The sequence below is a fragment of the Malania oleifera genome, chromosome 11 (assembly GCF_029873635.1).
Source record: "Malania oleifera isolate guangnan ecotype guangnan chromosome 11, ASM2987363v1, whole genome shotgun sequence".
Classification (NCBI taxonomy): domain Eukaryota; kingdom Viridiplantae; phylum Streptophyta; class Magnoliopsida; order Santalales; family Ximeniaceae; genus Malania; species Malania oleifera.
Window position 1 is genome coordinate 16,837,037 of NC_080427.1, and position 144,179 is coordinate 16,981,215.

The 144,179-nt window shown below is 36.1% G+C and overlaps 1 protein-coding gene across 6 annotated transcripts; it reads right to left on the reverse strand.

Moving 5' to 3' along the window:
• Positions 1–8,842: 8,842 nt before the first annotated feature.
• LOC131168648 (protein PTST homolog 3, chloroplastic) lies at positions 8,843–70,572 on the reverse strand. 6 transcript variants are annotated; one of them, XM_058128250.1, is made up of 13 exons: positions 70,165–70,572; positions 69,560–69,670; positions 36,339–36,481; positions 36,033–36,242; positions 32,109–32,316; positions 31,524–31,590; positions 31,378–31,428; positions 31,201–31,254; positions 15,064–15,183; positions 14,230–14,354; positions 11,797–11,848; positions 9,717–9,863; positions 8,843–9,150 (listed from the first exon to the last, which is right to left on the reverse strand). In XM_058128250.1, exons 1-12 carry the CDS (start codon positions 70,299–70,301, stop codon positions 9,765–9,767), a joined length of 1,377 nt encoding a protein of 458 aa, XP_057984233.1. In that variant the 5' UTR covers positions 70,302–70,572; the 3' UTR covers positions 8,843–9,150; positions 9,717–9,764. The 6 variants fall into 6 exon arrangements, 3 of the variants coding, with proteins under 3 accessions (XP_057984233.1, XP_057984232.1, XP_057984234.1); XM_058128249.1 differs by having other exon boundaries at positions 69,560–69,673; XR_009140372.1 differs by lacking the exon at positions 11,797–11,848 and having other exon boundaries at positions 70,165–70,492.
• Between the last annotated feature and the right edge of the window lie 73,607 nt (positions 70,573–144,179).

Consider the following 144,179-nt stretch of genomic DNA (forward strand, 5'->3'; position numbering starts at 1 on the left):
TTGAACTGATTTAATCCTCTCCAGGATCAAACCCACCTTTTTCAGACGCCTGCTGCACAAGTTCAGGTCCTAACACCTGAGGTTCACTGACCTCATCCCAATACAAAGGAGATCAACACCTTCGACCATACAAAGCCTCGAACAGTGCCATCCCGATATTAGTCTGGAAGATGTTGTTATAAACGAACTTTAGTAGTGGCATAAACTGTATCTAGCTACCACCAAAGTCTAACACACAAGCTCGCAACATATCTTCCAAGATCTGTATCGTTCTCTCCGACTATCCATCAATCTGAGGGTGGAACGCTGTACTGAAAGTAAGCTTCGTCCCTAATGCCTTCTGTAAGCTCATCCAGAATCAAGAGGTAAACCTCGGGTCTTAATTTGACACAATGGACACCGAAACTCCATGAATTCTTACAATCTCATGCACATACATATCTGCTAACCTACTCAAAAGATAGCTAAACTTCATCGGTATGAAATGAGAAGATTTCATCAATCTATCCACGATCACCCAAATAGCATTCTGCTCGTGAAGTGCTGGCGTTAATCCAGTCACAAAATCCATGGAAATATGCTCCCATTTTCACACCGGACTAGGCAAAGGTTGCAACGACCCTGCCGGCCTCTAATGTTCAGCTTTCACTTGCTGACACGTCAGACACTGCTCCACGAAACTAAGCAATCTGCCTCTTTATACCAGACCACCAGAAGGTCTTGCGTAAGTCCTGATACATCTTCGTACTACTAGGATATACCATATACAAGGAACGATGCACTTCTTCTAGAATCGTCCTTCTGATCTCATCGTCGTTCGGAACACATAACCGAGTCCCAAACCTCAGCACATCTCCCTCAGAGATATTAAACTTTGTAGCCAATTCCTGCTGTACCTTTTTCATAACCTCTGCCAACTCTGCATCACTAGCCTGCGCGGCCTTCACACGCTTAAACAAAGTCAGCTGGATCACCAAGCTAGCAATGAAAGCCTGATGATCACCAAACACTAACTCCACGCCAAGGCTTTCCAAATCCTGTCTGATGTGACACTGAGTTACAACTGCAGATACAGCCGCAGGTCCTGACTTTTGACTCAACACATCAGTCACCACATTAGCTATCCTCGTGTGATAACCGATCATGCAATCGTAGTCCTTAATCAACTCAAGCCACTGCTTCTGCCTCATATTCAACTCCTTCTACATGAAGAAATACCTGAGGCTCTTGTGATCAATAAAGATCTCACACTGCACACCATACAAATAGTGTCGCCAGATCTTCAGTACATATACAATAGCAGCCAATTCCAAATCATGCGTAGGGTAATTCTTCTCATATTCTTTCAGTTGCCGAGAAGCATACGCTACTACCTTACCTTGTTGCATAAGCACACATCCCAAACCCTTCAGAGATGCGTCACTATAAATCACAACCACCATCTCCCGAAGGAATGGTAAACACTGGAGTAGTAACTAGCTAGTGCTTCAACTCCTAAAAGCACTGCTCGCAATCATTGGTCCACTTAAATTGCACACCCTTCCTGGTCAATTAAGCCAGAGGTCCAGACAGTTTAGAGAACCCCTTCATAAACCAAAGATAATAACCTGCCAGTCCTAGAAAACTCCGAACCTCCTGCATGTTCTTCGGCCTTACCCAGTCAACCACAACTTCGATTTTGATAGGATCAACTGATATACCATCACCAGTAACCACATGGCCTAAGAACGCAATCTAACTCAACCAGAATTCACACTTCTTCAGTTTAGCATACAACTTCTTCTCCCAAAAAGTCTGTAATACTAACCTCAAATGATCCTCATGCTCTTCCGAACTCCTCGAGTATACCAGAATGTTGTTAATGAACACCACCACGAACCGATCCAGGTACTCATGGAAAACCCTATTCATCAAATCCATGAACACCGCTGGAGCATTCATCAACACAAAAGGCGTGACTAAAAACTCATAGTGGCCATATCTGGTTCGAAAAGCAGTCTTCGCTACATCCTCAACTCTAACCCTCACCTGATGATATCCTAACCGCAAGTCGATCTTCGAAAAGACCCTCGTCCCCTGCAATTGGTTAAAGAGATCATCTATACGAGGTAAAGGATAGCGATTCTTCATAGTTACCTTATTAATCTCACGATAATCAATGCACATACGCATCGATCCGTCCTTCTTCTTCACAAACAATACTAGAGCTCCCCAGAGTGAAACACTAGGTTGAATGAAACCCTTGTCCAGTAATTCCTGCAACTGCTCCTTCAACTCCCGAAGTTCTGTTGGAGCCATCCGGTACGGAGCTTTAGAGATCGGTACCTTGCTAGGAAACAACTCTATAGCAAACTCTACCTCTTGTTCCGAAGGTAAACCAGGTAAATCATCTGGAAACACATCCGAGAACTCGCTGACTACCCGAATATTCTGGAGCCTCAACTCATCCCACGACGGTTCCTTCACACAAGCTAGGTACCCCTGACACCCGTCAAAGAGTAACCTCCTCGCCTGCAATGCTGACAGAATCTGTGGCGCCGGGCGCACACATGATCCTACAAATTCATACTCCTACTCCCTAGGAGGTATTAAAACTACAACCTTCCTACAACAGTTGATCACAGCATAACTGGAGAACAATCAATCCATCCCCAGAATAACATTGAACCTCGACATGTCGTATACAACAAAATTCGCCGGTAGCAACTTCCCCTGAATTACTACTAAGCAATCTACCAACATCTTCCCATAGAAAGATACACTCCCAGATTGCGTAGTAACAGATAACACCGCGTTCATGACTTGGGTCTCAACCCCACACCGTCCAACAAAATTCACAGATATAAAAGAATGGATTGCACCCAAATCAAACAAAACAGAAGCCTTATATGAAAGCAATAATAAGGTACCTGTCACTACGTTCCCTGCATGCTCAGCAGTCCACTGGAGTAAGAAAGTATACTTTGGCCGGAGCTGTATTCATTTGAACAGTTCCCTGAGGTATCTAGTTGCTTCCTTGGTTCACACTAGATGCAGGCATATCTCGCTTCATTGCACGATAATCACGAAACATGTGACCTAACTGGCCACAATTGTAGCAGTTACCCCCAAAGGACCGGCACTCCCCCCTTGTGCCATTTGTGACATCTGGTACAACGACCACTAGTCTGACTCATCTGAGAATCCTGGCGCTTGGTGTTCTAGCGGTAACCCGAGCCCTTGTTTCTCTTCTTCCACGATCCCTAACGAGATCCTGTCTGAGAACCAGAAGGTACTGCCATCTTCCTCGATTCCTGATCCACCTCGTCCTCTCGGATACTGGTCTCAATCACCATGGCTTTATCCACCAACACCAAGAACTCGCGGATCTTAAGCATACCTACCAATCTGCGGATATCCTTCCTCAAGCCCTTCTCAAACCTCCAAGTCTTCTCATACTCACTCAAGATCAAACACGGCGCAAATCGGGACAGCTCTATATATCGAGCCGCATAACCCTACACCATCATACTCCCCTGAGTCAGAGCAGAAAACTCATCCGCCTTCGCATCATGTACTAAAGCCGGGAAGTATCTATCAAAGAACACCTCCTTGAAACGGCTCCATGACATCACCTCAGGACCGGCTCTCTGCTTCTCTAGCAGACTCACCGCAGTCCACCATCGACCCGCCTCCCCAAATAGCTGAAACGTAGCATAGAGGACTCGCTGCCTATTAGTGCAGTGCAACACCTCCAAGATCCTCTCAATCTTCTCCACCCAAACCTCTGCTATCGTTGGGTCAGATCCTCCAGAGAATGTCGGAGGATGCATTCGTGTGAACCTCTCAATGGTGCACCCCGCAACAATAAGAGAACGCTCGCGTCTCCTCACACTCTGCATGATCTCCCGTAACACCTGCCTCGTCAACCCTCGAGACACAAAGGAGACTCATCACTCGCAGTCTCCTCGAAACCACTTCCCAAGTCATTTTCATTGGCCTCCATTCTGCAACACAATAGGAATCTATCAATATCCCTATAACACATACAGTTAACACAATGATTTGCACTAATCGTGTTAACTATTCCCTACCAGGTCTAGGTCTGTCCTATCACCCTGACACGAAAGTCACTAATGATATGCCTTGCTTTTACTGGAATCGTCATCCCAGGAAAAACATAGAATACCGTTGACAAATCTCGGTCTAGCAACCGAACAACCCTCAACCAACTCTACCCATATCCAACATCCTATACTCTAGTATGTACTCACAGCTAAGTCTAACCAAGTCTACAAGATCTAACAACCTGGTTAGCTCTGATACCAAGTTGTTACGCCACAAACCCGGATACAGGACCCAAGGGTGAAAATGTCATCTAACCTGTTTCTGTATCATACAATCTATCCATAGATACAGTACAAAGGATGAGGGTCCGACCCCGTGGGATTCCCAGGCACCCTAAACACATCCAAACACAACCATATGCGCAACGAAAAAAGGACATTCTATATACATATGCAATACCATACCAGAGTCTATACAAGAGCAGAACAGGCTCTATCATACAACGTACAACCGGGTGCTCAATACATTCCAAAATGGCAACCCATCAAAACACAGTCCTAACACTTACCTAAGCGCTAACCGCAGTACACCGACCACTATCCTCCCTACACCAGGACACTAGTTCCGGTTACTCGAAGGACCTGTAAAAATATACATATAGTAGGGGTGAGACACCTCTCAGTAAGGAAGAACACAGGTTATATCGGTGTGTGGCATTTGAGTGTTATCATGATGCAACATACACGCAGTTAAATGCAGTTCAGTACTAATTTTACATAGTGCATGCACACACACATACACGCATGATCAGAAATCCCAGTGTCGTCACACCCATCAGCCCGAAGCCGGCCCGCGACATATGACGTTGGCCTGTAGTCAACCCGCGTAACACGGTGCCACCGGCACATGGCTAGTCCCCGACTCCCATGGCATTGTACCGGCCTCACACCCTTCGACCTGATCTGCTGGAATAGGCTTACACCCTCGGATATAGAGTCGGACCTCTGCCAATCGATGGCCAGCGATTTTATACGCCCTCGGATATAGAGTCGAACACTCTCAGTACCTGGAGCGATTCGAAACCGCGTTCCTACTAACATTTCAACCCATCACACACACACATGCATGCTCATATAACCAAACAAACCACACCCATTTGGTAATCTAAAATCACGGTTTTCCAAACAAATACAGTTTAAACAAGTCAAGGCATAGTCATCCTTATAACACAGTATAAATCAACATATACGCTCGATTTTTAACAAAACCAAGGATGCAGCTCGTCGTCCCCTTTTTCCCAAAACTGTAATCATAAAAAACCCATAGTTTTCCCCATTAGATCCCTCCAAATGAGTTGCTAAAACACACATAGGACCGTAAACCACAGTTCCACCGAATCCGATTTCAAAAATAATCGATATAAACACAATTCCCCTTACCTTTTCCCCAAATAGCAAATCTCGAACTCTAAGGTCCCTAAACAATGAATCGAGCTCTAAAACCTACAAACAATAATACAGAAGATACTCACAAGACTGTTCTCTACTAAACTACCGGATCAGAATTAAAAATCGAGCCTTACCTCAATTTTACGCCAAAACCCAAAAATCTCTAAAACGGAATTCCGATCCATAGAACTTGTAGAGAATCCTTCCACGATCCTCGTGATAACTTTAGATTTACGATTCTCGCAACGAACAACGAAGAAATCTAGAAAGATAGAGAGTAGGGAGAGTTCTAGAGAGAGAGAGAGAGAGAGAGAGAGAGAAGATATTTGAGTTTTCTTAGCTTGGAAATAAATAGACATCTATTTATAGCCCCTTTGACTTGGGCGTCTTCTTCAACAAGATGGTGTACTCGTCGACGAGGTCATATAGATAGCTCATCGACGAGAAGGTGGATTCATCGACGAATCCTAATATCTTCGTTTTCTGAAACCCCTCGGCTTCTCCTCCTCGACGAACTCTGGCTTCGTCGATGAAGCCTGTTCAAATTCCAATTTTATCCCTCTCTTATTTATTTAAACTCACCTATCACGGTTCGGGTTCTTACATTACCCCTCATGACATGTGAGTCTAGTGGGGTCCTGTGCACTTAAAGTGTGGGAACCTAAGGTCGATCTAGGACAACCTAAGCATAAAGTCCTATCATGCACGATGTAGTTATTACAGACCATATTGAATTATAATTCAGAATGAAGAATATAAAAATACATTTATAAATTAAGCACAATATTCTTCAATCTTCCTTGGGGTCACCATACGCCACCATGATGTAACGTTCTTTTCAATTCCATGCGTAGAGTGAACCTGCATGCAAGTTCAGGGCAAACATCAGTACCAATGTATTTGTCATTATCAAAACAGAATATGACCAATCAGATCAACATTAACCATAAAATTTTATAAAACATAGATAAATAACAATGTTATACTTTTTCATATGAAAGAAGTAGTTCATTTATTAAATAATAACATATTTTATTTTTTAATATAAAAATAAATGAATAAAAATGAATAATGAAAAAAATGTCAATCGAAAGTCTTGTGATTCACATCATCCTTAACTAGTCACAAATAAAATTTGCTATGGGGTTTTTGTAATTTTTAACCATGGATTTCTTTGTAATTTATTTTGGGAAAGAAAATTAAGTGTTTTTTTTTTTTTTTTTTGTAATTTTCATGGTAAGAGAAATTAATCATAAAATTTATTTATTTATTTATTTTGGAAAGAAAGTTTTTTGTGATTTACTTATATGGTCTAATGTATAAGTGGGTTGGTTTATGGATGACGTGATAGATTCCTATCTAATTATTTATCAAAATCAAGAGGTTTTTATTTTTGATATAGTGATTTCTTTTCTTAATCATAACAATTGTGATTTTTGGTTTGGAGAATTGGAATGATATTACATGAGAAGAATTGAAATGTAATTGTCAATTTGGTTCGGTTCTATTCTCTACTAAATAAAAAAATTTCAATTCCCTTAAATTTTAATCCGAAATGACTGATTGCATAACCCTACGTAGCGAATGAGGATGATTATCGAATTAGGAAATTACAATCCATATCTGACTCAATTAAACGACAGATTATAGAAGTTCAAATGAAATAATCTATGGTAAATGGAGAATAATATGTCATCTGCATTTCAAGTGTAACTTTTTTACCGAATAATTTATTTCTTTTCATAGTACTTGAAGTTATTTTTCAAATTATAATTTGGTAAATTATTAAATATTTAAAAACCAATCATAAAATTATAATTTAAAAAAATTTAAATCATGAATTTAGAAATTTTTTTTTAATCACAAGAATCAAGCATTTACGCATGAGTTTGAAACAGGACATCAAGCAAATCCTGAGGTGCAAACAATTATTGGAGAACTAAGAATGTGGAACTAAACCTTGGTTAATTAGACTTAATACCTGATAGGTATAGCCATGTGTAATTATTTATGACTTCAAGCATTAACATGTTAATGGGTTAATAGATATCCATCAAATAAACCTAATGTCTGTCAACAAACTTTTGAATCATATCCAATTTATGTAACATACAAAAAAAATTATTAATTGATTTAAATGGGTCAAATTGGATTTAGATTAATAAATTTTTATTCATTTTTCTAGGTCTAGTGCTAACTAAAATAATTTCACACATATATTTAGGCCATGTTTGGCTATGGAAAACAAATTTTATTTTCTTTTTTGGAATTTTCAAAAAATAAAACACAAAATTACCTCATTCTTTTCCATTTGCTTGAAATATTTATAAAGAAAACTTAAAAATAATTTTTAAAAATGTTTCTCAACTTTCCTTTACAAATTTGAAAAATTGAAAATATTTTAGTAATTATTTTTTCGACAAGTGAATTGGGCAATAAATATTAAATTTTTTTCCTTCATGATCTATTGAGATGTCATGACAACTCTTGCTCACCTATTTGGGCCTTTTCTATAGAGATCCAAATTCTCACCATGTACAAGGCATTCTTCTATTACTGTAATAAACTGGTGACACTTCCATGGCAGGTGTAAACATTAGTTTCTCTCGGTTTCACCTTCCATAAGAGTTTCATTCGTCCAAGCCGTCCCTTCACCTGAAACTAACAAATAATACTTCCAAACTTCATTAATCTTCTGTTCATAACTTAAACCCCAGTTGAGTCGAATCAAGTAAAGGTACAAGTGCAAGTACACAGTCGTTTCTTAGGAAGTTCAGCTGACTAGAGAGCCGTAATTTCAGAGAGATTGAAAGAGTAAAAGGTTACTCTAGTCAGATTAGCTTTCACATTGTCCAGTTCAATCAGGATGGACTTATTTCAAAACCATGCATTGGCAAGCAGCAATGAGACGCAGTGAGGCGACACTACTTACAAGTGACGCTCAAAAAAATTGAAGGGTTTAGGGTTCAAAGTTTAGGGGAATGTTGTTGGCAGGGGAGAGGAAAAAATCTTCTTCCACTTTCCTTTTCAAGTGTCAATTGAGGAAAATAAATAAACAAATAAACCTTTTCACCGACATTCTTCCTCTGTCATTCCTACAGATAACGAGGGTCAAGAACATATGCCTAAGAACAGGGGACAATATAATGCAGAAATGATGGGACGGGTGTGGAGCAGCAAGCAAAAGACTAAAACCCCCAGACAGATCAGCAGCTTTGTGTTGCAGTAGCTAACGAAGAATGGTAAGCATGGCCAGGGCAGCAGCGGAGGCACCACAGGCACATTAAAGGCAGTGAACTCAATGTGTCCTCCACATACAGTTGTGAGTTCTTGACACAGCCAGCCAGTTTATTTTTCAAATAGGAAAACGTTGATTGAAGAGCCAAATAAATAAACAAATGAAATAATATGCAGGAAGGAGACTATAAAGATGCTGTACATTGCGCCAAGAGAGGCCCTTTTTTTCCTTCCTAGCAAGGATAGAATGGGCTAAGGCCATTATTGTTCATGATATACAGAGAATGGCAATGGGAGCTCATAAGCTGCTTGAGCATACATCTCTCGTTTGTCTCTCATCGAGGTCATGAGCTATAAAGTTTCCACTTGAATGGACAGGAGTGAAAAGCAATGCATCTTTGGTTTTGTACATCCTAACCTACAAGCAACATGAGAAGAAGAAAACAATGGTAAATATCTTGGTGGGATTTTCAGGAGGCGTTTTTTAAGTGAATCAGAAATCTGAAAACTGAAGTCTACAAATGCATTTTACCTTTATGTGCATCTCATAAAGAGATCAATATCCGCCAATTGAGACAGACCAAACACAGGACATTTCTCAATGCCATAATCACCATGATTGGAAAATTTTAGACAATATGATTTAAGCCATATTACCACAGCAGTGAGAAATTCATTGTCGATGAGATGGAAAATGTCTATGAATGAAATTGACCAATATTTTACTGTTTAATATTTTTGGCAGAGACATACCAGCTGAAGTTGCCAAATCTTTTAAATGATATTTCATAAATCTGCTCATTTTTTTTAAGGATACATTCTGTGGTCTAGAGGAAATGCATCATTTTACAAGTATCCGTGGTTAAAAATCAGACTTGTGCAAAAGCACAAGTGGCATTCTTCCACACCCTATTTGAATTGGAATGATTAAATATTCTAGAATCATAGAAGGAAATAAATAAATAAATAAATAAATAAATTTACCTCAGAAATAAACAAAAAGCAAGAAAGTCTTTCCAACCAGTGCCGACATTATCTCTTGACTCGGAGAATGTTGTTGTGGATGGTACCACCGGAAACTGATTCTCTCCGAGGATCAATCTTCCAATGGCCATCAACAATGAATTTTATCTACCATCAAAATATGAAGAAGATTAGAGAAATGGATATGAAAGGGCCATTTTTCCAGAACAGCTGCAAAGAGTGCACAATAATTTTGATAATGTGAGGGATCTCAGACAAAGATGAAGTTGCATGCTCAATCAATATCTTAACATGAATTACCACATGCATGGGTGCTTTTGCATGCAAAAAAAAAAAAAAAAACTTCCATTTCCTGCACCCTCTAAAAAGGGCTTTCATAGACAATTAATCACCAATAAAAAATTAATATTCATCTCCTTGTAGTAATTATAGATCATGCCTTGGTTTAACTGCATTTGAAAGCAACCTTTGGCTATGAATGGTCAGTAGCTGCAACAATATAACCTCAGCAGTGGCTTTTTTATGGGTTTGTTTTCAATTTTTTGAATGGTAATAACCAGAATCGCAGAGGAAAACTGCATTGTAATATGGTGAAAGGTGAAGATATCGGCTCAAGAATGTAAACCATTTTTTAAAGTTTGGGAATAGGAATATTTTAACAGTGCATACATCTTAGCAGCCATAATCCATGTTGTGATTCCAGAGAGGCTGATAATTAGGAAGGCAATGATTAGAGAAATTGCTCACCAAATTCTAGACTCTACAGGAGCATTTGGTTCACAACATCAAAAATATTTCCAGCCAGACATTTCTGTGATTCTCATTCCTAGGGATGTGATGCCTATTTTTGTTTGCTTCACATTATAAGATTTCCAGGCAATATAGATCCCCATGACAGCATTTGATTCAATGTGGGAATCACATTTCAAGAAGATGACCATTATACCCTTGACCTATCTATAAACAATATATGATGAATAATTATATTTTCAACACAAAAACCTGTTAAGAATGTGTACTTAATTAAATCTAGATCCTAAAACTTTCAACAATCTTGAACACAAAATAAAAAAATAAGAAAGATGCTTAATAATCCAATTCACAGAAATAATTGGGGGCAATATAGTCTCCAAATTGTAACCATTATATCATATTATTATATCATAACAATAACAATACTTTCGTCTTTATTAAAAAATTATTACTACAAATATAATAATATGTAACAATACCACGGGGAAATTGATGTCTAATCATCCAAAATTATAAGGGCAATTTGGTCCCAAATGCAGGATTCTCAAGGTACTAGGATGCCCATGTTTTGTTGGAATCTTTCATTTCCAAAAATGTTAAGGTTCCCAGTGCCCAAACAAACGTGGGAATAAGATGCCATGGGCATCATATTCCCGAGAATATTGAAAAATGCTGCAAACCAAATGCCCCACATACAAGTATTTGGCCAAGACATGGGAAATAGAGCAATATAAATCTTTTTATAAAATTTGGTTCCAAAAAACACACTTCTTGAATTCTGATTTAAAAAAGAAAAATGTACAAAACTTATACTTGGTATACATTGAATATCATTTATGCATAGGAGATGACTTTTAGGTTTCCTGAAATTGAGAATGTAGATACATTTTCTGTGCTAAAAACTTCATATGCTGAAGCACATATATGAAGTGCTTCTTACCTGACAAAGTAAATAGACAGTTATGTACCAGTGTCCGCAATACGTACAAACACAAAGCATGGGAAATACCATCCACAATGTGGTATTTTAAACTCATGATCCAAGTTTTAGAATATACTTCTTCGGAAAACTTATATTGGGCCTTTCTGCATACTACAAGCAGATATTGCTGGTTATTCCCTGGGAATTAAATGATGAGATCAAAGAAGCCCTATGCAAATTATAAACTCAACCCAATGACAGATGGAACACATTTTTTCATTGAATTGAGGGCAAAAAAAAATGCCTTGATCAAATTGCAAAAAGGCCAAAATGTCCTAATTAATTCTCCTTATGTATGAATCTAAACAATTGGTTGCATATATTTTAGATGGTAGATATTTGTACCTCATATGTCCCAGGATAAAGCCACAGCACTGTTGACCAAAGCTTGGTTTTCCTGGAAACAAGTTAGAAACCTTTGATTCTAAAATCATTTCAAGTAAAATGTGTGTGCGTGTAAAGATTTTTAGATAAAAGGGAGCATGCAGGTTACATAGAAAGCATGAAAACCAAAGAAATCGTGAATGTATTAAATTACAATTTTCCCCTAGATTAAGAAACTGGTCCACGTTGAACTTACATAAGAACAATTATCAATCAATGCTAACTATCTTTTATTTGTGCCATTGCTAGAAGTCAACCTGGAAGCCTGCACTAGGAATTGGTCGTGAGATATGGGAGTTTCTTCCCACCAATCCTAGACCAACAATGTTCTAGAGAGTCTTCGGGGGGCTCGAATTAGGGTCATTACGGAGAGTCCCAACCCCCCTTAGCCTTTTCTTAGGCTAAGTATCCTTTGTTACCTTGTCCATTTTTCTTTCTTTTTTCACCCTGACCATGTATTTCTTTTTAATTGCTTGAGACTTGACACCTAAAGTGGCATGGCCTTAATAGAGGATGATAGCCCCACACAAGTTTGCCTCTCCCCTGTAAATATCCTTAATACCCTTCAGCAATATGCTTTGGTGGGCTTGGGAAACTCTATTGACATGTCAATTTTCCTCGGAGTCATCAGAACTCCTTCACCTGCCACTATTCATGCTTGAGCTTCTTAAGAACTGCCTTTCTAGAACATTCATTACTTTGCAACGCACACTCTCCTCCCCCTTCAAGAACCCCCTCTACAGAAAGGAAAGAGAGCGATCACTTGGCAGAACAGAAAATAACTTGTAGATTCAGATTTCCTCAGAACATTGAGAAAGCATGCAACAGTTCACATAAAAATGTCATAGTCAATCCATAATTAGACATTTGACAGCCCTAAGCCTCTAACCAACATCCAAATGAGCACATTCCACAAGGTTGCATGTTCAAATTAGTTCATTTGAAATGTCACGAGTCACCATCTCATAGGAGCATGCAGTTTAGTACTGAAATCACTTTTAAAACCATGTGCACTAGAGATCTGACCAAATGAAGTGCATTTGTGTGTCAATTATAAACATGTCACTGTTGACATGAAAAAGATAAAGTTGAGTGGTTGAAATGATTAAAGCATGACACAGGAGCAAAGAGCCTTGTCCTTAAAGAGGTTCAAGGATCTGCAGTCTGTAAGAGGGTTGCACTCATCCACACATCAGTATAGGTCCATTAACTGAAAACAAAATTACCTTTGTGAGCATTGAACCACCTTTTTTTTCATTGTTTTACCTTGAGTGAGCATGTGCATGGTGGGGAGTACAAGTTCTATAACCAAAAGGACACAAAAAGAAAAGAGAAAAAAAAAAAGGGTGAAACAAAAGCAACAGAGCAAACAGAAATAGAATATTAACATGAAACAATACAAAGTGAAAACAAAGGAAACAAAGAAAAGAGAGAGAGAATCTAAAAGCGAGAAGGCATCTCCTTGAAGATTACATCAACCACAGGGAGAACAGATACCCATTTGGTCCTGATATTTTAAATCAGTTCATCTAATTTCAAAAGATGGAATATTTGAGTTTCCTCACATTAACTTGTGTAATGTTTGGTATACTGGAATAGGGTGGATTAAAAGTGAAACGAAATGAAATCTAATAAAAATTTGTAGAAATAGACTGATCATTTCTACTTCATTCGCTCATTGCCTTGTCAAAGAGAACGATAAGTTATAGAAAGTTTGGATAAGACATGGAATAACAGTTCCAAAGCAGAAGCCTCGCTGCACCACAGCAGCAGCATCCCCTAAAACAGGAGGTTCCAGCAACTAAGACTGAAAATACTTTAGCAGCATTATAGATGCACCTCTGGGAGTGTCCACCTTTGGGAGTGTTTGGGCTGCTTCTGCAGATTGATAATTGGGCATCCAGGTAGTATTAAGCTAAGGAGTTGCTTCGTTCATGGGCACACTGCCAAAATATTCTAATAAATTATAATAATGACTCAGACAATTTATAACTCCCTAGTTTGATGTGTGAGGGGAAAGAAAAAAAAAAGGGCGGGGGGATGGGGGAGGGGAGGGGAATGGAAAGCAAAAAACAAAATAAAATACCCAAAAAACCTGTAACTCAATGTGATGACTGATGAGTGGATCCAATTCTCGTAGTATCGCCTATTTTTCCTTCTTGATACAGCTAATATATCTCGTAACTTTCTCATATATGTCAATTCATACAAGAATGAGAGAACAAAAAGATGGGGAGAACATGATGGGCTTCTTAAACTTGAAGGGAATAAAAGAAACTAAATGAAAAACACCTCATCTAATGCAGTAGAGAAATTCAAATTTCTTTAACTTGGAAAACAAGTAACTAAATAATCATGCTTGACTATTAAACATCAAGGAATATTTTTAAAGACCTTGATCCAACAGTGTCTATAGTGCCAGACAATGGCTGCAGATCCATTTTAATTCGATGATGCCAACCATTGAAGCTACCTGCCACCTCCACAACTTCACCATCCCCCGAGTACTGGATCTCAACCTGATAAAATCCATGAAAAAGTTAACCTACTCAGCAAGTACAATACAAATAATCCTAGAAACAAATGATAATTGAACAGAAAAACATCCATACTCTCATGCGTGTGTGCACACCAGCATGAATGGAACACAACTTTTTGCACTGTTCCATGATCATTAGCTCTAGGTCATCTGTCCTACAAACCTTTAAATCAAGGGCTCTTACCTCAATCAAAATTCAAAACCCCCCCTATCATAGCCTCTCTGTCACAAAAACCGTAGCTTTTAACACCCAAACTTAGTAATTCTTTTCACTGAACCTCCTTCAATTTTTTCTTTGACACTAGGCAGCAGCAACAAGTGGGGAATGCAGGAAATCAGGGGTTCTTATTTTCTTCATTTTGTTTTTCTTAAAAAAAAGTGTACAAGTGTACGGGGAAGTAGACAACTAAATTTTTTGTCTTTTATGTTCTTTGTCATTCAATAATTACTACTTTAGAAGAAAATAAAGCAACATATAAAATAGTTATATCCCTGTTTCATGCAGTCTTCACCTTGAAATCATGTATATTATCTCTATGCAACATTCTGAAAATAAAAATAAAAATAAAAAAAGCCCAGCTGCACCTTATTTCTGGAAAACATTCTATGCTATGCCAATTGCCAAAATTCTTTGACCGATATTTTAGATTCGAGCAAGAAAATCCCAAGTAAAAGGGCAAATGCAGCACCTCCTCTAATTCCGAAAGGCTTTCTTCGGCAGCATGCAATTCTGCATCTTTTTCTGAGATTAATTTATGAGCCTTGCTGATCTCTGTTTCTGACTTCATTTGCAAAATGGACAAAGCTCGCTGAAGGCAAAAGAGAAATGCCAAGTTAGTAATAGATACATTATTCACTAACATGTGCCTACTAGAAACAGGATTCTGGTAATGGGTGCTCTTAGGGCACTTGTTAATATTACTATTTCAAAAAATATCTTCCATTTAATGGATCAATGCATTATATGCAAGAATAGCTTCTAAAATAACACCTTAAACAGCGCTCATCCCTATGGTACTTGCTCTGATGAAATCAGTAAGAAAAAAATGCTTTCAACACAAACGTCATGCATACTCTTAATGAAGCAGCATTTGCCACAATTATGAAATAGAAACTTCGAACAGAATGAACACATCTGTCTGAATATTTGGTCTCTATAATGAATTTCTATGATTTCTTAAGAATCTGTTCAATTTTTAAAATCAGAAGTCAAAACCTATAGCTCTTCTAACTTAATTATAAACAACAGAAAAGCCTTTCAAAGCATAGTTGGTACTTGGCACTACCTAATAAACATTACAACATTCTATTACTCAAATCTTCTAGTCTTTACCACCACCATTTTTGTAACTATTCTGCAGACAGCCTTGTCACTTGCATGAATATGTAAGCAAGAAATCATTTTGTTAATCCCATGTTGTTTTTCGCCTTCAAATGAACCCTAAAAATATGATTTGAGAAATAATTGCAACAAAGCTTTAAATCCCACTAGAAGGGTCAACTAAACTGATTCTGTTCTGACATTCTGCTCAATCCAAGATAATATCCGCTGAAAATTAGAATGCTGTCAATTTTTCTTAATACCTCTGTCAAAGTCATCCTATGTTAAATCCTCATCAGCCTCTTAAAATCAATTCCAAAAACGAAAGCCCCTGATTTAGCATTTTTGGTTAAGTGATTACAATGCATCAGTTACCATCACAATGACAGAATCCCTCCTTCTCATCCTTTCCTGGTGCAGTAAATAATATTTGCTTACATTTCAATCTCAAAATGACTTCACTAGGTATCAAGTGATGCAAAAAATAGATATACAGGATAAATCAAGTGTCCCATATTAAGGCCATTACCAAGATGGTAGGTGAATTTCAGTAGAAGTTTCAACCCCATTTGGATTTGAAACTCATATAGCTGCCAATGCTATATTAATTTCCAATAATAAGCAATTTTGCATAAAATTAACTCTGCTGGTCATGTTCATGGCTCCCAGTTATGATATATCTCTCCTTTCACTCAATGTGTAAAAGATATTTATGATTAAAAAAGAGTGCAAGAAGTGAAGCCCCTCAAAGAGACCCTCACAAAAAAAGTCCAACACTTCAACTTCAGGGCTTTTAGTGTTTATTTTTATTTTTAATTTTTTGCATTCTTTATGGCCTGGCATTTTTGTTGATTTGTACAAAACACAATACAAAACTGTCCTGAAATTTGTTGAAATCCACAGAAATCCAAATTTAAGCATTCAATTTCATTTTACCAGACACAACATAAATCATTCATCTCTCGATTTCCAGTAGGATGCCAATTGATGTTATCTTTTGAGGAATTAATGAATATCTATACCATATTAAGAAAAAATAATGAAAAATAAAAATAAAAAATAAACAACTAAGTTAAATCATTTTGTTGGCAAAAATATCCTTATTTTTTAAGAAAGGCAAAATATTCATAAAAAAATTAAATTTAACAAAAATTGGATAAAATTGTACTTATAAAGATTATTCAAGAAAGGTTTTAAGATTTGAATCTAAAATAAAGTTCATTTGATCAGAAAAAATAAAAGTAACAATCACAATGGGCTTTTGAGACTTTCTATGTTAACAAGAGGGCCAAGCAGACTAAAGTTAAACTTAGACTTGTTATTAATTATCAGCGTCTTAACCACTTCCATGAGAAAAAGCCAAGGAAATATGAATTACAGCCATACATTGCAACACAGCTCAGCATCTTCCCAGATAAACAGATGACGACAATGCAGCTGCAGCAATTTCTTAGTATATAGTCAATTGCATGCCTAATAATGATAAAGAAAGAAGATTTATCCTTAAAAATGTAAAATTGGTAAGCCATTTTAGCATCTTTTAAAATAATTTTAAATATTTTTATATCATTACCATGGCCAATAACCAAACTCATCAAAGATAGATATTAAGAATAAAATTATAGACCTAGAAACAGTAGCTACTAGCTCATTAAGCATTTGGTTAGAAAATAAAATAAAAGTGACAATATTAAAAATGCTAAATAAAGAAAGTTTCTTTGGCCACTCTTCCAACATCTTCTAAAACTATGGTAAAATTTCTAATGTCACTAAGATAATAATAACCTAACTTGTCAAAGATAAATATTAGAAATAAAATCATAGATCTAGAAGTGCCCTTCAAACAAAAAGTCAAATTTGTTTGAAATTAGAAGAAACTCACTAATGGACCTTTATGTAAAAAGAAAAGCACTAGTTATAAAGATTTTATTTAGGGAAAAAGACAAAACCTCTATTGATTTTTGACAAAGATGCAGACTTTCCCTAAAGTTTCAAAAATCTCATGGAGCTCTATTAAGGTTTCAAAAATCCCACAGCCTCCCTTGAGTAATAAGGCACAAACCTCCCATAAGCTTTTAGAAATCTCATAGACGTAACTTTGACATTGGACTTGGGACACATGAACCCCATCCCCAAGTAGTTTTCTTTTTTTTGCAAAATATCGCGGGAGGCCCACATCTTTTCTTTTTCCAAACCTTAAAGGAGGTCTACGGGGTCTTCAAAACCTCGAAAGAGGTTTGCGTCTCTTTGCCAAACCTAAAAGGTCTCATAGAGTTTTTGAAACCTCAAGGGAGGTCTACGTCTGTTTGCCAAAGTTCATGGGAGGTCAGCGCCTTCTGCTTTTAATTTAATTAATCATGATTTTATTGCACAAATGTTACTACTAATATAATAAGTACTTGTATGTCAAAAATATTGAATTCAAAGTCCTCTTGTACCATGTTAGTATTTAAACAGTCTGTCAATATTTTGTAAATCAAAAGAATGACTCAAAGACACAAGATATAAAGAGTTAATATTGTCCCTCTAAAAAAATTATAATTTTATAACAAAAATTAAAGTTATAATCCATTTTAAAAGTTAAAAATTCACTCACATAAACTGGAAAATTCACAAGCAGCATACATGCATCTTATAAATTTAAACAAATTTTCCGTAAAAAAGATAGATATTTTACACGTTTTGTCAAAACAATATCCTTTTATGCAATATCACTCTTAGCTTCCTTTTTTTTTTTTTTCAAAATTTCCTACACATACCCATCACCATGATCTTAGTTTTCTATGAAATTGTCGGAATTCCCATCAAAATTTCTGCTTTCCACAACCTTCAAAATCAAAATGGTAATCAATTTGCATTTTACAAAATCTCCATTAAAATTTCTGCAAATCACCCGAAATTTATCAAAGTCTCAAAATTTCACTGAAATTTGTCAAAATTTTAATTATGGAATGAAATTTCCTTGAAATTCAAATTTGAGATTCAAAACCCAAATTGAAATTTTTCTCTTATTTTATTTTTTTCGATTTAAAACTAAGGATATGAATAGCTTTTAGACTTTTGAAATTATATGAAAAATTGAACTTAGGTATTAATTGCAAGTCTAAATTATCTGCAAGTACAATAAGTAATATCTACCTGATTATGAACTTCATTTATGTTGATTGAATACCTGATTATTATATTTGCACCTTACACACCAAATACCTATCTTGATGTAATTTATTATAATATTTCTTTAGTTATAAATCTCACTCTATTATTTCTATGAATCATGGTTTTAAAACCTAGACCAGTGACTGACCCAGTGGCAAACCGGCATGTTGAACTGGTGGTCGAACCAATCATATTATATTTTATTTAGGTGTGTGTGTGTGTGTGTGTATCATATGCATGTGTATTACAATGAAGGTTCAATAATGATGATGATGAAGGATTACTATTATCATTAAAATTTTAAATAAATATTAAATAATAGTGTGAAACAATTTAATATTTTGATTCATTAAAAATTTATTTATAAGGATAAAAAAAAATTTAATTAATTAGTAAATATTAAATAATAATAATAATAATAATAAGTTAGGCTTTTATTTAGTTTAAACTAGGGCAAAAAACACTGACCTCCTTTGAGGTTTGGCAAAAAGACAAAGATCTCCACTAAAATTTAAAAAATGTTATAGACCTCCCCTAAGGTTGCAAAAATTGTCACATACCTCCCCTAAGGTTTGCCAAAAAGACACAGACCTCTCCTCAAAATCTTTTCTTTTGCAAAATATAAGGGAAGGTTTGTGTCTTTTTGGCAAACTTTAAGAGAGGTCCTTGGAATTCTTGAAACATCAAAGGAGGTCCCTAGAGTTTTTGAAACCTCAGAGGAGGTCATTGTCTTTTTGCCAAATCTCAAGGGAGGTTAGTGTATTTTGCCCATAAAATTATTTTAGATTCCACTTTGGTTATAGATTTTGTTCAAGGAAATACAAGGAAAATAAGAAAGAAATTGCTGAAAATCAAAACATGTTCTAACATGATCAAAATTAAGAAAAACCAAATGCTAATTACATGTAAAATTTATATTAATTTTCTATAGATTTTAATTTCTCACTTTGCTAGATAACCAAGTATGGAAATTTTGAATTTATTCATATTTCTCCTTTTTCCCTACTGTTTTCAAATTCAAAACAAGGTAAAAGATTTTAAAATTTGATAACTTCTATAATTCTATAGGCCCCTATGATACATGCATATATTATTTGTGTGTGTGTGTGTGTGTATATATATTTGATAAATTCTATAATTCTATAGGCCCCTATGATACATGCATATATTATGTGTGTGCGCGCACACACACATGTAAGTCTAAAAAGTCTGAACATGTGCATATTATATATATATATATACACACACACACAAACACACATATAATATGCACATGTTCAGACTATTTATTATGCCTATTTGTCATGAAAAAAATTGTGGGCATCTTGGTAAGGTGTATCTTCACAGCTAACAGATTGTTGGTTTTGTCCCACTAAGAACTTAAAATTTTAAAAATCTTCTCATTTTCTGCTGTAACAGCCGAAGCCGGGTGAACTCAGATGGTTCTCCAGCTTTGACCGCGTTGGACCAAGTCACCAGAGTTTGAGAGGGTTGACCCCCGATTCAGTCAATTTCTGATCCTATCCTCTCAACCGGACCAGTGAGTTGATTGGTTTTGATCCAACCGGGTTGGACTAGCCAGCCCGGCCCAGTCTTCTAAACTATGCTATTAATAGTTTCTAAAATTTCATAAAAGAATTCCACGTTTTGCTCATAATTTCCATCTTTTTCTTAAAACCGGATTTGAAATTGAGATTAACATCAAATTTGTTGTACTTTTGAAGCCTCAAAATTTTATTTAAATCAAGATTCAAGACCTTGCCTATCACATAGCAACCTATATGCTTACACATGTATTTTAAAACATTGAATTTAGATACCTATCCAAATAGTCTATTATATTTACACATACAATCAAATAAAAACCTAATACTAACTTTATTTGACTTTTTGAGTCGATAAGGATCATCTCATATTATATCTTTGTCTATAATATACCACAAATTTCTAAAATTTTAATCTTAAGAGAGTAAATACATATAAATATCAAATATCAAATGAAGATAAAAATAATTACAATGAGGTATTATCAATTTGTTTAAAAAGTATATACACTAGCACTAGGTATAACTCTTAGATTTTGATTTATAATGTTTCAAGTATCATATTTTGTTTATACAAAATATGTAGCACCATCAACTCAACAAGGCTGCCATATTTTTGTCGAATTACAACATTGCCGGTCTTTCAACACTTCTCTAGTATGCACCCAACATTTCATAAATATGTTCATAATTTTCAAAATGTACTTTTCATGTCTAATACTTCTCCAACTCTTTTGAGGCACTTGTTGGATATCCTTCAGCACTTTTTTTATTGTAATACGACTTTATTTTGCTTTATTCAAATTATATTTTAAACATTATTAAAACAAAAAAACAAAAAAACAGAACTTTGGTTCAAAATATTAAAAAAATAAATAAACTAAGATAAATTTATTGCCATATTTTCAATGGAATAATCTGCATATTGAGAATTTTTACAAAATCCAAAAAGGAAAGAAACAGATGCATATGTATTTATTAGATTTTTTGTGTTAAAAAAAAATAAAATTTAATATTTTTCACGCATAAAACATTAAAATATATTATTACATAATTTTGGTTCCATATATTGTCACGTTTTTAAATTTAATATTATAAAAATATAAAATAAATTTATTGCCACATTTTCAATGGAATAATCTATATATTGAGAATTTTTACAAAATCAAAGAAAGGAAAGAAGCAGTTGCATATGTATTTATTAGATTTTTTAGTGTTAAAAAAAAAAGTTAAAATTTAATATTTGTCATGCATAATACATTTAAATATATTATTATGCAATTTTAGTTCCATATACTTGTAATGTATTTAAATTTAATATTATATAATATTAATTTGTATATCCATGTCAAGTTGTATCTTTCATATTCCTGTATTTACATTGTGCCATAACAGTATTCCATGTCTCTATCTGTACACTATAATAGCAAAGAAAATATAAGTTCTCATAAATAACTTTGAATATTCATGTTTTAACTTCTTTTATTGAAAAAGAAGAGATTTTATCAAAGAGAACAGGAAGTGCCAAAAGGAGCATAATAACCCCCCATAGAAGATGAAAGAAGAAAAAAATATATATATCAAAAGAGCACTTGCTGCAATCAATTACAAGTTTGAAAATAGACTCCTATGAAACAGGTTGCGAAAGCCCACGATGAGATGAAATACTGAATCCTATCTCAAAACGTAGACAAAGACATCCTCTTTACATAAAAATACTAGCATTCTGTTCCAACTTAATCCCCACAAAACAGCAAAAATAGCACACCTCCACAACGCCAACCCATCTTTACCCACTCCCAAAACCTGAAAATGAGATAGCCAATAAATCTTCCAACTCTGGACACATCCAACTCTTTCCAAATAAGCCGAGTAGATTATTTCACGCACTCCATGAAAAGGAGCAATAAAGAATTAGGTGAGAGACAGATTCTGAACGATGAAAACATTGAGAACATACATCCAGAGTCCCCTGATCTGCAACAAATCGTTAGTGCTAACTCCATTAAGAATGAGTACCAAATAAAAGCCTCAATCTTCAAGGGGACTTTGGCCTTTCAGATAGAACAATAAAACAGGAAGGACATACTTTTATAGTTCAAATACTCCAAAAAAATAATTACAAGAGTAAACACACCCCCCCCCCCCCCCCCCCCAAAAAAACAAAAAGAATCAAGAATCCACAAGTGATTATCCCTCCTAAACGGAAGGAGGACGACCCTCCAACAAACACAATACGGAGGTGAGCTCCAACACCTACCAATCATTAAGAGCCCTACGAAAATGGAAATACCCAAGAGATCATCCCCCTTTGAAATAAAGAATGAGGAAACATATTGTTGACTTTTTGAGTCCAATCCCTAGTTTTGATAATGACAAATTGCAAGTTACTTATGTGAGCACTCAGTACTTGAATAGGTCTTTAATTCAAACACACACATAAGGCAAGGAAGTGGAAGCCATAAAGACGAAAAGCGCACATATTCCGGGCATATTCTATGAAGTTTCAGAAGAGCAAAGAAGAAGAAGACTTATTGTTTATTTTGTATAATGCATTTTGTTTCATTATTTGGTGTGGTCTGTAATAACTACATCTCATGCATGATTTGGATTTAATGCTCAAGACCATAGATTGATCTTAGGGATCACCTTCGGTCGACCGACACTGGATTTTTTGGGTTAGCTCAAATGACCATAGAACAACCTTAGGTCCCTAAACATCACTTGAAAAATCCCCTTTATCTCACAAGTCATATCTATGCAAATAGGGGTGAATTTTAATCTTAAACAGGACCTATTTTTACTTTTGAAAGGGCTTCGGCCGACCGAACTTAGCGCGTTAAAAACACCTCGGTCGACCAAATAGATTAAAAGTCAATAAGTTGACTTGGCTCAGGCGACCGGTTATCTGTCCTGGCCGCCCAAACTCTAAGTTCAAAATCACCCCGGGTGACTAAATTATGAAGTTTGGCAGACCGAACCGTTCACCGAGCGACCAAACCTCGATCTTTTAGAAAATCGCCTTGGCCCAGCCACCCGAACTTTAACTCGGGCACCCGAACTTAAAAAAGTAACTTTTCTATCTGTCTATTCGGGCGACCGGCCCTAAGGACCGGGCGACCGAAACTCTCGGGTTACCACATTTTTACCGCAAGTAATTAAGAGTAATTAAGGTTAAAAATTGATTAAACCATTTTAATAATTTCCTTTGTGTCCAAACGGTTATATTTTTGTTAGAGGCTATATATATACCTTCATTTGGAAAAATAAGACAATGATTAGAGCCTTGATTAACAAAAATTCTCTCTAAAATTCCTTGAGCTATACATTCCCATTCAAGCTTACATACTCCACCTATTCTCATTCCTTTGCAAAAACAACTTTGGTGAGAGTATATTTTTGAGATAACCTACACTACCACTACAAGCTTACACTCTCATTTGTGTTTATTGATTTTGTGATTCTAGTGAGAGTAAGCCAAAAGTTTTCCCCCGTGATTTAATCCATAAATTTATTTTCTGGGGAAACTTTCATAAGCTTGTGAGTCTTTGCATTCTTGTTGCAAGACTCAAGAGCTTGTCCTTTGTTGTGAAGAAAATATTTTCGATAAGCTGGTTTTCAAAACATCTCGTGTGCTTATCTTTTGAAAAACATTTACGAGATTTTTGCTTGGGTATTTCCAATCTTTGGTATTGAACATTGTGATTGATATTGTTATTTTAAATCAAAGATCCCTACACACACTCTCACACTATGATTGCTTTACTTGCATTATCTTGAGAGTAGTTATATATAATCTTCATTGAACTTATAATATCCTATCATATTGAAGTGCATTGGTTATACTGGTACAAATCTGCTTATTGGAGAAGTACGTATATTGCACACAAAATTTGTGTTTCATTATCTGTTGTCTTTCCAGGCGTGGCCTGAAGGGGTGTTAATCTAACCTGTAAAGATTGGCTGTAAAGGTTGAGGTCAGCCCTAGTAATTTGACCTGGTATTGTATACAGGTCCGCTCCACCCGTTAAGTGAGCATTAGTGGAATTTTCGGGCTTGCGAGCTGAGGTGGGGACGTAGGCAAGTTTGGCCGAACTCCAATAACATTTCTTGTGTCGACTTTGATTTCCGCACTTAAATTTACGCACTTGAATATTGTTATTTTAATTACTTTGAATGTTTCAAAAATACTGAGATTGCTCTAATTGCTTTACATTTTTACTCAGTTTGATTTCTGCTGAATTGATTAATGTTTAGAAAGACCCTAGGTTGGGAAATACTGATTGTGATTTGAATTTGACCTAGGAAAGTTTTAAATTTTCAATTCACCCCCCTTTTGGGAACACACCAATTCCAACACATATTCATTGTGCAATGGGTACATTGTATGCAGGTGGGGGATTTAAGTGCGAAGAAAACACACCCCCCCAAAAAAAAAAACAGCCCCTACCCCAAATGTCTTCCTAAAACCAAATGCAGTACCCATTATCCACAACAAATTTAGTATAAGGAATAAAAGGACAATATATCCGTGAAATACCCTTCCAAGGAAATTCACAAGAACATCTCACATTAGCATCACACAAGTTACCCTACTAGACAAATTTTCTTCTACTGACTATTTTGCCAAAGGAAAGACTCCTTTAAGGGATAATACACAACCACTTAGCTGTTAAAGCAATGTTCTTAGAAACCAACTTCCCAAGACCCAAAACCCCCTCCTTTTTCGACCATCAAACCCCGTCCTAATCAAATGATCCTTTTTCTCCCGCACCTCAAACCATTGGAAATCTCTCATGAATTTCTCAATATTTCTAGCTAGACATGTAATGTAGGACAAGAATCAAGACCTTGGGAAGATCCTTGGTAGAGAATAATCAAGAACAGTTGGGTACAGGAATTGTTGGGTTTAGTTAGCAATTTATTATGTGTTTAGTTTAGTTAGTAAATATTATTTGTATTTGGAGACTTGTTTGTAATATTTGTGTAAAGTTGGGGTTTATTTGTAACTCATGCAGTTTTAGGGCTATGTGAGTAATTTTATGTGTTTAGGCTTTCTTATAAATAGTGTGTGAAAGGCATGTTTTAAGCAGTTGTTGATGAATTTGAATTGAATTGAACATGATTTTTCCCCCTGGCTGCAGAACCTTGATGCAGGGGGGCCCTGCATCATTTGGTATCAAAGCCCAACCACGACCTCCATTCTTCAATTTCAACTCACCCGTTCTCCCTCACTCTTCTCCTTTTCTCTTCTTCTTCTCTCTCTTCTTCTTTCTGTTCTGATATCCTGTTCTGTCCTTAATTCCCTGCTGCGCCGCAGCATTCTGCCCTCTTTCTTCTACTCTGTTTCTCTTCTCCTTCACTTCTTCTCCTCTTCTTTTATTTCTCTCCCATAATGCCCTTAGCTCTCTTAATTCTCTTTCCTTTCTTGTTTGCTGATCTGAACTCTCTCTTTTCTATTCTGATTCTTTGTTCTTCTTCCTCTTCCCTCCTCCTTCTCCCTTCTTCTATCTTCTCTTCTTCATTCTACACTTCTTCCTCTTTCCTATCTCAAAATCATACTTCTGGTTTTCTGTAATGAAACTCCAGTATTTATAATAATAATAATAAAAAACAAAAAACAAAAAACAAACACCAAAATGTAGTTCCTGAACTTTTCTGAGATTCCCACCATATCCCCATATGTTCAAACACCACTTTGCAAATACAATTGTGCAATACCACTCACACCCACAAAAACAGAACCCTCCAAAACCCCAGCCTTTCACTGTCTGACCACCAGAGGGGACCACACGCCAGCCAAACTTCTCCAGCCGCCGACCTCTTGAAAATCCACTGTTGCTGGAGTTATTTTGACACAGCCACCACCACTGTATTCCCCACCCCTTGATCTACCCTCGCCTGAAAAATCATTGCCAGAGCACCATTGTTGGAGGCGCACACACCCCATGAGCCAGCAACTGCAAGTGAGAGTGTCTCTCAAGACTTTCTGTTTCCAGTCTCGCAAGAAATTGCCCAGCCACGATATTTTGAGTTTTCTTTGTGACATTTTGACCTGCAAGGAGATATTTTGATCGTGGACACAATATATTGCAAGCAAGCGCAAAAATTTGGCACAAAACCCTAGAAATTTTCACTGCCAACTTCAAAACGCAGGTTTTATTGTTGCAATTTGAGAGTTGTAACTTAATTTGTTTCATTCAGCATGATACTAAAGATCTATTGTGAATTGAAGATATTTCTTGAAAATTAGGTGTCAAGTTTATGGTTTTGCATGATTAGATTGAGAATTCAAAGCAAATTGTGTTAAAGGGCCGTTGGTGATATAAAGCTGCAGTATGTATATGTTTAAATTCAGCAACATGGTGATAAATTATAGGCAAAGAGAATGCCGTTTGCCAAACTTTGGGCTCAATTTTGAGCTTTTCAACATCTTTCACAAATGTGGAAAAAAGGTTTGCAAAAATCATCATTGATGGAAGATGTCCAATGACTGCGGTTTCCATAAATGGGGTCACTTGAATGCAGCTTCGTCCGGAACCTCGCCCAAAGCCTTATTTGATATCTTGGGTTGATAACTCTACTATACATGTTTGTGAAAGATGTTTGGTTCCTACTCAAATGGATGAATATTTGGCTAATGTTTGATGTGATATCCTACCAATGAAGATTGGCCATGTAGTCATAGTTCAACTCAGTTGGATGATTTGGGTGTGACTCAAGGATCTGAGAACACGTCTTCCACTGTAATGGGAAGAAAATCATTTTGAAGCACGCTCTACCAATCAATCAACACAAAGAATCAGCCACAGTTACTCAACTTTAAAAGACACTACGAGCAAGGAAATGCAAGTGCTAAAGAAATCCAAAGTCATTTAGACATTCCTATCATTGAGTTTGTCATCCCCAATATATTCATTGATGCTAATTCTTAACTCAAGTTGCCAATGGAATGTGGTTTCTTCAAGTGCTGGCTTTCAAAGAGTCCAAGTTTCTTCTTACTTCTGATCCTCAACATTTCAAAATTTGCTGCCGAATTTTTGTCTAACTGGGGGAAAGTTGATGTAGGACAAGAAGCAAGAACTTGGGAAGATCCTTGATAGAGAATAATTAAAAATAGTTGGGTCAAGGAATTGCTGGGTTTATTTAGAAATTTTTTTATAATGTTTTTAGTTTAATTAGTAGAGTATTATGCATTGGGGGCTTGTCTGTAATATTTGTGTAAAGTAGCGGTTTGTAATTCATGTAGTTTTGGGGGTATGTGTGTAATTTTGTGCTTAGGCTTTCTTATACAGTGTGCAAAAGCCATGTTGTAAGCAGTCGTTGATGAATTTGAATTGAATTGAACGTGAGTTTTCCCCATAGTATCTACTCTCTGCTCCCTTCCACTTCCTTCTAATTTCTCCATGGCTGCAAAACCTTAATGCTGCCCCTGCATCAAAATGTCTCGATGAGGATAATATGTCCACCTAGAAAACAAAGCACCCTTTCAGCCATCCAATATTTGGACACCTACTCCACCATATGATCCCAAAACCCAACTAACCTAGGATTATCAGTTAAAGGCACTACCATATAAATTATGGGCTAATCAAGAATGCCACACCCAACTGAAGTCGAAAACGCCAAATATTTACACACACTCAAAGTCTCAAACAAATACAAGCTATCCTGCTCTTCCCCAAATTTACTTTTATTAGACTCACTTGAGCAAAATCAACTTAAGATATCTACCACAAGAACCTAAAAAAAAAAAAAGGATAAAGAGAGAAATAGGACCCCTTTGCCTAAACCCCCTCAAAGCCTTAAAGGGCCTAAACCATGATTTAGGCTCTCCATTAATAATGATTGAGAAAGAGGCATTAAATAAACACCCACTCACCCAAGCCCACCACCTTTCATCTAAACCCCTTCCTCAAAAAGATTTTATCAAGAAAATTCCGACTTACTTGATCATAAGCCTTTTGAAAGTCTACTTTGAAAACAACCACTTCTCTCTCCTTCTATGAACATCCTTAATAGCCCTATTTGCTACTAAAATAGCAACAAGAAGCCTCCAAAATAATATCTTACTATCACAAAACTTTCTTATCAGCTAGAACTGTTGAAATGATGTTATACACACTAGTCACTAGACTAATAGGCTGAAAATCTTCAACTCTTAATAGACCTATCCTTGTTAGGCACCAAACTAACAAAAATTGAGTAAATACTTTTTCCTAAAGTCCAACTAAAATAGAACTCATTGAACATCTTCATTAAATCCCCATTAACCACATCCTAACAATCCAAAATGAAAGCCATGCTAAACTCATGAAGACCTAGAGCCTTATCCCTCTCCATCCTAAACATAACCGCCTTAATATCACTTTCCTTAAATTGTCATTCTAATCACATTACCTGATCTCTTGAAATAGGATTCCACTCCAACCCCTCCCACATAAGTCTTCTAATATCCTCCTCTATAAACAAATTAGCCAAAAAAATAATAATAATAATTTGTAACCTCTCAAATATCAAACAAGAATAAGTAGTAACCTCACACCACCCCCTCAATTCCAAGTCTTAATCATATTCTTTCTCCATTTGCCACTAGCCAACCTAAAGAAAATTTTGAATTACAGTCACCTTCCTCAACCCATTCAAATTTCGCCTTTTGCCTCCAACTCCTCTTTCCCTAAAGATAACTTCCTCTAAACAATACACCTTAATATCACGTTCCTCGAATGGTGGTTCCAACCACATCATCTGATCTCTAGAAATAGGACTCCACTCCAACCCCTCCCATATAAGCCTCCAAATATCCTCCTTCATAAACAAATTAACCAAAAAAAAAAAAGGGTAACCTCTTCAGATATCAAACACAAATCAGTAATAACCTCACACCACCCTCAATTCCCACTCCTAATCATATTCTTTCACCTCTTGCCACAAGTTGAATTACAGTCACCTTCCTTAACCCATTTAAATTTCATCTTTCGCCTCCAACTCCCCTTCCCTAAAGATCACTTCCTCCAAACATAACCGCCTTAATATCACTTTCCTTAAATAGCTTTTCCAACCACATCATTTGATAACTAGAAATCGGACTGCACCGCAACCCCTCCCACATAAGCCTCGAGATATCCTCCTTAGTAAACATATTAGCCGAAAAAAAATTATAACCTCCTCAAATATCAAACAAGATTCAGTAGTAACCTCACCACCCCTCAATTTCAAATGCTTAATTATATTCTTTCCCTTTTTACCACTAGCCAACCTATTGGAAATTTTGAATTACAGTCACCTTCCTTAGCCCAATTAAATTTCTTCTTTTGCTTCTAACTCCTCTTTCCCTAAAGATCACCTCCTCTAACTGATTTATCAAAATCACACCTTTAATCTTATCAGGCTAAAAAAGATCCCCTTCTTTCGTACCCATTATTATCCAATCAATCAAGCTTGCCTAACATGCTATTTTTCTTAGCCCTAACATTCCCATAGTTTTTAATCTTCCATTTTAACTCCTCTTTTTAGAAGGTTTATTTTTTACATAAACCTAAATCCTTCCATCCCTTCTCAGCATTCTCACTCCAAACATTCCAAACCAAATACTGAAAGAACTAATAACCAAACCACATATATTCAAATCTGAATGTGATCGGACCCCACTTAATTAAAACATTCATGTATTAACTAACAAACTTGATTATAGCAATATTTTACCTATTCATATTTTAAAAAAATTTAAACCATAGTAGAAAACACAAGCATCCCCAGGCCATAAGGTTCCCCACTTTGCGAGGGTAAGGGGAGGGTCGTCACAGTGTACACAGCCTTACCCCTACAGGCTTGCTTCCTTGGACTTGAACCCATGACCAATTGGTCACAAAGGAGTAACCTTACCGTTGATCAAAGGCCCACCCTCGCATCCAAAACACAGGAATAAATGAAATTAATCTTATTATAAAATTTTCAAAAAAAAAAAACTATTTATTTTTAGCAGTAATATACAGCGCAAAGAATGGACTTCCATTGTTGGAAACCTATTGTGACTCGTTAAACGACCAACATGACCCACTTTTTTCATTTTAATTTTTAAAACATTAATACCCTAAATTATGGACCCATTAAGAAGAGTTTGAAATGATAGTATAGAAGGTACAAGCATTCTATAAAGAGAAAAAAAGTACAATTAAAAAAAAAAATTGATGCAAGGAAGATTATTTTCCCCATGCTTTTATTTTTTTGGATATACAGAAGTTCCTGTAGAGATGGGAAGCATGAGATCAAAAATAAAAATATATATAAAGTAAATCAAGGGAAAAAATAATTGCATTTTCTCTGACAAAGCAGAAAATATTCAGTCACCAGAAATCTACAATGAATTGTTAATTGATTAATCAAGTCTTCTACTCTTCTTATGGCATAGGAATACCCATCTGTTTTCTAATTTACAATCTGCATGGTGAAAAGTTAGTAGCACCATCGGCAGAAGAGGCTGATTTGTGTCAAACTGTTTTATGGTGGAAAATGTTATGAGTGCTTTTGAAAGTGCTCGTATTTGTCATTTATGATGTACATTCGCCAGCAAGTCCACGCAGAAAAAAAAAATTGTATTTGAGCACAAAGGCAGAGGAATTAAGATCATTCTGATAGAAAGATAATATATGGTGTATGTACACCAGCAAGTCCACAAGGTTAAAAAAAAGAGGTGGGGGTGAAGAAGTTTATTTGAGCATGAAGGCAGAGGAATTAAGATCATTCTGATAGAAATAATATATCGTATAGAATCCATAATATGGAAATTTTCTTTGCTAAGATACCTTTTCATTCTCAATCTTTTCCTTCAACCGAGACAACTCCAATTCCTTCTGATGCTGGGCACATAAAAAGATAGAATAAGAAAATTACTTAGTTTTCTAATAAATTTAGAGCAGATTTACACGCATAAGCAGAATTCGGTGACAAGCTAGCCACAGTAACATGATAAAGATTCATACCAGCATGGATTTGAGGTTAATAATTTCGACTTGATTCTCCCTTTTTCTAATCTGTAACACAGCAATCCAAAGGCAAGGAATGAAGATATCAAAACCAGGCGGCACATGAAAATTGAATTTTTAAGATAAGAGTAAACAGTGATGACCTCAACATCAAAATTTTCATCAAAAAAATCAGCATCTACTGGTCCTTCAGGTGACAAATGATCATCCCTAAAATATATGAAAACAACAAAAGAAATAAGATGAAATTGGTAGAACCATTAGCATGCCAAACAAAGTATGGCAGAATAAAAATTAAATGAATAAAGAGAGAGTCAACTCTTAAGCGATTGACATTCAATGTCAAAGGATCCCACTATATGAGCATAGGGAAGAGGATGAACTAGCTTTAACAAAATTTTAGGGTATAAATGAAAATCTCAAATTTGATTTCCAGGAAGACATAGGTTAAAAGAACTTTTCAAATCTTACTACAAAGTAGTCATAAATTTCTAATCAAAGAACAAATGGTAGAAGTCCCGATCAAATCACAGAACGTTGGTAAGAAATCCAAAATTCACAATCTGATCATTGTTTACTTCTAAAAGTTTCTCAAGACTCTGACAGCCAGTCAGATGCCACTAGATTGTTAAGGATAACTACTTTAAATGGTTTAAGGAAAGATCTTAATTGCAAATTCAAATTTATAAGCACTATTAGGCAGATGTATAAACGTAGAGAATACTAACCCAGTCAGGGAGTTTCCTGTTGCAGGGGGCATAACCCTTCTGGGCAGTAATGTACTCCCATTCAAAGTTGTAAAATTACTTCCACTGGGCACAAGTTTTGATTGCTCTTCGCCAAGGGCACTTGATTCAATTTCTATCACATTCTCCGATCCAATTAAGTCCTTCGTATCTTCAACATCACTCCCATTTAAAACGCCATAGCAATTATCTGACCATCAATCAACTGCACATACTCAGCTCAAATTCTAAATCAAACAAATAAGTGAAATGTCGAAAAGGTTCAAAATGGTTCTCAATTTGTAAATATGGCTAAAAAATGGTGGCGAAAGTGCATAACATTGTGATTCAAAAAGAAGTATATATTTCTATCGCAAATTAGGGCATCCCCGGGCCACAAAGCTCCCTGCCAAGGGGTCATCATAATGTACGCAGCCTTACCCCTGCTTTTATGCAGAGAGGCCATTTCCTTGGATTTGAATCTGTGACCAACCAGCCACAGAGGAGCAACCTTACCATTTATCCAAGGCTTGAAAAGGTTAAAAATGGTTCTCAATTTGTAAATATGGCTAAAAAATGAGAGCAAAAGTTCATAACATTGTGATTCAAAAAGAAGTATTAATTACAATGGCAAAATAATGAAGCTTAAATCATGTACCATGACAAGAAACAGAAAATAGCACCACTACTCATCAATTTTCAAAAATCCGATGCTGAACATCATCTACTTATCATTCCTTCTTTTGCAACATTAAAATATTAAAGTTAATTATAATACTTGCATATTAACCCAGCAATGACAGGGAAAAGATAAAAACCAGGACATTTGGCATCCAATGTTTTCATTACTTTTTTCTTGTGCTGGGTGCTGAAGTTGGAATTGAATCAACAACCTCATTGCTGTGAATAGAACTTGATTAAAAACAACCCTTAGGATAAGACATTTTTTTTATAAGAAAAGAAGACGATTTCATTAGAAAAGAGACAATATACAATAAGGAGAATAAGATGCCTCCTATTAAATAAAATTAAAAAATAAATAAATAAATAAATCCCCACAACACCACGAAAACCGCACATCTCCACAATGCACAAGCATCTTTACTTTTATGCTCCTAAGTCCAAACAAACCCTGAAAAAGATGTGGCCAACAAATCCTCAAATGACTCCAAACAAACCCAATGCTCTCCCATAAAAAGCTTATTACAAATTTTCCAAGCAAAATCAGAATGCAAAAGCAGATGAGGCACTGTTTCTGAGCTATCATAACATAAAGAACACACATCAGGATAAAGTGCATTCAAAGGTCTCCTACTCTGCTGTAGATTGCTGGTGTTAACTCTATTAAGAAGAAGCAACCAAATAAAAGCCTTGATTTTAGAGGAAACTTTGGACTCCCAAATGCTTGCATGGAGCAAAAAGGACATATTAACACTAGTGAAATGATTAAAAAAAAAAAATTGCAGACTCAAACCAAGAATGACTATCCATCCTATTGGAAGGAAGACAATTCTTCAACAACAGTGACAAAGAAGAGAGCACCTCCACCTTCCTTCATTAAAGTTCAGCAAATGACATAATTATGCCCATAGACATATCATAAAGACGAGGAAAGCAGGTGAACGATGCAGCTATAACCAACCAAATATCTTCCCATAAACAAATTCAATGACTACTACCAAAACAAATTCAGTATGGGGAATGCAGAGGGGGTAAACCTGACACATACACCTGTAAGGGCTCTCCTAAAAACATCTAAGTCCCAAGTTAGCATCCCACCCATCTACATGGAAGTCAAATCTACATTTAATGAGTTTGTGCAAAAGATAAGTCTCAACCAAGGGAAAACACCATGACCATTTAGCCAAATAGATCAGGGCTTTTAGGCACCAACTTAACAAGACCCAAACGCCCATCCAACTTAGACCTACACACAATCACCCAATTAACCAAATGATCCCTATTCCCCCCCCTACCCCCGACCAAAGGAAAGTAGCTACCTTCACCAGAATTCTAAAAATAAACAAATAATAAAGCGGGATAACTGGAGCGACAAACTTTAATCAGAGTAATATAACCCCCAGAGACAATAACGCATCTTTCCACCTATCTAATCACCTAGATACCCTATCAACTACTATAGACCCCAAGATCCCACAGACTTGGGAATAGGATTACCACCCAAAGGAACCCCTAAATAAGTCAAGGGCCAATCCAGAATACCACAACCAGCTAACAATGCCAACTCCCTGGATCTACTACAGCATAGATTAGTAGTGGCAATCCCTAATCCCACTCTTTCCAAAATTAATTTTAGCCCAGAAACCTGCTCAAAAGTTTCAAGGAGTAAAAACATTCAAGAAAGAATCTCTATAATCACCTAAAAAGAACATGGTTTCATCAACAAAGTGATGAGACACAGCTACCCCCTTTCTACCCACTCCAAGCACTTTCATGAAAGCTTTATTGACTGCCTATCCACCATTTTACTCAAAACATCAACAACTGCCACAAACAAGATTGGCAATAGTGAATCCCCTTGTTTAAAACTCCTCGACGCCCTAAACCACGACTTCAGTTGACATTCACAATAATAGAAAAGAATGCACTAGACAAGCAACCCCTCGTCCAAGACTGCCACGATGCCACCTCTCACCAAACCCCTCCCTAACAAATATCTTATCCAAAAAATTCCAACTAACTCCTTACCCTCACTAGCAACCAAAGTAGCACCCACAAATTGCCTAACCCCCACAAACGCACTTTGAACCTAAGAAACAGTATCACCCAACACTGCATCCAACCTATTTGCTAGCACTTTAGCAATAATCTTGTACACAGTGGTCACTAAGCTAATATGTCAAAAATCAGCAACCTTAATAGATATACTCATCTTAGGAACCAAAGTGGAATTAATAAGTATCTTACTCAGGATCCCATTCCAATAAAATGCATTAAAGACCTTCGACCAATCCATCCTAATCATATCCCAACAGTCTTGAAAAAGGCCATTTTAAAACCATCCAGTCTCGCACCCTTATCCCTCTCTATCCTAAATACATTACCACTCACTTCCTCCTCAAAATGTCTTTCCAGCCAAATCACCTGATCTCTAGAAACAGGATTTCAATCCAAACCCTCAACCACAGATCTACAAGCACCCTCCTTAGTGTAGAGATTCGAGAATAAACCCGTGATCTCATTTGCAGTCAAACCTGTGTCTCCAATCAAACGAGGAAAGTGGAGATCATGATACAAGAGAATCCTATATAAACTGAATAAGGAAGTTAAGCTTTGAGTGCAAATGTATTTAAATAATTAGTTCAGTAATACGCAAGAAAATTATTATAGCATTCTTTAAATCCCAACCACAAAAGAATGATCCTCAGCTCCCTATGCAGATGGTACCTTAATATTTCCCGATTTCTTAGGTATAAAAAATCCTTCAATGTCCAACCATGATGGTGTTGGGCAATTAACTTACCATTTTCACCTGACAAGCTTAAAGCTTACAAAAGCTGAGGCCTAACTATTATCTCTCTCTCTCTCTCAATCTGTAAGCGAATGTCCAACCATGATGTGTTGCGCAATTAACTAACCATTTTCACATAAACAAGCTTCAAGGTTACAAAAAGCTGAGGCCTAACTATTCCCTCTCTCCATCTCTAAACAAATGTGAGGGTGAGGATGTCCTCTTTCTTTTTGTTTCTTCTTTTCTTAGTGGAGGAGGTGGGAAGAGGCCATGCAATGTTAGGCATGAGAAACCCTGTTGAACAGTGATATGGCATTTCTGTCTATCCTCAAATTATAATACTGTTGGATTACGTACCCATATCAACAAAGAACAAAAGTGATTGTCCTTCTCGTGCGGACTAACACTTATTATTGACAAAGTAAATGCAAACTATTGTTTATCAATAAATTTACCTTCAACTGTGTCCAAGTCTCCATTCTGAATAAACTTTGCCACCTTTTCCTGAAAGGATGAGTTTGCAGATGATTTCAGGGGTACAGGACCTTGTTCACCAAAGTGGAGATCTGAGTCAGCATTTGCACTATTAATATGGCTTGGCATTGTGAAAGCTTCGCTTGATGGGGAAACATCTTCAGCCAAATCATTCACCTTCTCATCCTGACCTTTTAAAGTACATAAGGCTATCAATAACCAGGAAATGTTTATAATGACAAACTGAGCAAAAATATAAACAAACATGTACCGAGCTCTCAACTCACCTTCACGATTACTAACTGCATCATGTGTTTCAGTTAAGCTTTTCTTTTTATCAGGCCCATTGACATCTGTCGCTTTAGGGGTTGCAAGAAGCTCTCTGACAAGTTTATATCCTCTCCGTCTAACAATGTTCGCAAGATCTTTCCTACAGTTTTTTTTTTTTTTTTTTTTTTTGAGAGAAAAAAAATAAAACAACTCAGATAAGAAAAAAATATGACAAAACAATATCTTTCTAACATAATATGTGAGTGTTTTGTGTAAATTTTCTTATTTAACAGACGAGGGAATCAGTGATGAAATTCATAACTAAATCATGCATTATAATTGTATATCACCTCAACAGAATGACTAGTCATATAATTGTTGAAATCACTACACAAAATTTTATCTCTTCATCTTCTAAAGAGTGAATATGACATCTTAGATTGATTACAGTTAGATCGGCTACTAAAGATCACTGAATCTACCGATATCTGAATTTAATGGCTGATCAAAACTGCCTCATATTTATATTTGATTAGTAGGACAAACATTTGAGGGGACAAAGCTGCATTGCTAAAAATATTCTTCTAGAAACTGGAAACATTAACTGCTCCAGTGCTCCCAGAACGTTAGAATCATATTAGTTTCCATACATTCATTAGAGTGACAATTCATCACTAGACTTTAAACATTGTCTTTTGCAAGGGGGAAAAAAATCCCCTTAACCCCCCCCCCCCTCCCCAACAACCCTTCCATCTCTCGAGTAAAATCCTAATCATATGGGAGTTGAGGAGCTTTCTGCTCTTCTTCATTTGTTGGATTCTTTTTGGCCCCCCATGGAGGGGGTAGTTGGATTTGGACTTTGAATGTTTCTAGTGTATTCTCTTGTTAATCTTTTACTTCTTGTTTGATTTGTTTCTCAAACTCCTTTCCTCTTGCTAATATTTTGTGGAAAGTGTAAAGAATGTGTAGTGAATTGAAAAACCTAATCACAGCATAGATCTCCCTCTCTATTTATGATATATGTCATGTAGGTCAATTACCATCATACCCTTATGCTTACCAAGACAAAGTTGCAGTACAAGAGGCTCACAATACTTGTTGCAAAAAGATATGTCTGTTCAAATGATTATGAGGTAGTTTACCTTCCCATATCACCCACATCTAGCAGTAGTTTGCTGTTAGGATCCATAAGTGTATCAATGGACTTGGATCCCATCAGCCCTATCTTATATATTGGAGTTCGAAAACCTTAATGACAAAAAAACACTCTAGTTCTGGATACTTCTATACCAATTAATATTTCAATGTTTTGTTCATAGAAAATGCTAGGGACTCTGGATACCTTGATCACTTACGTATTAACAAAGTAGTAATCATAATATCATCCACACACACAACCAGCAAAATCTTACGGGCAGCAGTATGGTGATAGAAAGTGATTTACCGTACACTACTAAAAAGATCAAACTCAAGCACTACTGCACTGAACCTCCATGCTCTAGGAGATTGCTTTAGACCATATATGGATTTCTTGAGATGATGCACCAATGCTGACTCCCCTTGAACGACAAACCCAGGCGGCTGCTTCATATAGACATTCTCTTGAAGATTATTTCATAGAAGGGCATTCTTCACGTTTAACCAACACAGCGCCAATGATAGGTGACATCAAAGGAGATGAACTGTTGAACCAAGGTAAGTTTCACGATGGAGGAGCATGTGTCAAAATTGCCCAAACCAGCATTTCAAAAGGCATTTTTGAGCAGTGCCTTAAGGCATGCCTGCATGCATTTTCAGGCCTTAATGCCTCAAGACATACTCCAAAATGTGAAAACCCTAAAAGGTGTACACCTTTTGGCTCTATGTGTACACCTCGACTGTAAAATACACACCTTTGGCGCCTCAAGACTGAAGGCATACAGCTTTTGATACCCATAATTTAACTTATTTAAAAAAAATAAAAAAGTCATAAAATACTGGAAAAATAAAAATTAGGGCCCAAATGCCCCTCTTTGTTCTTGCAATCTAATAGGCTGCTCCTTCGAGTGTTGAACGAAGTAGGTTCTCATCAACAAAGTAGCAGCAGCCTGCTCCTTTGTGAGCCATTCATCTTCATCAATACGCCTCCTCCTCCTCCTCCTCTCTCTCTCTCTCTCTCCCCCCCCCCCCCCCCTACAAGTCTTCAAGAATCTCTCTCATTTCTCATGTCCCACAGCAATCTTGCTTGAGCCTCTCATCTATGTGAGCTCTCTTGGTCCCATAGGTGAGCTCTCTTTGACATTGACTGAAGGTTAGGTATGCTCTCTCAGCCCAACATGCTGCTGTTCTTCACCATTTTCCCTCTTTTTTCATTTATGAAAAATTGAACTCATTGAAGTAATTGAAGAATAAATTAGTTTTTCTTTTCTCAATTTTCCATATTGAAAGGCTGAAATGATCCCTGCAATGAACTGAATGAACTATGTTCTCTTTGGAGTTACAGCTACAGTTTTTCCCAGCATTTCAACTATCAAGTCTCAAAATCTTTTGATTTGATGCTGCAGCTGCTAATTATGCCCTGTTCAAGTTGAACAACCAAAAACCATGTTTGACAGTGAATCAAAAGGGCAGAAAAAGGATTTTGTCTCGAAATGTAGAAGAAGTTGATGGAGAAAATATTTTTGTTGAAACTGTAAGAATACTGTTTCGTATATTAATTTAAAAAACTGTACAATATGCCCTACTATATAACATGTAACCAGCAGCTAAGTTAAGGAAATAAAATCCTAGAATAAAGGAATATAAAAGAATCACGGAAATCCCTATTGACCAGCACCTCATCTGTACATGCCTAAAATAAGACAGTGAAGAATCATTCCTTAATTATAGAGATCACACATGACACCTAAACTGTAGGGATTTCTACACTCCCCATCAAGTTGGATCATAGATGTTGTTCATATCCAACTTGCCAATGAAATCCTCAAAGAGTTGCCGAGGTAGTCCCTTGGTGAATGTGTCTGCAATCTGCTCCTTAGTAGGGACATATGTCATGCAAATAGTTCCTTCTTCCACCTTTTCTTTAATGAAGTGTCTGTCAACTTCCACATGTTGGTTCCGTCATGCTGGACAGGGTTAAGAGAGAGATACTGATAGCTGCCTACTTATCACAGTACAGCTTGATAGGTAACTCTAACTCAGCATGTAGTTCTTCCAATAGCCTCTGCAGGCCCTTCACATATTCCCTGAGCAACAGCTCTGAATTCTGCTTTTGCACTGCTCCTTGCTACAACATTTTGTTTCTTGCTTCTTCAAGTGACCAGATTTCCCCATAAAAAGGTGCAGTATCCAGTTGTGGATCTTGTATCCTCTGTAGAGCCAGCCCAATTAGCACCAGTGAATATTGCCACTTCCTTTTGTTCACTTCACTTGAACAATAAGCCTTTCCCTGGAGATCCTTTAGATATCTTAGGATCCTGAAGGCTGCTTCCTGGTGTGCCTCTTTTGGAGAGTGCATATGCTGACTTGCTACACTTACTGCAAAAGCTATCTCTGGTCTGGTATGTGACAGGTATCAGTTTGCCGACTAATTTTGATATTTCTCCCTATCTACTGGTATGCAACCTAGCATGCCTGTTTCGGTCAGGAGATCAAGGATGTATTTTCATTGTGAAACACTAATTCCCTTCTTTGATCTAGCTACCACCATCCCAAGAAAGTATCGCATTTTCCCCAAATCCTTCACTTCGAATTCTGTGGCTAGAACTTTCTTCAATCTTCCCATTTCCTCAATGTCATCTCCGGTGAGGATAATGTCATCTACATACACAATCAGAATAGTCTTCTTCCCATTTTTTTGTTTGAAAAATATATTATGGTCGGACTGTCCTTGGCAGTATCCCTCTCCTTTTATCACCTTTGTAAATCTATCAAACCATGCCATGGGAGATTGTTTGAGTCCATATAAGGACTTTCTCAGTTTACAAACTTTGTTTTCCTTGCCCCTTTTACTGAATCCATGGGGTAATGTCATGTACACTTCTTCTTCCAGCTCACCATTTAGGAATGCATTTTTTATGTCAAGTTGTTGAAGTGCCCAGTCTAGATTGGCTGCTAGGGATAAGAGCACTCGGATAGTGTTCAACTTTGCCATGGGTGCAAAGGTTTCTATGTAATCGATGCCATAGGTCTCAGTAAATCTTTTTGCAACCAACCGGGCCTTGTATCTTTCAACTGTCCCATCTGCTCGGTATTTTATAGTGAATACCCATTTGCAGCCTACTGGTCTCTTTCCTCGTGGCAAATTCATAACCTCCCATGTTCCATTCTTTTCCAATGCCCTTATCTCCTCCATTACAGCCTCTCTCCATTCTGGAATTTCAAGTGCCTCCTCAATGTTCTTTTGGAATTTTGACCGTCAAGGTTAGAAGTAAAGGCACGGTATCCCGTGGACAAGGAATTATAGGACACAAATTTTTCAATTGGATGAGGGGTACATGAACGAGGATGTTTTCTGAGAGCAATGGGCAGATCAATATCATCAAATTTATTAGGAGTAGGTCTATTACCTGTTCTAAGTTGTTGGGAGGTTCTTGGTTGGGCTCTTGGTTGCTCGGAGCTGCCACCAATTCTGACTCTCTTGGTGCTTTGGGTATGAGTTTTTCATTACCACTTGGCTTCGGCCTTCATAAGTAGACTAGTGTCTCCTTGTTATTCTATTGTTCTATCTCTCCCCGAGTTTAAGTTCCCTTCTGTGACTGGCAAGGAAGTGGAGGAGGATGGTAGATTGGTGAGAGGAAAGTCTAGGAAAAACATGTCACCATTGGAATTATTCCAAGTCTGAGATTCACTCACATTCTCCCCCTGAATAGAAGACTTGGGATAGAATGGAGTGGTCTCGAAAAAGGTGACATCAAGGCTAATAAAGAGACAACGGGAAATAGGGTCATAGAATACCCAAGGAAGACACACTTGGTGGCCCGAGGATCCAGCTTGGTGCGCTAGTGAGAATGGACATGCACAAAGGCAGTGCAGCCAAATAAACAAAGAGGGAGATTGGAGTCCAGCTGAGAGGTAGGGAAAAATTCGAGAAGCGTGTCAAGGGGTGTAGCATAGGACAGAACACGACTGGGCATTCTATTGATAAGGTAAGTGGCTGTTAGACATCACCCCAAAACATTGTAGGCATGTGGGTAGTGAGCACAAAGGCTCGTGCTACCTCAAGAATGTGTCTATTTTTGCGTTCAGGAACCCCATTTTGTTTAGGGGTGTCAACGCATAAGCTTTGTTGAATTATCCCTTTTTTTGAAGGAAGAGACCCGACATGTGGTTGAAATATTCCATGCCATTGTCAGTACGCAAGATTTGAATCTTGGTGTGAAATTATGTTTGGACCATGGCATAAAAGTTAATAAACACTGAACGTACTTCAGAATTATCTTTTAACAAGTACGAGTGTGATCATCAATGAATGTCACAAACCATTTTGTGCGAGTACGATTAGAAATCCGGGAAGGTCCCCATACATCACTATGAATAATTGTGAAAGGTTTTGTGGGTCTGTATTTGGATTTTAGGAATGAAGTTCTTCGGTGTTTTGCGAGTTCACACACTTCACATTGAACATCAAGAGGCATTTTATTCGAACATAGCTAAGGAAATAAATGACACAGTGTACTAAAAATTGAGGAGACCCAACCAAGAATGCCATAACATTAGGTCACTATTCTTAGGGATAGAGACAAAATTACAAATAACACTTTGACACTGATCACTCATTTTGGCTTCCTCTAAGTAGTAGATTCCCTCATACTCCTTAGCACTGCCAATCGTCGTCCCCGATGACAGGTCCTAAAAAACACAATGGGCTAAAATAAATTTAGCAGAGTAATTGGAGTGTTTAGTGAGTTGGCTGGCAAACAGAAAATTACAAGATAATTTTGGAACATGAACAGACTCTAAAAGTAATCGAGTCAGGAATCCGAATACTCCCTTTGCCAAAAACAGGAGCAAGAGATCCGTCAGCAATTTTGACTTTTAGATTACCAGCACATGGGGTATATGATAAGAAAAGGTTATAAGAGTCTGCCATATGGTCAGAGGCTCCAGAATCTATAATCCAGGGTGTATGGTTACGAAAGGTGTATAGGGCTTGTGAGAAATTACCTTTGTGTGCCAAATTACCAGATGGAGTATTTTTTGGCGACTGACCCGAGGCTTGGAGAGCATATAGCATCTCCATGATTTTCTGTAGTTGGTCATGGTTGGAGGTGCTGCTGCTACCACTGTCAGAATGGTTGCTCGCCACTTGTTGCCCCTCGGGTTGAGTCTCAGAACAAGCTTGATAGCCTCTACTTTTGGTGCTCTGCCGTGGTTTCCATTCAGCCAGCTTGCCATGAATCTCCCAACAATTATCCTTGGAATGGCCAGGCTTTTGGCAATGTTCACACCAGAGGCGGCCCTTTGGTTGCTTGGTATTTGGTACACTATAGGTCCCACGGGATACAAATGCTGAGCCCTCTGGTACCGTGGCTGTAGCTTCCTTCAACATGACTTTGCGCCTTGCCTCTTCACGCCTCACTTCAGCAAACACTTCTTGAGTGGATGGTAGAGGTATGCGGTCCTTCCTCGTACATCATCTAAATCTCGATTAACGCCTGCAAGGAACTCAAAAACTCTCTCCTTTTCCAATCTCTTCTAGAACAGCACACAGTCCTCAGCACAGCACCATTTTTCTTCGCTGCTTAAATCCAGTTCTTGCCATAGTGCCAACATCTCCATGTAATAGTCTGTCCCCTCCCTCTCGCCTTGTTTCATATGCCATAGACATGTCTTAATTTCAAAGACTTGGGAAGCATTCTCCTCGTCAAAGTGGGTTCTCGGACTGCATCCCACACCTCTTTTGTTGTGGGCAATAACATATATTGTTGGGCTTTGTGAAGCCTACTTATGTTTAATCCATGGAGCGAAGGCCTGGGCCTGGCCAGAAATACTTAGAGTCTCACCCAAGTGCTCGACCAGGAAGACCCTGAAGGGCGACCAAGTCGAGATTCTGAGATATCCTAAAGGACGAAATCCTCGAGGATGCTGAAGTTCAAGATTCCTGATTTCCTGCGAGACTCGACCAGGTCGCGACAATGGGGAACCTGCGAGACTTGACCAGGTCGCGACAATGGGGAACAAGGGTGCGACTAGGTCAACGGCAACGATCTTCTGTGCGAGATTTCAGCAAAACTTTCCTATTTCGAAAGTTATGATCTTGTAAACCCTAAGATATATATTTCTAATGTTTGTCTATGTGTGTAGAGCGGCGTAGAAGTGTGCAGTAGCATGGAGAGTGTTGTGAGCTCTTGTGTGCACGATCCAAAGGTGTTCGCTTCGGTGTTTAGGGTGTGTGCACGTTGTTTCTTCCTTGTTGAGAGTGAGAGAAACTGTAATTGCTGCACTCTGTATACTTTTCTGATAATAGTGAAATCCCTGCAACTCCGTGGACGTAAGCAAAATTGCAGAACCACATAAATATTGTCTTGTGTGTGCGTGTGATTTTTCTTTGGCGTGTGTGCTTGTCTCTATCTTGTTTCTCACAAGTTTAGTGTTCAAGGAATTTCCGCGTGTTTGTTTATTCTCCCTACAATTGGTATCAGAGCCAAGTTAGGCTTAAGTGGGAGCAATGGCTAAGGAAGCAGGAAAGGCGCCAGAGATAGAAAAGTTCGATGGCACAGACTTTGGATTCTGGAGGATGCAAATCGAGGATTATCTCTATGGGAAGAAGTTGCATCTACAGCTTCTAGGAGGAAAACCTACGACCATGAAGGACGAGGAATGGACTCTCCTTGACAGACAAGTACTAGGAGTTATCAGATTCACTTTGTCTAGGTTTGTTGCACATAATGTTGTAAAGGAGACGACCACGGCAGATCTGATGAAGGCTTTGTCAAGTATGTATGAAAAGCCATCTACAAATAACAAGGTACACCTAATGAAGAAACTATTTAATTTAAAGATGGCTGAGAATGCATTGATTGCACAACATCTGAATGATTTTAACACAATCACAAATCAATTGTCGTCTGTAGAAATTGAGTTTGATGATGAGATACGTCCACTGATCATTTTGGCTTCATTGCCAAACAGTTGGGAGGCCATGAGGATGGCTGTAAGTAACACCACGGGAAAAGCAAACTAAAGTATAATGACATACGAGATTTAGTTTTAGCTGAGGAGATTCGCAGAAAGGATGCTGGTGAAACCTCAGCATCTGGTTCTACCCTAAACCTTGAGACAAGAGGCAGAGGTAATGATAGAAATTCAAATCGGGGTAGATCAAAATTCAGAAATTCTAATAGGAACATAAGCAAATCAAGATCTGGCAAAAAAGGACAATGTTGGAACTGTGGGAAAACGGGTCAGTTCAGGTAGGAATGCAAAAGTCTCAAGAAGAAGAATGAAGATGACTCTGCTAATGCCGTAACAGAGGAGGTACAGGAAGCACTACTTATTGCAGTAGACAGTCCACTTGATGTTTGGGTTTTTGGACTCAGGAGCTCCGTTTCATACCACTTCACACCATGAAATCATACAAAACTATGTAGCAGGAGATTTTGGTAAGGTGTATTTGGCTGATGGTACAGCCTTGGATGTTGTGGGTATGGGAAACGTCCGAATGTCGTTGTCCAATGGGTCTGTTTGGTTACTGGAGAAGGTACGACATATTCCTGACCTGAGAAGGAATCTAATTTCTGTCGGACAGCTTGATGATGAAGGGCATGCAATGTTGTTTGCTGATGACACTTGGAAGGTTACAAAGGGAGCCAGAGTATTGGCTCATGGAAAGAAATCTGATACTCTATACATGACCTCAAGTCCAAGAGACACAATTGCAATTGCTGAAGCAAGTACTGATACAAGCTTATGGCACCGCAGACTTGGTCACATGAGTGAGAAAGGGATGAAAATGCTGCTGTCAAAAGGCAAATTACCAGAATTGAAGTCCATTGATTTTGACTTGTGTGAAAGTTGCATCTTAGGAAAACAGAAAAGGGTGAGTTTCTTGAAAACTAACAGGACACTGAAGGCTAAAAAATTGGAGTTAGTGCACACAGATTTGTAGGGGCCTTCTCCCATTGCATCTCTTGGAGGATCAAGATATTACATCACTTTCATTGATGACTCAACCAGAAAGGTATGGGTTTATTTTCTGAAAAATAAATCTGATGTATTTGACACTTTTAAGAAGTGGAAGGCTATGGTTGAGACTGAGACAGGTTTGAAAGTAAAATGTTTGAGGTCAGACAATGGTTGAGACTACATCGATGGAGGGTTCAGAGAGTATTGTGCTGCACATGGAATCAAAATGGAGAAGACCATTCCTGGGACACCACAGCAAAATGGTGTGGCTAAGCGCATGAACAGAACTCTCAATAAGCGTGCTAGGAGCATGAGGTTACATGTTGGAGTACCAAAAACTTTCTGGGCTAATGTTGTTAGTACTGCAGCTTACCTGATAAACCGAGGACCTTCGGTTCCAAAAGAGGTTTGGAGTGATAAAGAGGTAAAAGTTTTCTCATTTAAAAGTTTTTGATTGTGTTTCTTGTGTTTATATTGATTCTGATGCTCGTAGTAAACTTGATGCAAATTCTAAAATATGTTTTTTCATTGGCTATGGTGACGAGAAATTTGGCTATCAGTTTTGGGATGAACAAAACAGGAAAATCATCAGAAGTAGAAATGTGATATTTAATGAACATGTTATGTACAAGGGCAGGTTGACTGTAGTGTCTAATGTCACAGAGATAGATCAGAAGAAATCTGAATTTGTTAACTTAGATGAGTTGACTGAAAGCACTGTCCAAGAAAGGGGTGAAGAGGACAAGGAGAATGTAGAATCACAGGTAGATCAGAGCACACCTGTAGCTGCGGTCCATAGATCTTCCAAGACTATTAGACCTCCACAGCGTTATTCACCTGCTCTAAATTATTTCTTGTTGACTGATGGTGGTGAGCCAGAGTGTTACGATGAAGCCTTGCAAGATGAAAATTCAAGCAAGTGGGAGTTAGCCATGAAGGATGAGATGGATTCCTTGTTGGGGAACCAGACATGGGAACTAACTGAATTTCCAGTTGGGAAGAAGGCTTTGCACAACAAGTGGGTATTCAGAATAAAGAATGAGCATGATGGTAGCAAGCGCTACAAAGCCAGATTAGTTGTCAAAGGGTTTTAGCAGAAGCAAGGCATTGACTTCACAAAAATATTTTCTCCAGTTGTGAAGATGTCTACAATTAGACTGGTACTGGAATGGTGGCTGCTAAAAACCTACATTTTGAGCAGTTAGATGTGAAGACGGCATTCCTTCATGGTGACTTGGAGGAAGACATTTTCATGAGTCAACCATAAGGGTTCATTGTCCAGGGACAAGAGAATTTAGTCTGCAAACTGAGGAAGAGCTTGTATGGCCTAAAACAAGTTCCAAGACAATGGTACAAGAAATTTGATAGTTTTATGCATAGAATTGAGTTCAAGAGATGTGAAGCTGATCACTGTTACTATGTTAAGTTCTTTGGCAATTCTTACATCATATTGTTGTTATATGTAGATGATATGCTCATTACAGGGTCTAGCATTAAGGAGATTAACAATCTAAAGAAGCAATTATCAAGACAGTTTGCAATGAAGGATTTGGGAGCTACAAAGCAAATCCTTGGAATGAGGATCATTAGAGACAAGGCTAATGTTACATTGAAGCTTTCACAGTCAGAGTATGTGAAGAAAATTCTCAGTGGGTTCAACATGAATGAAGCCAAACCAGTGAGCACACCCTTGGGTAGCCATTTCAAACTAAACAAAGAACAGTCACCGAAGACAGAAGAAGAAAGGGACCACATGAGCAAGGTGCCCTATGCCTCAGCTATTGGCAACTTGATGTATGCCATGGTGTGTACAAGGCCAGACATTGCACATGCAGTGGGAGTTGTAAGCAGATTCATGAGTAGGCCTGGAAAGCAGCATTAGGAGGAGTCAAGTGGATTCTAAGATATCTTAGGGGTACATCAGATACATGTCTTTGCTTGACAGGTGCAAGTTTGAAACTGCAGGGTTATGTAGATGCCGATTTTTCTGGTGATACTGACAATAGAAAGTGTACTACTGGGTTTGTATTTACTCTGGGTTGCACAGCTATATCTTGGGCTTCAAATCTACAAAAGATTGTTACTTTGTCTACTACAGAAGCTGAGTATGTTGCAGTAACTGAAGCTGAAAAGGAAATGCTTTGGCTACATGGTTTCTTAGATGAATTGGGTAAGAAGCAGAAGATGGGCATTCTACACAGTGACAGTCAGAGTGCAATCTTTCTTACTAAAAATTCGGCTTTTCATTCTAAATCGAAGCATATACAGACAAAATACCACTTTATTCGTTACCTTGTTGAAGATAAGCTAGTAATACTTGAGAAAATCTGTGGATCTAAGAACTGGACAGACATGTTGACTAAGGGTGTCACTATTGAGAAGCTGAAACTGTGTGCAGCTTCAGTTGGTCTTCTAGTTTGAGGATAGGAGGATGAGTTGCAGGGATGAGGGATTATTCTTTTGGAGAATTGCGATTGATGTTGGTAATTAAACTAGTCTCCAAGTGGAAGATTTTTTGGGCTTTGTGGAGCCTAGTTATGTTTAATCCATGGAGCGAAGGGCTGGGCCTGGCCAGAAATACTGAGAGTCTCGCCCAAGTGCTCGACCAGGAAGACCCTGAAGGGCGACCAAAATGAGATTCTGAGATATCCTGAAGGACGAAATCCCAAGAGGCTCGACCATCATCTCGACCAGCAAGACTTAATGGTGGGACTAGGTCGAGGATGCTGAAGTTCAAGATTCTTGATTTCTCGCGAGACTCGACCAGGTCGCGACAATGGGGAACAATGGTGCGACTAGGTCAATGGCGACGATCTTCTATGCTAGATTTTAGCAGAACTTTCCTATTTCGAAAGTTATGATCTTGTAAACCCTAAGATATATATTTCTAATGTTCGTTTATGTGTGTAGAGCGGCATAGAAGTGTGCAGCAGCATGGAGAGTGTTGTCAGCTCTTGTGTGCACAATCCAAAGGTGTTCGTTTTGGTGTTTAGGGTGTGTGCGCGTTGTTTCTTCCTTGTTGAGAGTGAGAGAAACTGTAATTGCTGCATTTGGTATACTTCCCTGATAATAGTGAAATCCCTGCAACTCCGTGGACATAAGCAAAATTGCCGAACCATGTAAATATTGTCTTGTGTGTGCGTGTGATTTTTCTTTGGCATGTGTGCTTGTCTTTATCTTGTTTCTCACAGGTTTAGTGTTTTGGGAATTTCCACGTGTTTGTTTATTCTCCTTACATATATGTTTTCCCGATCATTGGCTTCATGGAGTTGATAAGCCATGAGGTAATCAAGGAATTCTCCGATCTCCATTGTTGGAGTGTCACGGCATTCGTTGAATCAGGTTTCTTTATATCGCTGGTAAGATACCCGAGCTTTCCTCTGCCATTGACTACGAGTTTCACGAACTGGGCCCATTCTCGGAAATGTTTCTCGTTGAGTTTTTCTGCCCATAGTTGGATAGAAGAGCCATCTAGTCCATTCGAACTGATGATGGTATTGGTTTAACTCGTTTGAGTCTCCAAGGTTGTGGACTCTCGACCGTTGATGGAGTCGTCCCCCATAGTTAGCTTGGTTTATGAAAAAACCAGCTCTAATACCATGTTGAAACTGTAAGAATACCGTTTTGTATATTAATTTAAAAAACTATACAATATGCCCTACTATATAACATGTAACCAGCAGCTAAGTTAAGGAAATAAAATCCTAGAATAAAGGAATATACAAGAATCAGGGAAATCCCTATTGACCAGCACCTCTCTTGTACATGCCTAAATAAGACAGTCAAGAATCATTTCTTAATTATAGAGATCACGCATGACTCCTAAATTGTAGGGATTTCTACAATTTTAGATGCAAATTTTATGATCAAAGTTGTAGTGGGGCCGTCACAAGGTTTAAGCATCATTTGGTTGGTGCAAGAAAGGGAATGAAAACTTGGCCATAGGTTCCTCGAGATGTTATAAGATATGAAAGCAAGCTCACTCTTGAAAAATTCCAAGAATATAAGTCTAAAAAAATGATCTGCTTGAAGAGAGTGGGATGGGTCCAGGAGGAGTGGTTGAGCAGCAACAAAAGAGGGGCTTGAACCATAGTGCTAGAGGTCCAATGGATAGGTTCTCATCCTCGCATACCAATCATGCTACCCTAAACTCCAAAAAAATGGAAGAAAGAACAGAGGAATGAGGTGTGTAGGAAAGTTGGGGATTGTGCATTCAATAATGCTCTTACATTTAGTTTGATGGACAATGTTTATTGGCGTGTTATGGTGGATGGGATCACCAATTATAGATCATGTTTCAAGCCTCCTTCAATGCATGAGATGAGGACATGATCCTTAGAGATGAGAAAGACATTGATGGCACATTGGAAGAGCATAAAAAAACTTGGAAGGAATATGAGTTCTCTATTATGGTCGATGGTTGGACTGATGGGTGTTCAAGGGTCCTCATTAATGTTATCATAAATGGTCCTGCTGTGTGTGGTTTGAAAAATCCATGGTTGCTTTTGATTCTATAAAAAATGGTGATTTGATATTTACATATCTGCAGGAGGTAGTTAAAGAAGTTGGTGAGAATAATGTTATGCAGGTGATAAGTCATAAGTGGTAGAAAGAAGCCTATGGGAAAGAGGGTGAAGTTATTTTGCACTCCATTCATAGCATATTGCTTGGATCTTGTGTTGGAGGACATTGAAAAATTGAAGATCCACGCAGCCATAGTCCTAAAGGCTAAGCAAGTTGTGAAATTTATTTATAACCAGTTAACCACTCCTATGCACTTGCAATGATGAGGAAGCATTTCAACAAAAACGAAGAACTATTATGTCCAGCAGTAACATGCTTTGCCACTGCCTTTTTGACATTCCAAAGCCTTTACAAAGAAAAACGAGGCCTTCGATCTGTGTTCTTTTCAGAGATGTGGTGTAAGTCTACATATGCAAAACAACATGGAAGCGTAAGGGCTTGCTCAATTGTTTTGTTTGACCAACATTTTGGGTTCACATGGTTTATGTTATCAAGAGTGTTGTCACTTGTCCCTTCCCTTGTGTGTCCTAAGGAAGTTGATTCTCAAAAAAGACCAAGCATGGGTTCATTTGTAAGTTTATTGATTCGGTGAAGGAACAAATTGCTGCCAATTTTTCTAGAATTCCAAGAAATATGGACTCAACAACAAGCCTTAGGTCCCACAAGGTGGGGTTGGTTACATGAATCATTTTCTGCTAATTCATATGATCAAGGGCATTTTCCATGGTTAGCTTAAGAGCTATTAAATCCTTCCTCACTATCGCATTCTATGTTATTTTAGGTCTACTCCTACCCCTTCTAATACCAGTAACAATAATTAGCTCACTCATCATTGGCGCACTACTTGGCCTACATTTCAACTACCCAAACCATCTAAGTCATCCCTCCCTTATCTTATCTTTTACTGGTGTTATGCCTAACTTATTATGAATATTTTCGTTCCTTAATTTATCCTTTGATGTTATACTACTCATCCACCTTAGCATTCACATTTCAGTAATTTTTACTTTCTACATATGTTGTTTCTTAGTTGCCCAACATTCTGATCCACAAAGCACGGTTGATCTTATATCTGTCCTTTAAAACTTTCCTTTTAATTTTAAAGGTATTCTACAATCACACAGCACACCCAAAGCACTCTTCCATTTTGCCTAACCTACTTTAACTATAGGTATTAGATCCTCTTCAATTTCTCCTTTTGTTTGCATAATAGATCCAAGGTATCGAAATCTACTAGTTCTATTAATTTCTTGATTATCAAGTTTGATATTATCTCCAATATTCCTCCAAAATTACATTTTGTCTTATTTCTACTTATCCTAAAACCTCTAAACTCTAAAGCTATTCTCCATTGTTTTAAATTAGGTTCCACTCCACTCTTGCTTTCATCAATCAAAACAACATCGTTTGCAAACAACATACACCATGAGATCTCATTTTGAATATTCCTAGTGAGTTCATCAATCACCAAGGCAAAAAGATAATGGCTCGAAGTAGAACCATATGTACACCAAATGTGATTGGATATTCTCTACCAAAGTTTATGTATGTCTCTTTTCCCTTCTTTTATATCTAGTCTGACATATAGACTATCATAAGTTCTATGTTTAGCTTCACCTATGGTCTTTTTCGCATCTTTTCTTGCCTCTTTATACTTTTCAAGGTTTTCTGTGTTTCTACAATTTAGCCATGTTTTGTACCAATTTTTTTTTTTGTCTTTACCACTTCTTGAACATCTCAATCTCACCACCAAACTTCTTTATTGTCTGAGAATCTTCCTCTAGATTCACCTAAAATCTCTTTTGCAATCTTTTTAATAGAGCTAGCTATCCTATTCCACAAATTTTTTGCATCTACCTTCTCCCCTATTGTCCAATTACCCTCTTTGATCAATTTTTCTTTATATTTTACTATAATTTCTCCCTTCAAACTCCACCATCTAGTCCTCTTGCATTGATGCATGCTTCTCTTCCATTTTTTTAGTACATATATAATACTAGAATTTTGTGTCGTATAGTCAAACTTTCATTAAGATAACTTTACAACCCTTCCATGACAAACAACCTCCCCTCCTAGTTAAGAAAACATATATTTGGCATTTCTTTTTCCCATTCTTGAAGGTAATTAAGTGTTCTTCTCTTTTCTTAAGCAAGTATGCATTATGACAAGATCATGTGACATGACAAAATCTAAAATCATATCACCAGTCTCATTTTTATCTCCATACACATGGCCTCCATGTATCCTCTTATAACCTTCATTGTCCTTTTCAATATGTCCATTCATATCAACTCCTATGAATGCTTTTTTTCAAACACTGGCATCCCCTTGAATAATACTTTCCATATCTTCCCAAAATTGTCTTTTAAGGTTTTCAGCCAAGCCTAGTTGGGAAGCATATGCACTAATGACATTTATTATCCCTTGCCTTAGAGCTATCTTAATTTTTATGATCCTATCCCCTATTCTTTTAACATCTATCACATTATCTTTCAAGTTCGTCTACAATGATTCCTAGACCATTTTTATGTTTTTCTTTTCCATTGTAACAAAGTAAAAATCTTGATTTTTCAATCTCTCTTTCTCCCCTACCCACTTAGTCTCTTGAAGGCAGATCACGTTAATTTTTCTTCTAATCATTGTGTCAATTATGTCCATGCTTTTACTTGTTAGCATCCCTATATAACCCTAGTTTTCCTAAGTGCAATGTGTTGCTCGTAGGGGATGCCCCAATAAATATTTGGTAAGGATTCATTCATATAGATCTAACAAGTTTTACACTAGTCGTCAACTACCTAACACAACCCTACTCCTTTAATTGGGCTTGGGACTGGTTGTATAAAGATATTTAGGGCAGTTGGTGCTACACAAGCAGTGCATGTGTCTAAAAATTGCTAATAGATAATAATTGTTAAAGTCCTGTATTGAAAATCAGAAAAGAACTGTCTGCATATGACTAGTGCATAAATTGAAATACAATAGCTGTGCATGCTCTAACTTGAAATCAGAATGAATGCAAGATGTTCTTGAAGATAGAATGTTGTTGAAATGTATATATTTAACCTGAAAAACATAATATTCTTGATTAGAATGTTTGATTCACAAGTTGTTTTGAATTTCAACATAATTGATCCATGTTACCTTTCGAAAAAATCAGTAAGGAGAACTTCATCACCCCTTACATGTTGCGAGATATTATCTAAACCGTAAATCGCGCTATAAGAAGAACTTCTTTTATTATGACAAAGTGCAAAAGGTTTATTTGACTGCATTGACAGAATGTTGGAATATGAGGGACTAGCTGCAGGCGTCCAATTTGATTTGTTTTAATAATGCAAAAGGGGGCTTCGGGAGTCAAGCGACTGATTCTAGAATGTTGAGAAACCCAACTAAAAATAATAAGTTGATGGAAATTATTTATTTTTTTCTATAATAAAGAAGAATTCATTAATAGAATAAGAATATGCAGCTAGGAGAATAAGGAGTTGTTTGTTTGTGCTTTAATGGCCTCCAAATAGAGGTTAGGTTCTTAATGGTCCAAAATTCAGCCAACCGGTGTTGTTTTGTCAACCTCTAAAATAGCTCTGGATTGCCTCTAGAGAATCAGCAATCTCCCCAGTGCTGATTCATTGCTGATTCAGTAAGAGCACAAATTAGAAGCTTTTTTTACTTTTTTACACTAAGAAAAAACATAAATTACACCACCTCGGCTCTCCTCCCACAATTACCCAACCAACTCATGCCCTGTCTTTCCAAGCTCTCACCTCTCCAGTCTCTCCAATGTTGAACGAGAACCTTTAGTATTGTCATTCTTCTTTCGACATTCTCCTTGCTCCTTAGACACCGGCATGTTTTTTCCCCTCCTCTCCTTCTCCTTCCTTTTCATTTATGTTCTGGTTTTTTAAAATTTAAAAAAATAAATAAATAAAATTGCTACTTATGCTTTGGTTTATCTACTGCTGCACAAGATCTCAAAATACGATTCGGGAAGGCCCATCTTGCTTGAATTATCTCCAACTAGTGTGGCTTTCAATTTTGGAAAGACTCAAATATTCTTTTGCATATTAAAATGCTCTCTGGTGAATCCAAACCCACAGCAGAAAGAGACCATGAATTCAATAGATTTTTAACTCTCCCACTTCCTTTGTGGGGATTTATGAAGATTTTTCTTTGTATATATAAAGGATCAAAATGTTAGAACCATTGATGGAAATTATAAAACTGAGATTTTTGCAGAAGAAAGGCTGAAAAAAAATGGAGAAAAAGCAAGTATTTAGTTGAAGTGTTAATTAAAAAATAATAATTTCTTATAATGTTTCACAATAAATAAATATCTTATGTTTTAAAGTATTTACATTAGAAAATATTTTCAATTATTATGTTTTATATTTGAGACATATTATTTTTTATATATATAAAAAAAATTGATCTCAAAGAATGTTTATTAATTTTAACAAACAGGTTTTCCCTTGATAGTTTACAAGATTAAAACTGGAAAAATACATATATTCAGAGGTTAATACCAAACAAAAATAATAATTCAGCATTCAGATTCAGAAATTGGTTCCAATTATATTCAAAACCCGGTTCACAGATTCAACATTGCATTCGGCGCTAATTGCTAAATTTTATCAAACACCCTTAAGACATCTCCTTAACAAAGTCTGGAAAATCCAGATAAAAAACAAAAGAAAAACCTATAAACTAGAGAACAAAAGAGAAAAAACCATCACGAACTAACACTCCAACACATAATGCCAATCACACTGAATATCAGAAAAGCTCACGCCCTAAAAATTCCCTTGTCCCACGCACCAAAGATAAGCCAAATAATGTATCTTTTCCCAAACCAGCAACTGAGCCGACTTCCGCCCTAAAAATTGTGTGCATTACGCTCCATCCACATCCCCCTCCCCCACCCCACCCCCAAGAAAAAAAAAAACACATTTCCAATGCGCTGCCCTATCCTTTTTCCCGCCAAATCCAACAAAAGTCACTGCCATAAAATCCTCCACTGTCTTAGAACTCACACAACATTCGCCTAAAATACCAAATAACTTATTCCAAACACTCCAAGCATAGTCGCAACGAATGAACAAATGTGATGATGATTCTGAACAATTAAAGCAGAGAACACATATAAATGGAGATATAGCCTTCAAAGGTCTCCTAACCTGCAGCAAGTTGATGGCAATTAGTTAGTATTCTATCATTGTTTCTTACAATAAAATATTTCTTCTTTTGTAGCTAATTGATGGATGTGTTTTAGGACAAAATCCCTGAACTAACAATGTTTGTTGTTCGTGTTCTTAGTCAACAAATTTCATGTTATCTACTAGTTGAAGTTATTCATTTATTCTCCATGTTTAACTTGGTTATGCACTTGTCTTCTAACATTTAAACATTTAAATGGACCAATTGTAGATTCATATGAAAAAAGGAATAAAGTAGAGCAACAAAGATTGAATGCTCTAGCTTATGTGAAATACAACACCAAACTCAAAGAGAGAAAGTTATAAGAAGAAGACAGAATTATGATCCAATATTGGTGGAGGAAGTATATTCAAATGATGAATGGATCACCAAGAAAAAAAGAACATGTCCTCTCAAAAGATGCTTCTTGGCTTGATGATGAAAATCCCTCTAAAGTTTATGCTATTAGAGCTTTGCCAATGGTAGCAAATGAAGGAGACAATGGTCAAGCAACTCAAGCTTGTGGTAGCTCTCATTCCTTAAATCCTTGCAAAAGTAAAACTTGTGAATTCTAGTAAAACTTGGAAAGTAAAAGATCCATAATTATTTTTGAATCTACTAAATTATCAATTTATAATTTTTCTAAACCATAACTTCATTGAATGTGTAGGCGCCCACAATTGAGGAAGAAGGTGATATTACTGAAGTGGAAGGACTCCTACCTTTTGATGAGTTTGATGATGATGACGACTTTGACGAAGAAGACCTTGATAGTTCCTTTTGAGCTTTATTAATTTAGATTTTAGTTAGTTCTTCATCTCTTCTTTTTTTATGTTTATTTAAGAGTTTAACTTCGAACCACGAAAATAGTGTGAATTTCGTAATGTTATGACTTATGCTTATCTTATACATGCTTTATTTGAGTTTGTGAGTTTAAAATGACCTACACGCTATTCAAGGATTGTGTTTTATTTTTTTCTTATTTTGACTTTATTCTTTTTTTAATTTTTCTTTATGATTCTAATTGTTAGAGAAAATTGCCCACGATCGTCTAAAGTGATGGAAAAGGAGGATCAACATCATGGGATACTGATCTTTAAATAAGGAAACATAAAAAAGCAGTAGGGGCTAGAGGGGGCTCTCAACTCTTGAGTCGTAGTTATGCATATACTTAGACCTTAAGATAAGCCAGAACTAGGAGGATCCACATTTACATGATGATGCAAAGGATTGCTAGGTAGAGACTACATGCCAAAATTTGGAAGTCTGTACAAAGGAAGGGACTCATGGTGGTCAACAAGGCCAAAGGATTCGTAAGGTGTAGATCAAAGAAGGAAATACTACTATAAACAAAAAAGCAATGCATGGTAGGGCTGTATTAGAGATATCCATTTTGAATACCAGAGTATCCAAAAAAATACATTTTTTAGCACGAGGATTGAACTTATCCACTCCAGAAGTTAATTGATGGACAATGGAGAGAACACCTAATATGGGAGGAAGCAACAAGACCAATTAAGCATTCAGCACGAGAACAAAGTGGGGTATTTTACCTCCAGGACCAGAAGATGGCATTCTAATGATAACAAAGCAATGAGCACAAAAACACTGCAATACACCTTGGCATGATTAACTCCAAGGATATGCCTATTTTTACTCTCAACAACTCCATTTCATTGTAGAATATAGGCACAAGATGACTAATAATTTATACCACATTTAGCCATACAGGTATTTGGATTGGACATGAAGTACTAGAATTATCACTATGAAGCATCCTGACACAAATCAAACTAAGTCTCTATTTCATAACAAATGGATACAAATTTTTTACTACTACTTAGTATCGGTGATAGGTTTGAAAAAGAACCCAAAAATATCAAATTTAGATACTAGTAGAAGGCACACATAAACAACTCAAAATAAGCAACAGCAACAATAACAAGCTTTAAGTCCCGCTAGGTGGGGTTGGCTACATGAATCTTTTTCTGCCAGTTCACCCGATCAAGAGCATTTTCCTCTATACGATTAAGGGCTATTAAATCCTTCCCCACTTCCTCATACCAAGTTATTTTGGGCCTACCCCTACCCCTTTTCATGCCAGAAACTATAACTAAATTACTCCTCCTCATAGGCACTCTACTAGGCCTAAGTTTCATGCCCAAACCATCTAAGCCACCCCTCCCTTATCTTGTCTTCAACAGGTGTTATGCCTAAATTATTGCGTATATGCTTGTTTTTTATTTTATCTTTTACTATAAAACCACTCATCCACTTTAACATTCGCATTTCAGCAACTTTTACTTTTTGTACATGTTTTTTATTTGCCCAACATTTTGAACCATAAAGCATAGTTGGCCTTATAGCCGTCTTATAAAACTTTCCCTTTAATTTTAAGGGTACTCTATGATCACACAACACGCATGACACACTCCTCCATTTTATCAAACCTAATTTAATTCTATGTGTTACGTTTTCTTCAATATCCCCTTCTGCTTGCATAATAGAACCAAGATATCTAAATCTATTAGTGCTATTAATTTTTTGATTATCAAGTTTAATCTTCTCTCCACTACTACTCCCTACATTACTAAAATTACATTTCATATATTCTGTCTTATTCCTACTTATCCTAAAACCTTAAACTCTAATGTGGTTCTCCAAAGTTCTAGTTTAGATTCGATTCTGCTCCTACTATCATCAAGCAACACAATATCATCTGCAAACAACAAACACCAAGGGATCTCATATTGGATATTCCAAATAGTTCATCAATCACTAAAGTAAAAAAATAAAGGAGTCAAAGTAGAACCTTGATGTACACTTACTGTGATTGGAAAATATCTAGATTCCCCTCCTACAATCCTAACACTAGTCACTACTCTATCATACATATCCTTAATGACCTTAGTATAACTATTGCATACCCCTTTCTTTTCTAAGACCCACCAAAATGCTTTCCTTGGTATATCATAAGCTTTCTCTAAGTCAATAAAAACCATATGCAAGTCCCTCTTCTTTTCCCTAAACTTTTCCATTAAACTTCTTAAAAGATAAATAGCATTTGTTGTTGATCTCCTAGACATAAAACCAAAATGATTTTCTAAAATTCTCGTTGCTAGTCTTATTCTTTGTTCAATTACCCGTTCCCATAATTTCATCATATGGCTCATAATCTTAATTCCACAATAGTTGTTATAGTTTTGAATATCGTTGTTGTTTTTGTATAAAGGTATTAACGTACTTTTCCTTCATTCCTCTGGCATTTTCTTGCTTTTCATAATAATTTTGAATAGATTAATTAACCAAATAATTCCTTTATCCCCTAAATATTTCCAAACTTCAATTAGTATTTTATCTGCACCTGTAGATTGCACACTTTTCATCTATTTTTACTTAACTTCAAGGACTCTAATTTTGCAAATAAATCTCCTATTTTTAGTCTTCTCCTCATTTGTCACTTCCAAGTAAAATATTTCATTTCGGTTTTCATTAAACAACTTATCAAAGTATCTTCTCTACCTCTCTTTTATGTCTTTTTCTCTAATTAATACATTATCATTCTCGTCCTTTATACACTTTACAACACCTAAATCTTTAAATTTTCTTTCTCTACCTCTAGCAAGTTTACAAATGCCTTTTTACTCCTTTTGTATCTAGTATAATATATAAAGTATCATAAGCTCTATGTTTAGCTTCACTAATAGCCCTTTTTGCATTTTTTTTCTCGCCTCTTTATATTTTTCAAGATTTTCTATATTTCTATAATTTTCCCATATTTTATACCAATTTCTTTTTGTCTTAATAGCTTTCTAGACTTCTTCATTCCATCACCAACTTTCTTTATTACCAAAGTATCTACCTTTGGATTCGCCTAAAATCTCTTTTAGTATCCTATCGATAGAGTTAGCCATTTTATTCCAAACATTATTTGCATCTACCTTACCCTCTACTATCCAATCACACTCTTTGATCATTTAATCTTTGAATTTTACAATATTATCTCCCTTCAAGCTCCACCACCTAGTCCTCTTGTGTTGATTTATGTTACTCTTTCTCTTCCACTTTTTTAGTATATATATCTAATACAAGGATTCTATATTGTGTAGTCAAATTTTCACTTGGGATAACTTTACAATCCTTACAAGATAGACGATCCCCCTTCCTAGTTAAGAAGAAATCTATTTGACTTTTATTAAGCCCACTCTTTAAAGTTATTAAGTGTTCTTCTCTTCTTATAACCAAATCGTAAGACATAGATAAATCTAAGATCTTATCACCAGCCTCATTTTTATCTCCATACCCATGACCTTCATGTATCCTCTCATAGCCTATATTATCCTTTCCAATGTGTCCATTTAAGTCAGCTCCAATGAATGTCTTTTCAGACATTGGAATCCCCTGTAAGATACTATACATATCTTCCCAAAATTGTCTTTTAAGATTTTCTACTAAGCCTATTTGGGGAGCATACGCACTAATGACATTTACGATCTCCAAAACTAAAGTTATCCTGATTTTAACGATCCTATCCCCTATTCTTTTAAAATTTACTACATTATTTTTTAGGTCTTTGTGTATAATAATTTCAACCCCACTTTTATGTTTTTCTTTTCCAGTGTACCAAAGTTTAATTCCTGATTTTTCAATTTCTCTAACTTTCTCCCCTATCCATTTTGTCTCTTAAAGGCAGATTAAGTTAATTTTCCTTCTAAACATTATTTCCACAATTTCCATACTTTTGCCTATATGTATCCCTATATTCCAAGTTGCTAATCTAATCCTAGTTTCTTGTGCTAACTTCTTATTCCTCTCCCTTCTACACCAACCAAATCTATTCCCTTGACCTAGGTGAATTTGGTAAGAATTTGATTTATTCCCTAAACCACTCAAAATAACTTTTCATTCAATCAAGCCAAGTCATCCCTAAGTAGTCATCGAAAGAGTAACGAAGTATTTGAGATCCAACTTTGATGCAATAAAACTAGGACCCCAAACATAAAAAATGAACTGACATAAAAAGAGTGACTGCTCATTTATTGATTCAGGAAGCAGACGAAACACAATATTGCTTTCCCAATTCACGAGACTCACACTCAAGATAGATAGAACTCAAAGAAGGAAATAACCGTTTTTAGCTTGTCCAATGAAGGATGACCAAGGGGCCAATTGGTTTGAAGTGGTGCAGCATCAGCAATGCAAGTAAATAGCAACAAAAAGTAGTAATAAGTAATGAAAATCATGGAACAATTAATTAATTTTCTAATCTTAGTACTTCCTAACAAACATGAAATTAAAAAGAAGTCTTAGAATACACAAAACAAAAGAGGAAGAGAGACTAAGGGAGTAGGATTTCTTGTCCCTATTTCCTTAAGTGTAATAGTGGACCCTTGAGAAAGGGTAAGACAAGGTAGGTTCCCAAATGGCAGAAAAGAGGTTGATCACCACTAGCAACAAAATCTATGACTTAAGAACTAGTGGAAGACAACAAGCAGGTTGCAAGGTTACAAGAGATGCAATGAGAACAGAAGCTAGCTAGGAAACCTAAACTACAAGGACTTTGAATACTTCTCCTCCAAGACAGATATAATACGTCCGTCAATGGCTGAATAGGTAGTGGTAGAATATGTGGTCATTGCATTAATGACATACGAGGTTTGCTCAATCTTATGACCTCCTCATCTACAATGAATGCACTTGCATCAGATACCTTAACCACATCCATCCCTTCCTCCACAGTTACTTGAACTACCCTATGCAATTCTACTACTAAACCCCCTTGGTTGTAGACATCTCAGAAAACTATTTGTTGGAGCACCAAAATTAAAAATTGAATAAGCATTAGAGAAGGCACAAAGTATGCAAACATAGATGGTGACAAAATATGGCAACTCCACACTACTAAGAATCACTACACGAGTTCAAGCTCAGATTTTAAACTTGCAAGGACCCAAAGGACTGCCATTTGCTCCCTTTGTTGTTGCATCTCAAAGAAAAAAGCTACAGCTGTTATTGGTTGCACAATGTTGAGTTCCTCATGATACGCTTCATCTCCGTAACATACTCCGCAACACTCTTATCTCCTTCTTGTGGTCACTCCAGTAGAGAGCGTACATATAGGTTACGTTACTAGAATATAAAAGCTTGACATAGTTCCATATCTCCTTGCATACTTCCAAACACATATCAGTGCAATATGGGGTTCCATTGTGGAAGGTTCCATCATGTTACACAGCAAGGAGACAGTCAATACATGTTCCTAAACCCATGCTTCCTTCTATTCATCATCAAACTCAACTCAAGTGTTCAAACTCATCTAACCTATCAAATAGATCTTGATAGGTTGTACACCATTGCCTCAATTCAATTTCTCAATTATCATTTGTGGTGGTGACAAAGGAAACACACTTTCGGGATTTAATCCATCCCAACATCCACAAACAAGACCAATAAAAAATAACATGAATAGCACACCAACACAACCCTACCACAGCTGCAATGAACTCATTTACTGACAAATAATCTCTAACAACATTGACAAAGTACCATGAATGAACAACTAAAAAGGTTGGATATTTGGACTAAAATCCATGACCCACACCTTGATTCATGGTTTATAGAGGAATTCAAAACATGTGGGGACAAATCAAACCAAAAACAAGGCTTAAAAAAGCCTCATGCACTAATGAGTGGAGTCCAAGCCATCAGCCTTTGATTAGCATGCAAGGGCATGGGGTGTGACCTCTAACGATGGCATTTCAAGGGGTCTACAGATTAGTGACGTAGCGACAATGATGTACACTTTGCAATATCTCCTAGTATTTTATGGTTTTGTCCTTGCATTGTCTAGGATTTTTCCAAAAATTTCTAGAGTTGTTTTAGGCTTATGGTGGGGAGGACAACCCTCCTATAGTGGCCAACATGGAGATGTTTATGAGATTCAAGGATCGGTTTGGTGGTGGCTGCAGCACTAGAGTGGGTCTCAAGGTGCCATCTTAAGAATGTTTAATAACTTGGAAATAATTACAACATGTGTTGGGCATGTAACAGTGACCATCATACCCTTAACACATATTTGTCATACTAAATAATTAACACTACATAACTAGTAATGAGTGATAGAAAACTAAGGTCTACCTTAAGGTTAAGGCTTCTCTGGATGGTCATTCTTAATAGGTTAATGCCAACAATCTATTGCAGACTAAAAGGCCCCACAAGGCTTTGTCTCCTGTTGTTTCCATAATGTGCTTTGCTAGCGACATGTGTTCATATCTTTCTTCACTATGCTGGAGTCTATGGAACGAGCTTTTTTACATGGTTTTAAACCCATAGTGTACTAGCTGGTCCAACCTTGTTTTACCAGTACCAGTCTCCAAAATGGTCGAAATTTGCATTAACCGGACTAAACCTACGTTAGAAGTAGGTCAACTCACTCCCTTACCTTTAAATAAACAAGAATTAAGGGGCATGGTGCAGCCACAAGAATTCAAACCCACAACCTCAAAGTATCTTAAGCTTGTGCATTACCGCCCTACTAATTTAATCCTTTTGTTCTTGTAACCAAATAAGTAATATACACTAATGGTTAATAAACATACAAACCAACATACCAAGTAAAGTAAATTATTAATTGAATCAAACACTTCTCTTTCTTTATCTTTCAATATTCGTTTGACTCCTAAGAATAATATATTATAATAATAAGTTTAAGAATATTTTTAAAAAAAAACAATTTTATCTAAAATGTGTTAATTATTATTTTTTCACTCAATTGGCTAATAAAAAATTATAGCCACCATTTTTTTTTGTAACACTATGTTAAATTGGTGTAATATTATCATTACATTGTATTACACACATAGATACATACATAACGTCAACATTTTGACCACCGATTTGGCAGTGCCTTTTCCAAATTAGACAACTATCTTTTTGGTCTATTTGTTAGTATAAGGTATGTCCTAACTCTTTGGATGCTTTTCTATTGATTGCTTTAGAGGATTTGGGAGGAAAAAGGAAGTAAGGAGATCATGAAGGTGTAAAGTTTTGGCTATCTTATAAGTGATAAGGCTAGAAAGAAAAGACTGCATTTTCCATAATCATCCATATATTTCCTCTAGTTCACTGTGGATAGGATCACATTTTTTGTATCTTTGAGGGTCTTCTCTTCTGGATGTTTTGGGTGGTTTGCTTTCTCTAATCTTCAGCGTGATTGGATGGTGGTGGTAGCTAAATCTATTGTCTTTGCTTTGTTTTCTTATGTTCGGCGTTATATATTTTCCAGGGTGTTTTTATATTTTCTAGGAGGATTATTATACTCCTGCTATATTCTACCCTCCATAAATAGAGTTATATATTCTATAAAGTTATTTATTCTATTAAAAAAAGGTACGTTCTATCCTATAAATGGTCATTCATACCATCTGGTTTTTGATATTCAACTTCAATTTGTTTTGTTCAATTAGGCCACACATGCATGGGCTACACAATGAAAGATAGTCCATCTCCCGGCCCTCCCAAGATTCAAACCTAAGACTTCCAAAACAGAACTCCCAAGATTTAACCACAGAAATGTCCCTAAGGGGCATTCAAAAGCTTCCATTATTTTCTGTATAATTAAACTGAACTTTCTTCACTTTCTACATGTCTCTCTCCCCCATCCGATTTCAATAGTACATCAAAAGCGTCGTATTGAACTTCCATAATTTTCTACATGCTTCTCTCAAAAGTCCATGCCCATCCGGTTGGGCGCTGTATCAAATAATACGTCAACTTTAATACAGCAGTTCCAAATAATAAATCATAGAACTCTCCCTCCCTCCCTCCTTATTAGCTTTTGTACCATCTTCGTCTGTATTATTTTCTTCATCTAAGTCTTACAACTCCTATTACAAACTCAAATAATGTTGAATTATGGCTTATTCTAGAAGCCTACCATTGCCATTGAAGTCTTCAATGGTGGGCTATTTTTTTTCTAAGGTAGGTGATTAGTGGTTGTAATAGTAGTATTTCCTAACCTATATAAACCCATCACCTCCATTTGTAATCTCATCCCCAAAATTGCCTACTTCTCTCTTAGGCACATTCTCTCTTCTCTCTCTCATTTTGTAATATTTCTACAATAGAAAAATATTGATTGATAGTGTCCGAGGACGTAGGCACAATTAGCCGAACCTCGTTAATTCTATTGTTCTTCCTTTTATCTATTCAGTAGTTAACTTTTGTCGGGTATAGTTGTAGTAATATATTGTGTTAATTACATGTCTAAGGAAAATTATGTCTAAGAAAGAGGGATTTAAGCGGTCCGTTGTGACCCCCCACTTCCCTGGGAATTTACCTGGTGTAATTTTGCACAATTATTCACTCTCTATTTACCTGTACAATTGTAACTGTGGTAAAGTTAGGTGGAACAATCTCAAGTTTCACAACAATTGGTATCAAAGCCAAGGTTATTCTTAGTATGCTCTGTGGTTGCAGCTTAGTCTGATCTTCCACATCAGAAAAGTTTTCCTTGGGCTATTGGCATTCCGCATCGGCAACTATTGAATAGCATTTATGGCAGAGATGGCAGTTAGTGCAAAAGCATCCACATCAAACTCGTCTATTTTGGCAAGAACTACTGTGACAAATGCCAGATTTGCAGTGGAGATTTTTTACGGCACCGGTCATTTTGGTATGCGGCAAAGTGAGGTTCTAGACGCTCTTTTTTAGCAAGGTCTAGACATTGCCATTGAAGAAGAGAAACCAGAAGATATTGAGAAGAAAGAATGGGGGACCATCAATCGATTAGCATGTGGTACAATTCGATCGTGTCTTTCAAGAGAACAGAAGTATGCATTCTGTAAGGAAACTTCTGCAAACAAGTTGTGGAAGGCACTGGAGGAAAAGTTTTTGAAGAAAAACTCTCAGAACAAACTCCATATGAAGAAGAGACTATTTCGCTTCACTTATGTCTCGGGTACCACTATGAATGATCATATCACCAAGTTTAATAGGTTGGTTACTGATCTAGTTAATCTGGATGAGACTTTTAAAGATGAAGACCTGGCTTTGACGTTGTTGGGATCCCTTCCTGAGGAGTTTGAGTTTCTTGAAACTACTCTACTCCATGGAAAGGATAAAGTGTCTCTTGGCGAGGTTTGTGCTGCTTTGTATAGCTATGAATTGAGGAAGAAGGACAAGCTTGAAAGCACAAGTGGAGCCAACGAAGCTCTAGTAGTTCGAGGCCGTTCACAAAGCCAGAATAGTAGAAAGAAAGAGAGATCCAAGTCAAGGTCCAGACCAAACAAAGATGAATGTGCCTTTTTTCGGGAAAAGGGACACTGGAAGAAAGACTGTCCGAAGCTAAAGAATAAAGGCAAACCTGATAAAGGAAAGGCCATCTCAAATGTGGCTGAGTACGAAGATGGGAGCTCAGATCTTTCGCTTGCTGCTACGCCATCAACTAGTTCTTCGAGTATATGGCTACTAGATTCTGGGTGTAGCCATCATATGTATCCCAATCAGGATTGATTCTTTGATTTTAAAGAACTAGAAGGTGGAGTCGTCTACACAGCAAATGATATCCCTCTTACCACACATGGGATTGGTTCAGTCCGCTTGAGGAATCAAGATCGATCAATCAAAATATTGACGGACGTTAGATATGTACCAAGTTTGATGAAGAATCTTATTTCTGTGGGAACCCTAGAATCAAAGGGATTCAAAGTAACAGCGGAAAACGGAGTCATGAAGATCATCTCTGGTGCACTTGTGGTAATCAAGGGAATTCGGAAGAACAATAACTTGTATCACTATCAAGGTCGTATAGTTATTGGGACGGCAACAACAGTTTCTTCTTATGATAAAGAAATAGAGGCAACTAGGTTATGGCATATACGCTTGGGGCATGCAGGTGAAAAATCCTTGGGACTTCTTACAAATCAAGGATTATTAAAGGGAGCAAAGACCTGCAAGCTAGATTTCTGTGAACATTGTATCAAAGGGAAGCAAACAAGAGTGAAATTTGTTACTGCAATCCATAATACCAAGGGTATTTTGGATTATGTTCACTCTGATGTGTGGGGGCCTTCCAAGACAACTTCACTGGAAGGAAAACACTACTATGTGACCTTTGTTGACGATTTTTCTCGAAGAGTATGGGTGTATACTATGAAAACTAAGGATGAAGTGTTAGGAGTCTTCCTCAAATGGAAAAATATGGTGGAAACTCAAACAAGCAAAAGGATCAAGCGCCTCCGTACAGATAATGGTGGAGAATATAGAAGTGATCCATTTCTTAAAGTCTGCGAAGATGAAGGTATTATACGACACTTCACAGTGAGAAGTACACCACAACAGAATGGAGTGGCAAAACGTATGAATCGAACATTGTTGGAGAAGGTTCGGTGTATGTTATCCAATGCTGGGTTGGGTAGAGAATTTTGGGCTGAGGCTGTAACATATGCCTGCCACCTCATCAACCGCCTACCATCTACTGCTATTTGTGGTAAAACACCATTGGAGAAATGGTTTGGAATGCCTGCTACAGATTATGATTCCTTACATGTATTCGGTTCCACTGCCTACTATCATGTCAAGGAATCAAAGCTGGATCCGAGGGCTAAGAAAGCAATCTTTATGGGAATCACCTCTGGAGTAAAGGGATATCGTCTTTGGTGTCCAGAAACAAAGAAAATAATCTTCAACAGGGATGTTACCTTTAATGAATCTACTTTTTTAAGAAAGGTGACAACAGAAAGTGTTGAGCAAAAAGATGGTGCTCCAAAACAGGTGGAGTTTGATAGAAGAATTGTTTACCCAAAAAATGAAGATTCTCCTATGGTAGAAGAAGAGTCGCCTGTAGAAGAGGTTTCAACCCAAGAACCTCCACAGCAACATGAATCTATTGCATTGAGTAAGCCAAAGAGAAAAATTAGAAAGCCTGCTCGCTTTGTTGACATGGTGGCTTACGCATCTCCAATTGCAAACGATGATACTCCTGTTAGTTACAATGAAGCAATCCAAAGTTCGGAAGAAGAAAAGTGGAGGGAAGCCATGAATGAAGAAATGCAGTCCCTTCATAAGAATCGAACATGGAAGCTTGTTAGTCTTCCGAAGGGAAAGAAGGCAATTGGGTGTAAATGGGTATATACAAAGAAAGATGGATTTCCTGACAAGAATAGTGTTCACTACAAAGCAAGGTTGGTGGCTAAAGGCTATGCACAAACGGAGGGAATTGATTACAATGAGGTATTTTCTCCAGTAGTAAAACATTCCTCCATTAGAATCTTATTGGCTTTGGTAGCAAAATTGGATATGGAACTAGTTCAATTAGATGTAAAAACTGCATTTTTACATGGAGACTTGGAAGAGAAAATCTACATGACTCAGCCAGGAGGTTTCAAAGTTGCTGGAAAAGAAAATATGGTGTGCAAACTTGAAAAATCGTTGTATGGATTAAAGCAATCCCCAAGGCAGTGGTACAAACGATTTGACAAGTTTATGATGGGGCAAAAGTACAGAAGAAGCAAATATGATCACTGTGTGTATTTTTGCAAGCTACAAGATAGATCTTTCATATATCTTCTTCTTTATGTTGATGATATATTGATAGCCTCCAAGAGTCAGATAGAAATTGACAAACTAAAGGCTCAGTTGAATAGGGAGTTTGAGATGAAGGATCTAGGCGAAGCAAAGAAAATTCTTGGTATGGAGATAAGTAGAGAAAGGAAATTGGGGAGGCTTTGTTTGACTCAAAAACAATATTTGAGAAAAGTACTGAAGCGTTTTGGTATGGATGAGAAGTCAAAACCTGTTAGTACTCCGCTTGCTCCTCATTTCAAGCTGAATGCATCTATATTTCCAAAAACTGAAGCAGAAAGAGAATACATGTCAAAAGTACCGTATTCAAGTACTGTTGGTAGCTTGATGTATGCCATGGTGTGTACAAGGCCCGATATTTCACAAACCGTTGGAGTTGTGAGCAGGTATATGCATGATCCTGGAAAGAAACATTGGCAAGCTGTGAAATGGATTCTACAATACATTTTGTATACGGTAGATGTTGGACTAATATTTGAGCAGGATAAGCAAGATGATCATAGTATTGTTGGATACTGTGATTCCGACCACGCTGGTGATTTGGATAAGCGTCGGTCAACTACTGGCTATGTTTTTACTCTTGCAAAAGCGCCAGTTAGTTGGAGGTCTACCTTACAGTCAACAGTTGCTTTATCCATTACAGAGGCAGAGTATATGGCAGTCACAGAGGCTGTGAAGGAGGCAATTTGGCTTCAAGGATTGATGAAAGATTTGTGAATTGAACAGAAGCACATCAAGGTGCATTGTGATAGCCAAAGTGCTATCCATCTAGCAAAGAACCAAGTCTACCATTCAAGGACAAAGTACATCGACGTTCAATATCACTTTGTTCGAGAAATTCTGGAAGAAGGTGGAGTAGTAATCCAGAAGATTCGAACCACTGAGAATCCGACTAATATGATGACAAAAGTGGTAACTGTGGTCAAGTTTCAACATTGCTTGAACTTGATCAACATTGTTAAAAGTTGAAAGATTTGCGCTACAAGCGTGTTTGAAGATATTATGGAATCTATGAGAGATGTTAAGAGATGGAATTTCGCCAAGGTGGAGATTTTTTGAATTATGGCTTATTCTATAAGCCTACCATTGCCATTGAAGTCTTCAATGGTAGGCTATTTTTTTTCTAAAGTAGGTGATTAGTGGTTGTAATAGTGGTATTTTCTAACCTATATAAACCCATCACCTCCATTTGTAATCTCATCCCCAAAATTGCCTACTTCTCTCTTAGGCACATTCTCTCTTCTCTCTCTCATTTTGTAATATTTCTACAATAGAGAAATATTGATTAATAGTGTCCGAGGACGTAGGCACAATTAGCCGAACCTCGTTAATTCTGGTGTTCTTCCTTTTATCTATTCAGTAGTTAACTTTTGTCGGGTATAATTGTAGTAATATATTGTGTTAATTACATGTCTAAGGAAAATTCTGTCTAGGAAAGAGGGATTTAAGCGGTCCGTTGGGACCCCCCACTTTCCTGGGAATTTACCTGGTGTAATTTTGCACAATTATTCACTCTCTATTTACCTGTATAATTGTAACTGTGGTAAAGTTAGGTGGAACAATCTCAAGTTTCACAACAAATAATACATAGCCCATCATGGACTTTTCCCAAAAACAAAACGATTCATACTTCTTCATTTCTTTGGTTGGTCATCACTAATCAATTATTATCCATGTTTTTGTGTACTTCATTTTCAATGGTCATATCACTAATTACTGGCAAGGCCCTACAATTCTGCATCAAACAAACCCTGATAATTCTGCATGAGACAGAGTATGATAAAACAGAATCGAATTGCAAAAAGAAAAATAAAAAATAGAATTATTTCAAAACCTTCCATGCTGCAAAAGCTCCTTCATTGTGGGGACGTGACCCTCAGGAAAGCCAACAGAAGATACAAAGTCCCGAAGATTATTGCAAAGATCAGCATTGCTCCTTGCCTTTCTACTTCCCATATAGGAAACCATATAGAAAATAAATGCAGCCAATAAAAAATTAATAATGCTGCGTTTAATTGCTAAGAAAATATACGAAAAAACAATGTCCAAATGTTTGGGAGCTTAGATTTCAGGCCTTAGATTTGAATAGAACGTAATGCAAAATTGAATTGAATTTCATTCAAGTTCAAGACTCGAAATACACACTCCCAAACACTACCTCAGGGAAAATGTAAACTAGAATGCCAAAACTTCCGAGTTTTTCTTTCAAAAATAAACCTTTTCACTTTTTCATTCCATAGGAAAAATACAGCCAAACAAAACGCAAAAACCTCCACTTAACTAACCCAATAAATTTATCAGGTTCAAAAGGTTATGCTTTTCAATTTGCGTAAAGCAGAATTGTGAAACAACGCAACAAATTATTCTGTTTTCCTTTTCCTCATCTTTCCGGGGAACCAAATGGAGAGTACGACCAGGAAAATGAGAAAAGAATAGAACCTGGGTTTCTTGGCAGAGGAAGCGCAAACAGTGAAGCGTTTTCGAGGTGGACGTAGAGCGACAGAGCGAGGAGGGAAAGAGCAGAGCTTCTGAGGAGGAAGACGGCAGACGCCGGGCACAGGTAACAAAAGAGCCATGAGCGAAGAGCAGACCTGGTTCTTCCCGAGATGGGTATTGCAGCATCGAGAGGCAGAAGGAAACGAGGAGCGAGGGATTAAAGGATACTCTGGCGAGAATCAAATGGACGGGATCATGGAAACAACTGCGTGCTGTGCGGGTGCTGGTAGTGCCGCAAAAGGATTGCTTCGTGAAAGCTAGTTTTTTTCCAGAACACCATACCATACACCTTTTAACACTATATAATTGCCCTTTGTTATTATTATATTATTTGATTTCCCCTCTCTCCATGCCTATGCCCAGGTCAGATTCTTCCTTTTCATTAGAACAAAAAGAAGAATGCGTCATGTAGCTTGACTATTTTTTTTACTTAGGTCCGCTTGGCGACGTCAAGTTTACCTTCTTCTTCTTCTTCTTCTTCTTCTTCTTCTTCTTTTTTTTTAATATCGTCGGGTATCTCGGCCGGCATCTACCAGATTATCTTGATGTATAACATCTATAATAATGTGAATGATGATTGTATTTCCCAAGGAAATGTGCTTATGATGGCATAAAACATTGTACACATTTCCATTATTACGAGAGTTTATAACTAAATACTTTTCATATGTTTTATTTAAAATTTGGTTTGTTAATCTGTTTGGTTGTAAGTGTTATAAAAGATGTAGGAAAATAAATAGAGATGGGATAGAAATTTACGTGGTTCGGCTATGTCTACTATAGGAACGGATGGAATCAAAAATTTCACTATTTTGGGAAAAATTACAAAATGATTTGGAATCGATTTTATACAAAATATTTCCAGTTTTGTATAAGATATCTCTATTTTTTTTTATCTCTCCTCTTCTTTCTATATACCCTACTTGTTTTAAACATGTAAGTGTGTACACAAGCATATAATGTGTGTATACAAGCATGCAATGTGCGTGTTCCAAATGTGAGAGGGAGGGTGCCCTTTTATAGGCCAATATGGATAACAAAGAATTTATTGGGATGGAAAAACCGAAGTGGTGGAAGATGAAGGAGTGAAAGATGAAAGGTGACATACATATTTTTCATAACACGCCCCCTTGAATGTCACTCTGATGGGGATCCATAGCCACTCCCCCTTTCATTCGCCGACATGGTGGCACATGGACAGCCTCCGGAAGTCCACCATCATTAAAGCTATTTTGCATGAACCCATGATTTGATGTGCAAATTTCTCTATCAAAACCATCCCGTCTTCAAATGGGTTGAACACAAAAGTTGTGGGAAATGTTGTTAGCTTTCTTTTTATACCAAGATCGCTTTATTTGGAGCTCTGGAGCAAAAGTTATGGTCTAAATACTAAAATATGTTCGCGGCTAAAATTATCCATCAGCGGTTTGCAAATTTTCCTGAGAGTCTCAACTAGGTCACGACTAGGACACCTTGAGGTTCGATCAGGTCACCTCACACTAAGAAAATCCTAGGAACTTCAACCAAGAGTGCGACCAAGAGCCTTGGGGGTGCAACCTAGTCGAAAATACCATCCTTTGAACATCAAAACAAGCGAGCTCGAGTCCCATTAGGCCCCACATATGATTGGCCTCCCTTTTGAATTTGTTTACATTTAGTTAATTGTCTTATGTTATATTGTGAGTTGTGTTAGGTATTTAATTTGTGAGTTAATGGGTTTATAACTTGGAACATTAAGTGAGTTGTCTCTCATGCATGTATGGGAAGTGTAGGTCAGTTATTGCTTTGTTTTTTTTTCCCTACATATCGCTATTGTAAGAGCTAAAAGGCGGCTAGGTATTGTTATTGAATAAATAAAGGTTCTTCCTTTGTAAAGCTTTGAGCTTTGTTCCGATCCTTGAGATTGAGTGGCGAGAGGTTACGACGTTCTCCTCGGAGATCAGTTGGTGTGAGACCAAAATCTATCCATCACATCATCACCATCTCATACTCCCCACGCCATTCGCATACGACATCCACAATAGCAGTACTTACACCTATTCACCGCGATCGTGAGGATTCTTGGTTTGATTCAAGTTCGTTGATCAATGGTAAGATATCCGGTAATTCCACACATCCTGTCATAGGTCAGACGACTGACCCCAAGAGTTCAGTCGACTAACCTAACCCTGCCAACCCAGAAAACTGAATTAAACATCCCAGGCGACTGACCCTAAACCCCAGTCGACTCAAGACCCCAGAACGTGAAATTTTCAATATTTTACACATACTTGCTTGTCAATTGTGGGAATATGATTGTGATATCATAGACTTATTTTCTTGAATGACTGAATAGCATCGTCATAGTATATCACTTGATTCTTTTGTGAAAGAACCATTTGGGATTGACTTATTAATCAAATTATATACCTTTTCAAAATCTTTGGACCAGTGTGATAAAACATAATTTATTTTGTTTACATTTGGTTGGTTAAATTCTTAATTCAGAGTGTTTCTCAAGTATGTTGATTGAGGGTTGAAACCCGTAGGACTAGGTCACCCAACCCCGTCTTACATCATTTTGGTATTAGAGCCTAGGTTTAGAATAGGTTAAACCCTCAAAAGTCCCATTTTCTTTTGGCCAAATTGGCCTCACCCAAACCTCCATCCTTTAGCCGTAAGTCTCTGCCCTAGTGTGTCCGGATCCTTCCTAACCCCTTGGATGTATACTCAAATCAAGAATCCTTACCGAAGTCATAGGATTAATTTTGAAAGAGAACCACATATGTATCTAATAGCTTTGGTGTATTCCCAAGAAGGGGGGTGAATTGGAATTTCAAACTTTCCTAGGTCAAATTCAAATCACAATTAGTATATCCCAACTTAGGGTTTTTCTAACCATTAACCAATTCAGCAGAATTCAAACTGAGTAAGAATGTAAAGCAATTGATGCAATCTCAGTATTTCTAAACCATTAACATAATTAAAATGACAACATTCAAGTGTGTAAATTTAAGTGCGGGAACTAAATGCAACACAAGAAATGTTATTGGGGTTCAACCAATACTGCCTACATCCCGGTCATGGCTCACCAGCACAAGGATTACACTATTGGCTCACTTAACAGGAGGAGCGGCACCTAATACAAACAGGTCAATTAGCATAGGGCTAATCTCAACATTTACAACCAGATCAATTAAAACAGGGTTGACCTCAACCTTTATGACCAATCCTTACTGGACTGGATTACCGCCCCCTCAAGCCACACCTAGAATACAACATATTTCACAATACAAATAGTGTACTAAGTGTATGTTTCTCCAATAAGCAGATTCGTACCAATATCAATCAATCAATGCACATTAATAATATAGGATTTATAAGCTCAATGATGTAAGTGTGCTATCAACACTCAGTAGGATGTATAATCTCAAATATGCACGAAGTGTTCTAACAAGCTAATATTTGAAAGCAAAGTGTATCAAATCTCAATATCAGATTAGTGTTTCAAAGATGCTAGCAATAATATTTAAATGAACTCAAAATATTTTCTCAAATATATCTACCACAAGAGTTGTTTGAAATCAAGTTTTGTAAAATATTTTGCACACAAAAAGAATGCTTAAGGATCTTGCAATATCAATGCTAAGATCCTCAAGCTAATGAGTTTTTACCAACACAAGATTCATCAAGTTAAATCTGTGGGAAAACTCAAGTCAAACTCTCAATACAAAAATCAAACAATACAAATATCAATGAGAGTGTAGGGTTATTTATAATGAAGCACTAATAATCTAAACACTCTCTCTAGGCTTAGATGATCAAAGAGAATGAAGTAGAGGAGTATTTGGGATAGTATTTGGAAAAATAGGCTTTTTAAATTTGAGAGAATTTTTCGATAATGATCTTACTAATCTCTTACTAATTTTCACAAATGAGCCCCTATACAAAGAAGCTGGGCAAATTATGACCATTTAGGACATATAGGGTATTATTAGAATTGTTTTAAAACAATTTGGCAAAGTTAACCTTGTTTAAAGACTTTAAAATTTTAGTCAAAAAAAATGTTCAACCCAAGAGCACCGGTCGACCAAACTTAAGGTTTGGTTGACCAAGTGGCTCGATTCGGTCGACCCGGAGAAATTTGAATTGGAAGGCTGGTTGACTGGACTAGCAAGGTTCAAGGGCGATTTTCCAAATCCGCATGATTGGGTCGATCGGGTCAATTTGAACTACAAGGTTCAGTTGACCGGGCGATTGACGTTTCCCACATAGGGGTTCGGTCGACTAGGGCATTGCCCATATATTTCTGGTCAATCAACTTGTTGACCTTGTGGGGTTTGGTCGACTAGGAGAAACCCATATACTTTTGGTCGGTTGACCAAAAAGTCAACAAGTTGACCGGGTGGGAGTTCGGTCGACCGAAAATCTCAGTACAACTGAGTTCGGTCGACCGAACATGCCATCATTTGGCATTTTGGTCCTATTCCACTTATAATGTTGTCCTTATACATATGATAATTAATTTTAAGTCAATAGTGAACATTTTCATGCATAATAGTGTCCTATGGCCAGTCTAAGGTCTTTGAGAGTCAACTGAAAAAATCCAGCATCGATCGACCTTCTGTCGACCGAAGGGTGATCCCTAATGTTGACCCTATGGGTTTACCCTATTTTGATTATGACAAATACTCAGGTATTTAATGTCTACCGAGTTGATGTGTAGGTTTGTCTTGGAAATATCATATGATGGCACTCGAACACCAGAGAAAAATGAAGACCCTAGTTGATATTTATTTGTTATAATTTCTATTTGGGTCTATAATCTTAATTAAGAAAGGGTCTCTAATAATCTACATATCATGCATGTATGACTATAAGTTCAAAACCATAGATGGACCTTAGGGATTCAACCAACGTCAGATTTTTAGGGTTAATTCTCAAATACCCTAAACTGATCATAGGACCCCCTATGCTACATAAAAATATGTCCTATCTTCTTAAATTTAATCATCATATGAATAGGGTTTATATACAAAGGGATTAGGATGGAAATGAATCTAAAATGCATGTTCAGTCGACCAAACCATAATGCATGAGGAGCTTTCGGTCGATCGAACTGGTTCTTAGTCAACAGTTTAACCACACTATGGTCGACCGAACCTAGCCAAGATAATATTGTTTGGTCGACCGAACCTCCCTAGGTCAAAAGTTGACCCTTCGATCGACCAACCAAAAATGAGCTCCAATGCTCTAGTCGACCGAACATCCTCGGAAGAAACCCCAACTGCCCGGTTGACCAAACCTTCTAGCTTAAAATGACTTGGTCGACCGAACCACGCGAATTTGAAAAATCGCCCTTAAATCATACATGTACGGTCGATCGAACTCTTAGTTCATTTTTTGCACAGTCGACCGAACTCTGTCACTTGGTCAACCAAACCTTAAGTTCAGTCGACGGGTGCTCTTGGGTTGGCGAGAATTACCAAGGTTAAAAACACTGTTATTTCTATTAACCTCACTTAAACTTTTGCAAAATGACATATATGTCCCCAACAGTTATAATTCTCACACCTTCTATAAATAGGGGCTCATTTGTGAAAATTAAGTGGAGATTAGCAAAATAATTAGTGAAAAATCTTTGAAAAATTTCCAAAGCCTATATTTCTCAAGTACTCCTAAATACTCTCCTACATCATTTTCTTTGATCATCCAAGCTTAGAGAGAGTGTTTAGATTATTAGTGTTTCATTCAAAATAGCCCTATAGTCTTATTGAAATTTGTATTGTTTGATTTTTGTTGAGAGTTTGGCTAGGGTTCTTCCCACAAATTTTATTTAATAAATCTTGTGCTGCGAAAACTCTTTAGCTTGAGGATCTTTGCATTATCATTGCAAGATTCCTTAAGTAATTATTTTTGTGTGCAAAATATTTTACAAAACATGATTTCAAACAACTTTTGTGTGCTTGATACAATTTGAGAAAATATTTTTGAGTTCATTTAAATAATATTGTTAGCATCTTTGAAAACACTAATCTGACATACTTTACTTTCAAAGATTAGCTTGTTTGAACACTCTTGTGCTTGATTAGATAAAGTCATTATTCTGAGTGTTGATTGCACACATAGAGCACTGAGCTTATAGTTCCTATATTATTGATGTGCATTGATTAGTGCTTGTGCGTAGTGGTACATATTCCCTTGTGTAAGAAGTATTTTCGTGTATGTAAATTTTTATACATTTGTTATATTCCAGGCACGGGCCTGAAGAAAGAGACTAGTTCTGTTGAATAGTCCCGAATTGACTTAGACCCGATTAGGAAAGCTAGGTGCACCATCCTGGTAAGGTTTAAGTTAAGGTCAACCCCATGAATTGCCCTAGTTGTAACTAGTGCCGCTCCACCCATGAAGTGAGCCATTAATGGAATCTTCGGGCTTGCGAGCTAGAGGCAGGGACGTAAGTAGTATTGGTCGAACGCCGATAACATATCATGTGTGCATTTTATTTTTCCGTAATTTATTTATCACACGTGTATGTTATATTGTGAATGCCACGCATGATTTAAATTTCGCACGTTTTATTTATTTGCACATTTGGAACTGTATAGGCAAACCCTAGGTTGCGAATATACTGCTGTTAGATTAACTAAACCTACAAATAAATTTTAAAATTCCAATTCACCCCCCTCTTGGGAATACACCAAAGTTAACAATTAGTATAGCCTCGTTGCATTAGGCTTAATAACTTTTCTAAAAGATCACAATGGCTCAATTTGGTGTATCCCAATTCAGAAAGGGACGATCACCTTCTAGTCCTCCATTGTTTTTGGTGTTGATTACACCACTTGGAAAATTAGGATGAGCATATTTATAAAATCAATGGATTGGATGACCTAGCGTGTAAGAACCCGAACCGTGATATATGGGTTTATTATGTAAAAGAGGGCTAAAAATGGAATTTGCGCAGACTTCGTCGACGAGGCCATAATTCGTCGACGAAGGTAGAAGGCTTTTCATCGACGAAATTCAGAGGTTCGTCGACGAGGAAAAGCTGAGAGGTTTGGAAAATTTAAATATCCGGGTTCGTCGATGAAATCACTATCTCGTCGATGGAATTCCTCAAGACTTCGTCGATGAAGACACCAATTCATCAACGAAGCCTCTCGGGTCAAAGGTTTTTATAAGGATATTTTTGGTTGCTTCTTGGCTAAGTTATGGTTTTCCTCTCTCTTTCTCTCTCTCTCTCTCTCTAGGATTTGAAGCTCTCTCTCTCTCTTTCCTCGATTGCTTCATCGTTTCTCACCTGAATTGCAAATCCAAAGTTACTGCGAGGATCAGTGAAGAATTTTCTATGTTTCTAGCGGATCGGAATCTCGTTTTGGAAGATTTCAGGTTTCGGGCTAAAATCGAGGTAAGGCTTGGTTTTCATTTCTAATTCAGTATATGTGTAGTAGTACGGATTGTAAGCTGTACTGTACTGTGATTTGTAGGTTTTGGAATCGCGGTTCGTAGTTTGAGGACCGTAGAGTTCGTAGTTGGATTTCGGGTTAAGGTAAGGGGATTCTATTTTTATCAGTCCATTTTTGAAATCAGGATCGATAAGTCTGTAGGTTACGATTATATGTATGTTTTGGCTACTTATTTGGGGAAATCTATTGGATAAAAATGCGGGATTTTCGGGTTACAGTTTTTCGAAAAAATTGGGGATTTCAGGTATCATCTCTACTTTGTTTGGAAAACTATTTGTTACTTTGAAACTGTATTATTGAGGTGACCGTAATTTATATTTGCATAAACTATGTACTTGAAATTGTAAATGATATGATTTTTCGCAAACCAAATAAGTGTGGTATGTATGGTTATATGTATTTGTTCCAAGTATTTGTAAAACAGTTATGTGGCAGCTAATTATTGTACACTGAAATTTATAGGGACGTGAGTTCCAAAATGATTCCAGGTTTTGTGAAATCAGCTAGGGGCGGCTAATTACCATACGCCGAAATAGCTATATGGCGGCTAATTACCATACGCTATGCCATGGATCGGTTAACTACCGTAGGCAAGAGTGTCCGGCTCTATATCCGAGGATGTGAAATATCACCAGTCTAATTCCGGTTGGTCACTGAAGTGGTGTGAGCTATATGCTACATCGTATGAAGCAATGGATTCACTGTGAGCCTAGGTCATAGTAGCGTAGTTTTGCATGTGGCAATGTAATTATGGTGAGATTAGGTGACCTTGTGTAGTTGCGAATGTAGCAATGTAATCACTATTGGGCCTGAGTCGTAGATCTTCATAGTTGCATGTGTAGTAATGTAATCGCTGTGAGACTAGGTGACCTAGTGTAGTTGCGTACGGAGCAATGTAATCACTATTGGACATTGATCGTCACAGCGTAGTTGTGTATATAGCAATGTAATCGCTGTGAGACGAGGTGACCTTGTGTAGTTATGAACTAGTGTGACGACACTGACCGTATGTATGGATTAATGTATGTATATTTGGGTTTCGTATGAATTGGAATGGTTTTCTGAAAATGCTGGAACTATATGGAATTGTATAAAACTGTACGAATTGTTTCAAACTGTAACGTATGTATAGTGTTATAAAGTATGTAAAATGACACTGGTATGCCACACACTGATATAAACTGTTTTCTTCCTTATTGAGAAGTGTCTCACCCCGAATATATGTAAATGTTTTTCAGGTCCTTCGGATAGTCGAAACTAGCATCCTAGCGTTCGGAAGCGAGGGGTGTTGTTTAGCTACTACTAGTGCCTGATAGGTACGAGTTTTTGTAATCGGGTGTTATGATGGATTTTGTAGACACCCGTAGTATGTATGGTATTCAGAGGGATGTATATCCTTGTATGGTATAGACTCTGGTATGGTACAATTTATGTATAGAAAGACCGTATTCCGTTACATATTTTGGATGAGTATGGATGGTTGTGTGTATGTATGTGGGCATCCGTGCACCCCACGGGGTCAGACCCTCCATTTGTATTGTATCATGTATGTTTAATTGATACAGAGATAGGTTAGGTTACTTAAACTCACACCTGGGACCCACCTGCGGGTTTGGGGCTTGACATGGTGGGTGATTGTTAATGGAATTCGTGTGCCCTTGAATGAAAATGATATTAGGTTAATGCATGCAAATTCATATGCCATGGACTTATTATACTGTGCTTTAGATTCTAATATTCTACTTGAGTTTATGGCATGTTCTAGTGCAAAGGACATTTTGGAGGAGCTCGATAGGTAATATGGAGAGGCAAAAGGAAAGGAGACCATCATTCTGAAGGATTTAAGCTCAAATGGTCCAGAGGAGGTAAATCATGCATTAACAACGCCAATTAATGAAAAGGTATATGATCCACCTCCTATTTCAGTTTGTGATGTAGTTGAAGATTCTTGTGTTGATTGTTGCAAAATACCATGTGTTGAATCATCTGTCAAACTTTGGGATAATACTGTTGATGCTGCATGCAACGATTCTGACAACATATTGTGACGACCTGCTTAATTTCCACATTTTTTTTTATTTACAAATTCACAAAACTCAACTCAACAAATCATAATTCGCCTGGACCCATGGGTACCAGGGATATATCAGAACATATAACAGAAGCCTAAGCTGTAACGACCTACTTAATTAACTGGGTTTATGTAGAGTATATATAATATATATATATATATATATATATATATATATTATATACTCTACATACTCTGATACCATACTGGCGGGGTAAACTCATTCATTAACCTAAGCAGCAAAAAGCAGAAACTAAATAAACATATCCATATGTAAATATATACAACACCATACCATACAATACCAGAGTGCTACATGTTTCCCAAAAATATACACATATCTCTGTTCCCAAAGCACCCTCAACTAGCTAGGGTATACAAAATCATTCCCAAAAATGTACTTACTCTCTGACAGGGCACCACTGAAGCCCCTCTACTTGCGAGCCTGATCTGCTCGCCTACCTGGATCAATGTGAAAAATAATTCAACACTGGGATGAGCCAACGCTCAGTAGGAAGAAATATGCTATTACTAGTGTGTGGAAAATGAGCTATTATATCATAAAAATCTATTTTCGAATAAACATGTCTAACTGAATATATACTGAAATATAAGTGATAAAATCCACCACCCCTGTCCCTATTGCTTAACATGACAGTATTGGAGTTTATTATTCAAAATACTTCTAATATAAGTAAATATGTTCCCTGTTTCTGCAAATTTATACATACGTAATAATAACTAAAAATGTTCCCTGTGGCTAACTGTGTGTCATGACTTACCCCCTCATGATAGGGTTGTGCGGCTCGTAGGCGGGATTTACCCTGACTGGCCAACTAGGAATAAATCACTATACTCCGTCGGTCAATCTGCCCACCTCAACCCATATCTTCATGGGGAGCCTAACCTCTTCAAGGGCCTAGGTGATTGACCTTACCACGTATTATCTAAATAGGTGGTTGCACTCATAAAGTAACATAGTATCTGTAGCAACGGTACCGTGCTCTGTAGCTGCAAGTTCAATAGGGTCTGATATCATATAATATATTTCTAAATATATATATCTATCTGATTTACCATGATTCTGAAGTACTAAATTAATCATGATGCTGCATAACTACACTGTAATTCATATGTTGCAATACTGAGAACTGTATAATCATAACACTGAAACTGCATAATCATAATACTGAAACTGCATAATCATAATACTGATATTTGTGTAATCATGGTACTAAGATTCATAAAATCATGGTACTGAAATATTGTAAAATTAGAATACTAAAATATCGTAAAACATATATTCGTACTATATTCATATTCAAAAGCCACACGATACTGTAATACGTAATTTTCATCATTAAATAAACCATATAATATTTTAAAAATACCTAACATAACATATTTCCCTTACCTGACTAATGGAAAGCCCCTATGGAATACTAGCCTAACGCCCGCAGGGCCTCCTACAAAACACCTTGAAAATAATATTTTTTAGAACTAAATATCAATATTTCGTCGCCTACATCATTTCTTATAACTACCATAAGGCCAAAAATAGGCTAAAAAGTCTTACCCTGAATTTGGGATGAAATCCAACTCGATCCCACCGACGATCTGTCCTAGCAAACTTGAAGAGAACTTCGCCAGGAACGTCGTGGTGGCTTCGAATCGTCAATCCAGCGTCTGGCGAGGCTGGAAATGAAGAGAAAAGTGAGAGGATCCGTAGGAGAGAGAGAGCGGCGTGAGAAATGAATAAAAATACGATTTTTAGCTATTTATAGGAACAGATTCCTCGATGAGACACGTCACTTCGTCGACGAATCCTTCAGTAAATTCGTCGACAAAGCCCTATATTTGTTGACGAAATTCAAAGCAGCCCAATCCGTCTCTCGGTATTTTCTCGTCGACGAAACCCTGTATTCGTCGACGAATTTTCTTCTACACTCGTCGGCGAACCCTTGTATTCGTCGACAAGTACTGGCAATTTCCTAAAATTAAATTTAATCCCCAAAATGCAATGTCGTCGACGAAGTCTACGACCTCCTTCTGTTTCTGTGTCTATTTTCTTCCCTCTTATTATTATTAAAATGTTATTATTCTTCGGGTCACTACATAAGCAGTAGGAAACATACAATCACATACATCTCATTATACCATACATCACAATACCAGAGTTACTACAATCACTGTATATTTATACACAACACTCAACCCAAAAAGATGTCTTAGGGTCATTTCCAAAAAATACAACCGACCCTATCAAAATACTTACCCTTCTGGAAGGGCAGATCTACCGTACTAGATCAGAGGGGCTTTACCCGCTCTCCTATCAAGGGCTCTTGAAATATTTATAAAATTTTGGGGTGAGACACCTCTCAGTAAGGGAAATAAACTAATACCAGTGTGTGGAAACATGAGTATTCTATGTTATACATATATCATACAAAACATATTCAGTAACTGTTATATCAAATCTGGGAAAACATATATATCATCAAAACATGGCAGAACATACTGCATTTTCATAAACATATTTCATCTCATATAATAATAATACAAAAATATTCTTGGTAGGTTAGCTGACTATTGTCATATATTACCCCCACATGACTGGGTTGTGTAGCTCGAAGGCGGGACCTGACAATGGTTGGCCGACCACTGCCAAGTCAAAAGTACAGTTTATAAGTTTGATGGGTCTGCCTGACCTGATTCGTACACCAGGGGCGCTTACACACTTCTTATAAACCACATCGACCATCCAATCTCACACCACTCCATACAGCGGCGTTAACACAGATATCATGATTATGATGACCATGGATACATAGCAACGGTACCGTGCAAGTGCTAGCCTAGACCAAACCAACCAGGTTCTGATATCATATAACATATACTGAAACTATGATACATGGATATTTCATATCGTTAATTATCAAATCAATCATATCATTTTGCATATATACGTATATCATGAACATCATTGGCCCGTACGCCAGTATTATACATTTTACCATAGCTCAGCTTATACGCCTGCAAATCATATCATAGCACAGCCCGTACGCTGGTAAATCATATCCATGGCACAGCCCTTATGTTGGCAAATCATGTCATAGCACAGCTCATATGCTGGCAAATCACATCCATAACACGACCTGTACGCCAGCAAAATATATCCATAGCTTAGCCCGTACATTGGAAAATCATACACATAGCACGGCCCGTACACTGACAAAACATATAAAAATCTCGGCCCATACACCAACTTTTCGTTATAAAAATCCGTATCATAATCACATTTTTAGAAAATAGTATTTCATAACAATTTCTACTCATGCCACACTGAACAGGTTTTTCATATATTCAGCATACCATCATTTTCAATGCTGTTTTCTCAAATATAAATCATTTATATATATAGACATATTTACTTTCCTGAAATCAAATATTATATATACATACATTTTCTTAAAAGAACTAGCTTAGTTTATCCCCTTACCTGATTCTTGAAAAGCCCTAAAGAAAATTTGTCCCGCACCCACAGGGTTCCCCATTCAACACCTTGAAAAATGGAATTTCCCAGAACTAAAGTTCAGTATTTCTATGCGTATATCACTTATTACAACTATCAATTAACCAAATACTGAGTAGAAAGCCTTACTTGGATTTGGGATGGTTTCCACCTCAGCCCCACCGACGATCTGCTCCGGCAGACTTGCAGAGAACTTTCCTAGGAGCGTCGTGGTGGATTCAGATCCTCGAACCAGCAAAAATACGGCCCGAAATCGAAGAGAGAAGGGGGAAGGACCGAAGGATGAGAGAGAGAGAGAGAGGGTTTCTGCGCAGGAAAATAGACTAAAAATCACATTTAACCCTATTTATACTGCGAGATTTGTCGACGAACCACGTCACCTCGTCAACGAATCCTTTAATAATTTCGTCGATGAACCCACTCCTCGTCGACAAAATTCAGACTGCCCAAAACCTCTTTCGGTATTTCCTCGTCGACGAATCTTATCCTCATTGACGAGCTCCTATTATACCATCGTTGACAAGTCCCCTGTATTCGTCGACGAGGAGCTGAAAATTTTCTCGAAATTATCCTTCCCAAAATACAACGTGGTCAACAAAGTCGACTGCCTCCTTCTATTTCCGGTTTCCATTTTCCTTTCTTTTTATTATTTAAATACCATTATTTTTCAGGTCATTACATATATATTGTGACATATCCTGTTGTGAATCATGTGCATATGATATTGAAAGCATGACATCTTATGAGAAATCGCATAAGAAATTCATTTGTACTCATAAGTTCATTGCTAAGATGCATAAAAAGAAAATATTTTTGAAAAATGAAAATAGAAGGTTGGCCAAACAATTAGAGAAATTAAAATATTATCATGCCACTTTAGAGGAGAAAAAATGAAGAAAGAATTGAAAATAATCTGCCAGGAGGGAGAAATGGGAGATGATAAACCCTCATAACTTAAAAAGAAAAATATTTTCAAAAAGGGTTCAAAGTTATTAAATAAATCTCATACAAATTTTCATGGGAGATAATAAAACCTCATAACTTAAAAATAAAAATATTTTCAATAAGGGTTCAAAATCATTTAATAAATCTCATACAAATTTTTATGCCTCATCTTGCAAACACAAGATTGGTAAGCGTGGCACTTCACGAAAATTTAAAACTTGCTTTTGTCATAAAATGAAATGGCACGTTCTATCTATTTGCTCATCCATAAGTGTCGGAGGATTAGAAAAAGAAAAGAAATGGATAATCATGAAAGCAAACCCCGTAGGACCTAAAGTGAAATGGATCTAAATTAATATTACTTAAATATTTTTAATCTTCCTTAGTTCCTAGGTTTAAGGGGTAGTAATGACTATAGGCTCGGGAAGTGGTGCATGTTTAAAATTCCAAATCTTAGTATAGGTATTCACTCTACACTATTGCTATACTAAGATCATTTGAGAATCAAGCTAATCTACAAGTCCAAGTATACAACCAATCTAATCTTAATGCATATATATCATAATGATTGGTGAAAATGTGAAAACATTGGTAGTTTGCTAAAATGAAATCCACTTATGAATAGACAAGGCAACTAGGCCTAGTATATAATTCTGATTGCTTAACTCACACGCAAATATGAAAATCTTTAGTTAAGAATAATGTGTCCATTGCACAAGCTTGTGGTTTAGGGAATCCATCTCACACTTTACATCATTTAATTCTAAACCCATCCTTGAACTCTATAGCCTTGAACAAGTAGCAGTCATCACTCTAGGTGTAAGCACTAGTTATTATAAATTCCTAATATGATAATTGCTTATTAAAAGTCATCCTCCTTGTAATCAAAATTAGAGGCATCCACTGAGGAATTGCTTCCTTTGAGTTCAAAGTAAAAATCCTCTATTTTTGGTTGACCATCTCCTCCATAGGAAATCTTTACTAACCACGACTATATTCGGTAAAGTTTTCATCCTATTCCATGGTTTGTGTCCTTACTCAAAATAGTGATCATACTTAATGGATACTTTCCAATCACCAAAGAGCTATAGTCAAAATTCATATACTCTTTAGTGCTCTTTGCCAAAACAATTAGGACAATGTCTTTAGACTTCTTATCCTAGAAAATGTCTTGCCTATCCTAAATACTCTTTTGTACCCCTTAGTGATTTAATTTTCAAAGAGTATTTACTCAAACTCCTTTCACAAGCTCTCAAAATCTAAGTCAAAACCTTTAGAGCTTCATCTTTGTGAATTAAGTTAAATGGCTAACATGATTGGTTTAGGTTTCAAATCTAGCTGATGAAATGAAATTTGAGAAAAACCTATGCATGATCAATTAATTTAAAAGTTATTCTAACTTGTGCCTCTCACATTTTGAAGATTAGAGGCAGTTATAGGCTTTATTCATTGAAGGAATATAGATTGTGACTCTTTGGTCCTTTAAAACCTATGCGTCTACCGCCAAGATATAATCATTGAAATTCTTAAAACACTTGGCTAAAGAATTTGAAAAATAGAAAAGGCATGATTTGGTTGTGTGCATAACTTAGGGGGAGCATTTATTCTGCATGGTATATAAATTAAAATGCTCTCAAATCCTTATATTGTTTATGCCTTTATGCCTATATGTATATAGCATTGCAACACTATCCATGATTCATATATGGTTAAAATTTCTTTGATGGATAGTTTATGTATTTTCCTAGCACAAACTACTATTGAGCTATATTGAATATCTTGAGTTGATCATACTACTGGATTGCATGCTTGTGTTGAATGCCTCTTATATGACGGATGCAGCGGATGTGTATTGCATGCTGGTAGTGGATATAGGTTCTCGCATGCTCAAACTAAATTATTTTGAATTGATTGCTTGAATCTATCAGGTTTTGGTGCATGAAAATTTGGAAAATGTTTGATATACAAACGACATGCTGCCGAAATTTCGACAGGAATTTTCCCAAACCAAAACCTTGTGTTAAAGATGATCATGATAAAATTAACGTTAAAATATTTTTTGAAAGGTTGAGTGAAAACTAATTGAATATTAAACTTCATCCTCACATAATCATCCAATGATTAGGAGAGCTCAACTTCATCCCTATAGAAAGAACATAAATGACTTGTATGCATCACTTTCGTCTACTGAAATATTGAGGCTCTTCTGAAATCCCTGAACATTATATCATGCACTTAAAGCCCTATGTTTTGATATGGAATGTTCTTGGGTCATGAACATTATTGCATGTCTTAATATATACTCTCTGATGCATCTATGGTCTATAGGGACAACTATACTAATCAAGTGACAAATGTAAATGACAAATACTCAATATGGTTGATTTTAAAAATTTGGATTGATGGCTTATACTCCTAGGCATAATGTAATAATTCTTTATCTAGTATAAGCAGTTTATTATATCGAACCATGAATTCCAAACGATAGGGGGAGCATCTAAAATTAAATGCTCATCTTGTTATGCTCTCAAATACTTTTAGCTTAGATCTATTTTTGAAATCATGTGTGGCATGTGCTTAAATGTAATGTTCTTATTGAAAATCATAATTTGAAATGTGTTGATTTGCCACAGTCATTTGATTTGCCATATAATCTTGCATTTGTCTGTTAATATCTTCTTTGGATCCATATGGTTATGATTCTGGTTATATTTTAGTTTGTGTGCTTAATCAACAAACCAGAAAAATGTTGCTTGCTTACATGATCTTTAATTTCTTTTTTGCAAGCAACCCCTAGTATTTTAAGCAAACATCATAAAGGGGATATATATTTATATATAGACATATATATTTATTGTAATACTTTATGGCAATAACTAATTTCAAAACTAAAACTTTTTCTCTTGCCTCATTATATATATATATATATATATATATATATGTTTTAAAGTCGCATAACTGGTTCAGTAATTGCACATAAAAATGTATGCAAACTAATTAGACTGTGTTTATACTCAAACCAACTATTTGCTATCATATGTCATGTGCTATAAACTCAAATATTCCATGGGTCTTATGATATGTTTCAATTGGAATGGTTTGTGTATATTTATGGTCTATCCTTGTTTTCATATCATTTAAATCATTTAAATGACCAGTTTTATTATTTGTATACTTAATTGTTGAGGTTATCTTTGTCATTCATTTTGTATTGTATGACTATTATATTTCTTGAATGATTGAAAGTTATACCTCTATTTTATGTGTTTAGAATACTGGACTGTTTGAGTAAGTAGTTGTGGATATTTTGTTAATATATTACTCAATCAGGTTACTTATACACCAACATGCTTTTGGGAAATGCTCCAGTTTCAAACGGTAAGTTGCCGATTTTTCTTAAAATTTTCCTAAACCATATCTTGTATATAAATGATATTTTCCTCTTATTAGCCTATATATACTTAAATGTTTATCTATGCCTTTTTTGCTGTTGCCAAAAATGGGACAAGTAGGCAAGTATTTGTTATCATAAAAAAGGGGGAGATTGTTGACCTTATGGGTCATACCTTGTTTTGATTATGACAAATACTCAGGTATTTAGTGTTTGCCGAATTGATGTGTAGGTTTATCTTGGAAATATCATATGATGAGACTCGGAAGATTCGGAGGAAAATGAAGACCCTAGTTGATATTTATTTGTTGTAATTTCTATTTGGGTCTGTAATCTTAATTAGAAAGGTCTCTAATAATCTGCATTTCATGCATGTATGACTATAAGCTCAAGACCATAGATGGACCTTAGGGATTCGACCGATGTCAGATTTTTTAGGTTAATTCTCAAATGCATTAAACTAACCATAGGACCCCCTATACTGCATAAAAACATGCCCTATCTTCTTAAATTTAATCATCATATGAATAAGGCTTATATACAAAGGGATTAGGACTGAAATGCACCTAAAATGCTTGTTCGGTCGATCGAACCAGAATGCATGAGGAGCATTCGATCGACCGAACTAGTTCGTGGTCAACAGTTTGACCACACTACGGTCGACCGAACCTAGCCAAGATAATATTGCTTGGTCAACCGAACCTCCCTGGGTCAAAAGTTGACCCTTCGATCGACCGACCCAAAATGAGCTCCAACACTCTAGTCGACCAAACATCCTCGGGAGAAGCCCCGACCACCCAATCGACCGAACCTCCTAACTCAAAATGACATGGTCAACTGAACCGCACAGATTTGGAAAATCGCCCTTAAACCATACATGTACGGTCGACTGAACTCTCAGTTCATTTTTTGCACAGTCGACCAAACTCGGTCACTTGGTCAACCGAACCTTAAGTTCGGTCGACCGGTGCTCTCGGGTTGGAGAGAATTACCGAGGCGAAAAACACTGTTATTTTTATTAACCTCACTTAAACTTTTGAAAAAATGACATATATGTCCCCAACGGTTATAATTCTCACCTCTTCTATAAATAGGGGCTCATTTGTGAAAATTAAGTGGAGAATAGCAAAATAATTAGTGAAAATCCTTTGAAAATTTCCAAAGCCTATATTTCTCAAATACTCCCAAATACTCTCCTACTTCATTTTCTTTGATCATCCAAGCTTAGAGAGAGTGTTTAGATTATTAGTGCTTCATTCTAAATAACCCTATACTCTCATTGAAATTCGTATTGTTTGATTTTTGTTAAGAGCTTGGCTAGGGTTCTTCCCACGGATTTAACTTGATAAATTTTGTGCTGTGAAAACTCTTTACCTTGAGGATCTTTGCATTGTCATTGCAAGATTCCTTAAGTAATTATTTTTGCGTGCAAAATATTTTACAAAGCTTGATTTCAAACAACTCTTGTGCTTGATACAATTTGAGAAAATATTTTTGAGTTCGTTTTAATAATATTGCTAGCATCTTTGAAACACTAATCTGATATTGAGATCTGATATACTTTGCTTTCAAAGATTAACTTGTTTGAACACTCTTGTGCTTGATTAGATAAAGTCATTATTCTGAGTGTTGATTGCACACATAGAACACTGAGCTTATAGTTCCTATATTATTGATGTGCATTGATTAGTGCTTGTGTGTAGTGGTACATATTCGCTTGTGCAAGAAGTATTTTCGTGTACGTAAATTTTTATACATTTGTTGTATTCTAGGCACGGGCTTGAAAAGGGAGACTAGCCTTATTGAATAGTCCCAGATTGGTTTAGACCCAGTTAGGAAAGTTAGGTGCACCATCCTAGATAAGGTGTAGGTTGAGGTCAGCCCCATGAATTGACCTTGTTGTAACCGGTGACGCTCCACACATGAAGTGAGCCATTAATGGAATCCTCGAGCTTGTGAGCTAGAGGCGGGAACGTAGGTAGTATTGGCCTAACCCGGATAACATATCGTGTGTGCATTTTATTTTTCCGTAATTTATTTATCACATGTGTATGTTATATTGTGAATGCCATGCATGATTTAAATTTCGCACGTTTTATTTATCTGCGCATTTGACATTGTATAGACAGACCCTAGGATGCGAATATACTTATGTTAGATTAGCTAAACCTAGGAATAAATTGTAAAATTCCAATTCACCCCCCTCCTCTTAGGAATACACCAAAGCTAACACCTAAGGTCTTTCTAAGTTCTTAAGCTTATAGTTCTACATGCATAATATGCAGATTATTATATACCTTTTCTTAATTAAGATTACAGACCCAAATAGAAATTGCAACAAACAAATATCAACTAGGGTCTTCATTTTCCTTCTGGTCTCCGAGTGTCATCATATGATATTGCCAAGATAAACCTGTATATTAACTCGGTAGATATTAAATACCTGAGTATTTGTCATAATCAAAACAGGGTATGACCCATAGGGTCAACAATCTCTCCCTTTTTGATGATGATAAATACTTGCCTACTTCTCCCCCTTTTGGTAATAGCAAAAAGGGCCTAGATAAATATTTTAGTATATATAGGCAAATAAGAGAAAAATATCATTCATATACAAGATATGGTTTCGGAAAATTTTAAGAAAAAACAATAGCATGCCGTCTAAAACTAGAGCATTTCTCAAAAGCATGTCTGTATACAAGTAACCTCATTAAGTAATATATTGACAATATATCCACAACTACTAACTCAAATAGTCCAGTATTCTCAACACATAAAATAGAGGTATAAATTTTAGTCATTTAATAAATATAATAGCCATACAATGCAAAATGAATGACAAAGATAACCTCAGCAATCAAACACGCAAACAATAAAACTCATCATTTAAATGATTTAAATGACATGAAAACAAGGCTAGACCATAAATATACACAAACCATTGCAATTGAAATATATCATAAGACTCGTGGAAGATTTGAGTTTAAAGCACACGACATATGATAACAAATAGGTTGTTTGAGCATAGACACAGTCTAACAAGTTCGCATGCATTTACAGATGAAGTTATTGAACCAGTTATCAAATTAAAAATATATACATATATAATAATAATAATAATAATAATAATAATAATAATAATAATAAGGCAGAAGATAAGGAGTTTAGGTTTGAAGATTGTTCTTGCCATAAATGAAAATATATAAGTAAATATATATCCCCTTTATGATATTTGCAAAACGGTACAGGGGTTGCTTGCTGAAGGAGAAACTTTTATTTAATGTACACGCAAGCAGAATTTTTTTGGTGAATATTTAAGCATAAAACATCTCATGACCAGAAAAATACAACCATATGAAACTTCAAGATATATTCGAAGGTAAAAACAAGATCATAAGGCAAAAGAAACACAGAACTTGTGGCAAAGAAGTATAATTTCAATAAAGCATTACAATTAAGCACATGCCACTATAATTTCAAAACATATCTAAGCCTAAACTACTGGTGAGCATAATAAGATAGACATTTTAATTTTTGGATGCTCCCCCTATCGATTTGAATTCTAACTTAGATGTAATAAACTGCTTATACCAGTTAAAGACTAATTTCATTATGCTAAGTAGTATAAGCCATCAATTTAAATCTTTAAAATCAACTATACTGAATATTAATAAGCTATATTTATCCCTATCAGTATAGTTGTCCCTATATACCATAAATGCATCAGAAAAGAGTATATTGCGGCATGCAATAGAGTTTATAACCCAAGAACATTCCATATTAAAACAAAAAGATTTAAGCGTAGGATATAATGTTCAAGGATTTTCAGAAGAGCCTCAATATTTTAGTGGATGAAAGTTATGCATATGGGTCATTTATGCGCTTCCTATAGGGATGGAGCTGAGCTCCTCTAAATGTCGGATGATTATGCCACGATGAAGTTTAATTATTCAATTAGGTTTCACTCATCCTTTCAAAAATATTTTAGCATTAATTTTATCATAATCATCTTTGTACTAGGTTTTATTTGGGAAAAATCTACTGAAATTTCGGCAGCATGCCGTCTGTAAATTGGATATTTTCCCATAAAACCTGTAATTGATAGGTTCAAATAAGCAATTTTTAATTTAGCTCAAGGCACACGAGAACCTAAAACTACTACCAGCATACAATACACATAAACTGCGTCCGCCATGCAGGAGGCTTTTATCACAAGCATACAATTCAGCAGTAATCAACAATTTATGAAATATAAACTATCCATCAAAGAATATACATAGTAAAGAGCAGATGATAGTTATGAGTTTAGTGCAATGTTGTAATTTATAAAGGCATATGGGCATTGATATTATAAGATAATGAGAGCATATAATTTTTATAGTCATGAAAGAGTAATGCTTCCCCTCAATTATGTACTCTACTCATTTTGTGTCATCATATGCTTTAAGTTTCTTGGCCAAGTGACTTAAGGGTATTCAATGATATAAACTTGACATTTTGATTATAAGCTCAACAGACCAAAAAGTCACAATGAATATTTTTTCTGTGAACTAAGCCTATCTTGCCTCTTTTCTTATGAATCTCAATACGTGAAAGGCATAAATTTGAATGGCTTTGAACTTTTAGTGATGGTGCATAGGTTTCCTTTAAAATATGTTTCTTCTTCTAGATTGAGACCTAGGCAATCAACTTAGCCATTCGACTCAATTCTAAGGATATGAAGCTCTAAAATATATGACTTAACGTTTTAAGAGCTTATAAGATGAAGTAAAGAATAAGTATTCTTGACAATTAAATTTCTATTAAGTTTAGAAGAGTATTTAGGAGAGGTAGGACATTGTTCAAAATGTATTCATACTAGCTAATATGTCCTAACAGTTAGACCAAGAGCAACTAGGAGTATATTATTATTTATGGAACAATGCTCTTTGGAGGATGGAAAGTATCCTTTAGATATGAAAGGATACGAACCAAGGAATAGACAAAATCTCTACCTGATGCGATTATGGTATGGTAAAGATTTCCTATGGAGGATATGGTGAACCAACCTTTGACGATTTTACAAATTAAGTATATAGGAATTTATTTTGGCTATGGTTTAGTGAAAGACTTAAATCCCTTAATGGATGCCATAAGTTTGATTAAGGAATGATTTCTTTTAACAAGAATTTATCAGATTAGGAATTTATAATAACTAGTGCTTACACCTAGAGTGATGACTTCTACTTGTTCAAGGCTATAAAGTTCAAGGATGGGTTTAGGATCAAATGATATATAGTGTGAGATGGATTCCCTAAACCACAAGCTTGTGCAATAGACAATGTGTGCTTAACTAAAGATTTTCATATTTGTGTGTGAGTTAAGCAATCAAAATTATATACTAGGCCTAGTTGCCTTGTCCATTTGGAAGTGGATTTCATTTTAGCAAATTGCCAATGTTTTCATATTTTCACCAATCATCATGATATATATGCATTAAGCTCAGATTGAATATATTACATGTATTTCCACACTGACGTGATTCTCTAAAGGTTCTTGGTAAAACAATATTATATAGTGAATGCATATACCAAGATTTGATATTTTAAGTAGAGACCACTTCGTAGCCTTTTGGTCATCACTACCCCTAAACCTAAGAACTAAGGATGGATTAAAATATTTATACAATTTCAATTGGAATTCGATCTTCCTTAGGCCCTACAGTGTTTGCTTTCATGATTATCCACATCATTTCTTTTTCTAAGCCTTTGACACTTCTGGATGAGAAAGTAAATTGATTGTGCCCTTTTCTTTTACAATGTAAGCAAATTTTGTTATGCTTATAATTCTTATGATTACTTGTTGAGACATGACAGTGGGAATCATATGATAATCCTAAATCCTTTTTGAAAAGATTTTTCTTTTTAATCTCTAAGGATTTATTATGATTATTCTTTTCATTTATAACTTTGAGTGTAGCTCTAGAATAATCATCCATTTCTCCTTTTAAGCAGATAATTTTTAAGATCTTCTTAATATTTCTCCTTTCTAAGATGACATAATAATCTTTTATTTTTCCTAAAAGCTTTGCCATGCTTTTATTTTCCTTTTTCAAAATGGATTTCCGCTTAGATAACTTTGCTAGAAATTTATTCATTTTCAATGAAGTTTTATCTAGATTTTCATACGAAGGCATGCTTTCATTTATCAATTCAGCACATAATTCATCATAAGATATATCATAATTATTATATGAATCATTGCATGCAATTTCAACAGTATTATCACAGGGAATATTAGATGATTCATCATATGACACAACGTAGCATCCAGCATAAGAATCATCACATGCATCATCAACAGAATTATCATGGTATTTAACAGATGATTCAGCATTTGACATATCACAACAGTTAATGTAAGAATCATCAATTGAGTTTGAGTTAGAATCATATACCTCTTCTTCTGTTAATGCCACTTCCCTATCACTTACCACTCCTTGAGTGGTGGTCTCATTCCCCTGGAATTCTCCATATTTTCTTTCAAGTTCATTCCAGATTTCCTGTGCACTTCTACATGCCATGATCTCAAGAAGGATGTTAGAATCTAAAGCACAATATAATAATTCCACGACATATGAATTCGCATGCATTAAGCTACTATCATTTTCATCCAAGGGCATACGAATTTCATTAACAATCACTCGCCAGACCATCCAATTCATTGATTTTATAAATACACTCATTCTAATTTTCCAGGTGGTGTAATCGACACCACAAATACAGGAGGCCTACAAGGTGACTGTCCTTCGCCGAATGGGGATACACCAATTTGAGTCATTGCGATCTTTTACAAAAGTTGTTAAGCCTAGTGCAATGAGGCTCTGATACCAATTGATAACTTTGGTGTATTCCCAAGAGGGGGGGGGGTGAATTGAAATTTCAAACTTTCCTAGGTCAAATTCAAATCACAATTAGTATTTCCCAACCTAGGGTCTTTCTAACCATTAACCAATTCAGCAGAATTCAAACTGAGTAAGAATGTAAAGCAATTGATGCAATCTCAGTATTTATAAACCATTCACCATAATTAAAATGACAACATTCAAGTGTGTAAATTTAAGTGCGGAGATAAAATGTGACACAAGAAATGTTATCAGGGTTCGGCCAATACTGCCTACGTCCTCGCCTTGGCCCACCAGCACAATGATTACACTATAGACTCACTTAACAGGTGGAGCGGCACCTAATACAAACAGCTCAATTAGCACAGGACTGACCTCAACCTTTACAATCAGGTCAATTAACATAGAATTGACCTCAACCTTTATGACCAATCCTTACCAGGCTGGATTACCGCCCCCTCAGACCATGCTTGGAATACAACAGATTTCACAATACAAACAGTGTACACAATGTATGCGTCTCCAATAAGCAGATTCGTACCAATATCAATCAATCAATGCACATCAATAATATAGGATTTATAAGCTTAATGATGTAAGTGTGCTATCAACATGCAGTAGGATGTATAATCTCAAATATGCGCAGAGTTTTCTAACAAGCTAATCTTTGAAAGCAAAGTGTATTAAATCTCAATATCAAATTAATGTTTCAAAGATGCTAGCAATAATATTAAAACGAACTCAAAAATATTTTCTCAAATATATATACCACAAGAGTTGTTTGCAATCAAGTTTTGTAAAATATTTTGCACACAAAAAGAATGCTTAAGGAATCTTGCAATATCAATGCTAAGATCCTCGAGCTAATGATTTTTTCCAACCACAAGATTTATCAAGTTAAATCTGTGGGAAAACTCTAGCCAAACTCTCAATACAAAAATCAAACAATACAAATATCAATGAGAGTATAGGGCTATTTAGAATGAAGCACTAATAATCTAAACACTCTCTCTAGGCTTGGATGATCAAAGAGAATGAAGTAGAGGAGTATTTGGGATAGTATTTGGCAAAATAGGCATTTTAAATTTGAGTGAATTTTTCGTTAATAATCTTGCTAATCTCTTACTAATTTTCACAAATGAGCCCTTATATATAAAAGTTGGGAAAATTATGCCTGTTTAGGACATGTAGGGTATTATTAGAATTATTTTTAAACAATTTGGCAAAGTTAACCCTATTTAAAGACTTTTAACCTTGGTAAAAAAATGTTCAACCCGAGAGCACCGATTGATTGAACTTAAGGTTCGGTTGACCAAGTGGCTGGATTTGGTCGACTAAGAGAAATTTGAATTAGAAGGCTGGTCCGGACTTGCAAGGTTTAAGGGCGATTTTCCAAATCTGCGCGGTTCGGGTGACCGGGTCAATTTGAACTTTGAGGTTCAGTCGATCGGACGGTTGGCATTTCCCACGTGGGGGTTCGGTCGACCAGGGCGTTGCCTATATATTTCTGGTCAGTCGACCAAGAGCTCAACTTGTTGACCCTGTGGGGTTCGGTTGACCAGGAGAAACCTATATACTTCTGGTCGGCCAACCGAAGAGTCAATAGGTTGACCCGGTGGGAGTTCTGTCGACCGAAAATCTCAGTACAACTAAGTTCGGTCAACCGAACATGCCATCCTTGGGCATTTTGGTCATATTCCACTTATAATGTTGTCCCTATACATATGATGATTAATTTTAAGTCAATAGGGAAATTTTTATGCATAATAGTGTTCTATGGCCATTCTAAGGTCTTTGAGAGCTGACCGAAAAAATCCAGCATCGGTCGAGGATTCCTAAGGTCTTTCTAAGGTCTTGAGCTTATAGTCCTACATGCATGATATGCTTATTATTACAGACCTTTTCTTAATTAAGATTGCATACCCAAATAGAAATTACAACAAATAAATATCAACTAAGGTCTTCATTTTCCTCCAGGTCTCCGAGTGCATCATATGATATGGCCAAGATAAACCTATACATCAACTTGGAAGACATTAAGTACTTGAGTATTTATCATAATCAAAACAGGGTATGACCCATAAGGTCAACAGTATCCTAAAGAAAACCCTCCCCTCCTTCCACAATGGCGAGTGAATCGTCAAGATGACTTTGCTAGGATCCCCCACATCATGAGCCCTATGCCCAACATTAGAATGATGAGGACTATGATGTTGATGACTTTTACATTAGGATACCTTACCGTAGGGACCATCATGATCCATACAAGGATGTAATGAGGATAGAAGCCCCCACCTATGATGGACGAAAGGATCCTAAAGTCTTCCAAGATAGGTTAACTAGTATGGATGCTTATTTTGATTGGTGTAAGATGACTGACCCTTATCGGGTTATGTTTGTAAAAATGCGATTAACAGGGCAAGCCACGCTCCATTGGATAAATGTCGAGAGGCAGGAAATGAGGTTAAATCATTGACCCATTGAGCATTAGGATCTAATGAAGGGTAGGTTAAGAGAGAAGTATGAACCCCTTAGTTGTAGAGAGCACATTATAGATCAAATTTACAGTTTGTGTCAAGGTAGCATGACTATGTCAGAATATATGAGTCAATTCAATGAGTTGTCTATAAGATATGATGTTTATGAGACTAATAGTCAATAGACCTCCCGATTTTGCCTAGTATTAAAGCCTGAACTGAGGAGAAAACTGTTCCCATATCACATTGAGTCCCTTAAACATGCCTATAATTTAGCTTATGACTTTGAGCAAATAACTAAAGGGTCCATGGGAAAGCAATTTTCAAATGAGCCACACTCTCAAAGAGCACCAAACTATAACCAGTCCTAACCAACATAATCAGGTATAGTCACCTCCTGAGAGAGTAATTCCAAAGTCCAACAACCTATGGACAAAGGAAAAGAACCCATGAACTTGACACTTGATAAGGAAGATGGTGATAAAAATAAGAAGGAAAAGAAAGAGACTTGTGGTGAAACCTTGAACACCATAAGTAAAAAGCTGTGTGAGCAGGAGAGTCAAAATACCAAGGTAGTGTTGGTGGATGTTCCTAAGGAGACTGAAATACCTCTTCCTCTAAATAAAAAAAAAAAAAAAAAACACCCTTGAAGTATCATCTCTACCTTCTGAGTTTAAGGATGTCCTATCTGAGCCACCTAGTGAGTCATCTCCCGTGACAAAGCTTTTACAAGTCACATATCTTGTTCCTAGTTCATCTTTGCCTCATTTATCACATCATAGAGTGAACCCGATAGAATATAAGGAGCTGAAACCAGTGCATGAATTGAAGGAACTTAACTTTGTTCAGAAGAGTTTAGGTACACTTGACTACCTTACTTTCCCCGAGGAAGAAAACTGTTAGAATTGGTGTATTCCCAAGAGGGGGGGTGAATTGGAATTTTCAAATTTATCACCTAGGTTAAATAAAATACTCGTATAAAACAACCTAGGGTTGGTCTATATAATTCCAAATGCGCGGATATAAAAGATATGTGGAAATTTAAATTAAGCGCATCATTCACATAATCACATACGTGTGCGGTAAATGTAAAATGCAGAAATGTAAATAAACACACGATATGTTATCGAGGTTCGGTCAACTGTGCCTACGTCCCCGCCTCAAGCTCGCAAGTTAGAGGATTCCACTAATAGCTCACTTAAGGGTGGAGCGGCACCGTTTACAACCAGGTCAAATTAGCACAGGGCTGACCTCAACCTTAACCAGGTCAATTAGCAGGGCTGACCTCAACCTACACGCCTTAACAGGATGACGCACCTAGCTTTCCTAACTGGGTCTAAGCCAATCCGGGACTATTCTAGGGCTAGTCTCTCTCTTCAGGCCCGTGCCTGGAAATACAACAGTATTTAAAATACAATCAAATGGTACAATGAATAAGCTTTCAAGTAAAGCAGATATGTACCCAAATGCGCGTGATAAACATACACCACAATATGAAATAATATGTAAGCTCAATGTGGTTGATGATGTCTACTCTCAAATAAATTTACTATTGTGTAATGCGTACGTGAGAGTGTCAATCAAGCAGTCTTTGTATCACAAGATATTTAGGCAAGATGTTCATACAAAGATACTAGCCAAACAAAATATATATGTATTACAATGAGCAGATTTTCTCAATCGTATTATGCTCTAGTAATGTATATGTTTGGTTTGCAAAAGATATCTAATCTTTGTATTCAGCAAATAATATGTAGGTCAATGAATATTGCAACAAAGATCAGTATCATATAAACAAATATCTTTTCAAAGTTATATCAAGATAAATCCCATAAGATATTTGGAAATGTTTTGAAGAGATTTTGCAATCCAAAAACAAATACAAACTACACAAGATATTGCAATGAGTGTGCAATACTTGGAAGTTTAATATAAGTCTTCTTAGGAGAGACTTATTAATATAAGTCCCCTAAGAATACTTGGGTTGGCTCTCAATTAAAATCGTTACAAACAACTACCACACTTGGGAGAGCAACCCTAGAAAACAACAACACTTAAATCACACTTACAAAATATATTTGAGTGGAAGATCTGTTAAGAATAAGTGTTGGAGACTCAATAAATGAGTATTATAAACTTTGGGATTTTCAGAGAATTTTTCTTAATTAGATATCCTAATCTCTTACTAATTTTCTCAAATGATCTTATATATATATGCATAGGAGAAAATATGACCGTTGGGGACCTATTGGGTATTATTAGAAAAGTTTAATGATGTTTAAAGCATTTTAACCCTGTTTAAAAAAAATATTAGCTGCGGTAAAAATCAGGGCAACCCGAGAGGTCCGGTTGACTAGAAATGTTTCGGTCGACCAAGTCTCAAATGGTTCGGTCGACTAGGAGAGTTTTGAACTAAATGGTCGGTCGATCGTATCATTAATTCTGAAGCCTTTTTCATGGTTCGGTCGACTAGGACTGAAATGAACTAACTTGTCGGTCGATCGGATGAGGCGATTTTTTCATATGACCGAGGTTCGGTCGACCAGGCCAATTTGAACTGGCTGGCTTGGTCGACCATACCGCTGGGATTTCTCCCGAGAACCCTCGGTTGACCAAGTAGTTGGAGTATAAAATCTTTCGGTCGACCAGGAGGTCAAAATGTTGACCCAGTCAGGGTTCGGTTGACCGGCAAGAAATAAACTGTGAAGTTCGGTCGACTAGACTAAAGTGAACTGTGTTGGCCGGTCGACCGAAAGTGCACCAAGTGTGCATTTCGGTCGCTTCTTGCAACATATAAACTCTATTCAAGTGCCTATCAAACATAGGTGCAGGTGTATGTGTTCTAGGGTCATTTGGGGTCCAAAATTAAGACATCGAAAAAGTTCGGGGTCGGTCGACCGAAGGTAAAACCCTAAGGTTTTTCTTAGGTCACATTCAGTTTACGGTTTGTTTGAGCTTACGTAATAAATCAAGCAGGTGATGTGTGTGTGAGCTTATTACAAATCAGACCCCTAATTACTATTACAGACCCTTTATATCAAAGAAATACAACAATTAAATTATAACTAGGGTCTTCAAGGTCTTCATTTTCCTCCAAGGGTCTTCGAGTGCCATCATATGATACCGCCAAGATAACCTGCACATTAACTCAGCAGACATTAAATACATGAGTATTTGTCATAATCAAAACAGGGATATGACCTATAAGGTCAACAAAAACACTTTAAGCCCATGCATCCATAATAGAACAAACAGTAAGATTTTCATCAAGAATAAGTTTCCCAAAAATCATTGTTTCTAATAGGGATGTGAAGCTCATAGGTTACTTCTTGAAAGCCTTGAGGACCATGTTAGGCACCATGCTTAAATGTCCTAGTTCTTATCACCTGCAAACCAATTGGCAAGTTGAGGTAGTTTATAGGAGCCTTAATAGGCTATTGAAATGTTTCATAGTTGAACACTTCATAGCTTGGGGTTTATGTCTTAACGTGGCCAATGTTGCATTTAGTTGTTCATAAAATAGGACCATATGCCTTAGCCCGTTTTAGGTTATCACAAGATATAGTCCTAGAATGTAACAGCCTAACCTCGAGGGGTCTAGGATATTTACTTTTTACTATTGATTCACAGCGGAAGTAAATAAACTCAATTATTACTAAACTAGAGCACTAATTATCCAAATTACAATCATTTATTTCAAAAGAAGAAAAATTACACAAGTATAAATATCTTGCATCGTACTAATATTTCTAAACAATCTTTATTTTTCTATCCCCACCTGCATGCTTGCTATGCTTGACTTCCAACACGCTCTTCAGAGTTATCTGAAATAAAAATATGATTGGAGTGAGACGACGCTTAGTAAGTAAATAAGATTATTATTAGTGTGTGGCCAAAATGAGTTTTTTAAAAATTTCGTAAAACAATATTTAATATTATAACTTGAAAACTGCTTCTAGAATAAATATAAATTTAAAATTTCTGCATAAAACTTTTACCATCAACTATAACAGTAAAATTTTATAATCATATACTATAACTGTTAAATTAAACTTTTAACTTTAAAACTATATAAATATTTAATGATAAACATACATATACTTTTCCTTATACATTTTCTTTATATCGTTATTTAAGCACTAGAATGATCATTTTCATGTAAACTTACACTTTTCCTTCAAATCATCAGTAACTTTGTACATGTAATTAACTATGTATAAATATATATTGTAAAAATCACCCTTAGGCCTATTTGTCGTAAGTCATGTTTACCTCCATGACAGGGTTGTGCGGTCCGAAGACTGGACTTAGCTGGCTGGCCGACCAAACTAAATCAACGTACGTAAACATTAAGTGAGATTTTCCTTATTAAGTCCTGGTCCGGAACCAGGTGTGCACTCAGGATAAATCCACTAACATAAATAACCACTCTGTAAACAGTGTAGGTGCACTCTAATCCGTATAAACTTTAAGTTACGGTACCGAGCATCTGTAACTTTGAACTTTCGTTGCCATAAGAGGTTTTAAAATCATCTTATTATAATTTATGCAATTTAAAATAATAGCGTGAAAATCTCATCATTACTCATATTTTCGTAAATACATCCAATGTAGAAATAAACTCATGCTACACAATTTTTGTGTTAAAAATATTTATTTATTTATTTTTGAATATAAAGAAATGCTGAAAATTACCCGAGTGGATTATAATATTTCTTAACCCACAAATAAATGCAAAAATATTAAAATTAAAACTGGTATAATTAAATATGGGTAAAAATAAACTCAGGGAAATTTTACGAAACTAAGTAACATAAACGAAATTTACTTACAAATAAACTCGGGTATGAATTTTAAATAAAAATAAACTAACATAATCAAATTTACTTACTTTCTTCTTTTACTTTGTGCTACGAACACAATAACTATCTCTAAGAAATGAGATCGAAAAGAGTGGGTGAGTGAGAACTTACTCAAAAATTCTCTTTCTACCATAAATTCTTTCACTCACTAATTCTTCTCTTCCTTAGAAAATTATTGTGAAAAATGAAGGTTGAGAGCTTCTTATTTATAGGAAAATTTTGGGGAAGAAATGGAATTTATAAAAGTGTGGGGAGATGGGTGAAATTATAATTTGTTTAAAATTAATGAATGGGCAAGGTATGGGTTGAGTATGAGATGGGGATGGAGGCTATGTGGGAGTGCTTGCCACCATTCCCAATAAATAAAATTTTAATTAATTACTTACCTAATTAATTAATCAATTAGTTAATTAATTATTTTATTATTTTTCTTAATCATTATTATCATTATTATTATTATTATTGTTATTACTTTTAAACTATTTTTAGTATTCATTTATTTTATTATTTATTTTTAAACAAGAATTAAATTTGAATTTTGAAAACTCATGTGGGCCCCCACATGGTCTTGTGGGCCCTACACAACTTTGAGACCCAAATGGATCCTACGTAACTCGAATAATCCTCATACTATTTTATGCGTCCTACATAACTTCGAGACTCGTGTAAACCTCTACATGGCTTCGGGACTCATGTGGGCCCCGCATAGGATACCTAAATTATTATTATTTTATCATATATTTCTACAGATTATGTCAGTCAAAACATTATTTTATGTACTTATTTATGTATATAAACAGTGTCTACCCTGTTTTATCCTATGAAATTCCATTTTGACTAGGCCAATCTCCAGGGAGCGACTGAGCCGCAATGGTCTCTGAGCACACTCGCTTAGACAAGGTCTTTCTTAGGCATCAAACATGGAATCAAGGATCCTAACAGAGAAACACTTTTGTTTTGATACTAACTAAATTACCATCATTATTATTCTTCTTCTTTTTTTTTTTTCTTTTTTTTTTTTCTTTTGGGTTAGTACATAGAAAGCATTTAGATCTTGTTCTATTACCTTTGCAGGTTAGATTGAGGAAACAAGTTGATGCATTTTCTAAACACATACATGAGGAACACTTTGAAGTTAGAATGAAGATAAACTTGAACAATGAATATTATAAATCTATTGCTGATATTCATCGCAGGTTGTAAGAACTTTCAGAGGGTGATATGGTCATGATTCGTATTTGTCCCAAACGGATTCTGGTAGGAAAGGTAAGAAAGTTCTATGCTAAAAAGATGGGTCCTTTCAAGATTTTAAAGAAAATTAGTTCTAATGCTTATATGATTGATATTCCTATTGAATTTGGCATTAGTAATGTGTTTAATGTTGAGGACTTAACCCCATTTCTTGAAGCATCTACTTTCATGGAACCTCCTATTTCTCACCCTACAGGTGATCCCACTTTGTTCTCTACTCATCATGAATTCGAACCATAGAAATTGCCTTTGCCACCATCACTACCGATATCTAAGAATCGTGATGAAATTAAGGAAATTTTAGAACATAAAACCATGATCACATGAGTTGGAACCTATCAGAAATTCTTGGTCAAGTGGAAAGGTAAACCCATTTCAAAGCATAGCTAGATTTTGAAGGAAGATTTACTTCGTCTCAACCCAGATCATCAAGGCATTTCCACTTCACTAGGAACTTCTGCCACTTCTTCCTTGAGGATATGAACTTTCTTTCTACAAGGATCTCTTCAACTTCACGTCTATCAGGTAGCACTATCTTCAACTCTGCTATGTTGAACTGGCTTTTGCTTAGGTCATTGGTGTTGGCGTTGAATGACTTGAGGCAACTGACATGAAACTGCGGTCTTCTCCCCTGATCTGCCCACTTCTTCATTTGCTTAGAAGCTTTCTCCATATTGGCTTGGGCAAACTCTACATTCTGCCTCCATTCTCTAGTGAAGATGTACGCCCTGGGACTCTTTCGTCTGTACGACTCGCCCACTGTGTGAGGTAATAGCGGCAGCTGGCCTATAACAAGCTTAAAAGTGCTCCTTTTGGTTGTTGAGCTCCTTTGGGCATTGCCATATAATGGAGCCACATCAAGTAGTTGCACACCGTTCTTCTGGTTGTTGTTAAAAAAATGGCACAAGTCCTCATCTAGCAGCTCTCTGATCTCTTCATCTTTCCGTCTGTCTGTCGGTGATAACTTGAAGAGATGTCAAGATGTGACTTGAATATCCTGAAAAATTCTGTCAAGAAGTTGTTAGTGAACATTAAGTCTCGGTTACAAATAATAACTTGAGGACACCCCAATATCTCACAATAGTCACAAGGAACAATTGTGTCGTCTCCTCTACCGAACAGTACTTTGGTACGGCCATGAAAGTACCATACTTCTTCCACTCCCCCTTGTTTTGTTGGCAAGTGAGACAAGTTTTGGTATAATCAACCACATCATCCCGCATGTGCGGCCAATAATACCTCCTCAGTAGTTCTGTCATTGGAGTCATTCGCCGCAAATACCCCTCAACGAACTTCCTACAATATCTAGTAAGGCCACAAAAGGAATGCAACTCCTTCACCATCATGGGGATTTTCCGTTCTAGAATCATCCTTACCTTCTCCATACCTCTTCGAATACAACCTTATTCAGCCACATGACCAAGGAATTTGTTGCTCCATTAAGCGAAAGAGCATTTCTTTTTATCATATCCAGACTGTTTCCCCTCAGTCTGTCGAACACCTTCCGTAAATGCTCTTCATGTTTCCTTTGAAACAACACTGATGCTCCCAACAGTGTTTTGGAAGGGCGAACACATCCCTCTTCCAATTCATCAAGTTGTTTCCCCAACTCTAATATCTCTCGAGGCGCAATCCGACATGGCACTTTAGCAGGTGGTTTCATTTCTGATAACAACTCGATCTCATGCTCCATAGTCCATCGTGAAGGCAAATTGTGAGGCAGCTTATCCGGCAACACCTCCTTGTCCTCATCCAACACTACTTGGATGGTCGTAGGCTCCAACTCTTGGCCTACTTCTTTGTCTACGATCACCGTGGTTAGATGTGTTTGCTCACTCTGACCCAATCCTTCATTGAGTTGTATAGATGAAAGAGAATTCACGTTGTCTCCTTTCATTGTAACGACTTACACCATGCACGAGTGATCTCCCATCAGACACAGGGAACCAGCCGAAGACATCAGCACCGCCCTCGTCCCCCTTAGGAACTCCATACCTAGAATAACTGGAAAGTCATCCAATGGCACCATTATGAAATTTGCATGACCTTCCCACTGTCCAAGCTTTACAGCCACTTGAAATGATTCGCTAGAGGTGTACACACCGATCTTACATCAGCTATGCTAAACCTCTCCAAAACCTTCTGTATGTAACTGCCCTGAGATAGCCATAACCTCCTTGCAGTTCTGTCTCAGCGAATCTCCATCCCAAGTATTTTCTTGGCTGAACCAAGATCCTTTATGTCAAATTCCTAATACTATAGGTCCTTTAACTGATTCACCTCAGTTAAGTCCTTTGCAGCTATCAGCATGTCATTGATGTACAATAACAAGAAAATAAGAGAACCATCCTTAACCTTGTTCACACATACGTAGAGTCATACTCACACCTTTTGTAGCCAATCTTGATTATGTAGGAATCAAACCATTTATACCATTGCCTTGGAGACTGTTTTAGCCTATAAAGAGATTTCTTCAACCTACAAACAAAATTTTCTTTTCCCAGTTCAATGAATCCCTCCGGCTATACCATATAGATTTGTTCCTCCAAGTCACCATGACGAAACGTCGTCTTCACATCCATTTGTTCCAAATGAAGATCATAATGGGCTACCAACCCCAACACAATTCTGATAGAAGTATGTCGGACCACTGGAGAAAAGATTTCATCATAATCTATCCTCTTCTTCTGTGAGTATCCTTTTGCCACTAACCGTGCCTTGAATTTCTCTCCTTCATTTTTCTAAAATTGCCTCATTCTTCCTATATATCCATTTTCAACCTATCGGCCTCTTTCCATATGGAAGCTCCACCAAATCCCAAGTTTGATTCTTATGTAGTGATTCCATCTCCTCAATTATCGCGCCCATCCATCAATCTTTCTCCTGGCCGTGCACTGCCCCTTGAAATGTAGTTGGATCATTGCAATTAGTAAGGAAAGCATAAGATACTAACTCTTTAAATCCATACCTTGGTGGAGGTCTGATAGTGCATCTATATTTCCGTATAGGAATATCGTCAACTTTCGTCAACTTGCTGGTTTCTTGAGCTAAAGCTCCCTGCAACCATAGGACCATGATCATTGCCATTGCCCTGAGCTTCCAACTCCACCTACACAACATGTTTATCACTGCCCCATATTTCTAACTTTTGTTTCTATTCATCACACTCTTGAGTACGCTTCACCACAACCTTCTCATTAAAGACTACATCCCTGCTAATCACCACCTTGTTTGTCATTAAGTCTCATAGCTTATACCCCTTTACACCCTCTGGATATCCCAAAAAAATGCAATGACGAGACTTTGGGTCAAGTTTAGACATCTCCTTACTAGATACGTGAACATAGGCTAGACACCCAAAAACCTTCAATCCGGAGTAGTCTACTACATTTCCCGTCCAAACCTCTTCTGCCACTCTACCCTTTAGTGATGCCCTTGGTGATCGGTTTATCAGAAAACAAGCCATACTCACTGTCTCGGTCCAGAAGTTCTTTGGTAGCCCTGCATTTAATCTAAGATACCGAACCCTTTCAAAAAGAGTCTGGTTTATCTATACTGCCACACCATTTTGCTGCGGTGTCTGGCAAACTGTAAAGTGTCTCTTGATGCCCTACTTCGTGCTAAACTCCATAATCCAAGAATCAGCGTACTTGATCCCATTATCTGACTTTAAATATTTGATTCTCCTTCCTATCAGGTTTTCCATTTCAGCCTTCCAAATCTTGAACTTGACAAACGTATATGATTTGTGATGCATAAAGTAAACCCAGACCTTCCATGAGTAATTATCAATGAAAATCACTTAATACACATGTCCACTCTTTGATGCAACTCTAACTAGGCCCTAAACATCTGAATGCACATAAACAAGAATACCCTTTATCTTGTGTATAGCTGATTTGAACCTTGCCCTGTTTTGTTTTCCAAGAATACAAATTCTATAAAATTCCAGTTGACATGATTTCAAGCCCTTCAACAATTTCCTCTTGTGTAGTTCTTTTATGCCGTGTTCCCGCATATGCCCAAGGCGCATATGCCACAAGACGTTCTCTTCTGATTTAGCTTCTATGGCTGCAGTTCCACCTACATTGGTAGTTCCCTACAAGGTGTAGATATTCCCATCCAGTTTCTGCCATTTCATTACAGTTAGATTACCTTTCCATACCATTAGAATTCCACCTTTGGACTTGTAATAAAGCCATTACAATTCAAAGTATCGAGTGATATCAAACTCTTCCTCAACTTTGGTATATGTCTTACATTACACAACGTTCTTACAACACCATCAAACATTTTTATCTTTATATTTCCTATGCCAATGATTTTGTAAGAAGCATCATTACCCATAAGAACTGATCCAGAATTCATTAACTTGTAAGTGTTGAACCACTCCTTGTATGGAGTCATGTGATAAGAACATGCCGAGTCAAGTATCCAAGAGTCCGTTAGATTATTTGACCCCGCTAAACTGATAGAACATCACCATCACTACATGCTGAACCTCATTTTTGAATAATATTCATAGATTTTGAAATAACTTCATGTTTCTCAGAATTTCCCTTCTTCCAATCCAAACATTTCGGTTTCACATGCCCCTTTTTACCACATTTATAATACTAGATTTCTTTCTTCTTCTTGGATTGATTTTGGGATTTTTGACTTGATCCATGTTTGGATTTTTCCTTGCCTCGCTCGTTATTACCCTTCTCCTTCATCAGATATTTTCAATCTTTGATGAAAATTTAGCAAAGCACTTGTTACCTCTTCTAGATTAAGAGTTTCTTTTCCCCACGTAAGAGTGGTCACAAGATTTTCATAGGTATGAGTCGAGGGCAAAGAGTTTAACAACATCAAAGTTTTGTCATCCTCATCAAACTTAACATCAACTCTCATCAAATCACTAATAATTTGATTAAAAGCATTACTATGTTGATCTAAGTTTGATCCTTCAACCATCTTAAGCCAAAACAAACGTTACTTAAGAAAAAATTTATTATTGAGAGATTTGTACATGTATTAGCTTTCTAACTTTTGCCATATAGCCACTGGAGAAATCTCCTCCATCACCCAATAGAGTACTTCATTGGCCAAGCACAAGCGTATTGTAGAAGTGACCTTTACTTGCAAATCTCCCCATTTTGCCTCATCTATTCCATCCGGTTGAACACCAAGTAAAAGCTTTCCCATTCCTTGTTGTACAAGAATGTCTTTCACTCTCTTCTGCCATAAACCAAAATTCCCGGTTCCATCAAATTTGATGATGTCAAATCTTATAGAAGACGATTCTGATGCTATAACAACCATCGCTCTGGTATCAATTTGTTGTGATATGGATCGAATAATTAAGATGCACAGTGGAATAAATACAACAAGTAAATAAAATACAACTAGAAAGTGATAAACAATAAGAATAACAACAATATTTACGTTCAGTAAAGCCTACATCAATGGAAGCAATGACACAAGAATTTCACTAAAGAAATCACAAAGTACACAATACACTTCTTAAATGATCACTCACACTGTTAATCCAAAAATGACATATATAACAGTCCCTCAGAGGTTTTCCTCCGATTACCCAACCACCCCAACGTTCAAATTGAAATTAAAAAAAAAAAAAAAACTGCTCCCAGCTCAGGCGCATTCGTCGACGAGTACAAAGGATTCGTTGACTATCTATAGAAGGCCACTCGTCAACGAGAACATGGCATTTGTCGACGACGCCATTTTTTGCTCTTGGTATCTTAGGATCTCTGAAAGTTTTTTGCTCTTGGGATCTACTCATTGACGAGCATAGGGCACTCGTCGACGAGTCCTTGCTATGATGCCCCTTTATGTTTTTCTTCCTTCTTTGTTTATGAAATCCAAAGTATAAGAGCCACACTCCATAAACAACATCCATTAATAGAATGACTCCCTTCATGAGGACAGAAAATAAAGAGGGAGATATTAGTGTTGTGAGCAGTGCAACATCAAACAAGTCCCACACTTTGTCTATCTACCCCCTAGCCACCTATGCCTAATTTCGAAACTTGGACACCCCCAAGACTACTAAACCAAAGAGAAAATTTAGTTTTTTACCTCTCCTATTACCTGTGTTGTATCGAGAATTGGTTGCTTAAGGAAGAGTTGTCCTTGTCCTTCCAAAGCCTGGTCTTCCCACAAAGTGGCACAACCTTAATGTAATTAACTTGCGAGTTCCACATGAATTCCTTGAGACATTTCACTAAGAACTGCATCATATTGAAGCACCGAACCATAGGTCTTGATCGATGCTAATGTCCTTAGGTTCCATACAAAGGAAGGATAAAATTTGAATGTTAAGACCAATCTACTTCTGAATCATGGGGAGCCTTCTGTGAATAGTTAGAAGATGGCATAGTGGAAGAAAGTCTAATCCAATTACTTTTACATTATTGCACCTTTATGTGGCCATTCAATTGTGAACTATTTTTCTTGTCGCTACAAGTTTAGCTGTAGCCCTTTGTGAATTTTTTTGTTTTAATAAGTAGACATTTTTTTTTTCTCTTTTTAAAATTGAATGAGCCAGATGTTTTTTTTTTCATTCCCTTTTTGGAATCCATGAGTGCCTCTATTGCTATTTGTCTGCCTATCTTGGGAAATTGTGTCATGTGATTGCTCTTTTCTTTAGCATTTATTACATCGTTGTCACCGTCCCCCCCATGAGACAATATTGATTGCAATAATGGAACCTCGAATTGTCCCATGGTAAGGATGAAGAAAAATATAGGATGGAAAGAAAAAAGAAAAGTTACCAAAGTTAAAAAGTAGAAGTAGGAGAAAAAAGGAGGAGAGTAGGAAGAAAAAGAAAGGATTTAGCCATGGTAGTTTGAAAATGATTGTCTAATGGTTGTGAAGGGTAGCTCTAGTTTTTGTGAATTTGGAAGGGGGAAGTTAATGAGTTCAAGTAAGTAAAGAAAAAAATAAAGTTAGACACACTCAATGGTTACATTTTTAGTGGAGAATCCATAGGGATGGAAGTTGAAATGAAAGATCATAATTAAGAAGGAATTAATTGTTGTGAGAAACTAATTTTAAAATCAAGGGTGAAATAGACATGAAAAATCAATGTCTAAAAACATAACCATAACCTAAAAAAATTAAATCATATAGTCATGAAAAAGATAATTCACAATAAAATTTAGAAATATAAAGTCACAAATTAAATGAAAACTCATACAATTCAAATGAAAAAAAAAATCTTGAATGTCCATTCAATTCATCAAATAATGCACAAAAATATTAAGAAGTCAGTTGAAAACTAATTTTGGTAATGCTTGAAGTGTAGAGTTTCGAAAGATTAATGGGAAATGGTTAGAAATAATTATTTAACATGAGTCATTACTGTTTTTTTTTTTCCTTCCTAGATAGAGTCCGTGGGAGGAGATGGAAAAATGAAATCTAAAAAAGAAAAATTCAACATTCAAAACTCATATGTATGTTAAATTAATTAAACATAACAATATAATGAGGAGATCAAACCCATGACATTCCGATTTATGGAAACTTGATTCACTATATAAATTGCATGAAGTCGGGAGGGGGAGTGAAATTTTGTTAAGAAACCAACTTTTGAAAAATCAAGTCCACGTAAAAATCCATGCAAAATGAAATCGACTCTTAGAAATTTGGTGAAGGGCTAGGTAAAGTTTGCATGAAAACCCATATATAAAATTTATGTAAACTAAAAATTGACTTTTGAAAAATCGGTGAAAGTTATATAAATTTTGCATGAAGACCCATATAAAAAAAATCCATGCAAATTAAAATTGATTTTGAAAATTCAATTTATTCTTTATTAATCGAAAAGCCGATCTTCCCTTCATAAATTAACTTTTTAAAAGTCAGTAATATTTCACGTAAAAAATCTAATTAGCTTTTGAAGGGTTCGGTAACTTTTGGAAAATCGATTTTGTTTTAAATAATTGCATAATAATTGTACAATTTTGTTTTTTTTAGTTTAAAAAATAATAAGTCTCGCGGTGACTGACGGAGTCTTGTCTCACGTGTGAGTGAGTACTGCGTTGTCATAGGAAGCACTATTGGTAAGTTGTCAAGAGCAGCACGTGCACTCCCAGTGGAAGCGTGTCTCACGCATGGCACCTGCGGAGCAGAAAGGCTAAAACCCTACACGATTGATTGATTGAGGCAACAAAGCGCAGGTCCAGAAAAGTAAAGGGCAGACTTGCCGCTGGTGGTCAGCCCAGGCCCAATCGTAGTGGGCCCCATAGATATATCAGCAAAGATCAAATCCAGTCGGGCACGCATTCTGCCAACGTTTCGATCGTGAGCGCGCCACGTTTGCCAATCAGGTTGTTTCCCGCCACGATCACACGGGTGGGTGCAAGTGCGCGACAAGTGACGTCATCCTTACAGCGAAGCTCTGCCGTGGTCCACGTGTTCGGTGACCACGAAGGCAGACATCTAACTTATGAAATTCCATTATTACCCCCGGCCCGGCCCGGCCCGGTCCGGCCCAGCCCAACCCCCATGACTCCTCTTTGAAAGGCTTTTGCTTCTTGCTTTTACTTTTATAAGCAGAGTTTGCCAATTTCTTTCAATCCATCTACCTCACTTTCTGCTTCAATTTTTCTATGTGAGAAATCCAACCTCTCTCCCCTTCCTTCTTAGGAAGCTCCTATTGATAGGCAATGAAGGGAATAGTCGATTTAGAGAAATCAATTTGATTGATCATCTAACCTTTAACCAATTGAGAGTGATTGGTCTCAATTGGTTGGTTGATTTTGTGACCAATTGAGAATGATTAACTTAATTGATTTTTTTTCTTAATTTCTTCCATTACCATATTATTCCGCCACTAATGCAACCTTCCTTTTTGTGTGGGCAGGTATGAACTTTGAGAGATTGGTCTACTGGAATTGCTAGGACTGCAACTTTTTTTTATTATGTATTTTTAAATTTTTTTTCTTTTGTTTATTGTACTAATGAATACTATTGTAAAATAATCCATTATATACATGCTTGAATCGGGTGGTGAGAATGAGCAAAATGAGAGACCTCACTTAGGAGAAGACCCTAGAGGGAATTAAAATTAAAACAAAAAAAAAAAATTTAAAGTTTTACTATATAAAACCTCAGACAAAATGGGGTGTCCACAACTGCCCCTATTTATAGGTTTTTTTCTTAAGATGACAAGAAGACCTATCTCTTAGCATCCTATAGTAACAAATTTATAAAGACCAAAGATATGAGTTTTGGGTCGGACATTGTATAGCAAAATCTGGCAAGAGAGAACGTGTGATACAAAAGTGCATGTGTGCGTGTGTTTTCATTTTTTTTTTTGGAATAAAACTTGGGTCAATTCAACAAGCTGACAAAGTAAGGTGTCCTAGTCTTCTAAGATATCACTACCCAAGATTTGAAAACTATGCCACATGCCTCCTAAGGTAAACGAACCAACATGGTTTGGGAAGAAGACTACCCATATTTGGGAACTATTGCCACATGCCTCCAAAGGTAGAAAAATCAACACGATTGCCAGATGAAGACTACCCAGATTTGGGAACTATTGCCATATGCATTTGCGATAAACGAACCAATAAGATTTGAAAATATGATTATTCGGATTTCAGAACTGAAGCCACATCCCTTTGACATAGGATACAGAAAAACTATCAAGGATTAGGGAAAATCTTCCTCTATACCTAAGATAGATAAAATCGATATGGTTTGTAAGAAGATTACTTGGATTGGGGAGAATCATCCCTTACACCCTATGTAGGAGGATGCAAAAAAAATATCGATAATTAGGGAGAATCGGCCTCTATATCCTAAGATAGAAAAACCAACACAATTTGTAAGAAGACTACTCAGATTGGGGAGAATCGACCCCTATATCCTAAGTAGATGCAGAAAAACTTAATAGGATTGGGGAGAATTGGCCCCTATACCCAAAGGTATACAAACCAACATAGTTTGTATGAAGACTACTTGAATTGGAGAGATTCCGCCCCTATACCCTAAGTAGGATACAAAAAAACTGTTTAGGATTGGAGGTAAGAAGACTACTTGGATTAGGGAGAATCGCCCCCTATACCCTAAGTATGATGCATAAGAAACTATCTAGGATTTGGTTGAATCGACCCGTTTACCCTAAGATAGACATGCCAACACAGCTTGTAAAACAATTGCTTGGATTGGGGAGAATCGACCCTTATACCCTGACTAGGATGTAGAAGAACTATTAAGGATTGGGGAGAATCGACTCTTATACCCTAAGATAGACAAAGCAATAAGGTTTTTAAGAAGACTACTTAGGATTGGGGAGAATCGACCCCTATACCCTAAGTAGGATACAGAAAAACTATAGAGGATTGAAAGAATTGGCCCCTACACCCTAAGATAGACAAACCAACAAGGTTTGTAAGAAAAATACTTGGATTGGGGAGAATTGACCCATACTGTAACGTCCTAAAAAATTCTCACCATTGTATATATAAACATATCTACGCAGCGGATATACAAGTCATACAACCACATATACTAAACAATATCAGAATTTAGTACATTCAGACCATAGCCATATGCAATAGCTCCCTCCAGTATCATTTATTCCAAAAATACAAAATTTTATCACAAACTTACCCTACAACTAGGGTAACCAAGTCAACTCTTTATCCATGAGCCTGATCTGCTCGCCTAACTAGTTCACCTAAAAAGTGGTAACGTAATGGGGTGAGACGATGCTCAATAAGTGGAAATATGCTATTTCTAGTGTGTGTCAACTGAGTTGTAAAACTATAATAATAGTATTTAAAACTGCATGATCTGGAAAATCTATAAAACACATGTATAGTAGCTTAAAACATTTGTATCATCTGAACTTTCTATTATTCATATTGTTATATCATACTATATACGATAAAAACTGTAAAATTGCATACATTTACATAACCGTGCTCTTTCCCTAGGACTCTATATGACATGATTTGACCCCTCATGACAGGATTGTGTGACCCATAGGCGAGACTTACTCTAATCGGCCCTCCAAGTAAGTCATCATACTTTACACTACCTTAGTCCGGCCAAACTGCATCCACTCCTAAGCTCGGGATTGGCTGCTACCTCGTCAAAATGGTCCCCTCAACCCAGTGATCTGGGGAGCTGCATCCTCTCCGAGCACAGTTTGACGGTACCCACACACTATTCGAGATATGTGGTTGCACTCTATTTTGTATATAGCAACAGTACCGTGCTCTGAAATTGTATTTGTCTATAATCTTCCGCAGGGATCTGATACTATCTACATATATACTATATTCTTTTACTATTTTCATTAGGTTTCCAAAATAACATAACACTAATAATCTGTATAGTAAATACTGTAATATCTGTAACATCTTGATGCTATAACTGTATAATCAGTCTGTATTTTCTATCTCTATAATCTGTCTGTATAATATAAGTGTTATGACATTTAGGAAAACATAACATTCTGTAAATACTATATATATTGATCTGAATAAACATCTGTGTATACATATATATATATATCCATCTATAAAACTATTTGAATAAAATTGTATATGTACATGCATCTGTCTGTATAATATCTGTGAATATCTGGCTATATTTATATGTTCTGTATAACATCATATACAGGGAAATCTATGTAAAATTCTATGCCAAATAATATCTACTCAGGCTACACATACCTTATAATCTCATATTCTGTAAAAACTAAATAATAATTGGTATACATGCAACTGTAAAATTTCTGGTAACATAATCAAATCTCCTGACATAGTATATTTCCCTTACCTAGTTTCTGAAAAGCTTTCACTGAACTTTGGCCCTACACTCGCAAGGTTCTCCACTTAACACCCTGAAAAACGACATCCCCCAGAACAAAACATCAGTATTTTCCTACATACAACATTTCTTATAACTGTAAGGAAAACATATTCTGAATAAAACACTTTACCCTAAATTTAGGATGAATTTCAAACCACTTCCACCAACTATCAGTTCCAGTAGTCTTACAGAAAACTTTTCCAAGAGCGTCGTGGTGGCCTTGGATTTTCGATCCGGCGAGAAATGGGGCCGAAATCGAAGAGAGAAGGAGAGGGGTGTGTTTTAGAGAGAGAGAGAGGAGAAAATTTAAGCCAAATTCTGCAAATTAACCCGGGTTTTCACTATTTATAGCCCCTGATTCGTCGATGAGACACGTCATCTCATCGACGAGTCCTTACGAAATTTCGTCAACAAACTTCCTCCCTCGTCAATGAATTTCAGATTACCCAAAATCTCTCTCAGTATTTTCTCATTGATGAAACCTGTCCTCATCGACAAGCTCCTCTTATATCCTCGTCGACGAATCCCCTATATTCATCGACGAGAACCCTTCTAATTTTTCCAGGTTATTACGTCCAAAGTGCAACTTCGTCAACGAATGCCTTGCTGCCTCCTTCTGTTTCTGTTTCCATTTCCTTCCCTCTTTATTATTTAAATACCATTATTCTTCGGGTCATTACATTCTCCCCTCCTTATAAAATTTCGTCCTCAAAATTTATTATTTATATAACTCATCATTCTTTAAAGGCAAAATGGTCTACTTATTTTATTACCTGCCCTCACTTATGGTGGAGGAATACTGTGGTTACAATCTAAGTTCTGAGAGATTACACATACAAAACTAAAAGACTACCTACTAACTAATTCAATACATTTACCTGCAAAAGAAAATATTACCTATCTACTCATACCTTACTTGTTTACCACTAAACCTCTTGAAATAATTGTGGGTATTTTTGTCTGATTTCATCCTCGAGTTCCCATGAAGCTTCTTCTATAGAATGGTTCCTCTACAAAACTTTTACTAGTTGGATCTCTTTCGTGCGCAGTTCTTGTGTCTTTCTGTCTAAAATCTGTACTAGCGCTTCTTCATAAGCTAGTGAATCTTTAAGCTCTATCTCTGCATAACTGATTATATGGGATGGGTTAGGAACGTATTTCCCTAACATAGCGACATGAAATACGTCATGTATTCTAAACAAAGCTGGCGGCAAAGCTAGCCTATAGGCAATTGGTCCTACTTTCTCTAGTATCTCAAAAGGACCAATATACCTAGGGCTTAACTTGCCCTTCTTTCCAAATCTCATAATTCCTTTAAGGGGAGATATCTTCAAGAATACCCGATCCCCCACATGAAATTCTAGTTTCTGGCGGCGAGCATCTACATAACTTTTCTGCTGACTCTGCGTTGTACTGATTCTTTTTTTAATTAGTTGGACCTTGTCATACGCCTGCTGCACCATCTCTGGATCCAAAACTCGCCTTATACCCAACCTACATCCTCGTCTTTGGCAAACCACCAAAGGATTCACTAAAACTAGTTCCTTTTTCGGGTAGAACAACACCATTTATACACTCTTTCAGTAGGCTAGAGTCCGCCTCTCGAAGTGATATCCCCTCACTCGGTCACTTCTTCAATTAGGCTAGAGCCCGCCTCTCCAAACGATATACCCTCGTTCGGTCCAACGATTCAACACTTGAACCATCAATCAATCTGCTAAAGAGATTTGAAACAAAATGTACAAGAATTACTCCTAATAGAGCCGATTAGTATAGTTCAAAACTATATACTTCAATGTAATTCAAGATATGAAATTCAGATTGAAGCTTTAAAAGTATTTCACCGTATGATTCTTTCAATGGATGAAAGAATTAGTAATTGTAGCACAATATCAGTGAGTGAGAATCAGCAAAAACTCAGTAAGCTTTGTGTAAGTTGAGAGCAAAAGAGAGCTTTGAGAATTTGAGAGTAATTGAGAGAAATTTGAATGCTGAATTTAATTCTTGGTAATTAAATCAATTTAACTTGGGTGTATTTATAGAGGTAGAAAGGTATCTAACTTGTTCCTCAAGTTTACTTGGAGTAGGGTCCAAGATTTAAATAAGTTTGAGCCTCAAGTAATTGAATTTTTCAAAATATGTCCATTATGCATTTTAAATTTTGCCGCGTGACAGTTGACTGTGAGGTCTCTATTAGTCACCTTTCAATGTATTACTCATATAAAATACACAGGCAATAGGGTGGCAATCACTTGTCAACATGGGGTCAAGTGCTTGTCACTGAATAACTAAGTTTTTAAAGATGAGCAGAAGAGTGATAGTTGACTGTCAAAACTCAGTCAGTGGTCTCAAATTACACTAGCAGTCGACTATCAAGTCTTAGACTGTTGACTATCATGTTTCTGTTTGTACATTTAAAACTCTTAACATGGCAGTAGACTGACCATGTGCATTCAGTCGCCTATCAAGCAATTTTTTTTCTTATTTTAAAATATTTTTGTTCTCTCTCTTCTTTGCTTATTCAATCTTGGAATATCAATTTGTTTTTCTTTGAAAAATATGTTCCAAGACTTAAAACTAAGGTCTCTAAGTCTAGTTTGCCTAATGAGCTTCAAAATGAAAATTCATACTAGAATCTTACTTGAAGTACTTACAAAGCTTGTTCTAAAGACTCATTTGACTCTTCTTTGCTTTGAGTTCTCTTTATTGCTGAGCTTCAATGATCCTGAATTTGATGTGAGCTTTCAAGATTTATCTCTCTTGATATTTCAATATTACTTTAGGTTTTGAGCTTCATTGATCTTTGAGCTTTCCATGTTGATCACTTGAGCTTTCATTCTTGAAGCTTTTTCTTTAATATCAATGCTCTCATTATCTTCAAGTTTTAATCCATGCCTTAAGCTTGATATAATCATCCTTCTTTGAAGTACAAACTTTCATGAATTCTTTAATCTTGAATTCATCATTAAGTCCTGAAAACACATCACTAAACAAAGCATATTAAGTTCTACTTGTTTGTTAGCATTAAAACATGATATTAAGCCTTGTAAAGCCAATAGATGACTTTATCAGTACTTCGAAAACACGTAGCCTTGATGTCAACTTATATAATCAAATCAATGGGCGAACACTTCTAATTTCCCCCCTACTCAAGACTCACTAATAATCTCCTTTTTCTTCTTATAGGAAAAGGCAAAACTAACACTACCCATCCGTTACACATGCTTCTCCATTATTCTAGTCAGATTTTTGGTTAGCCCAAAAGTTCAGTTGGTTCTTCTCAGCATCTTTACTATTGGCTAAATTTGCAGGTACATTGTTGGCCTTACAAGGCTTGGAATCTTATTTTGATGATAACAAATCAAAGGAACTTAACATATTTGGTTAAGTAAAGTTTCAGGTGACTCAAGTGTCTTTAGATCAAAATCAAATGACTCGAGTGATCAATATTAAGTGCTTAACAAGCCTGTTAAAAGCTCGAACTTGATGCTACAAGATCTTATGAAGTTAAAGACAATTTAAGCTTAAACTCAAGTCAAATATGAAGGAAATCAAAGCAAATACGTGAAGATATTGAGAGCAAAGAAAATACATGAAGACTCCAAGGTTCATACTAAAAGAGAAATGCTGCAAGGTTCGACCAAGTGCTCGACCAAGTGCTCGACCAAGTGATCCTGAGGGGCGACTAGGTTAAGAACCTAACACTGATTGAGCTAGAAATAACGAGAGTCTCAACCAATAGCTCGACCAGAAGACTTTAAGGGTTGTGTAGGTCGAGATCCTTCATGTCTTGACCATCGGCGTGACTAGGAAGATCTATAGGCACGACTAAGTTGAGAATGTTGAAGTTTGAATCCCTGAATTCTCGTGAACCTTGACTTGGGCGCGACTAGGGGAAGACATGGGTGCAACTTGGTCGCTAGACGCGAACTTCTTTGCGAGATTTTCTATAGAACTTTCCTGTTTTGAATTCAAACCTTTGTAAACCCTTTTGGGTATAAAAGCTAGCTTCGTCTATATGTCTAGGGTTCCCCTTTAGCCACTCTTTGGTTAGTGACAGAACTAGAGAGTCTTTGGGTGCCATTTAGAGTAGGATTTACTGCTTTGATTTCAATTCCTATACTGGTTATGTGCTTGGATTTTTCGAAGGCCTTTGACAACCTTTAGATTCCTTGTGTTGCCGCGTAGATAGTTGGGTTTTGGTTGTAAGTTTGATTGCTAGTGACAGGCTATTGAGTTGCAATTGAATCCATTTTTTCATGCTTTCTTTACTCTGCTTTCATTTAAGTACATGCACTTTAAATTCCATGTCTTTACTTTCCATGCAAGTTTACATATTTGATTATAATGAGACCCTAGGGTAAAGGATAACCTAACTAGGGATTCAATCATCTATACATAATAGGTTATAGTTCATGTACGGGGTGATCTTGTGATCATTGGATAGAGTATACCCTGGTTCCTGATCGTGCTCCAGACGGTTGGTGCACCTTTGCTACCCTATGCCTTCGAATGGTTCATTTAACCATTAGCCTATTACGGATGGCTGACCGGCGATAGTCTATGCTTGATTCATAATTTGAGACCTACTTTCTAGGAGTAGTGTTAATATAGATTTATGTGTTTTCGAAGTTATTAGAAAAACCATTTCAAAATCTCTTTTTTTTTTTTTTTCCCTTTTTACACAAAGTCGTAGTAAATTAGGTTAGAAGTGGTGAACAACTGCACTTGAGCCCCTGAGGATCGACACTCGACTGACTTATTGTTCTACTAAACTTGTGATAGTTAGGTTTATAAATATTATCTTTAATAGTTAAGGACCCAAGCCTCGGTGAGCCTACCAAGTTTGATCACTTGTAGCCATGACTTTAATTTTTTTTTTTCTTAAACCAACCTAAAAATAAAATGAAATCAATAAATGAATAATGCAATGCAATGATCCAATGATCAATTTGTATTACCAAGCACATTTGGTTATGACAACATGATGACTGGTCTGAAGGACAATGACTTTACACAAGTTTGAGTAGCAACACCAATGTTCTAACTCTAAAACTCAGTTCATTATACATTTATCCCATGTCTCTTTCCAAGTAACAACTTTTTTTGACGAGGCTCGACAGGTTACAGAGTCATCTGCTTAGGTTTTCAACTTCAGTTATTATTATTCTTATTATTATAATTATTATTATTATTATTATTATTATTATTATTATTATTATTATTATTATTATTATTATTATTATTATTATTATTATTCTATTTTTTAAAACCATTTGGATCCTTTTGACGCCTTTTGTGATTTTAACAAAAGTGAACATTGATCGACCCTTATTCCCTAAAATGTTCCATGTTGTTAATACCATCTGCACCTCATTATTCATCATAAGTTCTTCAGAATATTGCCACCTTAGCTAAAATTTATGAATTCAATAATGTTCCATTTACCTTTGTATGTGATAAAAACTCTTTCGAGCATGCTTGCTGAGCCTTTAGGCCTCGATGTAGTCTTAATGACATGAATGAGATGTAGGTTGGGTTTAAGGTTTTCAAAAGAAAGGAAACTTGGCCAAAGAATCCCAATTGTACCCATGCCCCTAGTAACTCAAGGATTTTTGTCTAATCTTGAGAAGATTTTGACTAAACTTTCTATTTGGATACAACAAGCTGCCTACCTACCCATTTCGGGATGAGGTCTAACGTAGTTCAGGACTCTGTGTCCTAATTTGACAATTCAACCGAAACAAGGCAAATAAAACAATAGGTCAATACTTCTATTCGGACTGTAATGTAGGCTTAGGTTACGCGCTAAAGAAGGAAGGGATTATGAGGCTCAAAATTCTTTTAATTTGAGGCTCGAAAGTTTTAAAGGCTTTCTTAAATTTCTTCATAAAACCTTGGAATCATACACCTATAATAAGGCTTTTGGGTGTTCTCCAAGTATTTAACTAAGATTTCAAATTGTTGTGATTCTCCTTCCGAAAAATTCACAATATTTGCAAGTTTTTACAAAAATGAAAATCAATTCATGACGACCATTCATGAATTGAAGAGGCTTGAGGGTGAAAAAAAAAATGATTTTTCAAGTACAAACTTATTTTTCAATCTCCATTTTGTAGAGATTCCATTACTTTCAAATTTTTTTTTTGAAAATGATTTTTGAACTACAAATGGTTTGATTCTTCTTTGAGTATATGTAGGCAATCTACTTTGTAAATTCAGTCATAACGAACAAAAATTCAAGTCCTCTTGTATCTCTTAGTTTTTTGATATATGCTTAATGTATTTTTACATATGTTATGCATGTTTTTTGTTTTGTTTTGATTTGACATCAAAATAGTAGGACTTTTATGAGGCCTAAATCTTTGCATTAGATTGTGAAAACCTTTTCAAAAGGGGTGATGGTTATGGATTTTTAAAAATAAACCATTTTTAAGAGATACACACACACATACACTCACACACACAAGGTAAGCATGACAAATATTCAATGGAATGAGTGTTTTAGGGTGTTAATCCTTTGAATTCACAAGAATGGGAATTCATAATGCTACCTTTCCTATACACAATCGTATTTTCAAATCTAAATCTCTTTAAAAAAGTTCTTCCTTTATTTTACCTTTTTAAAAATAAAAAAGAGTGGCACTTGCTTGATTTTAAAATGATCACCAAATATTGGAAACCCAAACGAGTCTTCAGAACCTGATGTCGACAATACCAAACAACCCCTCAAGTAGTGACAAAACATTGCGTTTCTATATTGTGTCTAATATATAATTTTATGATTAAAAAATAAAAACATTCTTATATTCTAGAGCTAGTTATAAAAGGGTCTATTTAAATTTAGAGAAGGATGTTAAATGTTTTCTAGCACCATCTTGATTAGTAGAATTTGGAACTTTTATATTAGTAATATTGTATTTGAACTTTAGAAGGAGGGGCATGGGACATATCAAAATTGAGTTACATCTTGGTTGTGCACGGACCTGAAGTATCTGAAAGGTTTTGAATTGCTAATGGTATTTAACGGCCATTAACCTCCATTTATTTCATGAAAAATGGCTTTCTAAAACATATATTCAACATTTTGAGTTGCTTGGATCACAAAAAATTTCTGTTGTGGGAAATAATGTTTATGTCCATGATGAGTTAAAAAATGTTTTCATTGGCAAATAAATAACTTTTACTTTGTTAAAGGGTAAGTTATTTGCTGGCCAGCCATAATCATTAAATATATTTCTATGTATTAAAAGTAGTAAATTTGATTCAATTGGACAAGATGAGCACTCACCTTATAAGATAAGGCTTCTGTCGATTCTTAACTAATATGAGAATTCTATCCCATTCTTTCATATATCATTAATTCTCCATTCAAGGAAGAACTTGTGTATGTTTATAGTTTGATTCGAATCTTAAATTTTGAAGTCTATGCTTCCTATAGAGGATGTTCATCTATTAATGCGTATTCTATTCAAGACTTGTTTTGCCCTAAAAGCTTCCCTACAAACAATAGATAATAAAGCATTGATGTGTAGACTCCCACTAAAGACCCTTTGATACCTTACGTCAATAGAAAGAAACAAATGAAAAATAGGTTAATCTTTGGATGAGTCAAGTTAGTTTTTTCATAAATGATCGTGCTTAATATCTTTCATATATGAATTTTGCGATCATGGTAATTTCTAGAAGTTGCCCAAAAAGTAAATTATTGTGCGTGTACGCCTTTTTGATTGATTAGAAGCTTATATTGAGTTTATACATATAAAAAAGATAACACATCTCTTATTTCATATTTCTTACTACTTCTCTCATGATCCGAACCCAAAACATCTCATATGAAATTTTTAATAACTATTTTTTTTGACTTTCTTGGACAATAATTGGGGGCTTTATTGACCATACACATGGAGCAAGTCTCCTTACATCAGTACCTAAACAAAACACCAATGGGAGAGAACATTTAGCATTTGATCAACATATAAAAAAACTGATTTTCAAAAAATAAAATATATTCAATAAAATATATATTTTTTTGAGGGTAAATGTATGATTTTATTCTTGAAACAAACTAAACCAAAACTTACTAAATGTGGATTTTCTTGTGGGGGTGGGGGTCTTAAGCTCACATTTGAGAAATGAATTTTCTCTTTAAAGGTTGGCAGTTAAAAAAATAATTACACTATTTAATAATTGTTTGCTTGTACCACCAGCTTCATAATAAAGTTCAAAGCCATAAATAAATGTCTCTTAGAAGGCGTCCTAATTGTTAGAGCTTATTAATTTATATTAGAAGTTTTAGGTTCAAATCTGGTAACAATTAGAAAGGAGTATGATATGGATATGATCTTCTGTTGTGTAATTGATCAAATTCACTATATAAATCCAATTGACCATTATATATATATAAATATATATATATATATATATAATATGCTCAGTCTAATCGAGTCAACTCAAGTGGTAAGGATAACTTGTGACTTTGCTGGTCCCATGGCCACGAGTTTGATTCTCCCTTGAGACATTATGTCAATGAATTATGAAGGGTGCGTATATGGGTGTACGACTTTCACCCTTGAATTTGATGCCGCACCATAACATCCAAAGTGACGCGATGATAATTGAAATCCCTATATATATATATATAATATGCTTGTTGAATAAATAAAAATGAAATCAAGTATTTACTTTAACTTGAGGTGTGTATATATATATATATATATATATATATATATATATATATATATATATAATATGCTCGTTGAATAAATGAAAATGAAATCAAGATATTTACTTTAACTTGAGGTGTGTGTATATATATATATATATATATATAATATGCTCGTTGAATAATTGAAAATGAAATCATGATATTTACTTTAGCATAAGGTATGGATCACAACTCATTATATGGGCCCTGTTTAGGTGATCAACCATTGCCAAAGATCGAGTAGCTTGATTTCAAAATTCAGGTAGGTCGCAGCTGGGTATTTAATTTATTAGAATGAATTAATGCATATTGGCATGCATATATAAATGTGGACACGTATACATATTGATGCTGTAGCTGCGAGTGTGTGTGTATATATATATTTATAATGAAGGGTTACTAATTTTCTATCCTACCCACTTGAGTACGTACTTGTTTTCAGGGTTTTTTTTTTTTCTAAACAAAGATTCCACAGCAGCTCAAGCATGGAACCTAACTCTTTAGAATTACTATTTAAACAACTGAGATATGAGGACGTCTGTTTGCGGGTCAATTTTCCCTTTGTCTTTTCCACTTTACATTATCCTTTCTAAATTATAGAAGGACCTGACTCCCCATCTCTCTCTCTCTCTTGGATGCATTTGTGAAGCGTGGGTCATCCTAAGTTTGCATATAAAGAATTATTTTCCCCATCTTTCTATATATGTAAACAACTTAATCAAACAATTCAGCAATGATTGATTTAAAGTATAAATCATAGCGGTGATTTAAAAAATAAGCAAAAAATCTATTCGAATCGCAAAATTGAATTGAAATCCTTGTTAATCAGATCAGCATTTTGCTGTCAGCTTATTTTTTAAAACTCCTTTGTTATTTATTCGGTTCTGATTCAAAATTTAGCTCAATACATAGCTGCTTTATGGTTCGATTTGATTAAAATTACATACTAACCCAAAGTATTGATCAGTTAACTGATCAAGATAGTTCAGTGTCAATTTTACTTTATTTTTTTTTTTCTGTTTGAATAATATTTTTAGCGTTTGATTTGGCTAACTAAAATAATCAAATTCTACGTTGATATATTTCTAAAATTTTCTCTAGACAAAAAGAAAAATAAAAGGAACCAGCTGTCTCGGACTCTCAGCTCCCTAGATTGTTCTAGAAAAGGAATGATAGAAATTTAGAAATAATGGGCCATTTTTTTTTTTTCTTTTCATGATTTAAGGCAGTAAGCTAGCCTAGTTAATTAGGGTACGTGCCTGTAAATTTGACAATGCCATACACTCTCCGGTTGAGGTTTGGCGAATATGTAGACTAAAGTGGCATTTGATGATAGTCTGGGGGGCCCTTGTTGGTAATCTAATCTCACCTTCCACAGCCAAATTAAGAAAAGGAAATCTTCCATTTCTAATTATTATATGTACTATAACTCTAAGTGGAAGAACCGAAGAAGGCATATATACTTCTTGCGCGCGTACCAAGCAGAAACTGACTCATGACTTGCTTCCCCACAAGCATCGTTAGTCAGAGCTCTGAAAACGATTTTATTTTATATATATACAATAAATTAATGAAAGCCCAAAGGAGCTTATAGGCGTTCATGCAAGCAATCATTAGGTACTAAAGCCAAAAGGGTTTTAATATGTTTATTAAGTGCATGCACGTTAAATTTGCTGTTAGGTGACGAGGCAACGGCTGTGGCTGGTTTGGAGGTCAACTGAGTTGCCCTAACCTACACTACGGCATTGCTTAGGGGTGCCCCAAGCCACCAGTGAACCATTTGTTCAAGAGACTAGATTGACTTGGTTCCTCCGTGAGAATAAAGGGCTCACAAAAGGGCAATACTCACCTAAGGGTTACTCCATTGTTATAATTATGGCTTTTACTCATTAGACGAGAGAACTTGAGTTTTAGAGTGGTGTGTGTGTGTGTGTTGTTTATTTTTATTTTTTTTTCTCTTACAATAGAATAATATAGGCATACCATTATTCTACTAGACTAACAGGGTGCTAAGTCGGGTTAGCTCAAGTGGTAAGAGTCACTTGTGACTTTGTTGACCCCAAGGTCACAAGTTCGATTCTCTCTTGAGGTATTACGTCGGTGAATTACTAGGGGTGCGTCAACAGGCGGACGACTTTCAACCCTCCGGATGTTTGGTGCCGCACCATAGTGTGCAAAGTGACGCATTGGTGGTTGGAGTCCCCGGGTTATCAGAAAAAGAAAAAACAGGGTGCCAAGGAGGTATTAAGCATCATTTTACGTGTTAAAAAAGGATAGCATTCCTTTGAGTGTTAGTGATGTTTTACTTTGTGCATGCGTTTTGTTTTAAAAAAATTAAAACTGTAAGATTTGTTAGACTTGTGTTGCACAATAATAGTAAATTGTTTGATAAGATCCTAGTCGATTACATAGGGGTGAACAAAGAAAAAAAAGTTGGTAAGACATGATCATCTGAATATCTAAGATCAAAAGGTGACTGGTGGTCTAGTAAGATCATACTGATCAATTACATAGGGATGAATAAGGAAATAAAAGAGTTGGTAGGGAGATAGTTAACTATCTAAGGTCAGAAGAGATTGGTCACTTGATAAGAGCTCTCAGTCAATTACATAGTGGTTCAAAAGTTGGTACGTAGGACGTATGTAATCAACTACCTGAGATGAAAGTTGATAGGCCGCCAAGTAAGATCCAAGTCAACCTAGAAAACTTAGCCTAACTCTTTGAGCTTCTTAACAAACATCTTATGAGAGTGCAGTATAGTGCTTATTGTGTATAAATCCATTTTGTTTTGAGAGTTATTATTGTACAAATCCATTCTTATTTGCTTGTGAAAACCAACGACTCTGGGATTGAGTTGCTGACAAGCGGAAGGTTGTTTTCGCTCAAAAGGCTTCTCTGCCTACTGAAGGAGAGAGGCGTCTCCACCTATTGAAGGAGGGATTAGTGAATCCTTATAGTGGGTTGCTTGAGGCAAGAAAGCAGGCACAGTTGCCGAACCTTGTTAAAAATATGATGTCATTTTCTACCTTGAATTTTTATTTTTCTAAGCATATTTACTCTAATTTGTGAATGTTGTGAATATTCTTATGGATTAAAATTTTCCATAGTTACAAATATTGTATTGATTTAATCTGTTGAAAATTTTATTCTGATTGGTTTATCACTTAATCAAGTTACATCATAGATTATCTTGTGGCTGAAGCATATCTTTATTAATATTGTTCTGTTGTGAGTATTGTCAATATGGTATATTTGGTTACATATTGAAATATTAGCTTAGACTCTTAGAATATAAGGATATATAAATTGATAAAATTATCTTTTGAAAATACTGTCATTGTTAAGAAGTTAGAGCACTTGTAAAATCATAACATTTAAAATTGATTAAGTTTCCGCAATAAATTTTAAAAATACCCAATTCAGCCCCTCTTGGGATTACACCTCGACTTTTAATTGGTATCAGAGCCTAGTTGTAGTGAAACCTAACCAGTAGTTGCATAAAGATCTAATGGCAAACCTAGGAGTGTCCCCATTTGGTGAAGGTCAATCCTGGATCCACAAGGCCTCCAATATTTTGCATTGTTAGCTACACCTTTTGGAAATAAAGGATGAGAATTTTTATACAAACCATGGATTAGAGGGCATGAAGAGTCACCGTCGAAGGCAATTATGTGCCAACAAAAATGATAGATAAAAAAGAAGTTTCTAAGGATGAAAGTGAAATGATTGAAGCCGATATGAAACTTATGCATATTAACCCTAGCACTATGAATGCCCTTTACTGTGTTTTAGACACAAATGAGTTCACTAGGATAATGGCCTGCAAAACTGTTAAAGAAATTTGGGATAAACTTGAAATTACATATGAAGGAATAGTAGATGCAAAGGATAGTCGTATAGAGACTAGCTCATCAGTGAGTATGAAGCCTTTAAGATGAACCTTGATGAATCTATATTTAGTATGTACACTAGGTTCACTCACATCATAAATTACCTCTTGCACTAGGAAAGACCTACCCCACATATGAGATGATTAGGAAAACACTTAGAGGACTCCCATCCATATGGGAACCTAAGGCTACAACAATTGTTGAGGGTAGAAATTTAAAGGTGATGACCTTAGACAAGCTCATCGGGTCACTTCTCACTTACGAGATGGTCATAAATGAAAAAGCAACCGAAAACAGAAAAGTTAAAGATGAAGAGATGGATATAGAAGATATAGCCCTAATCACCAAAAGACTCGATAGGTTCTTTAAAAAGAATAAGAAATTCACTAGAAAATTTTGAGACTCTAGGATGGACAATGGAGAATCAAGTAGAAAAGCAGAACCTCTTACTTGCTACAACTGCAAGAAGGTGGGTCACATTAAACCTGATTGTCCACAACTTGAAAAGGATTCTAAGAAGAAGAAGAAGTAGGCTATAAAGGCCACAACTTGGGACGACTCCAGCTCAAGCAGGATTAGAAAGTGACTCGAGCGATCAGGAGGTGGTGAACTTCTACCATTCAATGTAATAACGTGTATGAAAAATGATGAAACTATAAGTGCAAACACACGTGCAGCATATCTCATTTAAAATAAAGGTGTACATGCAAATAATTATAACAGTAAGTAAGCCCGCATACACATATGGAAATTTAAGTGCAGAAAGTAAATGGGATAAGGAGAGAGAGAGAGACGATATTTGTTATCGAGATTTGGACAAACCACCCTACGTCCCCACCTCAAGCTCACAAGTAAGAGGATTCACTAAATTGCTCACTTGTGGGTGGAGCGACACCGATTACACCTCTCTCTCCTTACTGGGTAAGAAAATACCCTAGGTAAAATTCATAGGGCTGACCCTAACCTTTACAACACCTTACATGATGGTACACCTAGTTCTCTTAACCGGGTGTGAACCAGTCCAGTACTCTCTTAACTGAGTTTAGGCAATTCAAGACTCTTCACAGGGCGAGTCTTCCTCTTCCGACAACCCATCGGGAATACTACTAGATATAATAATTTGTACAAAATAAATGCTTTCTAATTAAGTAGATCATGTACAACAATTAAGCCCAATGTGTGCACTCTATTATGATATGCATTATGCTCAACAGAGTAAGGGTGTTTATCAAATGATTAATGCACAAATAAATTTATGGATATGAAATGATTATTAAGTTTTCCAACAAAGATTTTTGCAAATTAAAGTATTTGAAGAATCTAGAGTTTAAGTTCAAGAAAATATTTGCGCAATAAAAATTTCTTCCAAAAATGTTTATAAAAAACAATTACCGAAAGAAATATTAATGTTACTCTCAAAAATGGTTTTAATAAATGAAGACGCAAATGAGAGTAAATGTAAATGAATATAAAATAAATGCCCAAAATAAATATACTCTCCTTTAAAATAACTTTTGAAATAAATAAACGAAAAAAGAGTAGAAGAGATTTGATAAAAATATGCCCCAAAGAAATGATTTTATCACTAAAAATAGGTTTGGGGGAACTTTGATTAACAAAGGGTTTAGAGGGAATTTGGAGTTAATCAAACTTGCTAATATGAGGTTATGAAGGGGTATTTATAGATTTTTGGGAAAATATGACCCATTTGAGCTTTGATTCCTTACGGTCTGTCTATGGTCTTTGATTCTCTACGGTCAGTCTATGGTCGATTTGAGCATTAAGTCATATCATGCAGGGTGTATGCATTAGTACAGACCAGAGATATATAAAATCTAAAATGCAATAAAAATTAAATCAAATGTCTTTTTTTTTTCCTTTGCTTTTCAAGTCTTCATGGAACATGCCAAGAGGATGTGAGCTTTAAGCACTTAATGGCTTCCATGCTTCCTTGATCTTATGTGTGATCTGAAATATGTACCTGTTCACGCACTCAAAAAAACAAATAAGATATGAGTGCTTTGTCAACTTCAAAACAGGAATCGGACTCAAAAAGTCAACCCTAACGATGAATCATGTAATGAATCAAGTGAAAGCATGCCCTTATATATTGAATTGTAGATTGAACTATTTATATTACATAAGAATTTTGTTAGGGTATCTAAATGAAACATCTCACTGCAAAATGAGAATGAAGCATTACTAAAGGAATTAGAATCAAATCACATTGTTGAAAAAGAAAAAGACTCGTACATTGCTACATTAGAGAATAAGACTGAAAAACTGAAAAAAAAGAGCTAGAAGACTTAAAATCCCAAGCTAGTTTTGAAAATGAGAAGGATTTAAAGATCACTAGCTTAGAAAGAAAAGTAGAAGATTATTCAAAAATAATTTATAAATTTACAAATGGGAAAGACAACTTTGATAAGCTAGTAGGCTTTCAAAAGATGACTTTGGATAAAGAAGGCATCGACTTTAATGGAAAAGAAAATAAGAGAAAGAAGAATCTCTACATGGGATATTTTGTAAGAGCATCTATATGGTAGGCTCACAAAGGCTTGGGTCCTTAACTATTAAAAATAATATTTATAAAACCTAACTAATCCCAAATTCACTAGAAAGTGGGGGAAGTCGGGTGTTGATCCACATGGACTTAAAGCGCAATTATCAAACCACTTCCAAATTAGTTTATTATAACCTTGTGTAAAAAGAAAAGTAAAAAGATGGTAGTTTTCAATGAGTGTTCTAAAAATCTATTGGAAAGCATATAAATGAAAGTAAGTAAATCTAACTTAACTTTATTACTACAAAGCAGTGCTCAATCATGAATCAAACCTAGGATGTCATGTGCGTAATCTAAGTTCTGTCAGTTACCGTATTAAGCTAACCAAGAATCAACTAAACGGTCCAAGTAGCCATTCGATGGCATAGGGTAGCAAGGGTGCACCAACCATCCAGAGCATGGTCGGGAACTATAGTACATGAAAGTCAAGGTGTAGTCCCAAGAGGGGGGGGGGTGAATTAGGTTATTAAAATTTTCTTTTTCAGATTTTTAACCTCTTGTTAATTCAGTAAACACACAACAAAAGCTTATTTATTTAATCAATCAACAACCACACTTAATCTCAACACAAGTAAACAATAGTTAAACAATTCAATCAAGCACAATATACTCAATCAAAAATAAGATGTAGTATTTTTTAGCTTTAGCATGAACTCAAGGTAGAGTTCGTTTGAAGCTCTGTGAATGTATGTTTGCTTCAAGCCCTGTAGAGAATGAAATTATTTGCACTCTCTTAACTAAGATTTCCGCAAACGATTAAATAATGTATTCCATTTTGGGTTTCCGCAAAAGTTTAATCAAACGTACTTAAGTTAAGAGTCTTCTTAATCTTGATTTTTGATTTTCAATAGCCTGCACTTAGCATACACACCACACAATATATTGTTGACTCTATGAGTCCAATTCTGTTTTGATAATGACAAATCACTTGATATTTGATCTGTGCATTGAAATTGTATACATGAACAATATTTAGCATGCACGGAAGGCTAGCAAGTCATGAAAGTCATGAAGATTAAAGTATATACATCTTGGCACAATCCATGGAACTAAAATAGTCGAAGAATGATGATGCAAGCGGAAAATTCGAGAATGTCATGGGAATGAGTATTTATAACTGAATGTATTTACATATTTCATATGATTTAATTTGAAACTCAAAATATACCCTAGATTGACCTTAGGACTCATGCATCTCATGAACATCTTTAGGGGATATTTATGAACTTATAGATGTTTTAAAACCCCGGAAAATATTTTATAAAAGAGTAAAGAAATGGAGCAAAAATAGATTTTTGAAACTAAAAAAAATCCAGAAAATGTTCTGTTTAGAAGACCGAACTCCTTGATCAAAAGACAATAGTGTCAACTTCAAAAAACCAAAGTTTACTCTCATTCATCTGAAGAGTCAACTTCAGAAGACCGAAGTTTAAGCTTAGTCATCTGAAGAATTTCTTTAGAAGACCGAAGATTAAGTTCAGTCGTCTGAAGAATTATTGGAGAAATACTGAAACAGGCAGAAGCACACGAGAAGACTGAACCCTGACTTCAGTTGTCCGAACCCACAACTTCAGAAGTCTAAACCCCAACTTCAGTCATTTGACCTTATGTCCCGTTCAATTTTTCAAAGCTTTAAGGAACTTTAGTCGTATGAGCTCTACACCTCATTCGTCTGAACCTATGGGAAGATTAAAAATTTGATTTTTTAATGAGAGAACACTCGAGTTATTTCTACATCAAGTTGATCCAATGGTTAAAAATCATTCTAAGGGCAATGTTACCTATATAATCAACATCTAAACCCTAGTGTCCCTAAGAGAAAGAACCTTCGGCATACGATTGAACATATTGTATGATTAGCGCAACTTGGGAGAACACATTGCTGAAATTTTTGCTTGGGATTTCAAAGTTTATACGTCAAATCTAAGCTAAGGTTATCTTGATCTTCAAAAAGCAATCTAGCATTCGTTGTGCTTTCATCTTGGTATTGAGGTTTGGGTAAATCGATTTACTTGTTAATTATTATTCTCAAATAAATTTGTTTCATCTCAAAATACATTGTTGCATATTATTTGAGAGACTGATCTTGAGTGTATGTATATACATATTAGGTTCTTTTGACAAGATCACTACTTGAGAAAAGCTTTGACATTGGTTAAATAATTTTGATTCAAATGTGTATTCATTTAAAGACTCGATATTTTCGATATTACAAATCCACTTGATTAAATATCCTTAGAGTTCATAACTATATATATTATTGAGGGATATTTCTGAAAAAAATTATTAAGTTTTTGATTTTGGAATTCATATCATATATATATTTACATATTTCAAAGATTATATTGTGTTTGAATATTTGGAAGAAAACTTATTGATTTAGATCTTTATCATATTCAAGACAAATCTTTTAATAAGATCACATTTGGTATTCGTGCATCTAGTAAGTTGAACTAGAACCCTAATTTCTCCAAAGCATTTACTTATATAATTATATTGGGAGATTTGACAAAAGGGAAATTTGGTGAAGCATATTCATTCATATAACGATTATATCGTTACATACGTACTGAGCTTCAAATTTTATCATATGGATATGTGTTAGGTTTTCAATTGTACTCACCAGCTTTGTTAGAAGCAATATTGAGTTGTTTTGCAGATTTGAAATTCTTTATTGTAATCACGGTGCGGGTTGTGAACCGGGTGAGGAGGAAGATATGCATCTTGTAAGCAGCAGATGTAAGGGAAGCTCCGTCCCAGTTAAAGGAGCAGGGATTTAGTGGAATCCTTGAGTGGGTTACTCAAGGCGAGGACTTAGGCCGGGTTGGCTAAACCTCATAAAAACTGTATTTGCCTTCTCTCTTTCTTTACTCCTTTTATTTTCCGCAACGCATTTCATTATCTATCTTGCATGTGTGTATGTTGAATAACCCCACACGCACTTGACAATTAATTGGGTAAAAAGAATTCATTGATATAATAATTTAAATCAGTCTAAAGCCCATGCAAGTAATTTGTTAAATATAGAAAAAGGGATTAAGTGGTAAATAATTTTTAAAGGTTTTTAAAAATACCCAATTCACCCCCTCTTAGGATTGCACCTGAATTAACATATATAAATATATATGCTGAAAATAAAGAGAAGGGTAAGAGTGAAATGAAGATTTTTACGAGGTTTGACTTATCCCTAGCCTACGTCCTCGTCATAAGCCAATACCACCTAAAGATTCCACTATAGCACTCCTTTCCAGGCAGAGCAAACCTTTACAAATTCCTTTTTAAGGGTAGAGCCCCCTCTCCAAGCGATACCTCACACTTGGTTCACAATCCAAACAATCCTTGAATCGTCAATAACTACAAGAGACAAGAAACAATTCTTGTGTACAATGACACTCTCAAAAGAGTACGTTAGTATAATTGAAAGCACTATATACTTCAATATCAAATATAAAAAAAATAGATTGAAGCTCAAGAGTGATTTCACCAAATTCCTTCTCTAGATGAGAATAAGTGATTCAGTAGTCTAGAACTCAGAGAAGGATGATAAACACTTCACATTTTCTTAGCAATTTAGATTTGAAAGAGCGAGCAAGAGAGAGCCTTAAGAGAATAAGGGAGCTTTCATCTTAAGAGTAGATCATCAATTTCTTGGTGTGTTTGATTTTCTAAAAACTTGTATTTATAGGCTTATAAAAGTATTTTCGTGTTGCCCAAGATTACTTGGAGTATTTACCAAATTTTTATGAAATTTGGGGCGCAAGAAACCTTAGTTTGAATTTTAAAACATTTAAAAATTATAGCCATTAATAGTGTTTAGTAGACTGAGGTATCGAGTTTAGTCTTCTAAAGTTCTTTAAAATACTGAAATTTTAACTGAAAACAGGGTTAGTCGACTAGGTGTACATGGTTCAGTCTTCTGAAATTTAGGTTTAGTCTACTGAGGATACATTACCTCTTCAGAAATTCATCCATAATTTTTTCAGTAGACTAAACTTATTCTTCAGTCTTTTGAAGATGAACTTGAGTCGTATGGGCAGTTAAAATTTTGGTTTTTTCAGTTTTAGTTTTAAAACACTCTTTACTCTCTTGCTTTGATTTATAAAAACTTTATCCGGGGTTTTGTAGTTTTGTAAAATAAAGTCTCTAAGTCCATAATGACCCCTAAAAAGCTTCAACATATTTCCATGTGATATTTCAATTTGAAGAACTGACATCATTTGTCTTAAAGTCTTAAAACACTCTAAGCTTGAAGTCTTCCATGGTATTTTTGCTTTGAATCCCCTTTGACTTAAGCTTTGAGTCACCTTTAGATTTTCACATACTTTATCCATTTTGGTGTCGCTTGTGCTTCCCTTGGACCACTTTAAATATGAATGTGGCTTTGGAGTCCTTAGTGATCTTGAACTTTCATTTCTATTCTTTCTTTTGAATCGTGTCTTTAAGTATTCCTGAAACATCATCACTTTAACACCACATGTTAAATCATCCTTCATTTGTTATCATCAAAATGAGATTTGAAAGCCATGTTAGGCTAACAATCTCTCCCTTTTTGATAATGATAAATAAGGAGTAAAGATGAGAGATCCTTTGACAAGGCTCCCCCTTATAGTAAGCATCCCTTTTAAAATGTTTCAGGTGTGAAGTCTTGCTCTAAAATCTAGGATTGAGTAAATGCAGGACATTTAAATTCTCCTGGTGTGATGTGCAGTATGGGAGCTAAAATCTAAGGAGTTAAAACAATTTTCTTGCCCCTAACCTCGGTAGTTAAAACACCGTTACTATGAATCATGTTGGCATAGAAAATTTTGATAAGATTGGGAAACATGCCTTTAGCTTGGTATACTACAAAGTTTTTCCATCCAATACTCCTAACATGGGGAGTATCTCAACGAATTCGGTATCAAAAAAATCAGTGTCAATCACTTTACCAAGAATAGGATCCGTAGATTTGACAGAAGAGCAATAACAAAGCTTAGATGGGGGTGTGACTAGCCATCTCTCGATGTTGGTATCGTCTCTATCAGTAGAAGTTCCTCACTTGGCTGTCATTTTAGTGCGAGGCATATTGAAGAATCTTGAATCCGTAGGGTACGATGTACAATCGTGTAGGGAGGCTAGGATTCAAGAGATTTTTGGTGAGGATTGAAGAAGACAAAGAGTGGGTGCTTCAGATGAGTGATGGAATAGGGTTCAGAGGCCTGAAGTTAGGTTTTTTTGTGTGTTAAATATATAAATCCCGCGGCTTTAGTAGGATTAAGATTAAGTTCAGTCTTTTGAAGATTTACAAAATAGGAATCTGAATAGACAGTAGCACCTCAGTCATCTGAGGTATGATGGCTTAGTCGTCTGAACCTTTAGGCTACAGTGTTCAGTCATTTGAGCTTCCAGAATCAATCGTCTGAAGTCTGTAAGTTTGTAAAATTCTTTCTATGCTTGTCTTGAACCTTCCTAAATCATTTCTCAACTATGTAACAATCCAAGTTCTCTAATAATGAATACGAATCTTTCTTTGAGGAGAGGTTTTGTAAAGATATCCGCCCATTAGTCATTTGTATTAATAAATTCAAGTGATATATCTTCTTTTTGAACATGATCTATTAGAAAGTAATGTCTTATGTCAATGTGCTTAGTTCTTGAGTGTGATATAGAATTTTTAGATTTATTTATTGCACTAGTGTTATCACACTTGATTGGAATAGTTGTGTATTCAAGATTAAAGTCTTTTAATTGTTGTTTCATATACAAAGTTTGTGTGCAACAACTCTCATCTGCTACATATTCAGCTTCAGCGGCTGATAAGACTACGAAATTTTGTTTCTTAGAAAATCAAGATACTAAAGTTTGTCCTAAAAAGTGACAAGTGCCACTAGTACTTTTTCTATCTATCTTACACCCTACATAGTAGGCATCCGAATAGCTGATCATTTCAAATACGGTGTCCTTAGGATACCAAAGACCTAAGTCCTTTGTGCCTATTAGGTATCTTAGAATTCTTTTAACGACTATTTAGTGTGATTCTTTGGGCGCTGATTGAAATTGTGCACACATGCATACGCTAAACATTATATTAGGCTTGCTTGCTTTTAGATATAGAAAAATTCCTATCTTTCCTCTATAATATTTCATATCCACCAATTTGCCTTTTTCATCTTTATTGAGACTTATTGAAGTACTCATGGGTGTCCCTATGGGTTCACTACTTTCCATATCGGATTTTTTAAGCATGTCTTTTATGTATTTGTATTGACTTATGAAGGTTCCATTTTTAGCTTGCTTAATTTGTAATCCTAGAAAGTAATTTAATTCTCCCATCATACTCACTTCAAACTCATTTTGCATACACTTTGTAAATTCCTTACATAATTGATCATTTGTAGCACCAAATATGATATCGTCAACATAGATTTGAATTATAAGTATGTCTTTGTTTTTGGTTTTAATGAATAAGGTGCTATCTACCTTTCCTCTTGAGAAGCTATTATATTGTAAGAATCTGCTTAATCTTTCATACCAAGCTCTAGGAGCTTGTTTTAATTCGTACAATGCCTTAGTTAATCTACACACATGATTAGGATGTTTTATGTCCTCAAATTCAGGTGGTTGTGCTACATATACCTCTTCATTTATGAAACCATTCAAGAAGGCACTTTTTGCATCCATTTGATATAATTTGAATTCCTTGTGGGATGCGTAGGCTAAAAGTATTCGAATTGCTTCCATTCTAACTATGGGGGCAAAGGTCTCATCATAATCTATACCTTCTTATTGGTTGCATCCTTGAGCTACTAATCTAGCTTTATTTCTAACTACAATTCCATTTTCATTCTTTTTATTCCAAAATACCCATTTAGTTCCAATTATTGAATGATTTTCTGGTTTAAGTACTAAATTTCATACTTTATTTCTTTCAAATTGATTTAATTCCTCTTGCATGGAAATAATCCAAGAATCATCATTTAGAGCTTCTTCAACATTCTTAGGTTCATTTTGAGATAAGAAAGCATAGTAATTGCATAGATTTTTCAAGGAAGACCTTTTTGTTACTTCTCTTGATGGTTATCCTATGATTTGATCTTGAGGGTGATTTCTTACATACTTCCATTCCCTTGGTAATTCATAATTTTCTATAGGATTGTCTTTTGGAATTTCTTCCTCATTCTCTTCTTTTTCTTCTTTGATTTCTAGACCTTTTTTTTTTTTTTTTTGTGAAACATCATCTTTTTCATCATTTTTGATTTATTTTGCAAAGGGATTTGATTAATTAAAGGTTACATGAATTGATTCAATAACTATTAGGGTTCTTTTGTTATAGATTCTAAAAGCCTGACTATTTGCAGCATATCTTAGGAAGATACCTTCATCTGACTTAGCATTAAATTTCCCTAAGTCATCTTTGTCATTAAGTACAAAGCATTTACATCCAAAAACATGAAAGTAAGCTATGTTAGGTCTTCTTTCTTTCCATAATTTCTAAGGAGTTTTATTTAGGCTTGATCTAATGGAAACTCTATTTTTACATAACAAGTGGTATTAATAGCTTCAGCCCAAAAATACTTAGGTAGCTTATTTTCATTTAACATTGAAACTCTATTTTTACATAACAAATGGTATTAACAGCTTCAGCTCAAAAATACTTAGGTAGCTTATTTTCATTTAACATTGTTCTAGTAATTTCTTGAATGGTTCTATTCTTTCTTTCAACGACTCCATTTTGTTGTGGAGTTCTAGGTGCTGATAAATTATGACTAATTCCATGGGCATTACAAAAATTCTCAACATATTTATTTTTGAACTCTCTTCCTTGATCACTTCTTATATTTGAAACATTGTATCCTTTTCCATTTTGAAGTTTCTTGCATAAACTTATTAACAAGTTGCAAGTTTCATCCTTGTTAGCTAAGAACAATACCCAAGTAAACCTAGAGTAATCATCAACTATTACAAAGACATATTACTTTCCTCCTAAGCTTTGAGTTCTAGTAGGACCAAACAAATCTAAATGTATGAGTTCTAAAGGTCTACTAGAAGAGATATGCTTCTTTTTAAAGCTTGTTTTAATTTGTTTTCCAAGTTGGCAAGCATCACAAATTTTATCTTTTATGAACTTTGTATTAGGTAATCCTTTTACTAAATTCTTCTTAGATAATTTTGATAGAAGATCCATGCTTGCATGTCCTAGTCTTCTATGCGAAAGCCAACTGGCTTCATTCATGGCAGCTAAGCATGTTACTTTTAGATTATCAAGGTTTATACAATACACATTGTTCTATCTATAGGCTGTAAAAAGGTTTTCTTGTTTCTTAGGATTTTGAACTAGGAACTTGTCTTTCTTAAAGATTATGTCTAACCCTTTGTCACTAAGTTGACTTATACTTAAAAGATTGTGCTTTAGACCATTAACTAACAATACATCATCAATGTAGAGTGAGGGTTCTTTACCTATCTTACCAATTCCGACAATTTTGCCTTTTGCGTTGTCACCGAAAGTTACATATTCTTTGTCTCTTTGAGTTAGGGTGGTGAACTTTGTTCTATCTCCCCTCATATGTCTTGAACACCCGCTGTCTAAGTGCCATTTTTCTTTGGATGGAGTAGACCTAAAGCATATTCTCAATTTTTTGTGTTATGTTTAATCCAAATTAAAAAATTTGCTAAGCTCATCATTTAGTGAGTTTAATTCACAATATCCTTCCTTCTTTGCTAATTGATGAAGAGAAACTAGGGATGTGAATGCTATAGTGATAACTTTGTGCAATTCATCATTGGCTATTTTTTGTCATTAAATGAAATATGTTGGATTTGTTTATGGTGTTTTTTTTAAGAATGCTTCTTTTTTAACCACCCAAATTGTTTTTAAAGTTGTTTCTTACAAAATCTTAAGGAAAGGATAATCAGTTTATAGGTCAACAAGATTAGGTAGAAACCACTTCTTGTTGACTAGATCCTCTAGCCTGGTTGACCAATTAAGATTATCTAGCATTTATGTGAAAAAAAAAAAAAACAAAAAACAAAAAACAAAAAGTTTCCTCCATTGTCTAAAGGGTCATTTGAACACAACCACTATTTTCTATTCAAGTTGTGTTGCCCTTTCATTCTAGTAAAAGGTGAACCAAACTTTAAAAACACACAATTGAAGTTAAAAATTAGCCTAAACTCGAAATATTCTCATCGAGGTCCATGAGAAGATAATTTAAGGACTAAATTAGTTGCTTCAACTCATCTTTTATCCTCTATTTTCCCAATTAATAAAAAATTCTTAAAATTTGATTAAATTGAACTAAAAAAAAAAAAATTGGATGTGTTGTGTAAAACCCCCAAATATGTACAGTGGAATATATATATGTATTTGTGTAAAGAATCAAACACACACTGTAGCAATCTAATAGTGAATATACAAAACAATCCACAACCACAGCAAATTAATGAAAGCAATAACAATAACAATAACAATGATACTAGGAATTACGTGGTTCGCCAATACGTACATCCACGAGAACAAATGATAAGGACTCACTGTCTTTTTGTCAAAATTATAAGAACAATATAGGAACCCTCTCAATAATCATCAACCAACACTTGACTCACCATATACAACTATACTATGTATATATAAGCCTCCTCGGAGGTTTCCCTTTGAAACCTAGCCATATCAACATCCAAATATTCAAAATATAAAATCTACGTTGGGCATCCCGAGCCAAACCATTGACAGTTTGGGCTTAACCGTTGACAGTTTCAGGCAGAATTTAAACACTGCTGTGTTGTATTGCTGCACCTTGATTTCCTTCATGATTTACTTTAGAATATGAGCCACATTTCACCACAATCTCCACCTTAGCAAACATACGCCCCTTAGGAGAAACCGAAAACATGAACTTGTTGCTCCACCTTGAGCTTGTGACGTTAGGTTGGGACCTCCTCCTATCCAACAACTGGAGACAAACACCAAGTCCAAGCAACATCTCTTGAACTTGTCGATGACAACTTTAGCTTCTACCATAAACCCCGATACAGTTGTAGATGCAACAACCAAATACTTGACCCTAGGCTTCCAACAAGGCCTTCTCACAACAGTAAACACAAATGCTGCTACAAGTCTTTTATCACCAAAGCCCCATGCATAGTCTTCAACAAAACTAACAACTGATGGTCCACTATGTTGCCTGTCGAAACACCCCATTGCACAATCATAAGGGACCTTTGACATATTTCAGACATCACAGTCCTTACTTGGGTACCGAGTGGTAGACATTCCATATTGATTCTCCACAGAACCCCCTTTAGACGGTAAACAAAGTTTCCCCGCAGTTCTGTCCACAAAGCCACCCTGAGATAATACTTATCTCTATGCAGCCTTGTATATGCTATTCTTCAAACCAAGACCCTTCTTGGCCGTACCCAATACATTCATGTCAAAACCTTTCAACAGAGTTCCCAACTGATCAGCTTCAGTCAAAGCTTTCCTACCCAATAACATGTCATTCACATACAACAAATACATCACTGCCTTGCATCCAATCACCCTTTCCCCAATTGGAAGCCTCACAAACTCACACACCTAGTATATATGCAATACTTCCGTTTCCTCCACCATAACACTCACCACCTATTTTTCCCTTTACCATGCATTGCAATTTGAAAAATAGTAGGAACCTTATTGCTGGTGGTAATGACTGCACAAAACTCCAGAATGCCAAATTTATACCTGAGTGGTGATCTGATTGTGCACATGGGCTCACCGTGATTCTGCTGGTCTCCCGAGCTGAAAATCCTTGCAATAAGACCAATGTTATCTTTTCCTTGGTTCTGTTGCTCCACTTGCATTATATGCCCATTCGTATCATGATATCGTTGACCTGAGATAGAACTCCCCACATTTATGCCCTAAGTATCTAACTTCACTTGAATTACATGTTTGCTCCTGCTATAGTTTTCTGGCATTTGTTTCTCTTCCTTTACCTGACTACGTTGCCGCATGACTTTATCACCAAAAAATCATGTCCTCGATCACCCCTTTGTTTGCCACAAAATCACTCGCATTGCACCCACCTTTCTTATATCCCAGAAAGATGTATTGTCCTAGCATAGCACCAAACCTAGATCCTCCATCACTAGAATATTGCCCTAGTGGACATCCACTCAAAATCGAGTAATCTACTGCAAAACCTACTGACAGTTCACTCGCAGCTCTCTTATCCAGTTATACCTTTGGCGATTGGTCACACGAGAAATGCATCACACTCACTAACTTCACGAAGAAGTACCTTGCAAGCCCTGCATATAACCTGAGCTGCTCACAAAACTTCTTGAACAAAACCTACGTACTAAGTCCCAATGTTTGATTTGAGGATATCTCTCTCGATTTGGTTTTCCACCTCAACCACAAGTTAAACCTGGAAAACACACCAGGCATGTGCCACATGAGATAAACCAAGACCTTTCGTGATAAACCTATGAAAAACATATGTTTGCCCCATGATGCTATCCTTACCGGTCCGTAAACATCTGAATACATGTAGTCACCCATATGCCATAACAGCATATGCCACATAGAACATTCGACTCAGATTCTACAGTTGTAGCTCCACTTACAGTTGTAACACCCTGCAGTGCATAGATATTTTCCGCTACCTCTTCTCCTTCCATAACTATCGAGTTACCTTCACACAAACTTTCAAACTTGTAACTATATCCATTACAATCTAAAATGCCTAATGAAATTACATTATTCCTTAGACCCAATATATGCCTTACATCATATGTGTTTCTTACAACACCATTATACATTTTGATTTTGACATTTCTAATACCAAGTATTTTGCACAAAATATCATTTCCCATCAAAATACAACTGACATTAGTTGACCTTTAGGTGTTGAACCATTTTCTATTTATTGTCATGTGATAAGAGCATCCAACATCAAGGATCCAAGAATCATTAGTGAGGCACTCTGAACCGAATGAAACACATAGCATATCCCCATCACTGCAATTTGAATTTTCCTCCACTACACTTGTAGATTTTAATGGATCCTTAGACATATATTAACTTTCAAGTTTTCGTCAAATTGATGCTGGAGAATCCTCATCCATGATGTGATACAACACGTCATCAACCAAACATAGACGGATGGTTGATACTGTCGTTACCCCCAATTCATTCTAACTTGCTTTATCCATGCTTTCTGGTTGAATTCTATATAAAACTTTCACCTTGCCTTGTTGCACAAAAAGATCCTTCACCCTTCTCTGCCACAAACCGGAATTCTTGGTTCCATCAAACTTAACAACATCAAATTTTGAAGATGAAGATGCATAGGCCATTACAACAATGCTCTAATACCAATTGTTGTGCAAAACCTCCAAATATGAACAACAGAATATATATATTTGTAAAGAATCAAACACACACTGTAGCGATATAATAGTGAATATACAGAACAATCCACAGCCATAACAAATTAATGAGAGCAATAACAATAACAATGACACCAGGAATTATGCGATTTGGTAATGGCTATGTTCACAGGAAAAAACAACAAAGATTCACCATCTTTTTGTCCAAATTACAAGAACAATAAGAACCCTCTCAATAATCATCCAACACTTGACTCACCATATAAAATGTATACTATGTATATATATATATAAGCCTCCTTAGAGGTTTCCCCCTGAAACCCAACTGTTTTAACATCCAAATATTCAAAATTTGAAATCTGCATTAGGCATCCTGAGCCATTAATGGTTTTAGGCAGAATGTAAACACTGCCATGCTACACTGTTGCATCCTGATTTTCTTCATGATTTCTCTTTAGAATGTGAGCCACGTTTCACAACAAGATGTAACAAATACTGTAATACCCCAATCCCGAAGGATCTGAGATATTTACTTTTTACCATTGATTTACAACGGAAGTGAATAAATTCAATTATTATTAAACCAGAGCATTAATTAACCGTATTACAATCATTTATTCAAAAGAAGAAAAATTACACAATGCATAATCCTCTGGCATCATACTAATATTTCTAATCAATCTTTATTTTTCTATCCTCACCTGCATGCTTGCTAAGCCTGATTTCTGCCATGCCCTTCAGAGTTATCTGAAATGTAAAATATGATTGGGGTGAGACGATGCTTAGTAAGTAAATAAGATTATTATAAGTGTGTGGCCAAAACAAGCTTTTAAAATTTTGTAAAACAATATTTAATACTATAGCTTCAAAACTACTTCTAAAATAAATATAAATTAAAAAATTTCTGCATAAAACGTTTACCATCAACTATAACAATAAAATTTAATAACCATATACTGTGACTGTTAAATTAAATTTTTAACTTTAAAATTATAAAAATATTTAATTATATACATATATCTATACTTTTCCTTATACGTTTCCTTTGGATCATCATTTAAGCATAAGAATGACCCTTTTCATATAAACATATACTTTTATTTCAAATCATCAATAACTCCGTACACGTACTTAACATATATTGTAAAAATCACTTTTAAGCCTGTTAATCGTAAGTCATGCTTATCCCCATGACTGGGTTATGCGATCTAAAGATTGAACTTAGATAACTGGCCGACCAAACTAAATCAACGTACATAATTATTAAGTGAGATTTTCCTTATTAAGTCATAATCCGAAACCAAATGTGCACTCAGGCGAAATCCACTACCATATATAACCACTCTGTAAACAATGTGGGTGCACTCTGATCCGTTTAATCTTTAAGTTGCGGTGCCGAGCATCTGTAACTTTGAACTTCCTTTGCCATAAGGAGTTTTAAAACTATCTTATTATAATTTATACAATTTAAAATAATATCGTGAAAATCTCATCTTTATTCATATTTTCATGAAACATGCAACGTAAAAATAAACTCATGCCACACATTTTTTGTGTTAATATATATATATATATATATATATTGAATAGAAAAAAATGTTGAAAATTACCCGTAGATTAGGACATTTCTTAACCCAAAAATAAATGTAAGTATATTAAAGATAAAACTGGTATAATTAAATATGCGTAAAAATAAATTCAGGGGAATTTTATGAAACTAACTAATATAATAGAAATTTACTTACA

Excerpts from the sequence above, each read along its gene's own strand:
- LOC131168648 (XM_058128249.1), bottom strand. The coding sequence starts at position 70,301 with ATGGCTCTTTTGTTACCTGTGCCCGGCGTCTGCCGTCTTCCTCCTCAG. Across the intron at positions 36,482-69,559 it reads GAGCTTTTGCAGCATGGAAG|GAAAGATCTTGCGAACATTG; the intron begins GTTTTGAAATAA and ends AAAAAACTGTAG. Across the intron at positions 31,255-31,377 it reads TTAACCTCAAATCCATGCTG|CATCAGAAGGAATTGGAGTT; the intron begins GTATGAATCTTT and ends TTATGTGCCCAG.